The 144,179-nt window shown below is 43.3% G+C and overlaps 2 protein-coding genes, 1 long non-coding RNA gene and 1 pseudogene across 6 annotated transcripts; 2 read left to right on the forward strand and 2 right to left on the reverse strand.

Moving 5' to 3' along the window:
- Positions 1-1,115: 1,115 nt before the first annotated feature.
- On the forward strand, positions 1,116-62,548 carry LOC129811241 (beta/gamma crystallin domain-containing protein 1-like). The gene is made up of 22 exons (XM_055862398.1): positions 1,116-1,462; positions 28,168-28,291; positions 36,559-38,060; positions 40,861-42,017; positions 42,284-44,910; positions 45,796-45,834; positions 46,137-46,255; positions 46,685-46,999; positions 47,825-47,951; positions 48,070-48,105; positions 48,906-49,096; positions 51,726-51,852; positions 52,025-52,170; positions 53,081-53,207; positions 53,403-53,432; positions 53,585-53,697; positions 53,857-53,989; positions 55,830-55,969; positions 56,230-56,353; positions 58,506-58,664; positions 58,916-59,081; positions 60,057-62,548. Exons 1-22 carry the CDS (start codon positions 1,116-1,118, stop codon positions 60,143-60,145), a joined length of 7,938 nt encoding a protein of 2,645 aa, XP_055718373.1. The 3' UTR covers positions 60,146-62,548.
- A 413-nt stretch (positions 62,549-62,961) lies between these two features.
- On the reverse strand, positions 62,962-97,213 carry LOC129811242 (reticulon-4-interacting protein 1 homolog, mitochondrial-like; annotated as a pseudogene).
- A 4,286-nt stretch (positions 97,214-101,499) lies between these two features.
- On the forward strand, positions 101,500-104,881 carry LOC129811482 (glutamyl-tRNA(Gln) amidotransferase subunit A, mitochondrial-like). Of its 4 annotated transcripts, XM_055862833.1 has the most exons (8): positions 101,500-101,654; positions 102,252-102,338; positions 102,448-102,544; positions 102,881-103,042; positions 103,307-103,515; positions 103,610-103,723; positions 104,139-104,226; positions 104,407-104,881. In XM_055862833.1, the coding sequence occupies exons 3-8, from the start codon at positions 102,535-102,537 to the stop codon at positions 104,469-104,471; spliced, it is 648 nt and encodes a 215-aa protein (XP_055718808.1). In that variant the 5' UTR covers positions 101,500-101,654; positions 102,252-102,338; positions 102,448-102,534; the 3' UTR covers positions 104,472-104,881. The 4 variants fall into 4 exon arrangements, with proteins under 4 accessions (XP_055718808.1, XP_055718811.1, XP_055718807.1 ...); XM_055862836.1 differs by lacking the exon at positions 102,252-102,338 and having other exon boundaries at positions 104,373-104,881; XM_055862832.1 differs by lacking the exon at positions 102,252-102,338.
- A 26,818-nt stretch (positions 104,882-131,699) lies between these two features.
- Positions 131,700-134,280, reverse strand: LOC129811483 (uncharacterized). Its single transcript, XR_008752887.1, has 2 exons — positions 133,927-134,280; positions 131,700-133,198 (listed from the first exon to the last, which is right to left on the reverse strand). It is a non-coding gene; the product is annotated as an uncharacterized LOC129811483 (long non-coding RNA).
- Positions 134,281-144,179: the final 9,899 nt, after the last annotated feature.

The following is a 144,179-nucleotide window of genomic DNA, read 5'->3' on the forward strand; positions in this document are numbered from 1 at the left end:
ATTTACATTTACATTTACATTATAGTCATTTAGCAGACGCTCTTATCCAGAGCGACTTACAGTAGAGTGCATACATTTTATTACATTTTTACATACTGAGACAAGGATATCCCTACCGGCCAAACCCTCCCTAACCCGGACGACGCTATGCCAATTGTGCGTCGCCCCACGGACATGAGATCAAATTTCAGTGTTGAAACAATGGTCAGAGACAGGCCACAAGTTTTAGACAAATCTCCACTATTGAAAACCAATTGTTAGTCTAAAAGAAATAGGAGATAATTTCTAAATGCTTTTTACAGTGGAGTCTATAAATTGGCTGGCTGGGCTGATGAGACAGTGGATTGCGCAGTGAGATGGAACAGAGTAAATAGGCATTTCAATATCATAGCTTTAGCCAGTGGTCATTTGTTGAATAGACACCTGCTGGAATACGGTTTTAACCCATCAGCGTCCAAGATTAGAACCACCCGTTGTATAAATGTATAATACGTGTTAGGGGAAGGGTTAGCTAAAATGCTACAGTTGTCCCAGATGCAACTCGAACATACAACCTTAAGATTGCTAAACGGTTGTGGATTACACCCGCCTGTACAACCTCTACTTTTGTTATGTTTCAAGTAATTTATTAGACTAATAATAGGTATAGACTTGGAGGTGCTCAGAAATATGAAAAGTACATTTCGTATTGCTCTGAGGCCAGGCTGTGCAGAAAAGTGCATATAGCTCTGCATGAGCAATGTGTGATTTATGTTAAATATCACCGTGACAGATATGAACACATTTTACCTGTAGCTGCAGGTGGCTCTGAAAGTGAACCAAGACTACCTACTATATGTGCTTGAACTCCGTTAAGACCCGGAAGACGACACTCTGCAGTGAGGGAGTTTAAACATTTAGGAGTTTCACTGAGACGGGTAGAGGATCTTTATCGCTGCGCATTTGGAAACGCCGCTTGGACACTTGGTATCCGCTTTTTCAATCGCTGTAGTCTACAAATAGTCTGCATGGATTGGTTCTATCATTTTTTTTTGTTTCACATTTTGATTGTTGTATAGTTTTTTTTCAGATAAATTTATCATCGACTTTTTAAAAAAGCAGCATTTCGGGCAACCATGAGTAAATCTGGAACATTAAAAATAAAGAATTTGTTTCATATAACAAAGTCACCGGATAAAGGAAACAAGGATGGGGAAAAGCACACATTTAAAGATGCAACTTCATATGGAGATGGAGAGTTTGCGAGCTCAGGCCCGAGAATACCGTCAAGTCCCGGACTTGTCAGCCCCGTCAGTCCCCTGGATGGGACGCTGCATAGGAGCCCAGCAAGTGAGAAGAAAAAGAAGAAGAAACGGTTCTTGTCCTTGCAGCTCAAGAAGAAAGGCTCAAAGGAGGCAGGGTGCATCGACGACCCACTGTTCTATAACGGTGCTGACGAGCTCGACAGCTTCAGCAGTAACATGTAAATTAAACCTTTATTTACCTTATGGAAATTGTGCTCACTGGGGTAGGTCTATTATCACCTTGATTTGTGTACCAGGATACACCATTTAGTGCCTTCAGAAATTATTAAAACCACTTGACTTATTCCCCATTTTGTTGTACAGCCTGAATTCAAAAGGAATTTAATGGATTTGTTTTTCTCACCCATTTACACACAATACCCCATAATGACAGTGAAAACACGTTTGTAGAAATGTTTTCAAATGTATTGTAAGTGAAATACAGAAATATCTCATTTACATAAGTATTCACACCCCTGAATCAATACTTTGTAGAAGCACCTTTGGCTGCGATTACAGCTGTGAGTGTCTAAGTGCTTTCCACACCTGAATTGTGCAACATTTGCCCATCATTTTTTTCTAAATTCTTCAAGCTCTGTAAAATTGGTTGTTGATCATTGCTAGAAAACCATTTTCAGGTCTTGCCATAGATTTTCAAGTAGATTTACGTCAAAACTGTAGCTCGGCCAGTCAGGAACGTCCACTGTCTTCTTGGTAAGCAACTCTAGTGTAGATTTGGCCTTGTGATTTAAGTTATTGTCCTTCTGAAAGGTGAAGTCATCTCCCAGTGTCTGGTGGAAAGCAAACTGAACCAAGTTTTCCTCTAGAATTTTGCCTGCGCTTATAGCTCCATTCCTTAAGTGTTTTTCAATCTGCCCCTTTTTTTCAATTTTCGCCTAAAAAGACATACCCAAATCTAACTGCCTGTAGCTCAGGCCTTGAAGCAAGGATATGCATATTCTTGATACCATTTGAAAGGAAATACTTTGAAGTTTTTGGTAATGTGAAAGGAATGTAGGAGAATGTAACACATTAGATCTGGTAAAAGATAATACAAAGAAAAAAACTGTATTTCTTTGTACCATCATCTTTTAAATGCAAGAGAAAGACCATAATGTGTTATTCCAGCCCAAGTGGAATTTAGATTATGGCCACTAGTTTTAGACTGATCCAATGAACCATTGCATTTCTGTTCAACCTTTTGTATCAAGACTGCCTAAATGTGCCTAATTTATTTATTAATAACTTTTCAAGTTCAAAACTGTGCACTCTCCTTGAACAATAGCATGGTATTATTTCATTGTAATAGCTACTGTAAATTGGACAGTGCAGTTACATTACCAATAATTGAAGCTTTCTGACAATATCAGATATGTCTATGTCCTGCGAAATTTTCTTGTTACTTAAAACCTCATGCTAATCACATTAGCCTACGTTAGCTCAACCGTCCCATGGACGGGACACCGATCCCATAGAGGTACATTTTTTATCCTGAAAAACTCCCCAGTACTTAATGATTACAAGCATACCCATACCATTATGCAGCCACCACTATGCTTGAAAATTTGGAGAGTGGTACTCAGTAATGTGTTGTATTGGATTTGCCCCAAACATAACACTTTGTATTCAAAACAAAAAATTGCTTTCCTAATTTTTTGGGGCAGTATTATTTTAGGTCCTTGTTGCAAACAGGATATATGTTTTGGAATATTTTTATTCTGTACATGCTTCCTTCTTTTCACTCTGTCAATTAGGTTCGTTTTGTGGAGTAACTAGAATGTTGTTGATCCATCCTCAGTTTTCTGCTATCACAGCCAATAATCTCTGTAACTGTTTTAAAATCCCCATCGGCCTCATGGTGAAATCTCTGAGCGGTTTCCTTCCTCTCCGGCAACTAAATTAGGAAGGACACCTGTATCTTTGTAGTGACTGGCTGTATTGATACACCACCCAAAGAGTAATTAATAACTTCATCATGCTCAAAGGGATATTCAATGATTGCTTTTTGTATTTTTCACCCATATACCAGTAGGTGCCCTTCTTTGCGAGGAATTGGAAAGCCTCCCTGGTCTTTGTGGTTAAATCTGTGTTTGAAATTCACAGCTCGACTGGGGTATCTTACAGATTCAGTATGTGTGGGGTACCGAGATGAGGTAGTCATGTTAAACATTATTATTGCACATAGAGTGAGTCCATGCAACCTATTATGTGACTTGTTAAGCACATTTTTAGTCCTGAACTTATTTAGGCTTCCATAACAAAGGGGTTGAATACTTATTGACTCAACACATTTCAGCTTGTCATTTTTTATATATTTGTATGTAATCCATTTTAAATTCAGGCTATAACACAGCAAAATGTTGAAGAAGTCAAGGGGTGTGAATACTTTCTGAAGGCACTGTAGGTAGCCTAGATTTTGTGGCTATAAGACACAAAATAGATAAGCCTACCTATCCTAGTTTGCCCCCAATGTTTCATGCCATCCATTCATGTCTTACTGTGCAGCCTACCTGCATTGATACCTGTCAGCACCTACTTGGTATTCAAATGTACAGTAGGCCAGCATTTAGGCTATGATACAGGCACCTAATCTCAGGGAGAGTTATACTTCTGACAACAAATTAATATATAGAATGATTTCAACAGTATGATTTGCCTACCCTAAAAGCCCTCTAAAATCAATTATTGGGGATTTTACTTTATTGATCAATAAGTTATGCACAATCAGAGATGTGATTAAGAATAGCTTAGCTTTTAAATCACTATGGAGTTATCCCAGATCCTCAACTGATGGCCTAATCCTTATCCCACTGTCTTGTCTTATATCTTAAGCAATATCAGAACTGGCTACACTGAAATGGAAAACTGTAATTTCTACAGTAATTTGGGGGATATCAACAGTAAAATACCCTGAAAACGTTTTACTGCAGCATACTGTAAATGATGGTGCATTGTGCGAAAAATGTGGTGGACGGGGAAAGAATTGCTCTGTTTGAAATGGTACTGTTATTTCACCACCTGAGCTATAAAGAACTGGAGACTACGTCCAAGATGTCTGACCGTTGTTTTCAACATAATCTACTCACGTTCGCATACACTGATTCATGGACTATATATTTTACACAGCCCAACTTCACATGCACACTAGTATTCAGTGCGCACAGGAAGCAGTGTGAGCAGCGACAATATCATCACGTCATCAATATCATCACGATGTATATAAAATGTTAATATCTTCAGCTGTGAGTGATGGAAAAGAAATCGGCCTGTGAAAATGCTGTACCAATTTAACTGGTACAGTATGTGGTTATAGTGCCCAATCAATTTGAAATACAGTATATAGGGGACAGATTGCATATCAGCAAGTCTTGAACCTTAAATGTTTGAGCATTTTGCCATGTCCTTTTGGTCTGTTTTGCCTTGTAGTCGCTGCCAGCTTGGAAGCCTTTGTTAAGGACTCTAGAAGTGCAAGTGATATAAAACACCATATATTCATTAATATGCTGTAATATGCACTTTAAATTAGCGGCCAAGCTGCTTGTACCTATCCCTTGTAATTACAATAATATACTGTGAAATACAAACCCCTTCCCTCAATGAATTTCATCTATCCATTCATTAATTCATCACGAATACGGTAGAATTTACTTTTTGACAGAATAGTCCTAATACAGTACCTTTTACAGTATTGTACTGTGTGTCATTACACAGTACTTTTTTGATACCATATTTATATTACAGTAGGTGTACTGTAATATGAAATACACAATTTTACTTGACACTGAGCTGCCTGTAAATTACTGTCAATTTCACGACCACTCCTTTACAGTGTACTTTCTTTATCAAATAATGTGTGATTGCACCATGACTTGCACAGTGTAACAATAGCTATTAGTTGTGTGTGTGTGTGTGTGTGTGTGTGTGTGTGTGTGTGTGTGTGTGTGTGTGTGTGTGTGTGTGTGTGTGTGTGTGTGTGTGTGTGTGTGTGTGTGTGTGTGTGTTTGTTAGCAATGTGGTTGGGATCAGCTACTGGATTTCAACAGATATAGGCCTACCTGGTATGATTGGGCTGGGTAATAATACGTAGCCTGGGTGCCAGTCTGTTTGTGCTATATTGCCAAGTCTTTATGGATTTTTCATTCCAAACAATGAGTCAAAAGGAGTTGGCAAGATAGAACATACAGATCTGGGACCAGGCTAGCTAATATGCACTTCTCCATCTGCACTCGGTACACTTATAAAGATAAAGTGACCTCCTCAAATATTTACGTAGATTACAATCCTGACTCCCGGGTAATCAAATCAAATTGTATTTGTCACATGCGCCGAATACAATAACAGGTCTACACCTTAGAGTGAAATGCTTCATTTACAAGCCCTTAACCAACAATGCAGTTTAAAGAAAAAATAAGTGTTAAGTTTATTTTGTAAATACATTCTTAAGTAAACAATAAATAAATGCTGTAACAAAACACCACCAGACCAGACATATGTTTCTCAAGTTAAACTCAGATAATCCTCCTTATGGTCATGTGTGTCCTACTGCACTGGAGGTGGTTGTCGACTGAAATGTGTTTTGATGTATTCATTTCATTTTAAACGCAGAGCAGAGTGAATCTTTTTCCCTGTGGCAGTTTGTACAGGTAAACCAGTGAGGTGTCTTGTTCCTGCTTGTCTAGTTCGGACTTGCGTAGGTTTTGTTAACTATTAAAGGCAGACAAGTTTGATCTGAAGGGTCATGACTGCCATCCATCCATCTGTGAGACAAAATGGGGAATTTACCAGCAAGCAGCAACAGCATAACAATGGGAAAAGCAAGAGAAGTAACAGCAAGGTGTGATAGGTGAAAAGAAAAATGGAAAGCAAATTATGTTAAGCTGTATTTTATCGGGTTTTTTTGTTCTTAAATGTTTGGTGGATTTAAATGTGCAGTCTAATTTTAAACAGCCTAACCCTGCCACTGTTTGGAAAGCTGAGGAATGGGGTTGAGGAAATGTTTTCTCGATAGTTTAAACGTATTTTGAAGCTACACATGGCATACCATATGGCATAAACAGTCATCACAGCTGCTAATTGTTCATGACGGTTATTTCATGACTGACAGTGTTATGTCGTCCTTATGGTGGAGATAAAGTTAAGATAATACATTACTTTCAACAAGCTGTAGACTCTTCTCATGGCTATGCAGGTGTACTGTATATGTTTTCCATTAATATATTCCATAACACATCCCCACTAGATGATAACCACCAACCACAACCTAACTGGGTTCCACTGTCAGACAAATACATTCTATTGTGTCAAATAGTGGTAAAAAAAAGGGATGTAGGTAAACTCTGTCACCAGTCGCTTCCTATACTTTCAATGCATTTTTCCGCTAAAGGTGAATAAAATTTCGTGCAAACTAAAAAAGGTGGACAAACATGCATTTTACTTGTGTTTAGCCTCTACACCACTGATTGTACATGGTGGGACTCACATGGTGCTATCCAGTGTAATTGACCTTGCAAATATGCATGCAAATTGCTTACATCTGCAATGAAAGGCTCATTGTCCATCCTCCCTCCCAAAAGCCTGGAAGGGATGAGAAAGCCAAGCCTATTGTAACGTTCGTTCGTCTGGCGGTGTATGAACGGACCAAGGCGCAGCGGGTGTTGAATACATAACGATTTATTACAAACAGACGAAACACTGACAAAACACTAGAACAAACTACAAAACAATAAACGAAGGCAACAGACCTGAAACAAACAAACTTACAATTAGACGAAGGACGCAAGAACAGGAACAGACTACCTAAAACGAACGAACAAACGAAACAGTCCCATGTGGATTACACAGACACAGGAACAATCACCCACCAACAAACAGTGAGGACAACCTACCTTAATATGACTCTCAATCAGAGGAAACGCCAAACACCTGCCTCTAATTGAGAGCCATACCAGGCAACCCATTAACCCAACATAGAAAACACATAACATAGACTACCCACCCAAACTCACGCCCTGACCAATTAAACACATACCACACAACAGAAAACAGGTCAGGAACGTGACACCTATGGGTTCATAGCTTCAACCCCGCAGCACACACAGACACTTACACACACCAACTAATTAATGGACTGCTGAATGTACAGTTGAAGTCGGAAGTTTACATACACTAAGTTGACTGTGCCTTTAAACAGCTTGGGAAATTCCAGAAAAGTATGTCATGGCTTTAGAAGCTTCTGATAGGCTAATTGACATCATTTGAGTCAGTTGGGGGTATACCTGTGGATGTATTTCAAAGCCTACCTTCAAACTCAGTGCCTCTTTGCTTGACATCATGAGAAAATCAAAAGAAATCAGCCAAGACCTTAGCCAAGATTGTAGAAATCCACAAGTCTGGTTCATCCTTGGAAGCAATTTCCAAATGCCTGAAGGTACCACGTTCATCTGTACAAACAGTAGTACGCAAGTATAAACACCATGGGACCACGCAGCCGTCATACCGCTCAGGAAGGAGACGCGTTCTGTCTCCTAGAGATGAACGTACTTTTGTGCGAAAAGTGCAAATCAATCCCAGAACATCAGCAAATGACATTGTGAAGATGCTGGAGGAAACGGGTTCAAAAGTATCTATATCCACAGTAAAACGAGTCCTATATCGAAATCATTTGAAAGGCCGCTCAGCAAGGAAAAAGCCACTGCTCCAAAACTGCCATAAAAAAGCCAAACTACGGTTTGCAACTGCACATGGGGACAAAGATCATACTTTTTGGAGAAACGTCCTCTGGTCTGATGAAACAAAAATCTAACTGTTTGGCCATAATGACCGTCGTTATGTTCGAGGGAAAAAGGGGGAGGCTTGCAAGCCGAAGAAAAATTCACCCAACTTATTGTGGGAAGCTTGTGGAAGGCTACCCGAAACGTTTGATCCAAGTTAAACAATTTAAAGGCAATGCTACCAAATACTAATTGAGTGTATGTAAACCTCTGACCCACTGGGATTGTGATGAAAGAAATGAAAGCTGAAATAAATCATTCTCTCTACTATTATTCTGACATTTCACATTCTTAAAATAAAGTGGTGATCCTAACTGACCTAAGACAGGGAATTTTTACTAGGATTAAATGTCAGGAATTGTGAAAAACTGAGTTTAAATGTATTTGGCTAAGGTGTATGTAAACTTCCCAAAAACTGTATGGTTGTAAGAGATGGGGCAAAATTAGTGGCTAATAAGTCTGGCTGCGCAACTCACTGGCTGATTTACTGCAAGTTAAGAAAATATGTGACTAAACTCATTAAAAAGAAGAAGAAACTGTATTATGAAGCCAAGATCAATTATATAACAAATGGTGTAAATTGATATTTTATAGGAAATTATGGGCAGAATGACAAATTGACCGATTTCTTCACTTCTTGTTTTTATGAGAAATGTTAATGTGTTGGAAATTCAAAATTGATACACACAACACTGACACACACACTTACCCCATCAGACATGTCACCAGGGGTCTTTTCACAGTCCCAACATGTGACCTACTGTTGTGTGTATGTGTAACGGATGTGAAATGGCTAGCTAGTTAGCAGTGGCGCGCGCTAATAGCCTTTCAATCGGTGACGTCACTTGCTCTGAGACCTTGAAGTAGTGGTTCCCCTTGCTCTGCAAGAGCCACAGATTTTGTGGAGCGATGGGTAACGATGCTTCGTGGGTGACTGTTGTTGATGTGTGCAGAGGGTCTCTGGTTCGCGCCCGGGTCGGGGCGAGGGGACTTACTAAAGTTGAACTGTTACATTGATGCTGTTGACCCGGATCACTGGTTGCTGCGGAAAAGGAGGAGGTCGAAAGGGGGGTGAGTGTAACGGATGTGAAATGGCTAGCTAGTTAGCGGTGGTGCGTGCTAATAGCCTTTCAATTGGTGACGTCACTTGCTCTGAGACCTTGAAGTAGTGGTTCCCCTTGCTCTGCAAGGGCCGCGGCTTTTGTGGAGCGATGGGTAACGATGCTTCGTGGGTGACTGTTGTTGATGTGTGCAGAGGGTCCCTGGTTCGCGCCCGGGTTGGGGCGAGGGGACGGACTAAAGTTAAACTGTTACATATGTACTGACATGAATGTGTAACTGATAGATGCACACACACCAACACTACATGTTAATGTTCTTAAATGTATGTCAATTGTAAAGTCTTTTGTCTGTAATGTATTTTTCGTTACATGTCGGACCCCAGTAAGACTAGCAGTCGCCATTGGCTTCAGCTAATGGGGATCCTAATAAATCAAATTCAATCAAATTAATTCAGAGACAGTGTTGTTTTCTTCCTACTGATGCCATCAAAGAAACACAGACCATTCAGTTTACATAACATAACAAACCTTCTACCGTACTCTGTCAAAAACACCTTTATAAACAAATTTTTTGCCACCCTACAGTAACTAGTACTGACCTGTATTCTCAGTCATCAGGTATACGTTTTGCAGTAGCTTTAACCCCCTTGAATGACATGTCTTCTACTCAAAATAAGTGTACGGTCTCAAATGGCCCTCAGCTGAAAGTGTGTACGGAGTAGTCATACAATTCTAGAAAAAGGATATGGAATGATATCCTTCTGGATTGTTAGGATGCACAGTTGCCAGACTGCAAGCCAAAAGTGTGTGAGGTGTAGTGTGTTGCTACAGTAGTTCATGGCTCCAGCATGCCTATGGTTGTGGGTGAGAAAAGACATGTCACATTCCATTTGCACTGTGCCATAAGGTTATTTTGTACTGTAGATGCTTTTGGTAAACTTCAGATTCTTGCTTGATCATCCATCTCCATTTCAACATTTCTAACCTAATAACCCATGGCTTTTAGTTCTTCTAGCGTTTCTTCAGCTTCCCTTTCTAAGATTTGCTGCCCTGCTGACCCATATTGGAATTATAAGACCAACCATACCTGAAACAGAGTTCCTTTTTTGTTTAGCCTTACAAATTTTCCTTAATTCGAAATAATAGTAGGAAGTGATGTTTTGGTTTTAGATAGAACCCACATATTCAGTTTGCACAGTTTGACCAAACATTCACAGCCTTACAGCTTGAATAATTGTATTTTTATTTTACTTCTATGCTTCTCATACTGTACTGTAGTGTATAGAATCGATAGATCAATTTAGGCCTGCAGCTTTTTGTGACAGAAAGGGTTCATTTTGATTGACGTGTTTGCTCTCTTTCTGTGTGCTAAAGAATATGAATTGAGCAATGGCATTTTTAAGCAATAAGGCCTGGGTTTGTGGTGTATAACCAATATATCACAGCTAAGGGCTGTTCTTAGCACGAGGCAGCACTGAGTACTGCATACAGCCCTGAGCCATGGTATATTGGCCATATACCACAAACCCATGAGGTGCCTTATTGCTATTATAAACAGGTTACTAACATAATTAGAACAGTACACAAGTAGTGTTACGTCATACCACTGGTACCGTATATTGTCTCATATACCACGGCTTTCAGCCAATCAGAATTCAGGGCTCAAACAACCCTGTTTATAATAAGTAATAAGGCATGACACCCCATGGTATATTGTGGATTACACACAGTTAATGGGTGTTCTTAGATCTGGTGCAATGCAGTGTAGGCCTATGAGTACTGTATGTGTATTTGTGTTCATCCGTGTATGCATTTTGTGGTTGCATTGTATATTTTACGCTATGTAGTCAGTTAATGTTTTGGACAGGAGTAACATCAGAGCAGAGCATGAATGAGAGTATTTTTGTTTAATTTCTCATGTAGGCCCAACATGCATGTTTCGCTGACACCACGATACTGAATCAAAACTTGAGGCTATGAGCTTTACAGACAAGTCTCTAGCAGTATCGCTGAGTGGACTCGTGTTTTATATTCCTACTAGGCTCTGTACTGACAGGCTCTCCAGTATGATGTGTCACAGCCACGTTGTGGTGTGTGCCTGGGGGGAGGATGTGGAGCAGGGCCAGGTAGGTTGGATGATAAAGTGAAGCAATTTCTAACACACCACATATCCTATGATTCATTTACTGTATGATTCATATACTGTATGATTCATATCCTATGATTCATTATACATTTGAATGATTGGATGTTATTGTCCATTGGTTTTGTGGGAATGTGGCAGTTCAGGTACAGATTGTGTACATACAAACAGAAGCTGACACATATAGTATCTGTAATAACCACTTCTTTGCACGTCTGTTGATGGAGTTCGCCAGGGGAACAATAAACAGAAGCAGCCTGACTGCCAACTGCTGCAGATCAGAGTCAGTCTGTCATTGGTCTCTCTCCAGCTCCCTGCTTTGACTTTGATCCCAGCTGACCAAGGGAGAGTGTTTGTATGCAACTTCCTGTAGACGGAAAGGAAAGCTGCCACAATGTTTGACTGATAATATTGTGGTGAGACGCAGCATGCAGACACAGTGGTGAAGTTCATCATCTGACATGATGTTTCAGACATATCAATAAAATGTGTTGATTGATCACCTTTGCAAGACATTCTAGATGGTTCTACTGTAGTTCCAATCAAGTTTTCAATTATTGAAATATTCCCTGCTCACATGATTCATATCCCGCAGGCTTGAACAGCTTTTCTTTACCAGAGAAATCTGCAGTAAATCTGCTCTGATGTGACATAATTTATTCACATACCTGCTCCTTGTTCTCTAGATCGGCAGAGTCACTTCAGAGGAATGCACTTAGCCAGCAAAGCTTTGACAAATAGTGCCTACTTTAGGACCATTAGATAAGACATCGATTCGCCATTCTGTCTATGTCAGCTCATTGATCCCTGTTTCGTTACATCAATTCGGTGCCTTTTGAGAAGTCTATCTTGAAAGAAAAAATATATATATATAAATATATATATATAAAATTACGTTAGTTTCACCTATTTTTAATATTCTGTCATAAAGAGCACATTTTCCCATCTCAAAAGGTTAAATAAAAAAAGTACTATAGTAAGTGCCTCTTAAGTGCCAAATAAAGTAACAGGGTTGACAATTTCTTCTTACATCAGCCATAAATCTCCTTGTGACAGGGGGAATGGAAGCTTGTTCTATGCAACAGCATTGGCAATAAATGCAAGCTTCACAAAAAAATGTAATTGTTCAAACATTTCTAGCCTATCTATGGGTTAAAGGGTTGACGTGTTATGCTCGACCCGCTCAGTTTTCCAACAGAAAATGGCCAAAAAGAGGAGAACCAGCTCACCTACTTATACTCTATGATTTGATTATTAATGTTCAATGTTTCTTTGAAGAAAAAAAAAATAGTTTCACCATATAAAAACTAGAGTCCAGTTTACATAACAGGGCTGACCTTAAAACGAGGGACAGACATAAATTAATCACTAATCACATTATATACATTTTTTAAAATCAGAAATGACATTGTCAAAGCAACAAAATAACTTGGGATTAAGTGGGTACAAATTTTCCTAGAAGTGACACATTGTTAACTGAGGGACATGTCAAAATGCATAAATTTTGCCCTTCAGCAAGCCTTTATTCTAATTAAAAATCTGATTTATTGAATTCTCCATGTAGGGCACTTCATTTAATACATCAGGCTTTTAAAATGCAATATTGGTACAAGATTTCTACTTAATATCAAAGGGATGCAAAAGGCACTCATTTCATGGAACAACCCTCCTATTAACGGACAGTATTGCTGCCTGAATTCCTAAACTGGTGTTGGCCCTCAATCACTCTCAGGAGGAAGTTCTATATGAATTTATTGAATATCTTTATTTCACCTTTATTTAACCAGGTATGGCTAGTTGAGATAAAGTTCTCATTTACAACTGTGAACTGGCCAAGATAAAGCAAAGCAGTGCGACACAAACAACAATACAGAGTTACACATTGAATAAACAAAAATACAGTCAATAATACAATAGAAAAAGTCTATATACAATGTGTGCAAATGAGGTAGGATTTACAGTCTAACCAGACACCTAGGTATTTGTAGTTGTCCACATATTCTAAGTCAGAACCGTCCAGAGTAGTGATGCTGGACGGGCGGGCAGGTGTGGGCAGCGATCGGTTGAAGAGCATGCATTTAGTTTTACTTGCATTTAAGAGCAGTTGGAGGCCACGGGAGGATAGTTGAATGGCATTGAAGCTCTTCTTGAGGTTAGTTAAAGAAGAGCCAGACGTATACAAAATGGTGTTGTCTGCGTAGAGGTGGATCAGAGAATCACCAGCAGCAAGAGCGACATCATTGATGTATACAGAGAAAAGAGTCGGCCCGAGGATTGAACCCTGTGGCACCCCCATAGAGACTGGCAGAGTTCCGGACAACAGGCCCTCCGATTTGACACACTGAACTCTGTCTGCGAAGTAGTTGGTGAACCAGGCAAGGCAGTCATTTCAGAAACCAGGGCTGTTGAGTCTGCCGATAAGAATATGGTGATTGACTGAGTCGAAAGCCTTGGCCAGGTCGATGAATACGGCTGCACAGTATTGTCTCTTATCGATGGCGGTTATGATATTGTTTAGGACCTTGAGCGTGGCTGAGGTGCACCCATGACCAGCTCAGAAATCAGATTGCATTGCGGAGAAGGTACGGTGGGATTCGAAATGGTCGGTGATCTGTTTGTTAACTTGGCTTTTGAAGACCTGAGAAAGGCAGGGTAGGATGGATATAGGTCTGTAGCAGTTTGGGTCTAGAGTGTCTCCCCCTTTTGAAGAGGGGGCTGACCGCAGCAGCTTTCCAATCTTTGGGGATCTCAGACGATACAAAAGAGAGGTTGAACAGGCTAGTAATAGGGGTTGCAACAATTTCAGCGGATAATTTTAGAAAGAGAGGGTCCAGATTGTACAGCCCAGCTGATTTGTAGGGGTCCAGATTTTGCAGTTCTTTCAGAACATCAGCTATCTGGATTTGGGTGAAGGAGAAATGGGGGAAGCTTGGGCAAGTTGCTGTGGGGGCGCAGGGCTGTTGACCGGGTTAGGGGTAGCCAGGTGGAAAGCATGGCCAGCCGTAGAAAAATGCTTATTGAAATTCTCAATTATCACGGATTTATCGGTGGTTACAGTGTTTCGTAGCCTCAGTGCAGTGGGCAGCTGGGAGGAGGTGCTCTTATTCTCCATGGACTCTAGTGTCCCAGAACTTTTTGGAGTTTGTGCTACAGGATATAATTTTCTGTTAGGAAAGCAAGGGCTAGCTTTTTCAAACTGCCTGTGTATATTGGTTCTTAACTTCCCTGAAAAGTTGCATATCGCGGGGCTATTCAATGCTAATGCAGTACGCCACAGGATGTTTTTGTGCTGGTCAAGGGCAGTCAGGTCTGGAGTGAACCAAGGGCTATATCTGTTCCTGGTTCTACATTTTTTTAATGGGGCGTACTTATTTAAGATGGTGAGGAAAGCACATTTAAAGAATAACCAGGATATATACTTGAATTTGTGTCAAGGGAAAAAACTATTATAAGGTACTGGAAAAAAAGTACAATTAAAAACTTTAATCAATCGTGGCAAAGGTTGAGGTGAGTCTTATCTGTGCTATCCTAGTATTATCATATTGAGAACTTGTATTATCAGTATTATCATATTGAGAACCAATTACAATAAGTATTATTTACCTCAATCTGAAAATCCATCGTGGAAGATAGCCAGGGGCTAATTCAGAAGCTAGCCTGAAAGCTAACCAGAAGCTACTCCGATAGCTAGCCAGAAGCTAATCTGTAGCTGCCCCGAAATTAGCCGGTTTGCTGGCTAGCGTTGGTGTTTCAGCTGCCCACGTTTTGCGGTCATCAGCTATTCCTTTAGCTCGATAATCTACCGGCACTTTTGTGCAACGCGACTCGGACCGGAGCATTCCGTGACTTTTTTCTCTCAGTTTCCCCGGATTCCAACCGCAGGCTCTGGACACTTGCACCTTGATTTCGCAGCTAGCTAGCTGCATACCGTGTGACTATTGGCTTACGTCGACCCCGGAGCAAACTCAAATCATGCTGGAGCTAGCCAGCTGAGGAGTTCCATCACCATCCGGACCCGTTTCTTTTGTTGCTGCTGCAGATACGGAACCCCACCGGGCCTTCACGACTGACTGCCGACGTTATCTGCCCGAGGGATTTATCCAACCGGCACCTCCGTCCCGACGTTACCTGAACGCTCATCTGAGGCCCGCTAATCGTTAGCTGTCTTATCGGCTGCTATCTGAACAAAACCCCACTACACGGAACCTACCGACGGAAACGCACGAGGTATCTACAAACAGACCTCCATCCTATGCTGCTACCGATAGCCATATACCCGGCCAGCTGTCTGGATCGCCACGACCCCAACCAACCTCTACTCACTGGACCCTTATTGATCACTCGATTAAGCATGCCTCTCCTTAATGTAAATATGCCTTGTCCATTGCTGTTCTGGTTAGTGTTTATTGGCTTATTTCACTGTAGAGATTCTAGCCCTGCTCTCTATACCATATCCAACCTCTCAGTTCCACCACCCACATATGCGATGACATCACCTGGTTTCAATGATGTTTCTAGAGACAAGATCTCTCTCATCATCACTCAATACCTAGGTTTACCTCCACTGTATTCACATCCTACCATACCTTTGTCTGTACATTATTCCTTTAAACTATTTTATCGCCCCCAGAAACTTCCTTTTACTCTCTGCTCTAGTAGCTCTAGGCGACCAATTCTCATAGCTTTTAGCCGTACCCTTATCCTACTTCTCCTCTGTTCCTCTGGTGATGTAGAGGTGAATCCAGGCCCTGCAGTACCTGGCTCCACTCCTATTCCCCAGGCGCTCTCTTTTGATGACTTCTGTAACCGTAATAGCCTTGGCTTCATGCATGTTAACATTAGAAGCCTCCTCCCTAAGTTTGTTTTGTTCACTGCTTTAGCACACTCTACCAACCCGGATGTTTTAGCCGTGTCTGAATCCTGGCTTAGAAAGACCACCAAAAATTCAGACATTTTTATCCCCAATTACAATATTTTCAGACAAGATAGAACGGCCAAAGGGGGCGGTGTTGCAATCTACTGCAAAGACTGCCTGCAGAGCTCTGTTATACTATCCAGGTCTGTTCCCAAACAATTTGAACTTCTACTTTTAAAAATCCACCTCTCTAAAAACAAGTCTCTCACCGTTGCCGCCTGCTATAGACCACCCTCTGCCCCCAGCTGTGCTCTGGACACTATATGTGAACTGATTGCCCCCCATCTATCTTCAGAGCTCGTGCTGCTAGGCGACCTAAATTTGAACATGCTCAACACCCCAGCCACCCTACAATCTAAGCTTGATGCCCTCAATCTCACACAAATTATCAATGAACCTACCAGGTACCACCCCAATTCCGTAAACACGGGTACCCTCATAGATATCATCCTAACAAACTTGCCCTCCAAATACACCTCTGCTGTTTTCAACCAAGATCTCAGCGATCACTGCCTCATTGCCTGCATCCGTAATGGGTCAGCGGTCAAACGACCTCCACTCATCACTGTCAAACGCTCCCTGAAACACTTCAGCGAGCAGGCCTTCCTAATCGACCTGGCCGGGGTATCCTGGAAGGATATTGATCTCATCCCGTCAGTAGAGGATGCCTGGTCATTTTTTTTTTTTAAATGCCTTCCTCACCATCTTGAATAAGCATGCCCCATTCAAGAAATTTAGAACCAGGAACAGATATAGCCCTTGGTTCTCTCCTGACCTGACTGCCCTTAACCAACAGAAAAACATCCTATGGCGTTCTGCATTAGCATCGAACAGCCCCCGTGATATGCAACTTTTCAGGGAAGCCAGAAACCAATATACACAGGCAGTTAGAACAGCCAAGGCTAGCTTTTTCAAGCAGAAATTTGCTTCCTGCAACACAAATTCAAAAAAGTTCTGGGACACCGTAAAGTCCATGGAGAATAAGAACACCTCCTCCCAGCTTCCAACCGCTCTGAAGATAGGAAACACTGTCACCACCGACAAATCCACTATAATTGAGAATTTCAATAAGCATTTTTCTACGGCTGGCCATGCTTTCCACCTGGCTACCCCTACCCCGGACAACAGCACTGCCCTCCCCTCTGCTACTCGCCCAAGCCTTCCCCATTTCTCTTTCTCCCAAATACAGTCAGCTGATGTTCTTAATGAGCTGCAAAATCTGGACCCTTACAAATCAGCCGGGCTAGATAATCTGGACCCTTTCTTTCTAAAACTATCTGCTGAAATTGTTGCCACCCCTATTACTAGCCTCTTCAACCTCTCTTTCGTGTCGTCTGAGATCCCCAAAGATTGGAAAGCAGCTGCGGTTATCCCCCTCTTCAAAGGGGGGGACACCCTTGACCCTAACTGCTACAGACCTATATCTATCCTACCCTGCCTTTCTAAGGTCTTCGAAAGCCAAGTCAACAAACAGATTACCGACCATTTCGAATCACACCACACCTTCTCCGCTATGCAATCTGGTTTCAGAGCTGGTCATGGGTGCACCTCAGCCACGCTCAAGGTCATAAACGATATCGTAACCGCCATCGATAGGAAACAATACTGTGCAGCCGTATTCATTGACCTGGCCAAGGCTTTTGACTCTGTCAATCACCACATCCTCATTGGCAGACTCGACAGCCTTGGTTTCTCTAATGATTGCCTCGCCTGGTTCACCAACTACTTCTCTGATAGAGTTCAGTGTGTCAAATCGGAGGGTCTGTTGTCCGGGCCTCTGGCAGTCTCTATGGGGGTGCCACAGGGTTCAATTCTTGGACCGACTCTCTTCTCTGTTTACATCAATGATGTCGCTCTTGCTGCTGGTGATTCTCTGATCCACCTCTACGCAGACGACACTATTCTGTATACTTCTGGCCCTTCTTTTGACACTGTGTTAACAACCCTCCAGGCGAGCTTCAATGCCATACAACTCTCCTTCCGTGGCCTCCAACTGCTCTTAAACACAAGTAAAACCAAATGCATGCTCTTCAACCGATCGCTGCCTGCTCCTGCCCGCCTGTCCAATATCACTACTTTGGACGGCTCTGACTTAGAATATGTGGACAACTACAAATACCTAGGTGTCTGGTTAGACTGTAAACTCTCCTTCCAGACCCACATCAAACATCTCCAATCCAAAGTCAAATCTAGAATTGGCTTCCTATTCCGCAACAAAGCATCCTTTACTCATGCTGCCAAACATACCCTTGTAAAACTGACCATCCTACCAATCCTCGACTTCGGTGATGTCATTTACAAAATAGCCTCCAAAACCCTACTCAATAAATTGGATGCAGTCTATCACAGTGCCATCCGTTTTGTCACCAAAGCCCCATATACTACCCACCACTGCGACCTGTACACTCTCGTTGGCTGGCCCTCGCTTCATACTCGTCGCCAAACCCACTGGTTCCAGGTCATCTACAAGACCCTGCTAGGTAAAGTCCCCCCTTATCTCAGCTCGCTGGTCACCATAGCAGCACCTACCTGTAGCACGCGCTCCAGCAGGTATATCTCTCTAGTCACCCCCAAAACCAATTCTTCCTTTGGACGCCTCTCCTTCCAGTTCTCTGCTGCCAATGACTGGAACGAACTACAAAAATCTCTGAAACTGGAAACACCTATCTCCCTCACTAGCTTTAAGCACCAGCTGTCAGAGCAGCTCATAGATTACTGCACCTGTACATAACCCATCTACAATTTAGCCCAAACAACTACCTCTTTACCTACTGTATTTATTTATTAATTTATTTTGCTCCTTTGCACCCCATTATTTCTGTCTCTACTTTGCACTTTCTTCCAATGCAAACCAACCATTCCAGTGTTTTTTTTAGTTTTTATTTTACTTGCTGTGTTGTACTCACTTCGCCTCCATGGCCTTTTTATATTTTTATTTATTTATACATATATCTGTTTGCCTTCACCTCCCTTATCTCACCTCACTTGCTCACATTGTATATAGACTTATTTTTTTTCACTGTATTATTGACTATATGTTTGTTTTTACTCCATGTGTAACTATGTGTTGTTGTATGTGTCGAACTGCTTTGCTTTATCTTGGCCAGGTCGCAATTGTAAATGAGAACGTGTTCTCAATTTGCCTACCTGGTTAAATAAAGGTTAAATAAATAAAAATAAAAAAAACTTGTATTATCAGTAGTATCATTTTGAGCGCTTGTTTGAGTTTGAGTGGATTAATAGACAGTAACAGACGGAGCCCTGCAGGTAGAAACAGAGAACGGGGTGGGGTCGGCGAGAGGGAGGAAGGGGGGAGGAGTGAGACAGAGGGCAGAGTGAGGAGGTTTGGGAATGAGGGGGTGGGACCGTGGAGGATGCAGGGCAATGTGCTTGGAATTTAACCGCCATGGCTGATAGGTTCTGGGGTCTATAGAACTAAGAACTTTAAGCATCTTGTCTTCAGTGAAATATAATGTGTATGGTATGAACCTGGAACCAAGGTTCAGAGATCTTGTAGAATTTTCTCTCCTGAATTAAATTTGTTGTTTGCCTAGTCCTTTATTAGGTAATTTAATAACAAAATGCATGCATAAAGAAAAGGACTTAGCTTAACAGCCATTTACCCATTGAACGAGGTGTTTAGCAAGGTGTCAGTAACCATGTAACCACTATGTCTGAGTGACACTAGTGTTGAATCCCTGCTCAATTGGTATTTATTATTTTCCCTCCCCACGTTTTTCTAAGATGACAGATGTCTGTCTACATCCACAAGTTAAATTAATAATAATAACAATATTTAATGTGTAAAGTGCATTTCTCACACTAAATAGAAAACAAAACAAACAAAATTCATCAACACTACATCAGAAGCAGAAAAAAAGATCACAACACATACAAGGCCAAGTCTTGTATTTTGAGACAATGCAGGTTTTGCTGTTCAATGGTCATTTCGATTCTTGAGCTTAGTACAAGTGTCTTACCCTAGCATAACCTGAAGTAAAAGGTTGTATTACATATTTATTTTATATCATTTAGGTCTTTGTAAACAGGGTTGGGCCGTATCCAGATTTCCATACCTTCATACCATACCGGGCTATACGGTATTACCAGCAGTGCACACAAGGGCCGCTATTTCTATTCAAACGTTATTTAAAAAAAATATTGTGCTAGCGATTACCCATAGCAGACACTAGCTAAATGCTCACAAGCTCAAGCGAGGACAGACAAACCTGGCTCATAAAGTTATGCAACTATCTCAAAAGCCTACTCACACTTGATCCAGGAGAGGATTGATTGTCTCTTCTGTAACCAAGAAGCTTGATCTTGCAAGCTAACCACCTCCCGACTCCGACTGTTTAGTCACCTGGCCAGATCAAACCCACCTCTGGAGCCTGCCCTTATCCTCAAGGAGCCATCCCCCAACTGGCCACACCCAAGATAAAGAATGAGAGTGGTTTGGCCACAAGTTGGAGGTTGACCTACACAACCTGGGACTCAACACCACATCAGCCTGGGACCTTGCCCAGAATAGGATGGCGTGGCGATCACTGTGCTCCAAGGAGCGAGCGAAGATGAGTGAGTGAGTGAGTATTTAAAATACCCCTGTATAGGGTATATATGGGCTATCTGTAAGGTGAGGAGGACTATGACTTGTATGATCATTAAAGAAGGCCTTCTGAGGCTGAAGAGCCCCAGCCCCACCTGGCTGCATCGTTTCCATTGTGAAGCATCATCACTGTTTAATGGAGTGATTTGTTTACAGTCAAAGTCGGGAGGTGGCTAGCTTGCAAGACCAAGCCTCTTGGTTACAGCAGAGACAATCAATCAGGCAAGAGAATGTGGCCGGTTTGGTCTGAGTCTAGATAGATATGCACTATTCTACAACTGATCCAGATTCAGTTGTAGTTAGTTAAAAGGCCAGATTAGTTGGTGGCTTGTGACAATGATCTGACCTAGGAACAGATGTCTTGAAATTAAAGGAGTAGCATTGTTTTTACATCCAAAGCCAATGAAAAACAATCTGGGTGAGGGCATTATAGGTGTGTGTGTGTGTGTGTGTGTGTGTGTGTGTGTGTGTGTGTGTGTGTGTGTGTGTGTGTGTGTGTGTGTGTGTGTGTGTGTGTGTGTGTGTGTACATCCTGTTATCCCTGCGTGTGTGTGTGTGTGTGTGCACATCCTGTTATCCCTGCATGTGTGTGTGTGTGTGTGTGTGTGTGTGTGTGTGTGTGTGTGTGTGTGTGTGTGTGTGTGTGTGTGTGTGTGTGTGTGTGTGTGTGTGTGTGTGTGTGTGTGTGTGTGTGTGTGTGTGCATACACCTGGATTAGTTTGTTTTAATGGATTGATTTGTTTACCCAATGTCTCGAGCTGTAAGACAGGGGACTCTGTGCCACAACATAGGGCGGAGGTTTGACTAAACAAACTAGTCGGTTTGACTAAACAAACTACATTAACCAGGTTTCCATCCAATCTTTTTATGCCCGTAAAGTGCATGTTGGATAAAAAATGTCATGACAGGCCTGATGGAAAGAGCAAATTTGTCACTAAACTTTCCAAATGTCTACCAAACTAGTAAATTTGCTAGACAACGTGGGATCTTTTTGTGTCAGTAAAATTCATTATGCGAATAAAATGTACACAATGTTCTTTAGGAATATAGTGAAATAAAATTTAAAGTTGTAAAAAATAAACAGTAAAGTACAGATTAACCCAAAAAATACTTAAGTGGTACTTTAAAGTATTTTACTTAAGTACTTTACACACTGTAGACAAGGTGGGATCTTTTTGTGTCGTTAAAATTTATTATGCGAGAAATGGCGGTGGAAATACTTTTATGCGCAAATATTGATATAATAACCATCGTATCGAAGTAAACTTGGAGTCATGCAATGCCATGTTGTGTGGTCCTCCCACTACGACTCTGGAAAGCATACGGTTTATTAGACTACAGTTGAAATACATACTGAATGTCTTATTCTGGTGACATGATGATCGATGCTTGGCTGCCATTTGACACATTTCATCATGTAGGCTATACCTGCACTCTATCTGCGAGATGTTGGCTAGATTGGGCACATTCGCTATATAAAGCTAAATGTTTTGTGACATTTTTAGTAGAGTTCAAAATGCGATGGAAACCTATTTAACTCGTTTATTTTTTTTCGGTACAGTCATCAATTGGTCGCCAATTGGATGGAAACCTAGCTACTCTTGTGAATTTGTTTGTTTTGACACCTACTGCATTACCTTCAGACTATTGGCAATGCAGTTCTTATCAATCAGCAAATCTCTACAGCTCAAAATGTCATGTCATGTACAGTAGCAGGATAAGAGAGAGAGAGAGAGAGAGAGAGAGAGAGAGAGAGAGAGAGAGAGAGAGAGAGAGAGAGAGAGAGAGAGAGAGAGAGAGAGAGAGAGAGAGAGAGAGAGAGAGAGAGAGAGAGAGAGAGAGAGAGAGAGAGAGAGAGAGAGAGAGAGAGAGAGAGAGAGAGAGAGAGAGAGAGAGAGAGAATACAATCTCTCTAGGGGGCTGCAATGGAAACAAGCCTGCTTTGAACCTCTTATCCCCCTGAACACACATGTATACAAAGACAAAATCACATAGTATATCTACACACACAAACCCACGAGTGATGTCCAACAAAGACCTACAGTAGGTGTCATGCCTACACCTTTAGCTGACACCAGTCATTTTCCAGTGGAAATAAAGCCTTCTTTGTTAAGGTAGTTCTGGACTTAGTCATTATTGCAGCATACAGAACTGACTGTTTGAAGAAAAATGGTTTCCTATCACCATTCCCTTTACCCTGTTTTTACTAACGATCAGACATCTGGTGTGTCCATTCTGGCTCGGACATGGCTACTTGCTTACTTGGAGATATGGTGTGCTTGTTTCTGTGCCACCCACTTTTTTCTGGTGATATTTTAAATACTAATTATTCCAATATAGCTATACAGCACATGGTCCATTTGTCAGAAATTGAAAGTTTGCACATTCATGCTAAACTAATGGAAATACCATTGCATAGGTTGTTATTATGGACATAACATCATCATGTCAAGTGTTGCGTTACATGTCCCAAAGATGTCTATTATGTGGAGCAGTGAACAGGAGAGAGAGATAAGTGCCAGGATGAATGTGCGTTCTTTCCTCATCCTCCTCCAAAGTCAACACGTTCAGGATTACGACAGGCCTGGTTGTGAAAGCATGTCATCCGAGCAGATCACACTGCATTGGGCTGTTGTGGTAACATCACACTTGTTTCTCAGTCCCTTGATGATTAAAAAAGTGATAAATGGAGTCTTTATTACTCTCTACTGTACTGGTCTGGATCTATAGCCTCCAGTAATTGTTTCAGGTTCAGTAGCTCTGTCTTTCAGCTTTCTGGTGGTAATTGTGTACTGTACTGTGTGTGCACAGAGCGCTATATAGTGTTTAATGTTCATATTCTATAGGCATTCATTAAACTCAAACATATGCATCATTCAGCTATTGTAAGCTGCTGTCCAAACTAGAGCGGTTAAAGTTTGTTTTGTAGTTTGCATTAGATTGGGGCTGGCAGGAACAAATATATCTTTCATCAACAGCCACTGGTGACTCACCCAGCCAGCCCAACTCATAACCTGTGGAATGATGTATGAGTCATGCCTTGACTTCACTCCATCCCTTGTTTGACTTTATGAAGTCCCACAGGTTCGTTCCCTGCATACGTTTATTAAAAATGTTTGTGTCTGTTTCTCTATGATGAGTGATGCGAGTCATGTGACTGTTTTGATACCATTGACATGTGCCAAGCTATAGGCTGTGCCAAGCTGTCGTGTGTGTGTGTGTGTGTGTGTGTGTGTGTGTGTGTGTGTGTGTGTGTGTGTGTGTGTGTGTGTGTGTGTGTGTGTGTGTGTGTGTGTGTGTGTGTGTGTGTGTGTGTGTGTGTGTGTGTGTGTGTTTGATACTCTGCCTTGCTGACTGAACAGCTGTGTTGAGTTTTGCCATTGTAAAAGTGTATCGATACAGTTAATGCAAAACAACAGAGCCATTGTTTTACTGAGGAGGATAATGCTCTGTGGGTGGGCTGCTGCTGGCTTTTATCAGACAACTCCTCTGTTGACTATTCTGCAACATTACAGTGTGTTGTCTAAATGATCTGCTTGAGAGCGTCTGTTATGCTGCGTGGGAGGAGGTTCTACTTCTGTAATACTATAACTTCACTGTAGGCAGGCTGCCATATTTCCTAAACATACACAGTAAACTAGTGGAAGTGACCAAAAGAGTTGCACGACAGTTCATTTGTCACGTTCCTGACCTGTTTTCTGTTATTTTTGTATGTGTTTAGTTGGTCAGGACGTGAGTTGGGGTGGGCGTTCTATGTTTTGTGTTTCTATGTTTAGGTCATTGGGAATTAGCCTTATATGGTTCTCAATCAGAGACAGGTGTTTGACGTTTCCTCTGATTGAGAACCATATAAAGGTAGGCTGTTCACACTGTTTGTTTGTGGGTGGTTGTCTTCCGTGTCTGTGTATGTTGCACCACACGGGACTGTTTCGTTGTCGTTCGTGTATGTAGTCTGTTCCTGTTTGTGAGTTCTTCGTATATTTATGTAAGTTCCATGTTCAGGTCTGTCTACGTCGTTTTGTTATTTTGGTAATCATTTCAAGTGTTTATCATGTTTCGTCTGGAGATAATAAATTCGTTATGTCAAACTATCACGCTGCGCTTTGGTCCAATCCCTACTCCTCCTCTTCTTCTGAAGAGGAGGAGGACGACCGTTACATCATTGAACTTCCAATATGTCTAAAAACATTGTAAAACATGTACGTTTTGAATGTTAGTGTTTCATAAAATCTAAAATAACTTAATATTACCCTGCTGTATTTCCTGTTATATTGAATTGTGCCAGATCTGAATACCTGCTACACTCTTAGTAAAAAAAAGGTTTTATCTAGAGCCTAAAGCCAAATTGATACCTGTTGCTAACATGCGTCCTTTGTCCTGATCTTATCCACATTGTGCCCACATTGAAGCCGTTGCATCTACACATGGTGATAAAATGTGTCTCTTATCCATCAACTCTGTCCACAATGTAACCAGATTTCCTGGTGCCTCCCTGTATGCAGATTATTTAACAAATATTCTTTCAAATAATATTTATTTATTTTAAGACAATTATTGATGCCATAAGTCAATGGTGCTACCTGTTGATGATTTTGAGGCCGAAATAATGATTTAAATGTTTTATACATCCATATCTGTTAATACTTGATTGATATTCAGATACAATGGGTCCCTGACTGCCTCTGGAGGTGGTCAGGAAAATCGGATCACAATCAGATCACAATGAGTATTTTAATCGTCTATACTAGTCTAAAAATGTGGGCACAATCGGAATGTGGACAAGATCAGGACAAAAGACGTATGTTAGAACCAGGTATAAACAGGGCTTAAAAGGGTAATTTGGTTGTCCCAATAGGAGAACCCTTTGAAGAACCCTTTGGGTTCCAGGTAGAACCCTTTTCAGTTCCATGTAGAACCCTTTCCACAGTGTTCTACATGGAACCCAAAAGAGTTCTACCTGGAACCAAAAAGGGTTATCCTATTGGGACAGCCAAAGAACTCTTTTGAAACCCTTTTTTCTAAGAGTGTAGGGGAGGGGTGGCATCAGATGGCATGGGGTAACAGAGAAAGACTCCAAGCAGTTTGGAGCTGGTTGGTTTAGGCCTCAGACGTGTTCAGAGGCTGCAAACTGATACAGAGAGACTGAGGAAATGTTTACCCAAAACTGGTGACTGATGTCTTACTGAGGTCAAAGGGCAAGGTTGGGGGTTACGTTTATGTAATTACGGAACGATTGCTTTTGTGTGCTTTGTTCCATCTTACTTATTTGACCTCAGCAAAATCTCAAGTCATGTTGATTTGCTGCGTGGTTAATATGTTGCATCTGTATACAGCTCCACATGGGAGTGTGGATGGTTCCTGTGGTCTTTATAATTACTCAGTGCATAGTTGTTGCATTGTCATAGTCATTATCCATTATGAAACATGAGACAGGTCCTGTGACATGATTGTCCAAAAGTCAGGGTCCTAAGTATGAAACATGGGAAAGCAATTAGCATTCATACTTCTTCATATCCTTTCAGATCAAGCTGTGTATGTGAGATAACACGTTCTGCCAGATGTGCTTCTACTTTGGGCTTGAAGTTGGAACAGATACCGTTGTCTGCAAGTAGACACCCACTGGGCACAGATGTCAGTTCAACGTCTAGTTTTGATTTACATTTGGTTGAGTTGTCAACTAATGTGAATTCAACTTGAAATCAGCAACACATTTCACTATGTCATTGGACTTAAAATTTACTATTTTCCAATTCCAATCAGTTTTTCACATTGACTCAACATCACATAGATTTATTTTGGTTGAAATGACGTGGACACAACGTTGATTCAACCAGTTTGTGCCCCGTGGGCAGTAAGAGAAAACAAGAGAATCACACTTTATGGACGCTTCGTCTGTAGAAGTCTTGCAAACTCAGCATAATTTAGCAAAAAAAACATCATCAGAATCAAAACCTGGGATAGGATAAAGTAATCCTTCTACCCCCCCCCCCCCCCTTAAAAGATGCACTATTGTAAAGTGGTTGTTCCACTGGATATCATAAGGTGAATGCACCAATTTGTACATCTGCCAACGGAAACAATAGATCCTGTAGAGTAGCAGTTTGATGACTTATGGTTCTGTATGATTCATCAGGCAACTTTGTCAGATTGAAAATATATTCTGCATACACCCTATTGTGGGCAAAGATGGTATAACAAAGCCAGAAGATGCTGGTCAATGATGAACATATAAACCTCTTTTGGTGAAAAATGTACATGACTGCCCGTTTTACTCAGGTGGTTGAAACGTCCCACATGTAGCAGAGTAAGACAATTATCGTATTGATTGATGGGGAAAGTGTTTTTAAATGTAGTGCATTTATCTTCAACATTTCTAAAATGTCTCAGAACATTTCACCCCTCTGAACACACCCATGGTGTTGCACCTGTATCTACAGCACAGGAGGTTGGTGTCACCTTAATTGGGGAGGACGGACTCGTGGTAATGGCTGGATTGGAATAGTATTAAATCCATCAAACACATGGTTTCCATGTGTTTGATGCCATTCCATTCCAGACATTATTATGAGCTGTCCTTCCCTCAGCAGCCTCCACTGATCAACAGTATCAACAGTGGAATGCTGGTTCCCATTCTGCATTCTAAGAGTGATTCTCATAGCTGACTATATTGGGATGCCACAATGGGTGTGAGCTAGCCTAACTGCTTCCATTGACAACACAGAGTCAACTTAAAAGCCTTTGGGTACAGTGGTGACCTCCTGACATGTGTGCCCTAGAAAGCAAAACGGTTTTCTAACTACTGCACACACATTGTTGTGACTTGTGACTAAGTCGTGTGGGTGAGAGTCGTCTGACCAGTGTACCATTTCTCTCTGCTATAAATCGTTGTTGTCTGTCATGGCACAACGAGGGTGTCAGATGTCACAGTTAAAACAGGAAACAGAAGGGTTGTGGTTGTGTTCTTGGATATGTTGGTGGTTAAGAAATGTGTACTTACAGCTGAGTTACTTTCAGTGTGTCAAGCGGTCATGTGATGACTGGACCTTTGTACCTTTTCATTTTGAAAAGGCCATACATCATTAATGTGATAGCAACATATAGGTGGAATGGGTCACGGGTGGCACAATTAGCCATGCCATGGGGTTTGTGAATGTGTGTGTGAGAAAGTGGGCCAGAGGATAAGGACATGTTATAATCCTGAAGTGGGTCTAATCCTGAATGCTGAATGGTTAAAACCATGATAGAAAAGATGAAATCAAAAGTAAAGACTGAGAGAGTGGGCGAGGGATATAACCAAGTTTCAGCATCTTATCAGTGGTTACTGGGTGAGAACAGCGACCTGCTCTAAGCCTAATAGTACCTCTCTCTCTCTGTCTGTCTGTGCTTCAGGAATTTTGACCAACTGAGCGTGAAAACAGAATACAGCACCACGACTGACAGGGATGCTACCTCCATGATCAGCTATGACATGTCAGCCTTCAACAGCCTCAGTCCCAACAAGTCCAGAAATAAGGTAGGTCACTATATAGTAGACTACAATAGGAGTCCTCTGTTGTGTTGTGGAGAAGTCATCTGGAAATATCTGTTCTATATTTGAATTACTGTACTTTTAAACCCCGCCCTCTTTACCTTCTGCCAATCTAAAGTCCTTTAGGACAGACTCATCTAAGAGTAATGATGAAATGTGACTATACTATACATAGTAGCAAAACATACTGTACCATACATTTTTACCATAGTTCTGTTCTACAATTGTCAAAAGTATGTGTCAAAAGAGAGAACTTTCAAAGTGGTTAGATTCATATGCAACACACTAGATATTGATCAAAACAATTACTAAACATAATTTCAGAATGACAGAATCTGTTTATTTGCTTGGAGACATGTACCCCATACTACTGCTTGCCACTGCTTGCACTGAGCCTGGCTGTGCAGTCATATAGAAGGTGTGCAGAGGAGGGCAGTATTGACTCACTTTGCAGGGCCCTGACTGGAAAAGAAGTAAGGTAAATCCCAAACCAGTCCCTTCCTCCCTCCTCACTCCTCAGCCCTCCATTTGCACGATCAAGTGTTATTGAGGATGTAGGTGCTAATTAGACCATTTGATATGCGATATGTACATAAACAGTACAGCAGTTCAGATTCTCCAGACAGACCCCTCAATAAAAGTTTGAGTCAGTTTATAACTTTGTATTATGCAATATTTAGGTTTTGAATACCGATCTATATGATAATTTCCTCAATGCTTTGGGTCATTAAGATAAATGTAAGACACGTTTATCAGAAGCCACTTAAAGTTGTATACAAATCATTAGGGTTGAAGGGTAAAATATATGCCCACCTACAGATGCAGTATCTTAATTTGACCTATATTGTCACAGCAAAATAATCCTGCAGTGACAGGATTTTGAACGTTTACTCCATAATGTTGCTTAATCGGTGGTTAGGCTATTTTCTGGCCAAAAGTAGGCTGCATGAAAAGTGCTATACTGTTAATATAATCATATGTTAGTGTGGGTTACAGTGAATGTATATAAATTATTAAACTAATCTGCATTTCCTGTGGTACAGGAAAATTCTCAGCACCAAATGAGTGATCAAATTAGAATCCTACACCTGTATTACAAAACGTCATAGGTGAGAGGTGGGTGTGAGATGGGATGGTAGAAATTATATGGGAGATGGGATGGTAGAAATTATATGGGAGATGGGATGGTAGAAATTATATGGGAGATGGGATGGTAGAAATTATATGGGAGATGGGATGGTAGAAATTATATGGGAGATGGGATGGTAGAAATTATATGGGAGATGGGATGGTAGAAATTATATGGGAGATGGGATGGTAGAAATTATATGGGAGATGGGATGGTAGAAATTATATGGGAGATGGGATGGTAGAAATTATATGGGAGATGGGATGGTAGGAATTATATGGGAGATGGGATGGTAGGAATTATATGGGAGCTGTAACGGCATTCCTCCTCCTCTTCATCTTCGGAAGAGGAGGAGTATTGAGGGAACCAAGGCGCAGCGTAGTGAAAAGACATGATTTATTTAACAAAACACGAACTTGACTAAACTAACAAAAACAACAAACGGTGTAGACAGACCTAGACGACGTACTTACATAAAACAAGAAAAACGCACGAATAGGAACATAGGCTACACAAACCGAACAAACCGTAAACAGTCCCGCGTGGTGTACAGACACAGAGACGGAAGACAATCACCCACAACGAACACTGTGACAACGCCTACCTAAATATGACTCTTAATTAGAGGAACGCCAAACACCTGCCTCTAATTAAGAGCCATACCAGGCAACCCAAAACCAACACAGAAACAGAAAACATAGAATGCCCACCCAACCTCACGTCCTGACCAACTAACACACATAACAAACTAACATAAATAGGTCAGGAACGTGACATAACCCCCCCCATAAGGTGCGAACTCCGGGCGCACCAGCACAAAGTCTAGGGGAGGGTCTGGGTGGGCATCTGACCACGGTGGTGGCTCAGGCTCCGGGCGAGGTCCCCACCCCACCATAGTCAATCCCAACCTCCATCTACCCCTAAAAATGTCCACCCATATCTTACCCCCACAAAATCCTCTTTGTAACATCCATGACAGGGACAGCACCGGGACAGAGGGATAAATCAAGACAGAGGGATAGATAAGAATAAAGAGGTAGATCAAGATAGAGAGGGAGATCATAATAGAGGGGCAACTCCGGACTGAAAGGCAGCTCCGGACAGAGAGACAGCTCTGGACTGAGGGGCAGTTCTGGGTATATAGCCATTTCTGGCTGAAGGGCAGCTCCTGGCTGACTGACGAATCTGGACGCTCATGGCAGGCTGACGGCTCTCGACGCTCATGGCTGGCTGACGGCTCTCGACGCTCATGGCAGGCTGACGGCTCTCGACGCTCATGGCAGGCTGACGGCTCTCGACGCTCATGGCAGGCTGACAGCTCTCGACGCTCATGGCAGGCTGACGGCTCTCGACGCTCATGGCAGGCTGACGGCTCTCGACGCTCATGGCTGGCTGACGGCTCTCGACGCTCATGGCTGGCTGACGGCTCTCGACGCTCATGGCTGGCTGGCGGCTCTGGCAGATCCTGTCTGGTTGGCGGCTCTGGCAGATCCTGTCTAGTTGGCGGCTCTGGCAGATCCTGTCTGGTTGGCGGCTCTGGCAGATCCTGTCTGGTTGGCGGCTCTGGCAGATCCTGTCTGGCAAGCGGCTCTGGCAGATCCTGTCTGACGGGCGGCTCTAGCGGCTCCTGTCTGGCGGGCGGCTCTAGCGGCTCCTGTCTGGCGGACGGCTCTGCAGGCTCATGGCAGACGGGCGGCTTTGCAGGCTCATGGCAGACGGGCAGCTTTGCAGGCTCATTGCAGACGGATGGCTCAGACGGCGCTGGGGAGACGGATGGCTCAGATGGCGCTGGGGAGACGGATGGCTCAGATGGCGCTGGGGAGACGGATGGCTCAGATGGCGCTGGGGAGACGGATGGCTCAGATGGCGCTGGGGAGACAGATGGCTCAGATGGCGCTGGTGAGACGGATGGCTCTGGCCGGATAAGGCGCACTGTAGACCTGGTGCGTGGTGCCGGAACTGGAGGCACCGGGCTAAGGACACGCACCTTCATACTAGTGCGGGGAGCAGGGACAGGGCACACTGTACTCTCAAAGCCCACTCTATACCTGGTGCGTGGTACCGGCACTGGTGACACCGGGCTGATGACAAGCACATCAGGATTAGTAGGGGGAGAAGAAACAGTGTGTACAGGGCTCTGGCGACGCACAGGAGGCTTAGTGCGTGGTGCCGGAACTGGAGGCACCGAACTGGATACACGCACTACAGGGAGAGTGCGTGGAGGAGGAACTGGGCTCAGGAGACGCACTGGTAGCCTAGTGCGTAGTGTAGGCACTGTAGGTACTAGGCTGGGGCGGGGAGGTGGCGCCGGAAATACCGGACCGTGGAGGCGTACTGGCACTCTTGAGCATTGAGCCTGCCCAACCTTACCTGGTTGAATGCTCCCGGTTGCCCGACCAGTGCGGGGAGGTGGAATAACCCGCACCGGGCTATGTAGGCGAACCGGCAAGGCAGGTGCCATGTATGCCAGCCCGAGGAGACGCACTGGAGACCAGATGCGTTGAGCCGGCCTCATGACACCTGGCTCAATGCCCAATCTAGCCCTACCAGTGCGGGGAGGTGGAATAACCCGCACTGGGCTATGCACTCGTACAGGAGACACCGTGCGCTCTACTGCGTAACACGGCGCCTGCCCGTACTCCCGCTCTCCACGGTAAGCCTGGGAAGTGGGCGCAGGTCTCCTACCTGCCCTTGGCCCACTACCTCTTAGCCTCCCCCCCAAGAAATTTTTGGGTGTTACTCACGGGCTTTTTGGGCTTCCGTGCAAGACTCATTCCCTCATAACTCCGGTTCCTCTCTCCGGTAGCCTCTGCTCTCCTCAGTGCCTCCAGCTGTTCCCATGGAAGGCGATCCCTACCAGCCAGGATCTCCTCCCATGTGTAGCAACCTGTCCCCTCCAATATATCGTCCCAAGTCCATTCCTCCTTCTTTTCCTGTCCCTTACTCCGTTTACTCCGCTGCTTGGTTCTGGAGATTTGGTGGGTGATTCTGTAACGGCATTCCTCCTCCTCTTCATCTTCGGAAGAGGAGGAGTATTGAGGGAACCAAGGTGCAGCGTAGTGAAAAGACATGATTTATTTAACAAAACACGAACTTGACTAAACTAACAAAAACAACAAACGGTGTAGACAGACCTAGACGAAGACATACTTACATAAAACAAGAAAAACACACGAATAGGAACATAGGCTACACAAACCGAACAAACCGTAAACAGTCCCGCGTGGTGTACAGACACAGACACAGAAGACAATCACCCACAACGAACACTGTGACAACGCCTACCTAAATATGACTCTTAATTAGAGGAACGCCAAACACCTGCCTCTAATTAAGAGCCATACCAGGCAACCCAAAACCAACACAGAAACAGAAAACATAGAATGCCCACCCAACCTCACGTCCTGACCAACTAACACACATAACAAACTAACATAAATAGGTCAGGAACGTGACAGGAGATGGGATGGTAGAAATTATATTTTAGGACTGAATTTCTTCCTGTGTTATTCTCCATTGACACCTACTTGTCCAACCTGTTGTCCAACATGTGCACTGTATATTATAGTTATTACTAATTATTAATTATTATTATTAATGGGGTAGGATTCACTATCTATGTTTTATTGATATCAATACAGCTTTCACAAATATGTAATTGAGTACATTAATCCGTTCAATAAGAATGATGTTTTCCCTGGAAACTTGTTTACTGGAGTAGAAAGAATAGGATCCTGTGTCTTTTATTTTATTCATTCAAATTAAGTATTTCTAAGCTAGGCATACAATTTGGAACATGAACTTGAACACAGTAACCACTAAGTTTGTGCCTGTACCTGTCATATGTTTCCTGAAAAGTCTGAGGCCATTTGGAAACAAAAGAACAATCAGCTCTGTTTCAACAGGATTTTTAATAGGTCAAAGTCCTGTGGAGATCCAGAGTCTGTTTCTACTACTGAAGAAAGGATGTGCACAGGTCCATATGAAACAACAACAGCAAATCATTCAACTCGTGACAGTTATAGGCACAACAGGGCAAAAATGTACATCCTTTCGTGTGTCAGAGTTGGTCGAACCATTCACACTGTACACAGCTGAATCATGTCTTTTCAGCTGAATCTCAGTCTTTTCCACTGTATTATGATATTGATAAAGATGTCCCGGGGCTACTGACTTGCCCCAGTTTGATTGAGGGAAGAAGGGTGGAGATGTTAGTCAGACATCCATGTCCATACATTCTCATTGGATAATTATTTCATGTGGGGTTTTTTTATGTGAAAGCTCTTTCACAATAGCCTTTATGCTGCACCTGTGATAGAAGTGGAATAATGCCCTGAAGCAATGTACCTTAGTTTGTTTGATACAAGTCTACTCAGGGATAGACAGATATAGATACACACGGATATCACACACACACTGTCTCTCTGTCTGTCTGTAAAGGTAGACAGTTCACTTATTGTATTTGGTGGCGTTGACTTTTATCCCAGCTTAGTAATTGTATATTGTTATCTTCAACCAAGCAGCTTAGCAGGAAGTCGGAAGCTGATAAACATTCACTTTTTGCACCTGATTTGCTATTGGTGCAGGATATGGTTATTATGCCAAGACTGTAAAGAAATAAATCTACAGGCTAAAATCCAGCAAGTATCGTTAAAATGGTATGTAGAGGTTTCATTTGAAGTGTTTGTGTGTATTATCTTTAGTTATGATGTTCTGTATACTCTTCCAGCCTGTACTATAGGAGGAAACAGACAGAGTGTGCTGGGCTTTTGTATGTATGCTTGTGTGTGTACTGTGTTTTTGTTTAGACAGCCTTTATGTGATGTGTGCGTTTGTATTGATTCTATGGATCCTGGACTCCCTGGAGAACAGTGGCTATCCTGGCTAAATAGACTATCCTGGCTAAATCAATGAAAATAAATTAAATGACAGAATACAAAGTATACAGACACCAAAAGAACATTAGGACAGTCTTGTTCCATGCGCATATGGGCAGTGTGCGTCATGGCTGGATAGAACTTACTTTTCACTTTGACATTATAGAGTATTTTGTGCAGATCAATGACAAAAAAAAATCACAATTAAATCTATTTCAATCCCACTTTGTAACACAACAAAATTAGAAAAAATCCAAGGGGGTGAATACTTATGATACCCACTGTATAGATTGAATAAGACATGGACATACAGTACATTGTTGCGTTTGTTTCTAGGTATGGTATGTAATCAAATAGATCTTATAGAAAACTAGTATTATTTGGTGATCCTCACATTCCTTGTTTGCCTCATTGGTTCTCATTCGACCTGTCCGGCAGTGGGATTCAAAACCTGTCGATACTGACTTGTGGGAAATTTTATTAGTCACATGCGCTGAATACAACAGGTGTAGGTAGACCTTACAGTGAAATGCTTACTTACAAGCCCCTAACCAACAATGCAGTTTAAAAAAGTACAAATAAGAATACGAAATAAAAGTAACAAGTAATTAAAGAGCAGCAGTGAAATAACAATAGCGAGACTATATACAGGGGGGTACCGGCACAGGGTCAATGTGCGAGGGCACCGGTTAGTTGAGGTAATATCTACATGTAGGTAGAGTTATTAAAGTGACTGTGCATAGATGATAACAACAGAGAGTAGCAGCGGTGTAAAAGAAGGGGAGGGGGGTCAACGCAAATAGTCTGGGTAGCCATTTGACTAGATGTTCAGGAGTCTTATGGCTTGGGGGTAGAAGCTGTTTAGAAGCCTCTTGGACCTAGACTTGGCGCTCCAGTATCGCTTGCCGTGCGGTAGCAGAGAGAACAGTCTATGACTAGGGTGGCTGGAGTCTTTGAAAATGTTTAGGTTCTCCCTCTGACACCACCTGGTATAGAGGTCCTGGATGGCAGGAAGCTTGTCCCCAGTGATGTACTGGGCCGTGTCGCACTACCCTCTGTAGTGCCTTGCGGTCGGAGACCGAGCAGTTGCCACACCAGGCAGTGATGCAATCCGTCAGGATGCTCTTGATGGTGCAGATGTAGATCCTTTTGAGGATCTGAGGACCCACGGCAAATCCTTTCAGTCTCCCGAGGTCTGCCTAATGTTGTCAATACCATAGAACTAGCCATTAGAAAATGACTTTAATAGGATCTCTATGGTCATGGTCATGGTCTACGGTCATGGTGCTGTAGCAGCCTGATCATGTTCCTACCTGGCTGTTACCAGAGAGACATCTACACCAGTGTTTCCCAACTCTGGACAAGCACTCTTGATTCTACTTGTCAACTAATCATCAAGTACTTGACAAGTTGAATCAGGTGGTTTTGTCCGGGGCTACAACAAAAATGTGTGCTGTTGGGGGGTACTTGAGGACCATAGTTGGGAAACACTGATCTATACCATTCAGCTTGGCCTGTTTGGTTTTGACAAGAATGCTATATACTATAGACTATCAGTAACATTTCAACTTACTACCTACAAATTTAACCCTAACACTAACCCTTATCCTAACCCTAAACTTAACCCTTACCCTAACACTAGCCCTAACCTTAACCCTTACCTTTATTCTAAACCTTGCCTTAACCGTAAACTTAGCAGACAGTTGCTTATCAATCGACAGTCAGTTGATTATCAGATAATTTGTTGATAGTATGACCATCTGTAGAGCATCTACAGAAGAACTATCCAAATAAAGTGTGACCGAATATTTACCTAATCGTAGAGGTAATAGTTGAAGATGTTAAGGATTTAAGGTTAATGCATTAATCAGAGAATCAATCTATTCTATGTAAATGTACTACATCATTGAGCACACCTCATATCAGGGCTCTCTAAACCCTGTTCCTGGAGCGCTACCCCCCTGTACGTTTTCGTTCAAAACCCAGTTGTAACTAACCTGATTCAGCTTATCAACCAGCTAATTATTACAATCAGGTGTGCTAGATAAGGGTTGGAGCGAAAGCCTACTGGGCGGTGGCTCTCCAGGAATAGGGTTGGAGAACCCTGCTTTATATCAAGGACTGAAAAAAAGTGAGATGGGAACCAACGTCTGTGGTTATTTGTATAGCTGTGCCAAAAACACCAGGTGTGTCTGTTCTCCATCTGGGTATTTATCTTTCTGTTTTGTTTCTCTGTCTCCTCCAAGAGCTCAGACAGAGTGCTGAACCGCATCGGCAGTTTGTTTTCCATAAAGAAGAAGAAGAAGAGCCGGAGCGGTTCACTCTCAGCAGACTCAGAGGATGGATCCTGGCTTGGTCCTGGCTCTCCCGTCTCCCCCCAGTCCCCTGGTTCTCCCGTCTCCCCCCAGTCCCCTGGTTCTCCTCTCTCCCCTCACCAACCTCCACAGGAAGACTGGCAAAGGACCCCCACCACCACCCGGAGAGAGGGGGAGGTAGTGGAAGCCGGAGCTGGGCCAGTGCAGGGAAGTTTGTCAGAGCTCCAGGAGGAGGGATCGGTGTTCAGTACCAGCTCCAGCCCTGGTACCTCCAGCCTAGCTTCTCTGGTGGTGGTGGACAGAGGGGACCTTTTGTTTGCAGACAGCGACAGCAGCGGTCATGGCAGTGTGAGGGAGATGCAGGTGTGCAGGGCGAGCCGGGCCGAGGCAGAGTCAGACGGAGAGGCAGACAGGAATTCTTGGAATCTGACTCCCACGAACTCGTCCTCCACCGGAGCAGACCAAGTCCCAGGGCTCAGCCCCACTGAGGACGTAGTGGGAGAGGCGAGCAGGAGGCTGCAGGTACATCTGGAACAAACCACTGTGAAAGACAGAGAGGGGTCGGGAGGGGGCAGCCCAGTGGTCCAAAACACCCTCAGGTCGTTTGAACTCTCCCAATCTCACCTTAAGACTGACTTCACCTCTCTGGTCACAGAGTCTAAAAAGACCTCACTGAAAACATCTGTTGGAGGGAAGGGGAGTTACCTGGTGGGAGTGACTGTAGGCTCTCAGTCACACACCCCGTCCTCCTCAGATACCCAGCCAGAGGGGGAGGAGGGGGAGGACAGCCCAGCCATGGGGAAGAAAAACAGGAGGAGGGCTCTGAAATCCACCAGCAGCAGCTCGCCTGAAACAGCTCCCCCCACACAGACCACGTTACATGGGGGAGAGGAGGGGACGACGCAGGACTCACCACCGAAGCTACACAAAGCCTTGTGGGTGGAAACACACCTGGGAGAAGAGGAGGGGGAGAGGAAAGGGAAGAGGAAGAGTGTACACTCGCATTCCGTCCTGGCCGTACCTATGACTGTGGCCCCTGTAGAGTACCCTGATACTGCAGGTGTCCTGGCCACTCTAACTCCTTCAGCAGTACCAGCAGCAGAGGCCAGTGGCAGAGAGCCAAAGCCAAAGCTGGCTGTATCTACAGCACCAGCCTCCAAGGAGTCCAAAACAACAAACAAAGCCCAGTCAGAGGCGAACAGTCCAGGCACAGACTCAGAGAGCAGCACCCCTCTAGAGTACCAGATGGCCCTGAGCAAAGAGGAAAAGCGCAGGAGTATGAAACTGTCCCGCAGTGAGAAGATTTTCCCTAAGAAGGTGTATGTGAGCCCTGAGCCCAGTTTTGACGGGGACAAGCAGACAAAAACAGAGCTAGAAAAGAATGACATCACAGACTTGGCTTCAAAGATTCCTCAGAAGTCAGAGGTGAAACTGTAAGTCTCTTTATTTTACATTTTCTTTGGTCTTTTTAAAGAGTGCTTTGATCCTAAAGTGAGCGAGAGAGATTGAGAGAGAGAAAGAAAATAACACCTGAGCTGTGCCTATTTGTACCAGAGGAGAACAATAACAGCAGTTCTTAGTACAGCTGAAAAAGTCCTGCGTCATTAAAATGTCACTTACATTACTTACCGTATACTTTACTTGGACTACATGATTACTGATAGTACTACTATAGGTCATCGACTATGCAACAATACTGTATCTTCCTATGTGATTGTCACAAAATACTGTGTGCATAGTTAGTCTTTACAACCCAGTCAGTAGACTACATTAAATTGTTAAGTCAGTTGTTCAAATGAAATGGTCTTTACTCCAGACATTATTTCCATCTTGAATGATGACTAATGGCAGAAGCAACTAGTCACTTTGTTTGACTAAAGGGTTTAATGAGTAGACTCAGTACAAGGCTGACAAAAGTAAGGCACACCATTCTGATATCCGCATATCTTTCAGACATAGTAATGCCACAAGGCATGTTTTTTGTTGTATCATATTAATGTGATGCAGCCTGTTTTTTTAGATTAAAATGTATATCTTTATGGAATCAATTTGAAAATGCTTGGAATTCATCCAAGACTCTTCATGGATTTATTGTTCTACTGATACCTGAGGGGATGTTCTGCATTGCTGGACGTTTTAAGTGAGAGCAGTTTTTCACAATCTGTTTGGTCAAGCTACTCAGTGCAGAAAGATTTATTTCAGTTTCACTTTGTATGTATTGCTAAAGGCTGTTCTTCCTTATCTGAATAACATGTTTATTTGGTTTTATCCTGTCTAGGATCAGCGTGGCGCTAGCGGCACACCCCCCCCCCCCCCACTGAAAAACCAGTGCCGCGAAATTCAAAAAAAATATTTTTTTAAAATATTTAACTTTCACACATTAAAGTCCAATACAGCTAATGAAAGACACAGATCTTATGAATCCAGTCAACATTTCCGATTTTTAAAATGTTTTACAGGGAAGACACAATATGTAAAGATGTACATCTATTACCTAAAAACACATTAGCATATTCCACCATCTTTTATTTGTCCACCAACACCAGTAGCCATCACCAATTCGGCTAAACTAAGATATTTATAGCCCCTAACCAACAAAAAAACTCATTAGATGACAGTCTGATAACATATTTATGGTATGGGATAGGTTTTGTTAGAAAAAAGTGCATATTTCAGGTAGATGGCATAGTTTACAATTGCACCCACCATCACAAATGGACTAGAATAATTACAATGAGCAACGTGTTTACCTAACTACTAATCATCAAACATTTCGTAAAAATACACAGCATACACGAATCGAAAGACACAGATCCTGTGAATACAGACAATATTTCAGATTTTCTAAGTGTCTTACAGCGAAAACACAATAAATCGTTATATTAGCTTAGCACATAGCAATTAGCAGCCCAGCATTGATTCTAGCCAAAGTGAGCGATAAAAGTCAACATCGCCAAAAGATATTAATTTTTTCACTAACCTTCTCAGAATTCTTCCGATGACACTCCTGTAACATCACATTACAACATGCATATACAGTTTGATCGAAAATGTTTATATTTAGCCACCAAAATCATGGTTAGACAATGTGAAATGTAGACAAGCTGGTAAAGAAAACGTCCTTGCGCCACTTAGACAGTGATCTACTCTTATACATAAATACTCATAAACGTGACTAAAAAATATAGGGTGGACAGGGATTGATAGACAATTTAATTCTTAATACAATTGCGTTATTACATTTTTTAATTTATCCTTACTTTTCAATACAATTTGCGCCAAGCGAAGCTACGTCAAAAAACATGGCGTCCTAAGCCACTAAAATGTTTCGACAGAAACACGATTTATCATAATAAAAATGTCCTACCTTGAGCTGTTCTTCCATCAGTATCTTGGGCAAAGGATCCTTTCTTGGGAGAAATCGTCTTTTGGTGGAAAGCTGTCCTCTTGCCATGTGGAAATGTCAACTACGTTCGGGATGAACTGAAAAGCGCACCCAACTTTTCACATCGTTGCAAAAATAAATGTCCCAAAATCGCACTAAACGGATATAAATTGCTATAAAACGCTTTAAATTAACTACTTTGTGATGTTTGTAACTCCTATAACGAGTGAAAAGATGACCGGAGAAATATAACAGGCTAAACTAACGCTTGGAACAGGAGAGGGTCGGTGTCTTCCACGCGCGTTACGCAGCAAGAAAAGACTTGCTAGCTAAAGGTTTTTTTCATTTGTAGGGCCTGTGAACGAGCAATCGAGCCCGTTGGAATCGTCATCACGTAAAGGCATCCAGGGGAAGACGTAAGAAGTGTCCGTATAGTCATAGCAACGACAGAGCCCTTTTAAATGACTTCAGAAAAGTGGCCAACGTTTCTCAAATCTGACTCCATGTCAGGGAAATTGCTGTAGAATGGGCTCTGTTCCACTTAGAGACAAAATTTCAACTCCTATAGAAACTATAGACTGTTTTCTATCCAATAATAATAATAATATGCATATTGTACGATCAAGGATTTTGTGGGAAGCCGTTTAAAAAATTAGCCACATTAGCATAAATAGTCTAAACAGCGCCCCCATCCCCAACAGGTTATAATGGGTGGTGGAAATGAAGTACCATATCAATGTAGTTAAACAACAACACCTGTTTGTGGTGACAAGTTTGTTCTGCACACTAAATCATTTTACCCTCCTGTCCGTAAAGTTAATCACACATTTTCTCTCTTCTCTAAACAGCTTGCCAAGCCCCCAAAAAGTTAATGTAGACCTCAAGGAACCAAACAATGACTGTATCATCACTGCTGGAGAAATAACCAAGGGTACAGACTCTGATCGAAGACACCATGACCCCAAGGCTGTAGACAGTTCCCCAACGTCCCCAACCCCAGAGCTGGATGAGGCCTCTCCAACCACAACTATGCCAGGACGTAAAACACAGCCCAACACAGAAGGTTCAAGGGTTAGATGTCAGGGGACGACCCAGGTCATCCCGTCTAAACCAGGTGACAAAGTAGGCAATGTAGCCAGTCGGTCAAAGTGCCCACCTCCTCCGGTTGGACCCAAGTCCAAAGCTGTCCTGGGCATGGCTAAGGGAAAGGGTCTCAAATATGGTGGAAAGGCAGGGATTTCTAGTGGGGCTCCATCACAAAGGACACCTAAAGATGGCGGTGAGAAAACAGAGGTTATGTCACCTACATTAAAGGATCAACCCACCGCAGGAAAAACAGAGGTCACCGACAGCCCCAAGTTGAAAATTCCTAAAAAGTCACAGACAGAAGCTATATCAAAACCTCCACTGTCACCAGGCACAAGCTCAGTGGTTGATGTTTCAGTGGCTGTGTCTCTACCTGTGCTTGGTTCCAAACCCCAGAAGATCCCTAAACCTAAACATTTAATGATTAAAACAGACAAAAAGTCTATCACCAAGGAGGTGAATGAAGTGGGTTCAGGGGGGAAACCAACAAAAGGGCCTGTTACGTCAGAAGAGGCATCACCTACTAAAGTACCAGTCATGTCACCTGTGAACTCAGATATGGTAAACCTGTTCAATGGGATGGAGAAAGACCTTGAGGACAACAACACTGACATAGCCAAAACAAGTGAACCCAAAGATGTCAAAAAGCAGGCTCCCACACGCCCAGACAGCACCAACAGCAGCATGATACCAAAGAGCCGGTTACCCAAAGCCCCTGACAACTCTTTGTCTCTGGTCAGAAAGATGAAAGACGGCAAACTCCAAACCATCGACACAGGGAGTAAAACTACCAAAACCACTGAGAGAGCATCAGTTGTCAGTAGTAGGCCTTCCACACCAACCAGCCCAAAGCAGCAGGAGCTTCCCAGCCCAGAGAAAAGGCCCCCAGATGAGACAATGACCACTGAACCTGAGAAGGGTAAGACAAACATGTCATGGATTTTGAACATGGGATATTGATAAGATTCTGTCTGCTTATTCATAGCCCCTGTCTAGCTAACACGTTTTAGATATGTGTTTAGTAGTGGTAATGTTTTAGAATTATCCAATGGTTTAATGGACAAGAGAAATTGTAAATGTCACATATTTAAGAGAGAGGAATAGCTCTCATTTTACAATGCATTATGGAAACGAACCAACAAACGGCTATACTAACTGTCTGACTAACTATTGTATCACCAACAGGAAACAAGCTGCCCTGCCCTTTGCAAACAAACCTGCCCCAACAGGCCTCCAATAAGAGCATCCCCCATGGCGACGGGGACACACCCACCCCTCCCTCACTATTACCAACCAAGCCAGAGAAACCCACCTCCCTTGGACTTAAGAAGAAGAGTAACATCACATCTCCCACCATGGACATGACTGCTGATGATTCTGGGAAGGCTTCACCACTGAGTTTGAAAAGTCCAGTGAAAGATCCAAGTGATTCTGTGACTGTGGCTAGCAAGCGTGCAATGTTCCGTCAGATAACCGCCCCTAAAGGCAAGCCCCTCAAGAAATCTGAGCAAACTATCCTCTCTGAAACACAATCTAAATCCATACAAGATCATGTGTCACTGGTCACAGATAACTCTCAAATAGATGATCAACAAACCACACCAGCAACACACCAGCAACTGTGTGTAAATGATCAAACAGATGAACCAGCAGTCACTGGAACAAAGAAATCACTGGAGGACAGGAGCAGTAGTAGTACACCTGAAACAAAACTGGATAAAATATCTGAAAATGCACAAAAAAAATCTATATCAGTCAAAACTACCTGTATTACAAAGGAACAACAAACCAAACCATACCCAGATCTCTCATCTGAGACAGAGAGTGACCACAACTATGTGGAAGCCTTAACCAATACACCACTGCAGCAGATGGGTCCTGTAAGCCCAGGTGTAGTAATGGAGAAACGTCCAACTGAACCAAGCCTCATTGTGTCTGCCTCAAGCACACCTACCCATGAGGAAGTAATATATACATCCACCAAGCCTGAGTTGACTGACCACATTCATACTGACACTGAGACCCAAGCTAATCAGAAAAGTGATGAGTATAATAAAAATGCTTCTACAGCTTCAGAGAAGCTCATACTTAGTGCTGGAGAAGGGATATCCAATAGGAATCAGCCTGTGGAACATGGCCTGGATGTAGCAAAGGATAGCTCACCCCAAAACGCCTCCACTGTGGTTGAAAGAAGAGAGAGTCAAGATACGGCAACACAGTCAACTTTCTTTGGCTCAGAGGAAAAATCTAAGATACTAGCTAATGCTCAAACCCCCGATATAGTACCTATTCGTAATGGCATAGTTTCTGATATATCCATTTTGTCTGGGAATGAGACTGAAGTACAGAAGGGGGGAGAGCCAGTGAAGATCTCCGACATCATAACAGAGGCTGCGATTGTTCTGAAACCAATTAAAAATGGTGATGTCCAACTGAACAAAGAGCTTCCTTCACTGACACAGAATTTGGCAGATGCACATAGCGGGCCACACAAGGAAAACAAAGAGGACAAACTAGGTGAGGCGGCAACTAAGAGCACAGTTACTAAGATGGATGCAAAACAGGAATCAAAGACCATAACTACAAAAGATCAGAAGGAGAAAGTGATAAAACAAGAAGAAAGACCCAGCGAACGAGCGACTAAGATATTAGACACAAAACAGGACTCAAAATCCATAAGAACAAAAGCTGAGGAGAAGAAGGTCTTGCTCCTCAAAGAACCCCCTAAAACGACAAAAGCAAACCCCAAGGCTGAGCTGCCTCTTCAGCTGCCAACTTCTCTGATGCTCCCCTCTCCCCCTAAACCTCTCCCTCTGAAACAGGAATCTCCGTCCAGCTGGCTGAACGTGGAGCGCGGCTCCAAACAGGAGCAGAAGAGGGAGACCAAGAGAAGGCTGGACTGTTCAGCCAGTGAGGATGAGAGTCTGGCTGAGACTGACAATGTGGATGACTTCATCAGGAGCATTAAGGAACTGGGCACCCCCTTTCCCCTGCCCCCCAAGAGGCACCACGACCATGCCAAGACCTCCTCGCCCCCCTTTGCCCTGCCCGCCATCAAGGAGGACCGCTTCGAGAACCCTTTTGACGCTGATGGCTTCCAGTTTGGCCTGAAAAAGAGGACAAAGGATAAAGAAACCCCGGCCATGTTGATAAAGAAACAGGCCAAGGAGGAGAAGACACAGACAAGAAGAGCTAATGCAGAGGACAGCCTTCTCTTCAAAGCCATCCAGTCTCCATCTGTAGCCCGGAGAAAACCAGGGTGTCAAACAGATGGGAAAGATGGAGAGGTGGAAATGAAGGTAGAGGTGAAGAGGAAAGTAGAGAAGAAAGAGGAGCAAGGGGAAGAAACTGGACAGCTCACGTCACGGCTAGGAAGGACGTCCCTACTCTCCAACCTATTGAGCTCCCCCAGGACTTCCAGAAGGAACAAAGGGGATCCTTCCTCCTCAGTCTCAAATGGTGCTCCTCCCTCTTCTACCACCCAGGGCACAATGCCAGAAAGGGCGGGTTGGAGAAGTATGAATCCGGGCCTGAGTATGGGTGTGGTTGCAACTGGTGAGTCAATAATCAGTCCCTCCTCACCTCCTCCTCTCCCCTTGTTCACTCAGCTAAAGCTGCCAGATCCCCTGGAGCAGTATCTCAGGACAGACAAAGGATCTTCACAGAGTAGTGCTACACAGAGTACAATGGCTAGCCCTGTAATGGGCTTAGGTCACGGTACTGGACTAAAGGGGCTTACCTTAGGACTTCATCCAGCCACCAACCACATCCCACAGGCCCCCTTGAATGGTCTTCCTGCAGCCAACCCCAAGGTAAGAGTCTCAGACAAGACTGCATGAAGCCAACTGACAGTTTGGGGTTTTGCATCATTACTGTACTGTATATCTATGTTATTCTATTTTTCCATCTAAAATCTCTATAGACAGGTACTTTGTACTAGATTGAGAAAAACGTTTTTTTTTCATAGAGACTAAAATTGCATGATTGAGACATAACTATGGTTGTCTCTACCTGCCCGAGTCTCTCATATTCTCTCAGTACTGCTTTACTCCTGGAAACAGAGGATTCCGTTTTACAACTAAATGAGTTCTGACCTGCAGGGCATTGTTTAATGTGCTGAGCAGATACTTCAGAACCTGTTCACTTTGTACGGGCATCTAAAGTATATCCATGGCAACATACCACTAAATCAAATCAGGTCCAGCTTTGCCTTTTGGAATGTTGAAATACAATAACAAGTTCTAGACGTTTACAAGTTATGGCTCTTAGAAACAAGTCATGAATTGTTTGCAAGTAAAGACAAGAAGAGGCATTCTTCAATAAATGTTTCTTTACTTCTTCGGCACAACCACTCCATTTTGTACATACATTTTAATGCTCAGACCAGACACATAAACATGCAAATAAGCCTACTTCTCTCATGTTGTTTTGCTTACATGACTGCAATCTTACTTTCTGCCCAACGTGTGTAGGACCAATGTTGGTTTGCTCTTACACACTAATGTACAGTACATGGCATGTAGGCTGCTAACTATTGATGTTCTTAAGCTGGCAAATGTATAACTGGTAGTCTTTTGTTGAGTTATTTCTATCTGGAGGCAGTCCAGTGTTCTGCCAGGAGTACAGGAAATACACAGGATACTTGTGCTTTTCCACCCCCGAGTCCCTCAGTCAGCATGCTGTCTTTTCCTTTTCAGATTCCAGAAGTGAGAGGGTTCCACAAACGGCCCGGGAAGGTACGATTGACTTTACATTCAAAACAAAATTCTGTATCCACCGTCCAGTGTTTTATAGTAACACGATATGATGCAAGGTCTACAACTAGTTGTGTGTTGGAGAGTTCTACATGATTTATTCTCATATACTTTTGATATTTTATGGTGATTATCTGGAAAGATATTTCATAAGACAACATCTGCAGTATTCAACTCAGTCTATTGTATCAGCAATTGCAAGTGACAATGATACAATCACCAAGTGTCACATATTGTAATGACCATGAGATGTACTTACTGTAAATCTCTACATCCTGTTGTAGATAGTGCTCCATGAGCAGGCTCAGTTTGAAGGAGAGGCCTACGAGGTGTTTGGGGACGTGGAGGATGCCTCCGTGATGAAGCTGTCTCCTGTCATCTCAGTCAGGGTCATCAGGGGATGGTAAGACTATTTGTTGTGATTGTCACTGGTTACCACAGCCACAAAGTAAAAATTGTCTATATCGTTTGTTTTTGGTTGTTTCTTTTTGGTCTTAATTTAAGCTTAGGCATAAGGTTAGTAATGTGGTTAAGGTTAGGTTTAAAATCACATTTTAAGAAGGTCAATTGTAGAAATAGGCTATGACTTTGTGGCTGTGGTAACTAATAACAATCGTTTGTCGGGGACAAACTTCATTCCTCATTCCCTCACTCTGTATTCCATAAATTAATGCTTTATTTCATACAAATCTTCAATTTTTTACTTGTCACAATCCTGTATTACATTATTAATTGATTCATGTCTCATGTTAAAGACGCATGACAGCAACTCAATATTTTGTGACTGTTAGGAACATGCCTCTCAGTGTGTCATCACATCCTGTCCCTGTAGCTGGCTGCTGTATGAGAAGCCAGGGTTCCAGGGGCGGACCATCGCCCTGGAGGAGGGGCCCATGGAGCTGGTCAACGTGTGGGCAGAGGAGGTGACGCCAGGGGCACTGGATCAAATGGGTCTGCCTGTGCCAACCTCACCCATGGTCATCGGATCTATCCGCCTGGCAGTGAGGGACTACAGTCTACCTCGGATTGACCTGTTCACTGAAGTGAATGGTCTGGGGAGAATGACATCCTTCTGCGACGACACTATTGAGATCTGCTCTTACGGGAACATACAGAACACCGGCTCCATCAAGGTCCACTCTGGAGTGTAAGTTCTACCTTCATTCTAACAAGGCTGTAGGTTCAAATCTTAGTAAAGAATTTGCTTCATTATTAAATTATATTCAATATACTATACTTGCCCCAGCAGGCTTGCTATTGTTCAAAAGCGTGTTGAAATGGATGATACAGTGTGCGAACTATAATTTTGCATTTTCACTCACTATAGTGTGTATGCGTTATTTTTTGCAACTCTTGTCATGGAGGCTGATCTTTCTTCACTTTTCTCATTGGAATTCAGGCTGGCCTGCATGTGCTTGTTGGAATGACATAATTTGCTGTTAGGAGATGTTATCTCAGTCACAAACATGTTGTTGTTTTTTGTAAACATTGGTGCTGCTACACTTAGAAAAAAAGGGTTCCAAAAAAGGGTTCCAAAAGGGTCTTCGACTGTCCCAATAGGAGAACCCTTTTTGGTTCCAGGTAGAACATTTTTGAGTTCCATCTAGAACCCTCTGTGGAAGGGGTTCTACCTGGAGGGGTTCTACCCAAAGGGGTTCTACCTGGAACCGAAAAGGGTTCTTCAAAGGTTTATCAAATGGGAACAGCCGAATAACTCTTTTAGGTTCTAGATAGAAAAAAAGTTGCTAACGGTGTAAGTTGATTATTTTTAACATAGTTTAGTGAATCTGCTCATGTCTGTCTGTCTTAGGTGTGTTGTCGAATCATAGTGCTAATGCCCTGAAATCGTATTTGGATGTGTTTTAAAGTTAAATATTTACATGACAGCTGAAGAACAAGGGTGTGATTTAGTGTCTTGTACAAGTGTCTAATCTTTGTTTGTGTGTGTGTGGCCCTTGTTGCTATCCCATAGCTGGCTGGTGTATGGTGACCCAGGGTTTGGGGGTCTCTTATCGGTGTTGGAGGCGGGCGAGTACCCCTGTCCAGAGGCCTGGGCATTCCCTCAGCCCTTCATCGGATCGCTGAAAACACTCAAAATGGTACTTGATCATTATGTCATTCTTAATTATCTTTTTAAAAACCCTGTCCACTTACTGTATATTCTACTGTTTTATCTCCATGATGCTAAAGGCCTGTATGGTTTTCCATCTCTTACAGGGTGGGATAAAGGTGGAGCATCCTAATGAAGTAAAGGTATGCTTCCCCTCTTTGAATTATTCAGTTTTTATAGCTATTCCCATGACCATTCATATTTACATCAATGTTTAAGGATTTAAAAAAAGAAGAAAAAAAACAGTCTGTGAATGACAGTGGGAACTTTTAACAACTGCAATCGCCTCTTACCACAAAACCTCATAATATCCAGATGCTTGGCTTTTTTCTGGTGACATGGCTGAAGACTAGCTGTGATATGATGGGATGACATATTATTATAGCACAGCTGTCATCCTAAGTCCTCTGCCTTCTAAAATGTGCTAATTGTGAAACAGACCAGCAGAGACCAGCAGAGGCCTGTTGTTTCAGGTGGATTGACTAGTGAGAGAACTATGCGTGCCCCGGCAGCTCTATGGGCACATAGCACAGAAGTGTGTTGTCTCTGCATGCTGGGCTGTGGTTGCCAGTAGAGCTGTTTGTTTAGGACATTCTGGCAGACCAGATGAGGTCTAAAATGTAGAAATGTGCAAGTGCATTTCATTGGTTTCAAGGGGCTAATAATGTAGCGGTTTGGCTCAATATCTGCTGAACATTTGTTTAACCATTAAAATAAACCATTGATTGATGGTTTAGGAAAAGTACCACCTAGCCCTCTGGGCTCAATATTGCACTGTCAGACAGGCAGTTGTGAAATGTTCTGTCCAGAGGTACAGGGCCTAGGGGGGTGGAATCTGTGGTATGAGGAGCATGCATCCCTGGGATGTGGACAGGTATGGACAAGAGCACTTTGCCCACCTCAGCACATCAGCCTCAACTTTAACCCCTTCTTTCTCCTTCAGGCTCTGGTGTACGAGAGGCCGCGCTTCGAGGGCGAGTGTGTGGAGATTGACGATGATGTGTACGACTTCAGAGAGGGAGGAGAGGAGAAAGAGGGGGGGGCGGAGAAGGTGGTGGAGGAGGAGGCAGAAGGTAACCCAGTCAGAAGGAAGACGTTGTGTTCTGTGGGATCCATCAAGATCATTCGTGGACTGTAAGTACTTGTGGTTGATCTCAGCTGACATACAGTAGGGAATAGTATTGTAATGAAATGACCCCATATTGACCTGACATAACACAAATTAATGGTCTATTCATTTTATACTGTATTAGGTCAGATCTGTTCTAACATCACCCTCTGGGCTTTATTTTAACAAACCTAAAGCAATGGTAAATCTAAGCGCAGGCTGTAGAGCTATAGGGTTCAGGTGTGTGTCAGAAATATTTTTGCTATTTTCACTTTCACAATTATCAGTGAGTGCGCGAAAGGCCTGGGTTTTAATGAATGAACAAGTTGTGGGTATGTCGAGGCTTGGCCCCTCACTGGCCAATCAGACGAAATTACGAAATATGTGGTTGCGTCAAGTTGTGTATTTACAGTCTTTTATGGTTTGCCTTGGAATCAATTCCAATGTTAGTCTGTTATAGTTTGTTAAATGGCTTACAGAAACGAAATAACAAAATGTAAACCTATCTTTGCTAAATACGTTAACTTGAACCCATTTGCAGTTCACATTGTTCTAAGTAATTGCATGGCATCAATAGCATTCACACTGATATAAGGTGAATGCACCAATTTGTAAGTCGCTCTGGATAAGAGCGTCTGCTAAATGACTTAAATGTAAATGTAATGGGCTAGGCCTACTGTAAATTGCATTATGGCTGAGCCATGGACATGCTAAACATTGTCAATAAACAAGAATAAATAAATGATTGATAAGGCCTAAAAAGAGAATGAATAATTTGAATAAAATTATAAACGAAACAACAACTTGTTTTAAATAGGCTATGTCACACTTACAGGCAAGATAATTTCTCCCCGTGAGCATATAAAACAATGGAGGATTTTATGGCTCATCCAAACTTTTCACAGTAGCTGGACAAAGATCCTAAATAAATAGAAATGGAGAACGTCCACTCACCGTTATAGTGCCCCCAAATAGGCCTATGTTTTATGAACTTATTCGGAACCATTTTACAGATCAGATCGCATTCACACATCTCCACAAGTTGCATTCCAAGCGCGCCAAAGACGTTGTCACCATGAAACCGGAAAGGTGAATCATTCAAATAAGTTTGGCTGTAATAAATGTAAACGAAAAACAAGCAACCCTATTTTGTTAGACAACAACAATAATAAATAAATGTCAAATGTAATGACATCATCCCCAGGATAAAAAAGACACACATTGCTGTTGTGTAACTGTTAGATATTATTTGTTAGACATTACTGCACTGTCGGAGCTAGAAGCACAAGCATTTCACTACACCCGCAATAACATCTGCTAAACACTTGTATGTGACCAATAAAATGTGATTTGATTTTGATTTTGAGCCTTCGATATAGTAGGCTTAAGGGAGGGCTTGGGTTTTGAACATATGAAACGGAAAACAAGCCATTTTCACAGGTTACAGATAACTTCTAAATACGAGGTTCACCGGTATTCACCGAAGTTCTCATCTCTAGTTTCATGATGGGCATGGACACGTAGCCTACATCATGGAGGGGGTTTTACCGATGTCCAAAATGGGACCTGCATGGCAAAAATGCTTACAATGCATAGACAAAAAGGGAATATTAGCTCACTGTTTTACTCCTCTCAAACTTGATATTTGCAGTTGCATTGGGCAGACAAAAAAAGGCTTCATTGAGAGGAGGGCTATGCTTGGTTTTTAATCAAATAAAACTAACTGGCAAAAAACCTTTTTAATGTTTTTTCTAAATACGAAGTATACAGTCACCAAAAGCACATTAGGCTACTCTTGTTCCATGCGCATCTGGGCAATATGTGTCATGTCTGGATAGGCTGCCTTTCCGCTGTCAGAATTCATGCCATAACCAACTGCGTTACCGCTAAAATCAGCTTCTGGCTGGTTTTACATATCCCTATCAGTGCTGCCTGAAATTAGCACTTTGGATTATGTTTTTAATTACACACCTTAAATATTTCCACCCCGTCCATCTGAGCGCAAGCGAGCTGATATAAGACAGGTCAATTGCCGAACCTGGCATTAGGGCTGGAACATGCCAGTGTGACGCTTTTTATATAACGAAATTGCGAACTACCGTGCGTTTGACACTAGCGCAAATAGAGCCATCTGTGCTCCTGATTGTCCCTGTAGCTGGGTCAGATCTACTCTATCACCCTGTGTGTTCCTGATTGTCCCTGTAGCTGGGTCAGATCTACTCTATCACCCTGTGTGTTCCTGATTGTCCCTGTAGCTGGGTCAGATCTACTCTATCACCCTGTGTGTTCCTGATTGTCCCTATAGCTGGGTCAGATCTACTCTATCACCCTGTGTGTTCCTGATTGTCCCTGTAGCTGGGTCAGATCTACTCTATCACCCTGTGTGTTCCTGATTGTCCCTGTAGCTGGGTCAGATCTACTCGATCACCCTGTGTGTTCCTGATTGTCCCTGTAGCTGGGTCAGATCTACTCTATCACCCTGTGTGTTCCTGATTGTCCCTGTAGCTGGGTCAGATCTACTCTATCACCCTATGTGTTCCTGATTGTCCCTGTAGCTGGGTCAGATCTACTCTATCACCCTGTGTGTTCCTGATTGTCCCTGTAGCTGGGTCAGATCTACTCTATCACCCTGTGTGTTCCTGATTGTCCCTGTAGCTGGGTTGGCTATGATGAGCCAGAGTTTGAAGGTCACCAGTATCTCCTGGAGGAGGGGGAGTATCCTGACTGGAGGGAGTGGGGAGGCTGCGGAGACCAGCTCCTGTCACTGCGCCCTGTACGCACTGTAAGTACTGGAACTATCATCTATTCAGAGCCATGGTTTAAATTTGTTTGCTTCTACAAAGAATATATAGAATGTTTGTGATGATTGAAAGTACCTAGCCAAAATAAAGTCAGTTTGGTCTTTGTAAATAGAGATCGTTTGGGTGTTTATGTTTACATTCCCTGGGTTGCAGGATGTCCTGTCTCCCCATGTGAAGTTGTTCAGTGAGAGGGACTTTGGGGAGAGAGGGGTCAACATGGACCTGCTAGGGCCTGTCATTAACATGGAGGACACCGGCTTCGGCTCGAAGACACAGTCCATCAATGTCCAGGGTGGAGTGTAAGTCAACTTCTCTGACAGTCCTATGTAGCAGTCTCCTGCATCTATTAAAATAACTCGGTGTGTTACAACTGCACCAGGGCTTTGGCTTGCAGTGCTAGAGAAATATAGGTGGGTCACTCCTATTCTCTTTCCTCTGATTGCAAGCTTTTAATTAACATACACACACACATGCGCACACAGGCACAAACGTGAAAGACTGGTGTGAATGTCACGCTTAGTAAAGTGATACTGAAGGTTAGACAATAGGTGGGAAAATGAGATCAATCTCTGGGGCTTTATATTCTTAGAGAGGAGAATAGATTGTAAAGGCACAGTCCTGGAGTCACAATTCAAACTGTATAAGCTTTGTACATATTTCAGTAAAGAAAGAGAGTGGCCATGTTCCAGACATACCTGAATTGAATCACTTAGAAGTTCATTGGCTATTAGTTCATTGGCTATCTCTTTTATAGATAAAGTCAGTTGTCTCAGTGGTTCATAAGCTCACAAAAGTCTCTCTGTTAGAATGAACAGCTTTCATTTTAATATATCTTTCCAAACTGGTTATGTAGAGCATGCACCTAAAGCTTATGTAGTTCAAAATGAACTCCACTGAATAGGGATAGCCTTTACATAATCTCTTTATAACCTTCTACTGTTTCCTGTGTAGTTTACCTGGCTGATTGTTTTATGGCCTTTTGAAATGCCGTTGCACCGTGCTTGGTTAGTGATAAAATGGAGTTAGAGCTAGCGATTTCAAGTTATAAACATCTAATATTACAGGATTGGAATCTACAGTAAAATTATAATAATCATATTCAGACCTCCTGTTTAAAGTTTATGACATACCGATGGGAATGTAAAATGTTATTATGGAGTGTCCTAAGTATAAATGTACCAGTTTACCTGTTGTGTGTGTTCTAAACAGGTGGGTTGCCTTTGAGAACCCTGGGTTCTCCGGAGAACTTTACATTCTAGAGAAAGGCCTCTATGGAAGCCCAGAAGACTGGGGAGGACCGAACCTCAAGATATCCTCACTGCAGCCAGTCTTCCAAGTAAACAGAACATATTTAAGCACAGTCAATGGGTGGACTATGGCAAGACTATGATACAATAATAATCACAGTAGTACCACCTTTGTAGTATCATACTTGATCATACTTACAGTGTACTTTCATGACTCTGATAAACTATGAGGTTAGTGAGGAAACTTTGAACTGGTTTACCCATAATTCCTTTATTACTTTCAGGATAACCTGGGTGGATCAAGCAAGTTCAGGGTAAGTTCTGATTGTGATAAACAAATAATATTAACTATCTTAACATAGTCAATAGTCAATGGATGTGATTATACCATCATTTTGCATGAGGTAGCCTATCTGTAATCCACTGTAGTTGTAGGTCATGTTTCTCTCCTGTGTATGCACCTTAGCTCCAGCTGTTCTCAAAGCCTGGGTTCCAGGGCAGAGTGGTGGTACTGGAGGACAGTGTGGTTGCCCTGGAGGAAGATTTCTTCCCTGGCTCCTGTAGAGTACTGGCTGGGAGGTGAGCAGAACATCAACTTTAAACACAGCATGTTCATTCTACTTGTTATAGAGTGACATTTAGTATACGGAAATGTTAGTGGTATGTATATTACACTCAAGGAGGACTTAGTACTGGAGAGAGCTGTAGTTGACTGTGTGCCTCTGTTCTCTGTTCCAGCTGGGTGGCGTATGAGGGATCCCAGTTCACAGAGCACATGTATGTCCTGGAGGAGGGAGACTACCCCAACACCGAGTCCATGGGCTGTCTGGGTGCTGACTCTACCATCCGCTCCATACAGACCATCAGCCATGTGAGTACAGAGGAGATCCTGGAGTTATGTGTGTTGACATGCAGGTTTTTTTGTAATCCCTTACATGTAACAGATTACATATCATATGTTACATGTAAGGGATTACAAAAAACAGTAATTATAATCCCTTACATTACCAGCTAAAATATTGTAATCAGATTACAGATACTTTTGAAAAACTAGATGATTACTTCGAGGATTACTTTTAAATTCAGAAAGGAAGTTTGCGAAAAAATTATCTTTGACACTTCTCTGTTTTCTCAATGACATTCAAATCAGCATTGAAAAAAGGCACAAGTTTACATTTATTCCACCTGAGAGAGTCTGACCACAAGTCAGAGACCACTATGATGACACACCAAATGTGTTTCATGGATCGCGGTTTAAAAAGTTTAAGCTACCTATCATTCATTGTTTTTGAAACCAGTGGACAGCCAGTGAAAAATGCGCTGTTGCAAAAGCTGCATAGTGCGAATCTAAGCCTATGGAATAAAAGTGAGGCTTTTATTGCTCAATCTACTTCATGCTGATAAAAATGTTTTATCCATAGGCCTAATGAACATATGCTCAATCTTGCACACTTTTGATTGACTTAAACGGGCAATCTGTAGTTGCTACATCCATTATTGGACTTATAAATTATATATATACAGTAGGGAGAACAAGTATTTGATACACTGCCGATTTTGCAGGTTTTCCTACTTACAAAGCATGTAGAGGTCTGTTATTTTTATCATAGGTACACTCAACTGTGAGAGACGGAATCTAAAACAAAAATACAGAAAATCACATTGTATGATTTTTAAGTAATTCATTTGCATTTTATTGCATGACATAAGTATTTGATCAAATATTAATTGAGTGTATGTAAACTTCTGACCCACTGGGAATGAAATGAAAGAAGAAAAAGCTGAAATAAATAATTCTCTCTAGTATTATGCTGACATTTCAAGTTCTTAAAATAAAGTGGTGATCCTAACTGACCTAAGACAGGGAATTTTTACTAGGATTAAATGTCAGGAATTGTGAAAAAAACGGAGTTTAAATGTATTTGGCTAAGGTGTATGTAAACTTCCGACTTCAACTCTCTCTATATATATATAGGCCTATAGCAAATGCAGCATATGGCATTCATTTTTCACATGTAAATAACACTTTTCAGTAGTGCTCAAAGCACGCCATTCCATGAGCGTAGCATTTCTTTTTCAACTCAAATCAATGAGCCCAATCAGTCCTCCATGACAACAAAATCATAAACAGCAGAGTAGGGCTGGCAAGTCCTTAGTTTTGGGGTCATCCTCAGGTAAAACAATTTGGCTAATCTATACTTCCAAGTCCTATTCTTGAAGATCAAAGGGTGTAACATTTATTGGAATGACTGGAATTCTGATAGACTTTGGTTTTTAATGTCAAGAAATAATTGAATCGTATTATTATATGTAGTAGAAAGCAATGGAAAAAGCCTACATAACCAACCCATAAAGTCAAATTTAACATCCATATATGGCCAGCTATGTAAACTTTAACATAGATTTTTCCTGCAATAGATGTCATTCAATTGGTTACACACATTTTTGCTTTCTTCTAATGTCTCTTAAGGGGAAAGTAATCTAAAAGTAACGGAATGTAATCAGATTACGTTACTAAATTTGGGTAATCCAAAAGTTGGGGCAGGTAACCTACCCAACCCTGTTGGCACGGCATGCATGTGTACCGTACTTGTAAACCTAAGTCATGTCTGTGTGAAGTGACTGCATATCTTGGATATGTCCTGTACATACAATACCATAATGATGTATAATCTCACGCTTCACGCATCCCTTCCCCCTTATCTTTCCAGGAGTTCTCCCTCCCGTCCATAACGTTGTTCAGTAAGGTTGGCTGTAGAGGCCGTAGGGTGGTGCTGACGGGAGGGGTGGTGAACCTGCAGCTGGCTGGGATGGACGGACGCATACGCTCCCTGGTTATCGACGGAGGAATGTAAGTCACACCTGAATAGATTTGACAGTTTTTATTAGGCAATACAACAAAACAGAACATTGTAAAGCGAGAGTGGCACCTACTATTCAAATTGGTTGATGAAGCACTGTCTAAGCACCTATTAATCCATCAACTAGATTTCCTGGCTTATTGTAAACAGGAATGCTGTAGGAATGTGGATTGTTTACATTTAAGGTGTGTTTGAGGTTTGTGTAAGTAGAGCAACTGACTGTGTGTGATTGATAATTCCTGCTCTACAGGTGGGTGCTGTACGAGGGGTGTCATCACCGCGGCCGTCAGATCCTGCTACCGCCCAGCAAACTGGGTGATTGGTGCAAGTTCAGCAACTGGCCGCGAATCGGATCCCTGCGACCACTATTGCAGGTATGGAGGCGGGGCATGCGGGCCAACAGATTTTCTCTGGGAGTTTTCATTCAGTAGAGTTTTCAGTACATTTATCTAAAGACATCCCTTTAAATATGGTGTATCTTTTAGTTAGAATTTTGTCAACAGGCTCACTACAATATATCAAGAGAACAAATATTAGGGTCAATGAAAGAAATACATCTAAATATATGCATGTTCGTCTCAATTTCAGCACCAATTGTTAGATTTAACATTTTCTGATCTTGTAGATTATTTAGGGTGAGGAACAGTGGAGACTGCTGAGGGGAGGATGGTTCATAATAATGGCTGGAACAGAGTGAATGGAATGGCATCAAACACATGGAAACCAAGTGTTTGCTGTATTTGATACTATTCCATTATTTTTGCTCCAGCCATTACCACGAGCCCGTTCTCCCTCATTAAAGTGCCACAAACCTCCTGTGGTTATACAAGTATTTATTCATTATAAAAAAACTGATTTGGGGAGCCTTTATGCACGAAAGAAAGAAAGCATTGTTCTTCAACCCATGGTAATGTACGAAGACTAGTGTACATATAATTATAATAGGGAGAATAGTGTGCAATAGTAGAATATACCATGAAACTGTGCCAGGTATTGCGCAACACGTCGAGTTCAAACTGTTACCGCTTGGTCTGCGCTCCGCTCCATAATGATTTATTTAGCCTCTTTTTTTATATTATCAACTCTCACTAATGATCGACAGCAACAACCACACGGCTGTGACAACATTTTCAGAGCAAGCAAATGAAGGTAATCAAAATAATGTAATTAAATGTAATGATAATGTATACCAACTGAAGGGAACTAAAGGTAAATTGGCAGTTGAATCTGTGTGGTTATTAGGCCTACTGACGGTCGATCCTGATAGTGGCTAATATTTAACATGCTAGAAATAGGAAAGAGAGAAAGTCAACATTAGAGAGTGTTCATCCCTTTAAGTTAAAAGGCCATACAATTAAAATTCTGCATAATGGCACAGCATTTCATAAGCTTTACTGTGGGAAAGTTGATATGCTTCAGATTGCTGCCATATGACTATATATATCTAAAACAAGTGTAATTTATATTTACAATTCCCTTATCCAAACAGATTAATCATATACCTAGCTCTTATCAATAGCTCTTATCAAGTTGTAAATTACAGTGCATAGAGAATGGTGTTATTTCTATTGGAAAAAATCAAATGGATGCTTTTTCCACTTGGAACCGGTAGGTTCGCTTGACCTTATTCAAGGTTTCATTCATACATAAAGGTGTTGGATTTGTTGGGGAATTAAGTCAAGGTCAGAATATGCAGTATCTGTAGACACACCTCCGCCACACCTTAATTTATTTGATCTCCACCCTGGACGAATAGCATGCTATTCTCATGCTTAAGTTCAAGGTCAGAATACGCATATAGGGGCCTCCCGTGTGGCGCAGCGGTCTAAGGCACTACATCACAGTGCTAGAGGCATCACTACAGACCGGGGTCCCATACCAGGCTGAGTCGCAGCGGGCTGCGACTGGGAGACCCATGAGGCTGCGCTCAATTGGCCCAGCATCGTCCGGTTTAAGGGAGGGTTTGGCCGGCCGGGATGTCTTTGTCCCATTGCGCTCTAGCGACTCCTGTGGTGGGCCAGGCGCATGCACGCTGACTTCAGTTGCCAGTTGTACAGTGTTTCCTCTGACTTATTGGTGCAACTGGCTTCCGGGTAAAGCAGTGTATCAAGAAGCAAGTGCGAAGATGCAGCAATGGGACAAGATTGTAACTACCAGTTGGATATTCCAAAATTGGGGCGAAAAAGAGGTAAAAAGTAAAAATAAATATATATAGAATACGCATATAGGGAAAAGTGCATAAAAACGGAAATGCATTCCACTTACGCTCTCTTAACTCGGGTTGGAATCGGCCCATATCGGCCACATACAAAATAGCCTAATCTTCATGACTAATGTTCAAACTTACTGACTACAACTCAACTCCTGCACTAATCTCATTCAGTCATCAATGCAAATGATTACACAATGGAAATTATACGGAGCCACAGCAAGCCCTATAACTCATAATGACCACTTTCGGGTGAGAAGAACTTATCTAGCCTAGTCTAGACAAGATCATATTATCTGTGTTGTTGCCCCCTACAGAAGCAGGTGTACTTCCGTCTGCGAAGCAGGGAGACGGGCTACGTGATGTCCCTGTCAGGGCCTCTGGATGACATCAAGCTGCTGCGGGTTCAGGCCCTGGAGGAGACTGGGGGAGTGGACCAGGTCTGGCTCTTCCATGACGGAGTCCTACGCTGCAAGGTACTGCATTTGCTCAAGATTTTGCAATGGATCATCTTTTCCACTCATTAACTCCATAGACATCCTTATTCATTCCATCATCACCACCTTCAAGTGTTACAGAACTGGCTTCCTCATTATTGAGCATATCCCAGTACAAATGTCATTTGTCTCTCATATAACATTGCAAAACTTTATCTGTATCATGCTTATAAGTATGTATTCAATACAGAATCCACCCACATCTGAACCCCTATTCCCTGTCTCTACAGCTGGTGGAGGACTGTTGCCTGCAGATCACGGGGAGCGTTGTCATGGCGGGCAGCAGGCTGAGTGTGTCTCCTCCGGAGCCAGGGAAAGACAACCAGCTGTGGAACATTACCCCAGACGGCCTGGTCCGATGCCACCTCAAACCTGATCTGGTGCTTGAGGTTAAAGGTCAGATCCGCTCTCCTGCTCTCGCTCTCTCAGCTCCAGTAGCATCTAAACTGAACAAAAATATAAACGCAACATGCAACAATTTCAATGATTTTACTGAGTTACAGATCATGTAAGGCAATAAGTCAAATTCATTAGGCCCTAATCTATGGATTTCACATGACTGGGCAGGGGCGCAGCCATGAGTGGGCCTGGGATGACATAGGCTCACCCACTTGAGAGCCAGGCCCAGCATATCTGTATAAGCCCCTACAAAAGGGCTTTATTACAGACATAAATACTCCTCACATTCATCAGCTGTCTGTGTGGCTGGTCTTTCACGATCCCACAGGTAAAGAAGCCGTATGTGGAGGTCCTGGGCTGGGGTGGTTACACGTGGTATGCGGTTGTGGGGCTGGTTGGATGTACTGCCAAATTCTCCAAAAAGACATTGGAGGTGGCTTATGGTAGAGAAATTAACATTCAATTATCTGGCAACAGCTCTGGTGGACATTTCTGCAGTCAAGGTGCCAATTGCATGCTCCCTCAAAACTGCACATTTTAGAGTGACCTTTTATTGTCCCCAGCACAAGGTGCACCTGTGTGATGATCATGCTGTTTAATCAGCTTCTTGATATGCCATACCTGTCAGGTGGATCAATTATCTTGGCAAAGGAAAAATACTCACTAACAGGGATGTAAACAAATTTGTGCAAAAAAATTGAGAGAAATAAGCTTTTTCTGCATATGGAACATTTTTTGGGATGCTTTATTTCAGCTCATGAAACATGGGACCAACACTACATGTTGAATTTATATTTTCGTTCAGCATACAAAGAGTATAGGAGCTCTGGCGTTCAGCTCAGTCCCCAGTTATCTGGCTCTATCTGGTGGTAAGTTTAGGAAGTGTTTAGTTAGTTAATATCATTACCCATCTGTTGCAATGCCATTGAATATGTAGCCTACACTAAACTGTATAATATCTTCTACTCACAGGTGGACAAAGTTATGACAAAACTCAAGTGATTCTCAACACATTTGATGAGAGAAAACACAACCAAAGATGGTCTTTGGAGATCCTGTAATATAGTGTCAATAGGCCTGGCCCTTCTACAGCAGCTCTGCCGTGGGCTTCAGAACTCTCTGGTGCAGCACTGCCGTGGGCCTCAGAGCTCTCTGGTGCAGCGAAGCCAAGGGTTTAAGAGCTTTCTTGCATCAGAAGGCCATGGGACTCAGAGCTCTGTGATGCAGTTCCACCGTGGTACCCATACTCGAGATATTCTGAAACATTTGTTGAGCTTGTGCGCATCCATACTAGACTGTCTTTGTGAAACACAACTATAAACTAGTAAACTACACATTTCCAAGTCACTGCAACGAGAAAGAAACCAAACAACATGTGGCTACAGAACTAGCTATAGAACAAGGGCAGCAGGTAGCCTAGCGGTTAAGAGCATTGGGCCTGTAACCGAAAGGTTGCTGGTTCGAATCCCGGAGCCGACTAGGTGAAAAATATTGAGGTGCCCTTGAGCACGGCACTTAACCCTAATTGCTCTGGACTTGAATGGACTTGGACTTGAATTAATTTCTCAATTAATTATTTAATTGACCATACCAAAGAATAACGGTAATGGAATATGTGTGTGTCTCTACTATATTCATAGCATTTACAATGAGTTAAGTGTGTTTCACCAGTCAATTACTGAAATGTATATGTTTTCACACAAGCCACACATTCTTAATGTCATAGATGAACACTCCTTGAATTCTCCAAAGTATAAGTTTTGTGTAGATATGTTGATAACACTTGACACCCAGCGTCATAACACATTATGACACGGTGTCAACCGCATAAAACCTACCATGGTAGTTATTTTATGGCTGGTTATGACACCTACATAAGAGTGTCAACCCCATAAAACCTACCATGGTAGTTATTTTATGGCTGGTTATGACACCTACATAAGAGTGTCAACCCCATAAAACCTACCATGATAGTTATTTTATGGCTGGTTATGACACCTACATAAGAGTGTCAACCCCATAAAACCTACCATGATAGTTATTTTATGGCTGGTTATGACACCTACATAAGAGTGTCAACCCCATAAAACCTACCATGATAGTTATTTTATGGCTGGTTATGACACCTACATAAGAGTGTCAACCCCATAAAACCTACCATGGTAGTTATTTTATGGCTGGTTATGACACCTACATAAGGGTGTCAACCCCATAAAACCTACCATGATAGTTATTTTATGGCTGGTTATGACACCTACATAAGAGTGTCAACCCCATAAAACCTACCATGATAGTTATTTTATGGCTGGTTATGACACCTACATAAGAGTGTCAACCCCATAAAACCTACCATGGTAGTTATTTTATGGCTGGTTATGACACCTACATAAGAGTGTCAACCCCATAAAACCTACCATGTTAGTTATTTTATAGCTGGTTATGACACCTACATAAGAGTGTCAACCCCATAAAACCTACCATGATAGTTATTTTATGGAAGATTATGACACCTACATAAGAGTGTCAACCCCATAAAACCTACCATGATAGTTATTTTATGGCTGGTTATGACACCTACATAAGAGTGTCAACCCCATAAAACCTACCATGATAGTTATTTTATGGAAGATTATGACATGTATATAAGAGTGTCAAATAACACAAAAACTACCACACAAGGCAAAACATTCCATTACACCATAGCCTACTTGTCAACAGTATGTTTGTTATTCATTTTTAAATTGACCATATACAATTATCATTGTAATTGCACACACATTGATGTCAGACATGCACCTACCCCAATACTCTGTTTCTGATGACTGGGATAAATGCAGGAGCAGATTTCAGGAGCAGGAAAAGACACCCTCTTTGTGACTGATGATTGACATAAGGGCATGTGCGTGATAGGCCTATATGGCTTAGATGATTAGGATGGTAATAATGCTTCTTAACAGTGTCATAAAGTGTATTTTCTTAGTCCAAGTAAAGTAACATAGGATGGTCATAATGCTTTATGACAAGTTATTTCAAATATTATGAAAAATAATTACTGTAAAGAATTCATGACAACAACAAAGGACTTAAGAAACAAACTTTCAAACGAAAGGAAACTTCTTGGCAGGGAAAAAACACATTTAAATACATGTGGGTTTTGACACTCTTTTGGAAGTGTCATAACCAGCCCAAAAATAATGCAATATGTCACAATAGGTGTAACTATATGGGCCATGACAGTGTTATGACCATATTATGACAGGTTATGACAAGTTATGTCAGTTATGATATATTATGACATGGTTATGACCGTCAGGTAAAGTGTTACTGATATGTTTTTTCATGTTTCATAAGTACTTTTCTTGTCTGGATTTATACTTTACGACACACATCACTTCACAGAACATTATCTGCAACAGGTGCATGTATTTCATATGTCAAATGATTAAAGATCCGTTTCAACACTGTGCTACAATATCATGCTAACCACTGTGTCTTAAACGTGATGTCATCAAAATGCTGTTACGATCTACAAAAAAAAAAAAAAAAATCCTTTTCTTGATGTGTGTTATGTTGTTGAGGCATCTCAATAACACTTCCAAAGTCAAGGACTTATCGTCAACTTCCTTAACACATCCACTACAACAGCTCTACTCAGACACACACTCACAAGCTTAGCACAGACAATCCTAAAGGCAGTCATAAAAATTATCTGACTGAAATCCACCCAGCATTTCCATATCAGGCCACGCTCTATGCCCACAAGTCTGTTTGTCGCTCAGAAATGCCTCACGATGTAGGCTTAAGGAAAACCTTATAGTTTTTAGGAGTGGCAGTGGTAGGTGTTGTTCCCCTGCTATTTAGGAAACACTTAGCGCCCCTAGGCGGCAGTGTAGTCGTTCAGTGGTTTGTCGGATGAGTCCTCTCCGCTGCTGATTTTGACAAGTCTTTCCCTGAGCGTGATCCTTCGCTACATTCAGCATGGCCTGAGGCACCTGGGAGATGGTAAGATCCTCCTCCACCAGGAACAGGAAGTGAGGTCACAAGGAGTAAAAAAAAAAAAAAAGACTTTGTGTGAAGGGGCAACGGTCGTGATTCAATAAAAGGCTTGTTCTCAATAAGTGCATTGCACTTGACATATAAAGATCATGTATGCTTGAGCTGACATCCGCAGGGTGCAAATGTCGGGGAAATTGCCTTGTAAATGCAAAATTGTCGGTAGTGCAGTGTGCAGCGCTGCAACACGCCGTTGAATGAAAACCGGCCATCTTCCAAAAAATAAATGAATAATAGATCATAGAAATAGATGAGGTCAGATGTTTATCTCTCAACACAGTAGCCTACATTGACAAATGGAGAGGATGGCTGTGGTGATGATTAGACCAGCACATGGGTATCTAGTTCCTCTTTTACACAGAATGACCCGATGTGTACGTCGGTGTGGATTGAAGAAACTGTATTGAACTGGTGAGGATGCTCTGACATCCTTCTCAGACCGCAACCTATGATGCACACCAACGCCATACACAACAACACCCTGTTCAGCCTCACCTGACCTGTACAAAGCTGCTCTCATCGTACGTAGTATCGGATATTTGAAAGAGTAGAAAACGTGGAAAGAAAAGAGATCACTAAAGAGAAAATGTCATAATTGATACAGTATACTGCTTAGTCTTTCTCTAACCTAACATTGTAATGAAGTAAGGCCTATGTCCTCCCACTCAACATATACATTTGCATCCTGTTGTGTTTGTTATCATGGCAAACTTACAAACAGTATGGTATTGCAACCAACAGAGAATCTGGTGACCAGGCTAGCTGTTGCTGTTTCATCAGAACAAAATGGAGCCATGATGTCATGGTGGAACGCTTCCATAATGCCCAGGCAGACAGGAATCTGTTCTGCTTCCAAGCTGGGGAGCGGACCCGGGAGCCCCGACAGGGCCACAGACAAAGAGCCTGAATAAAGGGACTGGATTAGGGGCCTAGCACCAGGATTACACTAGCATTGCAGCCTGGCTGGTCAGCACAGCCCTAGACAGCGGTTCATCATCTGGTCTGACCGTCACCGACTGACCATACCAAATCAAACCTAGCCTGCCTCACTGTCTGTCTGACAGAGAGAGCAGAATAGGTGTGTGTGTGTGTGTGGCTTCAGACAATTGAAATGGCTGAAGTTTACTGATTAACTTTCTCCACTTGGACAAGAGGGTCATAAAAATCCCACTATTGACCAATATAATGTGCCACTATTGAACAATTTCATTCCATCCTAGCTGCAATATGCCGCAATATGACATATTTTGCCAACCATTTACAAATACAGTGGGTGCCCATTGACCCGCTGGCACAGTGTGTCACATCCCTCCTTGGGAAAAAACCCATCCAGATCTTTGGACGTCTCACACTTTTGTGTCAACACTCCCAGAGATGATCAAGTATCAAATCAAATCAAATTGTATTTGTCACATACACATGGTTAGCAGATGTTAATGCGAGTGTAGCGAAATACTTGTGCTTCTAGTCCCGACAATGCAGTAATAACCAACGAGTAAACTAACCTAACAATTCCACAACTACTACCTTATACACACACAAGTTGAAAGGGATAAAGAATATGTACATAAAGATATATGAATGAGTGATGGTACAGAATGGCATAGGCAAGATGCAGTAGATGGCATAGTGTCACGACTTCAACCGAGGCAGGCTCTCCTTCCCGTTCGGGTGGCGTTCGGCGGTCGTCGTCACCAGCCTATTAGCTGCCACTGACTCTTTTTCCTCCCCCCTCCTTATGTGTTTATTTGTTACACCTGTGTTCAGTTAAGTGGGTAATTAGTATGGCTTTATTTGTCAGCCAGCCCGTAGGCGTCTTTGTGCGGGATTGTTACTTTGTAAACCTTTTGGATTTCGGGAGTGGAGATTATATTTGTGGACTGGGATTGTTGCTCGTGTCGTTGGACCGTATTGTATGTTCACCCAGTTCGTCCGTGTTGGACATTTGTGTTGGACTGTTGGGGATTAAAAGGACTCAATTTATTGAAGCTCTGCTGTCTCCTGCGTTTGACTTCGCACCCCCCCGACACCCAGGTCATTACAGAATCCCGCACACCATCATGGAGTCAGCAGGAGCAGCAGCCCCCCCTCTCCCATCGATGGAGGAACGGGTTCTCCACCACACCACCGTCCTCCATCGAATCGGATCCGCCATGGACCAGATGATGGAGAGAATGGAGCGATGGGAGAGGAGTGGGCTCCTCTCTCCACCTTCAGCTCCCCTTCCTCAGGACTCTTCATCCCCCGGCTCCAGCGCGCTCCGTCTTACGCTCCCGAGGGATTATGATGGAGCGGCGGCAGGGTGCCAGGGGTTTTTACTCCAGCTGGAGCTATACCTGGCCACTGTTCGCCCTACTCCCTCGGGAGCGGAGAGGGTGAGTGTCCTCGTCTCCTGCCTAACGGGTCGTGCTCTGGAGTGGGCCAACGCAGTCTGGAATGGCCCGGACTCAGCGAAGGAGCACTACCCAGAGTTTACCCGTCGCTTTCGTGCCGTGTTCGACCACCCCCCAGAGGGCCGAGCGGCGGGTGAGAGACTGTTTCATCGTAGGCAGGAGAAGAGGAGCGCACAGGATTTCGCGCTGGAGTTCCGGACCTTAGCCGCGGGATCAGGGTGGAACGACAGGGCCCTTATTGACCACTACCGGTGTAGTCTCCGGGAGGACGTCCGCAGGGAGCTAGCGTGTCGGGACATCGCTCTTTCTTTGGATGAGCTCATCGACATGTCCATCCGACTGGACAATCTGCTGGCTGCCCGCGGGCGTTCGGAGAGGGTCCTGTGCGTTCCACCACCCAGCGCCCCGGCTCCCATCCCAATGGAGTTGGGAGGGGCCGCGCCTAGGGGTACCGGAGGAGGAGGCCTCCCCTGCACCAGCTGTGGTCGGAGAGGACACACGGCCGATCGGTGCTGGGGGGGTCTGTCTGGGAGTCGAGATGTCAGGCGGAACGCTTCTCGATCACCCCAGGTGAGTCAGCACCAAACTCACTCAGAACCCCCTGTTGGTCACATGTTTGTCTCAATTTTTTTCCCTTTATTTTTCCCCTCTTCCCAGCATAGGGCACTAGTAGATTCAGGTGCAGCTGGGAACTTTATGGATCGCGGACTCGCCCGAGAGTTGGGCGTTCCGCTTGTGCCGATAGATTCTCCCTTTCCCGTGCACTCCCTAGATAGCCGGCCATTAGGGTCAGGGGTGGTCAGGGAGGCCACAGTTCCCCTGGACATGGTGACGCAGGGGAATCATAGGGAACGTATCAGTCTCTTTATTATTGATTCGCCTGCGTTTCCAGTGGTGCTGGGTACTCCCTGGTTGGCCCGGCACAATCCCAATATTTCGTGGAGACAGGGGGTTCTCCAGGGGTGGTCAGAGGAGTGTTCTGGAAGGTGTCTGGGAGTTTCCATTGGTGCCACGTCGGTGGAGAGTCCAGACCAGGGTTCCACGGTGCGCATTCCCCCCGAGTATGCCGATTTGGCAATCGCTTTCTGTAAAAAGAAAGCGACGAAATTACCACCACATCGACCGGGTAGGGATTGTGCGATAGATCTCCAGGTTAACGCTGCGCTTCCCAAGAGTCACGTGTACCCTTTGTCCCAAGAGGAGACGTTGGCTATGGAGACATATGTCGCGGAGTCTCTGGGACAGGGGTACATTCGGCCCTCCATCTCACCCGTCTCCTCGAGTTTCTTTTTTGTGAAGAAGAAGGAGGGAGGTTTGCGTCCGTGTATTGATTATAGAGGTCTAAATGCCATCACAGTGGGGTTTAGTTACCCACTACCTCTCATCGCTTCGGCGGTGGAATCATTTCACGGAGCGCAGTTCTTTACAAAACTGGACCTCAGGAGCGCGTACAGTCTGGTGCGTATTCGGGAGGGGGACGAGTGGAAAACCGCATTTAGTACCACATCGGGCCATTATGAGTACTGCGTCATGCCGTATGGGTTAAAGAATGCAGTCCTGAGGAGAATAAACGAGGTGTGTTATCGATTAAAACTCCCTTCCTATTATCGTATTAACCCCTCGTTTCATGTGTCTCTCCTCAGGCCGGTGGTAGCTGGTCCCCTGCAGGACGGTGAGGTACCGGAGGTCCCTCCTCCCCCTCTGGACATCGAGGGGTCCCCGGCGTACACGATACGGGCTATTCTGGACTCGAGACGCCGGGTGAGGGGCCTGCAGTACCTCGTGGACTGGGAGGGGTACGGTCCGGAGGAGAGGTGCTGGGTACCGGTGGAGGACATTTTGGATCCATCTATGTTAAGGGATTTCCATCGCCTCCATCCGGATCGCCCCGCGCCTCGTCCTCCGGGTCGACCTCGAGGCTGGGGTCGGCGCGCTGCGGGAGCCGCGCGTCAGAGGGGGGGTACTGTCACGACTTCAACCGAGGCAGGCTCTCCTTCCCGTTCGGGTGGCGTTCGGCGGTCGTCGTCACCAGCCTATTAGCTGCCACTGACTCTTTTTCCTCCCCCCTCCTTATGTGTTTATTTGTTACACCTGTGTTCAGTTAAGTGGGTAATTAGTATGGCTTTATTTGTCAGCCAGCCCGTAGGCGTCTTTGTGCGGGATTGTTACTTTGTATACCTTTTGGATTTCGGGAGTGGAGATTATATTTGTGGACTGGGATTGTTGCTCGTGTCGTTGGACCGTATTGTATGTTCACCCAGTTCGTCCGTGTTGGACATTTGTGTTGGACTGTTGGGGATTAAAAGGACTCAACTTATTGAAGCTCTGCTGTCTCCTGCGTTTGACTTCGCACCCCCCCGACACCCAGGTCATTACACATAGAGTACAGTATATACATATGAGATGAGTAATGTAGGGAATATAAACATATAGTGGCATAGTTTAAAGTGGCTAGTGATACATGTATTACATAAAGATGGCAAGATGCAGTAGATGATATAGAGTACAGTATATACATACACATATGAGATGAGTAATGTAGGGTATGTAAACATTATATTAAGTGGTATTGTTTAAAGTGGCTAGTGATACATTTTTACATACATTTCCATCAATTCCCATTATTAAAGTGGCTGGAGTTGAGTCAGTATGTTGGCAGCAGCCACTAAATGTTAGTGGTGGCTGTTTAACAGTCTGATGGTCTTGAGATAGAAGCTGTTTTTCAGTCCCTGCTTTGATGCAACTGTACTGACCTCGCTTTCTGGATGATAGCGGGGTGAACAGGCAGTGGCTCGGGTGGTTGTTGTCCTTGATCATCTTTATGGCCTTCCTGTGACATCGGGTGGTGTAGGTGTCCTGGAGGGCAGGTAGTTTGCCCCCGGTGATGCGTTGTGCAGACCTCACTACACTCTGGAGAGCCTTCCGGTTGTGGGCGGAGCAGTTGCCGTACCAGGCGGTGCTGCTGCGCCTTCTTCACAACGCTGTCTGTTTGGGTGGACCAATTCAATTTGTCCGTGATGTGTACGCCGAGGAACTTAAAACTTACTACCCTCTCCACTACTGTCCCGTCGATGTGGATAGGGGGGTGCTCCCTCTGCTGTTTCCTGAAGTCCACAATCATCTCCATTGTTTTGTTGACGTTGAGTGTGAGGTTATTTTCCTGACACCACACTCCGAGGGCCCTCACCTCCTCCCTGTGGGCCGTCTCGTCGTCGTTGGTAATCAAGCCTACCACTGTAGTGTCGTCCGCAAACTTGATGATTGAGTTGGAGGCGTGCATGGCCACGCAGTCGTGGGTGAACAGGGAGTACAGGAGAGGGCTCAGAACGCACCCTTGTTGGGCCCCAGTGTTGAGGATCAGCGGGGTGGAGATGTTGTTACCTACCCTCACCACAATGGGGGCGGCCCGTCAGGAAGTCCAGTACCCAGTTGCACAGGGCGGGGTCGAGACCCAGGGTGTCGAGCTTGATGACGAGTTTGGAGGGTACTATGGTGTGAAATGCTGAGCTGCACCAAGCTGCTCCTCTGTAGTAGGTGCTAGATTAGATATGGCCTAGTTACCTACCGTCTGTGTGTGTGGTGTGTGTGTGTCTGTCTGTCTCTGTGTTTATGTCTCTGTGTCTGTGTGTGTCTCTCTGTGTGTGTGTGTGTGTGTGTGTGTGTGTGTGTGTGTGTGTGTGTGTGTGTGTGTGTGTGTGTGTGTGTGTGTGTGTGTGTGTGTGCGTGTGCGTGTGCGTGTGTGTCTGTGTGAGTGTGTCTCTGTGTGTGTCTGTGTATGTGTGTGTCTGTGTGTCTCTGTGCGTGTGTGCACGACTCTATGTGTGTGTGTGTGTGCGTGTGTGTGTGTGTGTGTGTGTGTGTGTGTGTGTGTGTGTGTGTGTGTGTGTGTGTGTGTGTGTGCGTGTGTGCGTGTGTGTCTGTGTGAGTGTGTCTCTGTGTGTGTCTGTGTATGTGTGTGTCTGTGTGTCTCTGTGCGTGTGTGCACGACTCTATGTGTGTGTGTGTGTGCGTGTGCGTGTGCATTTGTGTGTGTGTCACTGTACGCGCGTCTTTGTGTGTGTGTGTGTGTCCGACTGACTAATTGACGTAATCATATTAATTGACTCTCACACTAATATGGCATGTTGTTCACTATCCATTCCCTTATGTTACTATCCCATTTTAATGCCACAACCACAATCCTTAAAGGAGAACATGTTCTGACTTTATTTTTGTGTACCACCAAATCTATTGTTGTTGCCATTCTCTGTCTGCACACATGGTGCATATTCATTTCCATGAAGAACTTCCATAATAGGTGGTCTCTCAACTTTATAAAATAATAATTTTTTACTCAAAAGAAAATGTACTGATCAACTTCCTTGCCAGTGTGAGACACTTTTGGCAGAAGGCGGTGGGGAATGCCAAAACTGCCATTTTAGGAATGTGGTTCAATACTGTTAATATACTGATCAGTTAAGCCTCTTTTGTTCATTTGGATCGTAATCATCTCCACCGTTGAATAGGGATGGTACTCAAATGAGGTTATAATGAACAACACATAAAGATAGGAAAAGACATTTGCAATTCAGATTTGTTTCATTCTTCTAAACAGAGAACGGGAGTAATATTCATCAAATCAAAGACCTTGAACATCCTAATGATCTTCATGCTAGTGGCTATTTTAGGCATTGCTTGTAAGTCTTCAAATAAAATGAATTCCTAAAAGGCAGTATATGTGTAAATTAAAATGTTTTTGTAAACTGTAAAAACTTGAGAACTGTGCTATATACAAAGAAATATTGAGATTTAGATTTTTCTGGTAATTCCAGATGGAATACAAGAAAGAGCTCTTCCATGCCGTCCCTAGGAGGGGTGCGTCACTTGAGTGGGTTGAGTCACTGACGTGATCTTCCTGTCCGGGTTGGCGCCCCCCCTTGGGTTGTGCCGTGGCGGAGATCTTTGTGGGCTATACTCGGCCTTGTCTCAGGATGGTAAATTGGTGGTTGAAGATATCCCTCTAGTGGTGTGGGGGCTGTGCTTTGGCAAAGTGGGTGGGGTTATATCCTGCCTGTTTGGCCCTGTCCGGGGGTATCATCAGATTGGGCCACAGTGTCTCCTGACCCCTCCTGTCTCAGCCTCCAGTATTTATGCTGCAGTAGTTTATGTGTCGGGGGGCTAGGGTCAGTCTGTTATATCTGGAGTATTTCTCCTGTCTTATCCGGTGTCCAGTGTGAATTTAAGTATGCTCTCTCTAATTCTCTCTTTCTTTCTTTCTTTCTCTCTCCCGGAGGACCTGAGCCCTAGGACCATGCCTCAGGACTACCTGACATGATGACTCCTTGCTGTCCCCAGTCCACCTGGCCGTGATGCTGCTCCAGTTTCAACTGTTCTGCCTGCGGCTATGGAACCCTGACCTGTTCACCGGACGTGCTACCTCTCCCAGACCTGCTGTTTTCAACTCTCTAGAGACAGCAGGAGCGGTAGAGATACTCTCAATGATCGGCTGTGAAAAGCCAACTGACATTTACTCCTGAGGTGCTGACTTGTTGCACTCTCGACAACTACTATTATTATTATTTGACCATGCTGGTCATTTATGAACATTTGAACATCTTGGCCATGTTCTGTTATAATCTCCACCCGGCACAGCTAGAAGAGGACTGGCCACCCCTCATAGCCTGGTTCCTCTCTAGGTTTCTTCCTAGGTTTTGGCCTTTCTAGGGAGTTTTTCCTAGCCACCGTGCTTCTACACCTGCATTGCTTGCTGTTTGGGGTTTTAGGCTGGGTTTCTGTACAGCACTTTGAGATATCAGCTGATGTAAGAAGGACTATATAAATACATTTGATTTGATTTGAGATCTGCATCTCTATATTTATGGCTCATTAGTGGGGAGAGGGTGCAGAAACCTTCCTTTATGCCTTGGTTCTGGTGGTACTGACATTGTTCCTTGGTTCTGGTGGTACTGACATTGTTCCTTGGTTCTGGTGGTACTGATGTTGTTCATTGGTTCTGTTGGTACTGACATTGTTCCTTGGTTCTGTTGGTAATGACATTGTTCCTTGGTTCTGGTGGTACTGACATTGTTCATTGGTTCTGGTGGTACTGATGTTGTTCATTGGTTCTGTTGGTACTGACATTGTTCCTTGGTTCTGGTGGTACTGACATTGTTCCTTGGTTCTGGTGGTAATGACATTGTTCCTTGGTTCTGGTGGTACTGACATTGTTCCTTGGTTCTGGTGGTAATGACATTGTTCATTGGTTCTGGTGGTAATGACATTGTTCATTGGTTCTGTTGGTACTGACGTTGTTCATTGGTTCTGTTGGTACTGATGTTGTTCATTGGTTCTGGTGATACTGATGTTGTTCCTTGGTTCTGTTGGTACTGACATTTCAAAAATGGGATGTGCAGAGGGTGTGTTTAAGTGTATCAATGACCAAAACTGACTTGATTAAACAGAAATGCAGTGTCCCATTTTTAATTTCTAACACATTCCAAATACTGTATTCCTGTAAATACGGTAGGGGCAGTAATATGCAATGTACATAGAGCCATTAATGGTTGCTTTCTCTTTCAGATGCTGTAAATGGTAAAATGATACTGGCCAGAGTTTTGACAATGGCCACTGAGGATCCCATGGAACATTCAGCAAGATTAGGGACTAGGGGCTAGTAGGAGGTGTTAACCCCTGGGTCTTTGCCAGATGCCCAACCGGCATCTCTTAGGCTTTGATTAGACATGCAGCCCAATTCTGATATTTTTTCCAGTTGGTCTTTTGACAAATCACATCAGATCTTTTTCAGAGCTAATCTGATTGGTTAAAAAAGCAACATATTATCACTGCTACACCTGGCTATCAGCGGAGCCTTGTTTGACAGCGAAACAGTTCATTCAGCCTCATTTATTGCCTTTAAAAAAAACATCGCTGAGACGGCTGACTTGCTTAAACAAATGTGGTTTCTAATGACAATTGAGATGTACAAACTATGGCATAAGGGAACATCAAGCGGATAAGAGTCAATCCGTAATTTCGATTATAACATTAATGAGCAAGCTAGGACGGACGTAGTCAATATAACTCTTTGTTTAGCACTCTTGAAATATACAGCGACAGAATTCAAAACATGGGCCGTTCTTACAGTGTTCTCCCTGTACACCAGGTCAGAATCATAGGATAAATAAAACTTGTCAACCTCATTTGATTCTACTATCTCTGTTTGAACCTCTAGTCTTGATGTGTGCTTCCATGTTGCAGAATAAAATGGCAATGAGAAAACAGTATTTGTTCAGCTTTAAAGTAACAGTAAAATCGAAGCCAAAAAGCGAACGAGTTGGGTTTAAGAGATTGTGAAGTAGAATAAGTAGTAAGTAAGCCTTTTCCGAGCCAGAACACCCATAGGGATTGTGAAACTGGTCAAATTTAGCTGATTAACTTACTTCCCCCTTTGAGAGAACTTCTATATTGGGAGTTGCACTAATTGCACTCCTCACCAAGCCAACAGCCTTCACCTAACCGCCTTTCAGAATGCCTTTGAATCTGTATCGAGACCCTGGTTATGGCAGCATAGCGACCAGCACAGGTGCCAGGACATTGGCCAGTCTGGGTGGTTCCCTCCCTCTGTTGATGTTGAAGACTGAACCAGAGCAGTCCAAATTGCAACCCATGTCCGAAGAGGAACAGAGGCTTGTAGCTGGGGGACTAGGGTGGAGGAAGGTGTATTCCAGCCTGGTGCTGCTCTTCTGACTGGGGTGGCTGGCCATGCTGATTATCGTCATCATAAGACAGGCACGGAGCCCTCGGCCAGTTCCACCACTTTTTCTCTGGTGGCAGAGGACACTGTTCAATCACTTCTTCTCTGGTGGCAGAGGGCACTGTTCTATCACTTCTTCTCTGGCAGAAAAGGACACTGATCTACCACTTCTTCTCTGGTGGAAGAGGACACTGATCTACCACTTCTTCTCTGGTGGAAGAGGACACTGTTCTACCGCCTGCAGCTAGCCTTGTTCATGGACACAGAGAACTAGGGACCAGGGGGTATCAGCATGCCCTACCTGAAGTCCCTCGGGGTGGGGCTCTGATACTGGAGGGGCGTCGGGACACAGAGATGGACAAGGGGGTGGTGACAGCGGCTCAGATCCAATGGCTTCATATGGAGATCTAGGCAGCAGGCCTCAGAGTCGTGTTGGTCCTTTGTTACCTAGACCTGCTCAAACGCAACGACACAGATTTTCCCTCTGGCCTCTCCGGCTCAATACAGTATGCCCTCCGATACTGGTTGGAGAAGTAGGTGGCTTGATTTGGAATCTGTGGCATTGACCCTGCGTATTCATAGCAGAATCTGAAAAAGTGGAGAGTTGTGGTCCAGGTGATCAGCTCAAAGGATGACGAGAGGATTGTGATGATGAGACAGACAGGAGAGTTTCTACCTGCCCTGAATTTTTTTTTATTTCACCTTTATTTAACCAGGTAGGCCAGTTGAGAACAAGTTCTCTTTTACAACTGCGACCTGGCCAAGATAAAGCAAAGCAGTGCGACACAAACAACACAGAGTTACACATGGAATAAACAAACATACAGTCAATAACACAACATAAATGTCTATATACAGTGTATCCAAATGAAGTAAGATTAGGGAGGTAAGGCAATAAATAGGCCATAGTGGCGAAATAATTACAATTTAGCAATTAAACACTGGAGTGATAGATGTGCAGAAGATGAATGTGCAATTAGAGATACTGGGATGCAAAAGAGAAGAAAAAAAAAATATATATATGGGCATGAGGTAGTTGGGTGGGCTATTTACAAATAGGCTATGTACAGGTGGAATGATCTGTAAGCTGCTCTGACAGCGGATGCTTATGGGAAGGTTGTGGAAGGCAGGTATATTTCACTGGTCACCCCCAAAGCTAACTCCTTCCAGTTCTCGGCTGCCAATGACTGGAACTAATTGCACAAATCATTGAAGCTGGAGACTCATATCTCCCTCACTAACTTTAATAAGTTGGGTGGATTTTGGCCCATTCCTCCTGACAGAGTTGGGGTAACTGAGTCAAGTTTGTAGGCCTCCTTGCTCGCAGACGCTTTTTCAGTTCTGCCCACAAATTTTCTATGGGATTGAGGTCAGGGCTTTGTGATGGCCACTCCAATAGCTTGACTTTGTTGTCCCTGAGCCATTTTGCCACAACTTTGGAAGTATGCTTGGTGTCATTGTTCATTTGGAAGACCCATTTGCGACCAAGCTTTAACTTCCTGACTGATGTCTTGAGATGTTGCTTCAATATATCCACATAATTTTCCTACTTCATGATGTCATCTATTTTGTGAAGTGCACCAGTCCCTCCTGCAGCAAAGCACCCCCACATCATGATGCTGCCAACCTTGTGCTTCACCGTTGGGATGGTGTTCTTCGGCTTGCAAGCCCCCCTTTTTCCTCCAAACATATTGATGGTCATTAAGGCCAAACAGTTCTATTTTTGTAGGCCTTTGTAACGGTTGTCGTTGGTGGAAGGAGAAGAGGACCAAAGTGCAGCGTGGTACGTATTCATAATAATTAAATTAAGAATGAATACTGAACAAAAACAACAAACCGACAAACGAACAGTTCTGTAAGGTGCAAACGAAAAACACTAAACAGAAAATAACTACCCACCACCCATAGTGGGAAAACAGGCTACCTAAGTATGATTCTCAATCAGAGACAACGATCGACACCTGCCTCTGATTGAGAACCATACTAGGCTAAACACATAGAAATATAACGACTAGAACAAAACATAGAAAAACAACATAGAATGCCCACCCCAACTCACGCCCTGACCAACTAAAATAAAGACATAATAAAGGAACTAAGGTCAGAACGTGGCAGCCTTGAAATACATCCACAGGTACACCTCCAATTGACTCAAATGATGTCAATTAGCCTATCAGAAGCTTCTAAAGCCATGACATAATTTCCTGGAATTCTCCAAGCTGTTTAAAGGCACAGTCAACTTAGAGTATTTTAAACGTCTGACCCACTAGAAATGTGATACAGTGAATTATATGTTAAATAATCTGTCTGTAAACAATTGTTGGAAAAATGACTTGTGTCATTTTCAAAGTAGATGTTCTAACCGACTAGCCAAAACTATAGTTTGTTAACAAGAAATTTGTGGAGTGTTTGAAAAACTAGTTTTAATGACTCCAACCTAAGTGTATGTAAACTTCCGACTTCAACTGTAGGTCTATAACAGTTTGGGTCAAAAGTGTCTCCCCCTTTGATGAGTGGGATGACCGCGGCAGCTTTCCAATCTTTGGGGATCTCAGACGATACGAAAGAGAGGTTGAACAGGCTTGTAATAGGGGTTGCAGCAATTGCGGTGGATAATTTTAGAAAGAGAGGGTCCAGATTGTCTAGCACAGCTGATTTGTAGGGGTCCAGATTTTGCAGCTCTTTCAGAACATCAGCTATCTGGATTTGGGTGTAGGAGAAATGGGGAGGCTTGGGCAAGTTGCTGTGGGGGGTGCAGAGCTGTTGACCGGGGTAGAGGTAGCCAGGTGGAAAGCATGGCCAGCCCTTGAAAAATGCTTATTAAAATTCTCGATTATCGTAGATTTATTGGTGGTGACAGTGTTTCCTAGCCTCAGTGCAGTGGGCAGCTGGGAGGAGGTGCTTTTATTCTCCATGGACATTACAGTGTTCCAGAACTTTTTGGAGTTTGTGCTACAGGATGAACATTTCTGTTTGAAAAAGCTAGCCTTTTCTTTCCTGACTGCCTGTGTATATTGGTTCCTAACTTCCCTGAAAAGTTGCATATCACGGGGGCTATTCGATGCTAATGCAGTACGCCACAGGATGTTTTTGTGCTGGTCAAGGGATAGTCAGGTCTGGAGTGAACCAGGGGCTACATCTGTTCTTAGTTATACATTTTTTGAATGGGGCATGCTTATTTAAGATGGTGAGGAAAGCACTTTTAAAGAATAACCAGGCATCTTCTACTGACAGAATGAGGTCAATATCCTTCCAGGATACCCGGGCCAGGTTGATTAGAAAGGCCTGCTCGCTGAAGTGTTTTAGGGAGCGTTTGACAGTGGTCGTTTGACCGCGGGCCCATTCCGGACGCAGGCAATGAGGCAGTGATCGCTGAGATCCTGGTTGAAGACAGCAGAGGTGTATTTAGAGGGCAGGTTGGTCAGGATGATATCTATGAGGGTGCCCGTGTTTACGGATGTAGGGTTGTACTTGGTAGGTTCCATGATCATTTGTGTGAGATTGAGGGCATCTAGCTTAGATTGTAGGACAGCGTTAAGCATATCCCAGTTTAGGTCACCTAACAGTACAAACTCTGAAGATAAATGGGGTGCAATTAATTCACATATGGTGTCCAGGGCACAGCTGGGGGCTGAGGGGGGTCTATAACAAGTGACAACAGTGAGAGACGTATTTATGGAAAGGTGGATTTTTAAAAGTAGAAGCTCGAATTGTTTGGGCACGGACCTGGATAGCATAACAGAACTCTGCAGGCTGACTCTGCAGTAGATTTCAACTCCACCCCCTTTGGCAGTTCTATCTTGGCGGAAAATGTTGTAGTGGAAATTTCAAAAATGTTGGTGGCCTTCTAAAGCCAGGATTCAGACACGGCTAGGACATCAGGGTTAGCAGAGTGTGCAAAAGCAGTGAATAAAACAAACTTAGGGAGGAGGCTTCTGATATTAACATGCATGAAACCAAGGCTTTTGCGGTTACAGAAGTCAACAAATGATTACGCCTGGGGAATAGGAGTGGAACTAGAGGCTACAGGGCCTGGGTTAACCTCTACATCACCAGAGGAACAGAGGAGGAGAAGGATAAGTGTACGGCTAAAAGCTATAAGAACTGGTCGTCTAGTGCGTTGGGGACAGAGAATAAAAGGAGCAGATTTCTGGGCTTGGTAGAATAGATTCAAGGCATAATGTACAGACAAGGGTATGGTAGGATGTGAGTTCAGTGGAGGTAAACCTAGGCGTTGAGTGACGATGAGAGTGGTTTCGTCTCTGGAGGGACAAGTTAAGCCAGGTGAGGTCTCCGCATGTGTGTGGGGTGGGACGAAAGAGCTATCTAAGGCATTTTGAGCGGGACTGAAGGCTCTACATTAAAATAAAACAGTAAAAACTAGCCAAGACAGCAGTAAACAAGGCATATTGACATTAGAGAGAGGCATAAAGCAATCACAGGTGCTGATCAAGAGAGCTAAGAGAGGAACGGATAAATGGCAATGAATGGGCAGAGCTGTTCAGTTAGGTACACACAGGACCAGAGTTCGGGGGGTGTTAACCAATGCTGGAAGGGGGGCCTGAGTGAAAAGTTTGGGAACCCCTGATTTAACGAACTATAAATAATTTAGTGAATACAGTTTCAACATTTGACTTGTGTTTAGTGAATTAGCATTTTTACAAGTTAACTTACTTGTTGCTGTGAAAGACCTTATTTGGCAGAAAGTGTTTTGGCAAGGAACATGGTTAAATTCTGTTAATTTGCTGGTGCCGGGAAGAGGCATATCGTCAAATCCTGAATCATGATTCACCAGTACTAAAACAAGTCTATAAAATACACAAACAATGAGACAGGAGAGAAACACTCAAATGTTTCTTTGTTCGATTCAGATTAAAAAAGTTAGGTTACAAGTCGAGTCGAACAGAACCTTGAACCGTCATTGTCTGATTATCTTCATGCTTGTGGCTCTGTTAGCCATTGCTAGTAAGTATTCATCATTTCTTGGATAGTTGTATAGTTTAATATTGTACCACTAACCATTCAGTCAGGAAGCTTTAAGCTCCTGTTATTCAGCTTGGTTACTGTTATAAAAGGGAATACAGCTGGTGGTTCAACAGAGATGCATGTGCATGTTAACCACCATCTCGCTGATGTCATCAAGTGTGGGTCCATTGGGTGCAAACTTCCCCCAGCGATAGTGCACAAGGCGAAAAGAGATAGGAACAAGGTTAAACAGGAAACCACATGCAGTATACGTGCCAGACTCATGATTCAGTTGGTGTTTGGTTACACTCAAATAAAATAAAGACATTTATGTTGGTGTTGTTGTCCGCCCTTACACAGACTAAAGTACAGACGCTTAAGTAAAGATCTGTGTCTAAGATGTACTGTATACCATATCTCATTCAAACTGTCCATAATCAGAGTTTATTACCAGTTTATAACTCACTCCTAACTATGGGTCTGTAAAATAGAAACATTCATATGTAGTTGGCCACCTCAGTCTGAATCTCTGATTACATTTTCCTTCGTTGCATGTGGTATACGTGTTTAATAATTCATGTCATTACAAATGCATTGGTTTTATTTTTGCAGTTGGTCACTCACTATACCATTGTGAGCCAGTGTTGGCACACACAAGTCAAGACCCACACAGACACAATGGCCTCCCTGGCTGTACCTCCAACTTTCTGTCACAGACACAATGACCTCCGTGGCTGTACCTCCTACCTTCTGTCACAGACACAATGGCCTCCGTGGCTGTACCTCCTACCTTCTGTCACAGACACAATGGCCTCCGTGGCTGTACCTCCTACTGTCTGTCACAGACACAATGGCCTCCGTGGCTGTACCTCCTACCTTCTGTCACAGACACAATGGCCTCTGTGGCTGTACCTCCTACCGTCTGTCACAGACACAATGGCCTCCGTGGCTGTACCTCCTACATTCTTTCACAGACACCATACACACAAACAAGCATGCACACACACAGACACACACATTTTTATTTTTAATGAGGTGACATTCTAACCCAAAGAGGACTGCCTAAGTCTAAGCGCCAAAGTGAAGCATCCCTCTTTCAGGAAGCCAATCCCTATTTATTTTGTTTCCCAGCATCAAGATGAGATTCCCAGCTCCATTCCAAAAGGAAAAAGGAGACGGCTGATTGCTAAGGTTTGTGTGTCGTGTCCCTGGAGGGTGTGGTCCAGGGGAACGTTACTCAACATAAAGCCTTGGGGGAGATACCTGTACCCAATGTATATAGCCTCGTTATTATTATGTAATTTTCTAACTTTCAGACATCTGTGTACACTGTGTGCACTATGAACACTAAGAGTTTGCGAATAAACAAAGGTTGGAACTGATAGGGTGGGTCATTACCTGTCTGTACCCACACAATACATCCGCCATCCATTCTTTTCCAGTTTGAGCTCCTGCTTTCACTGCTGCTCAATGATACATAAACACCTATGATGCAGACAGTTAACAGCATTTCAATGGTTGGAAGGAGAAAGATATCTTGTTGAGAGCCACTGTGTGTGAATAGGATTGCCTCTGTTCCTTTGGAACTCATTTTGACACCTGTCACACAGGGTCAACATAACGTAGCTGTATTAACGTAGCAAAAAAGTACATCTGGGTTGGAGGGAGTAGTCGCATTCCGCTTCGCTCCGCAGGTAGTATTACCATTTCATTTTCATTTTCATTACAGTACAACGGTTTGATTTGTTTGATCTTAGCTAGCTACATAGCCGTCTTTGTATCAAACATAATTGTGTAGTTATTGAGGTTCGCTAGCCAGCTATTTTCGTCCTAACGTAACGCAACGTAGCCAAGAATGCTACCTAGCCAGCTAGCCACCGAATAGCAGCATTGTAGAAACGAGTGCATTACAACGGAACGACTTGATTAGTGTAGTGTTGGCTGGCTACACAGTTGTCTTTGCTATCTTTGATTTGTTTGATCTTAGCTAGCTACTTAGCTGGCTACATAGCCGTCTTTGTATCAAAGATAATTGTGTAGTTATTGAGGTTCGCTGAGGTTCGCTAGCCAGGTATTCTCGTCCTAACGTAACGTAACGTAGTCAACCCTGCTAGCTAGCCAGCTAGCCACCGATTAGCAGCACTGTAGAAACGATTACATTACAACGGAACGACTTGATTAGTGTAGTGTTAGCTAGCTACATAGTTGTCTTTGCTATCTTTGTATCTAAGATAATTGTGTAGCTTTGAGTAATTATCGGTTAGCTAGCCAGCTATTTTCGCCTGCCGCGCTGCCGTCCTCCTACCTAGCCAACACTGCTAGCTAACACTGCTAGCTAGCTAACTTCTACCGAATAGCAGCACTGTAGAAACTTACATTACAACGGAACGACGTGATTAGCGTAGTGTTAGCTAGTTGTCTTTGCTGTCCTTGTATCCAAGATAATTGTGTAGTTTAGAGAAATTTAGAGAAATTGTCGAGGTTACCTAGCCAGCTTCACTTTCAACAACGCAGCCACTGCTAGCCAGCCTACTTCACCAGCCAGCAGTACTATATCATTTTAGTCAATAAGATCTTTTATTTTATTTTTTTTGCAACGTAAGCTTAACTTTCTGAACATTCGAGACGTGTAGTCCACTTGTCATTCTAATCTCCTTTGCATTAGCGTAGCCTCTTCTGTAGCCTGTCAACTATGTGTCTGTCTATCCCTGTTCTCTCCTCTCTGCACAGACCATACAAACGCTTCACACCGCGTGGCCGCGGCCACCCTAACCTGGTGGTCCCAGCCCGCACGACCCACGTGGAGTTCCAGGTCTCCGGTAGCCTCTGGAACTGCCGATCTGCGGCCAACAAGGCAGAGCTCATCTCAGCCTATGCGTCCCTCCAGTCCCTCGACTTCTTGGCACTGACGGAAACATGGCTCACCACAGATAACACTGTTACTCCTACTGCTCTCTCTTCGTCTGCCCACGTGTTCTCGCACACCCCGAGAGCTTCTGGTCAGCGGGGTGGTGGCACCGGGATCCTCATCTCTCCCAAGTGGTCATTCTCTCTTTCTCCCCTTACCCATCTGTCTATCGCCTCCTTCGAATTCCATGCTGTCACAGTTACCAGCCCTTTCAAGCTTAACATCCTTATCATTTATCGCCCTCCAGGTTCCCTCGGAGAGTTCATCAATGAGCTTGATGCCTTGATAAGCTCCTTTCCTGAGGACGGCTCACCTCTCACAGTTCTGGGTGACTTTAACCTCCCCACGTCTACCTTTGACTCATTCCTCTCTGCCTCCTTCTTTCCACTCCTCTCCTCTTTTGACCTCACCCTCTCACCTTCCCCCCCTACTCACAAGGCAGGCAATACGCTTGACCTCATCTTTACTAGATGCTGTTCTTCCACTAACCTCATTGCAACTCCCCTCCAAGTCTCCGACCACTACCTTGTATCCTTTTCCCTCTCGCTCTCATCCAACACTTCCCACACTGCCCCTACTCGGATGGTATCGCGCCGTCCCAACCTTCGCTCTCTCTCCCCCGCTACTCTCTCCTCTTCCATCCTATCATCTCTTCCCTCTGCCCAAACCTTCTCCAACCTATCTCCTGATTCTGCCTCCTCAACCCTCCTCTCCTCCCTTTCTGCATCCTTTGACTCTCTATGTCCCCTATCCTCCAGGCCGGCTCGGTCCTCCCCTCCCGCTCCGTGGCTCGACGACTCATTGCGAGCTCACAGAACAGGGCTCCGGGCAGCCGAGCGGAAATGGAGGAAAACTCGCCTCCCTGCGGACCTGGCATCCTTTCACTCCCTCCTCTCTACATTTTCCTCTTCCGTCTCTGCTGCTAAAGCCACTTTCTACCACTCTAAATTCCAAGCATCTGCCTCTAACCCTAGGAAGCTCTTTGCCACCTTCTCCTCCCTCCTCGATCCCCCTCCGCCCTCTCTGCAGACGACTTCGTCAACCATTTCGAAAAGAAGGTCGACGACATCCGATCCTCGTTTGCTAAGTCAAACGACACCGCTGGTTCTGCTCACACTGCCCTACCCTGTGCTCTGACCTCTTTCTCCCCTCTCTCTCCAGATGAAATCTCGCGTCTTGTGACGGCCGGCCGCCCAACAACCTGCCCGCTTGACCCTATCCCCTCCTCTCTTCTCCAGACCATTTCCGGAGACCTTCTCCCTTACCTCACCTCGCTCATCAACTCATCCTTGACCGCTGGCTACGTCCCTTCCGTCTTCAAGAGAGCGAGAGTTGCACCCCTTCTGAAAAAACCTACACTCGATCCCTCCGATGTCAACAACTACAGACCAGTATCCCTTCTTTCTTTTCTCTCCAAAACTCTTGAACGTGCCGTCCTTGGCCAGCTCTCCTGCTATCTCATTCAGAATGACCTTCTTGATCCAAATCAGTCAGGTTTCAAGACTAGTCACTCAACTGAGACTGCTCTTCTCTGTATCACGGAGGCGCTCCGCACTGCTAAAGCTAACTCTCTCTCCTCTGCTCTCATCCTTCTAGACCTATCGGCTGCCTTCGATACTGTGAACCATCAGATCCTCCTCTCCACCCTCTCCGAGTTGGGCATCTCCGGCGCGGCCCACGCTTGGATTGCGTCCTACCTGACAGGTCGCTCCTACCAGGTGGCGTGGCGAGAATCTGTCTCCTCACCACGCGCTCTCACCACTGGTGTCCCCCAGGGCTCTGTTCTAGGCCCTCTCCTATTCTCGCTATACACCAAGTCACTTGGCTCTGTCATAACCTCACATGGTCTCTCCTATCATTGCTATGCAGACGACACACAATTAATCTTCTCCTTTCCCCCTTCTGATGACCAGGTGGCGAATCGCATCTCTGCATGTCTGGCAGACATATCAGTGTGGATGACGGATCACCACCTCAAGCTGAACCTCGGCAAGACGGAGCTGCTCTTCCTCCCGGGGAAGGACTGCCCGTTCCATGATCTCGCCATCACGGTTGACAACTCCATTGTGTCCTCCTCGCAGAGCGCTAAGAACCTTGGCGTGATCCTGGACAACACCCTGTCGTTCTCAACTAACATCAAGGCGGTGGCCCGTTCCTGTAGGTTCATGCTCTACAACATCCGCAGAGTACGACCCTGCCTCACACAGGAAGCGGCGCAGGTCCTAATCCAGGCACTTGTCATCTCCCGTCTGGATTACTGCAACTCGCTGTTGGCTGGGCTCCCTGCCTGTGTCATTAAACCCCTACAACTCATCCAGAACGCCGCAGCCCGTCTGGTGTTCAACCTTCCCAAGTTCTCTCACGTCACCCCGCTCCTCCGCTCTCTCCACTGGCTTCCAGTTGAAGCTCGCATCCGCTACAAGACCATGGTGCTTGCCTACGGAGCTGTGAGGGGAACGGCACCTCAGTACCTTCAGGCTCTGATCAGGCCCTACACCCAAACAAGGGCACTGCGTTCATCCACCTCTGGCCTGCTCGCCTCCCTACCACTGAGGAAGTACAGTTCCCGCTCAGCCCAGTCAAAACTGTTAGCTGCTCTGGCACCCCAATGGTGGAACAAACTCCCTCACGACGCCAGGACAGCGGAGTCAATCACCACCTTCCGGAGACACCTGAAACCCCACCTCTTCAAGGAATACCTAGGATAGGATAAAGCAATCCTTCTGCCCCCCCCCCCCCCCCTTAAAAGATTTAGATGCACTATTGTAAAGTGGCTGTTCCACTGGATGTCATAAGGTGAATGCACCAATTTGTAAGTCGCTCTGGATAAGAGCGTCTGCTAAATGACTTAAATGTAAATGTATTAGTAATCAGTGGTGTAAAGTACTTAAGTAAAAATACTTTAAAGTACTACTTAAGTAGTTTTTCGGGTTATCTGTACATTACTTTACTATTTCTATTTTTGACAACTTTTACTTTACTACGTGCCTAAAGAAAAGAATGTACTTTTTACTCCATACATTTTCCCTGACACCCAAAATAATTTGTTACATTTTGAATTCTTAGAAGTACAGGAAAATGGTCCAATTCACACACTTATCAAGAGAACATCCCTGGTCATCCTACTGCCTCTGATCTGGCGGACTCACTAAACACATTTTGTAAATTATTTCTGAGTGTTGGAGTGTGCCACTGGCTATCTGTACATTCAGATAACAAGAAAATGGTGCCATCTGGTTTGCTTAATATAAGGAATTTGAAATGGGTATACTTTTACTTCTGATACTTAAGTATATTTTAGCAATTACATTTACTTTTGATACTTCTTATGGCTGAAATCCAGGTAACGGGATTGATATGACAACAGCCAGTGAAAGTGCAGGGCGCAAAATTCAAAAAACAGAAATCTCATAATTAAAATTCCTCAGACATATATGTGTCTTACACCATTTTAAAGGTAATCTTGTTGTTAATCCCACAAAAGTGTCCATTTTTAAATATGCTTTTCAGTGAAAGCACTACAAACAATTATGTTAGGTCAAACCAAACCACAATAAGGACAGCCATTTTTCCAGACAAAGATAGGAGTCACAAAAAGCACAAAAGGAGATAAAATGAATCACTAACCTTTGATGATCTTCATCAGATGACACTTATAGGACTTCATGTTACACAATACATGTATGCTTTGTTTGATAAAGTTCATATTTATATAAAACAATCTGAGTTTACATTGGCGCGTTACATTCACTAGTTCCAAAAACATCCAGTGATTTTGCATAGCCACATCATTTCAACAGAAATACTCATCATAAATGTAGATGATAATACAAGTTATATACATGGAATTATAGATATACCTCTCCTTAATGCAACCGCTGTGTCAGATGTAAAAAAAACTTTACGGAAAAAGCAAACCATGCAATAGTCAAATTAGCCACCATGTTGGCTAACAGAAACCAGAAATTACATGATAAATATTCCCTTACCTTTGATGATCTTCATCAGAATGCACTCCCAGGAATCCCAGGTCCACAATAAATGCTTGATTTGTTCGATAATGTCCGTTATTTATGTCCAATTAGCTACTTTGGTTAGCGTGTTTGGTAAACAATTCCAAAGTCACGAAGCGCGTTCACTAAAACCTGACGAAATGTCCAAAAGTTCGGTAACAGTCAGTAGAAACATGTCAAACGATGTATTGAATCAATCTTTAGAATGTTGTTAACATAAATCTTGAATAACGTTCCAACCGGAGAATTACATTGACTTCAGATGAGCGATGGAACGGAGCTCCCTCTCATGTGAACGTGCATGGTCAAAGAATGGTCACCTCATGGCAGTGGTGACTAATTGTCCTCTCATTCGGCAACCCTTCACAGTAGAGTCATCGGACAAAGTTCTACAGACAAATGACATCTAGTGGAAGCCGTAGGAAGTGAATAGGTTTTTGCCTGCCATATGAGTTCTGTTATACTCACAGACATAATTCAAACAGTTTTAGAAACATCAGAGTGTTTTCTATCCAATACTAATAATAATATGCATATATTAGCAACTATGACTGAGAAGCAGGCCGTTTACTCTGGGCATATCTGTGCACCTTTCATCCAAGCTACTCAATATTGCCCCTTCAGCCACAAGAGGTTAAGTATATTTAAAGCCAAATACTTGTAGACTTTCACTCAAGTAGTATTTTACTGGAGGACTTTCAGTATATTTACTTTTACTCAAGTGTGAAATTGGGTACTTTTTCCACCACTGTTAGTAATATTAAAATAAAAGATGCCTCCAAAGTGTCCAATCACCAAACCAAAGGTAACCAGATGTAAGGATTAACCAAATCTGCTAAGTCTGCCTCTGTCAGTCCTGCCTGAGGTCTGTTTCCATGGATATGCTAGGAAAGGGTTGGGGTTGAGAAGTTAACCGTACCCCGTTGTAACATGCCCTCTCTCTGGGTACAGAGGTCTTCTCTCTACCCAAACTACCCAAGGCCCACTAATACTGGGCTGGTTGCGAGATCAGCTCGAAGCTCCCACACCGATGGAGCCAGCTTTGTTTATCTAAAGCCTGGAGGGCATGTTTTTACCAACAGCAGGATGTAGGCCAGTGAGTGGTGAAGATCCAGAACCTTTTATCATTTATCGCAGTGTTGGCCCAGCACAGAGGGCCGAGGGGGCTCCATTACTGGTAAGGAGAAGCTAGGGAGAGGAGAGGAGATGCCGCAAAAGACACATGGTTTACAGATCTGGTTGCACTTTGTCTTTAAAATGAGAGATCATATGAGTGAGTGGAGAGAGACAGGGTGAGGGATAGAGGGCTCCATTACTGGTAAGGAGAAGCTAGGGTGAGGAGAGGAGATGTCGCAAAAGACACATGGTTTACAGATCTGGTTGCACTTTGTCTAGGAAATGAGAGATCATATGAGTGAGTGGAGAGAGACAGGGTGAGGGAGGGAGACAAGTGGGTGTTCAAAAAGTGATCGACAGTATGGGGCTGAAATAGATAAGGTGTGTTTACACTTTACTCCCCCCACCTCTTCTATATTCTAACCAAGGTCTGTCTCTTTCTACTGTCAACACTGCTACGGGACAAACCCCATGGTTCAGATCCACCGTGCCATTCCACCTATAGTGGGGGACAGGGACAGTGCATGCTTCTATGGGGCTCCCCCAAGACAAGCCATGTCTTCACACACATCCACCTCGTCTTAAGTTTCTATTTCCCAGAGTAAATGGTTTTCCATTTCCGTTACTAGAAACTACTACATTACTGATAAAGTGATTACCTTATGGCTCTATGTAGCAAAATTTTAAATGTTGTTTTTCACATTGGATAAAAGTAGAGACTCAGAGCTAGAAAATTGTATATCATACACTACAGTTGAGGAACAAATGTTGTGTTCAAGTCCTAACTATTCCTGCTACAGTATTTGAGCAGTGATAAATGTAATCAGCACTGCTCTGGTTCTCCATGATGAGGCCCACATAAACATACAGCTATCAGTACATCTTGTGGATCGTGTGGTGATGTGGTGGGTGGGACTATGACAAGGAGAGAAAAAAGGCGCGCACAAAACCTCAAATGCACTGCACATTTTGCAGTCTGTACACCACAAATGCCAACAGGATGTCGGTGTTACTATGTGAGGGCGGGATGACAAGCAAGGGGAGTGAGATTGGGTGTTGCCTTATAAGGGGAAATTTCAAACGTCTAGTAAGTGCTTTGCTGTACATGTTCATGGTTCATGGTAGGCGTTGTATATGGATCTTCAGTCAACCTGTGTAAATAAAGGATGCATTATATTAAATACAGAAATGCTGCCATGGTTGCCTTGAGTGCTTTGGATGACACGGAGACCGCGGTATGGAGCATTCCATCAGCGATGTCCAGCAGGTCGGTGTTCTGGAGGAAGGGCGTTACCAGGGTTACGTGCTTGGTTCCACACCACGGCTTCAGAAGGCCCAGAGCCCAGCTCTCTGTGTCCGCGCCCACATTATCCAGAACCAGATCAAAACTAGGACACAGAGAGAGAGAGAACGAGAGAGAGAACGAGAGAGAGAACGAGAGAGAGAGAGAACGAGAGAGAGAACGAGAGAGAGAGAGAGAGAACGAGAGAGAGAACGAGAGAGAGAGAGAACGAGAGAGAGAACGAGAGAGAGAGAGAGAGAGAGAACGAGAGAGAGAGAGAGAGAGAGAGAGAGAGAGAGAGAGAGAACGAGAGAGAGAGAGAGAGAGAGAGAGAGAGAGAGAGAGAGAGAGAGAGAGAGAGAGAGAGAGAGAGAGAGAGAGAGAGAGAGAGAGAGAGAGAGAGAGAGAGAGATTATTTAATTAACTGGAGAGACTTATTTTCCCACACACTAATGAGAGTTTACTGTGGCAGTGAGAGAGAGGTGCCCAATCCTTGATTACAGTTAACTGACCCATGAGGAACAGTCCTCATCCTATTCAGATAAATGTTACCATGGAGGTTTTTAAGGGATCCTGCGAGATTCTGTGCTCTACTTACCCAGAGTCAGATGAACTTGTGGATGCCATTTGTATGTCTCTGCGTGCAGTATGAAGGAAGTTAGCGATTGTTTTGCGAGCCAATGCTAACTAGCATTAACGCAATGACTGGAAGTCTACATGTACAGTCGTGGCCACAGGTTTTGAGAATGATACAATTATTAATTTTCACAAAGTCTGCTGCCTCAGTTTGTATGATGGCAATTTGCAAATACTCCAGAATGTTATGAAGAGTTATCAGATGAATTGCAATTAAGTGCAAACTGAATCCCCCAAAAACATTTCCACTGCATTTCAGCTCTGCCACAAAAGGACCAGCTGACATCATGTCAGTGATTCTCTTGTTAACACAGGTGTGAGTGTTGACGAGGACATGGCTGGAGATCACTCTGTCATGCTGATTGAGTTTGAATAACAGACTGGAAGCTTCAAAAGGAGGTTGGTGCTTGGAATCATTGTTCTTCCTCATTCAACCATGGTTACCTGCAAGGAAACACGTGCCTTCATCATTGCTTTGCACAAAAAGGGCTTCACAGGCAAGGATATTGCTGCCAGTAAGATTGCACCTAAATCAACCATTTATTGGATCATCAAGAACTTCAAGGAGAGCGGTTCAATTGTTGTAAAGAAGGCTTCAGGTTGCCCAAGAAAGTCCAGCAAGCGCCAGGACCATCTCCTAAAGTTGATTCAGCTGCGGGATTGGGTCACCACCAGTACAGAGCTTGCTCGGGAATAACAGCAAGCAGGTGTGAGTGCATTTGCACGCACAGTGTGGCGGAGACTTTTGGAGGATGGCCTGGTGTCAAGAAGGGCATCAAAGAAGCCACTTCTCTCCAGGAAAAACACAGCGACAGACTGATATTCTGCAAAAGGTACAGGGATTGGACTCCTGAGGACTGGGGTAAAGGATTTTCTCTGATGAATCCCCTTTCCGATTGTTGGGGCATCCGGAAAAAAGCTTGTCCGGAGAAGACATGGTGAGCGCTACCATCAGTTCTGTATCATGCCAACAGTAAAGCATCCTGAGACCATTCATGTGTGGGGGTGCTTCTCAGCCAAGGGAGTGGGCTCACTCACAATTTTTCCTAAGAACATAGCCATGAATAAAGAATGGTACCAACACATCCTCCGAGAGCAACTTCTCCCAACCATCCAGGAACAGTTTGGTGACGAACAATGCCTTTTCCAGCATGATGGAGTACCTTGCCTTAAGGCAAAAGTGAAAACTAAGTGGCTTGGGGAACAAAACATCGATATTTTGGGTCAATGGCCAAGAAACTCCCCAGACCTTAATCCCATTGAGAACTTGTGGTCAATCCTCAAGAGGCGGGTGGACAAACAAAAACCCACAAAATCTGACAAACTCCAAGCATTGATTATGCAAGAATGGGATGCCATCAGTCAGGATGTGGCCCAGAAGTTAATTGACAGCATGCCAGGGCGGATTGCAGAGGTCTTGAAAAAGAAGGGTCAACACTGCAAATATTGACTGTTTGCATCAATTTCATTTAATTGTCAATAAAAGCCTTTGACACTTATGAAATGCTTGTAAGTATACTTCAGTATTCCATAGTAACATCTGACAAGAATATCTAAAGACATTGGAAGCAGCAAACTTCGTGAAAATTAATATTTGTGTCATTCTCAAAACTTTTGGCCACGACTGTATAGTAGTATTGCTTTGGGTAAGTAGAACAAGGGCTTAAATGCCAGAATCTCTCAGAATCCCATTAAAGTGTGTCTGCTTTTGTTTGCGTGTTTGCATGGGATTACTTTTCCCGCGCACTCAGGGGCACCTCAACAGGCCCAGCTGTGTAGTGCACCACGTGATCCGCCCCCAGCCCCCTCACCAGCCGCTCGGCATTCTGGGAGCAGGTTACTGTCACATGGGCTCCCCATTCCAGGCCTTTAGCATCTGAGATGATAAAACTGACTCTACATCATCATCAAACACACACCACCACAGTCACTCTTTGAGAGGGTGCAGCCAGTACACATATCATCTCTTATAAGAGGAGAGATCAGAGGCACCAGCTCTGAATCACTCTAATGTGAGATAGATGTCAGTGGTGGAAAAAGTACTCAACTGTCATACTTAAGATACCTTAATAGAAAATGACTCAAGTAAAAGTGAAAGTCACCCAGTTAAATACTACTTGAGTAAGAGTCTAAAAGTATTTGGTTTTAAATATACTTAAGTATCAAAAGTAAATGGAATTGCTAAAATGTACCTAAGTATCAAAAGTAAAAGTAACAGTATAAACCATGTAAAATTCCTTATATTAAGCAAACCAGACAGCATCATTTATTTTATTTTTTATTGACGGATAGCCAGTGGCACACTCCAACACTCAGACATAATTTACAAACGAAGCATTTGTGTTTAGTGAGTCCGCCAGATCAGAGTCAGTAGGGATGACCAGGGACGTTCTCTTGATAAGTGTGGGAATTTTTGTGTTCAAATCTAATGAGGACTTTTGTGTGTCAAGGAAAATGTATGGAATAAAAAGTACATTATTTTCTTCAGGAATGTAGTGAAGTAAAGGTAAAAGTTGGCAAAACTTTAAATACACTGCTCAAAAAAATAAAGGGAACACTTAAACAACACAATGTAACTCCAAGTCAATCACACTTCTGTGAAATCAAACTGTCCACTTAGGAAGCAACACTGATTGACAATAAATTTCACATGCTGTTGTGCAAATGGAATAGACAAAAGGTGGAAATTATAGACAATTAGCAAGACACCCCCAAAAAAGGAGTGATTCTGCAGGTGGTGACCACAGACCACTTCTCAGTTCCTATGCTTCCTGGCTGATGTTTTGGTCACTTTTGAATGTTGGTGGTGCTCTCACTCTAGTGGTAGCATGAGACGGAGTCTACAACCCACACAAGTGGCTCAGGTAGTGCAGTTCATCCAGGATGGCACATCAATGAGAGCTGTGGCAAAAAGGTTTGCTGTGTCTGTCAGCGTAGTGTCCAGAGCATGGAGGCGCTACCAGGAGACAGGCCAGTACATCAGGAGACGTAGAGGAGGCCGTAGGAGGGCAACAACCCAGCAGCAAGACCGCTACCTCCGCCTTTGTGCAAGGAGGTGCACTGCCGGCGCCCTGCAAAATGACCTCCAGCAGGCCACAAATGTTAATGTGTCTGCTCAAACGGTCAGAAACAGACTCCATGAGGGTGGTATGAGGGCCCGACGTCCACAGGTGGGGGTTGTGCTTACAGCCCAACACCGTGCAGGACGTTTGGCATTTGCCAGAGAACACCAAGATTGGCAAATTCGCCACTGGCGCCCTGTGCTCTTCACAGATGAAAGCAGGTTCACACTGAGCACATGAGCACATGTGACAGAGTCTGGAGACGCCGTGGAGAACGTTCTGCTGCCTGCAACATCCTCCAGCATGACCGGTTTGGCGATGGGTCAGTCATGGTGTGGGGTGGCATTTCTTTGTGGGGCCGCACAGCCCTCCATGTGCTCGCCAGAGGTAGCCTGACTGCCATTAGGTACCGAGATGAGATCCTCAGACCCCTTCTGAGACCATATGCTGACACATGCACATTTGTGGCCTGCTGGAGGTCATTTTGCAGGGCTCTGGCAGTGCACCTCCTTGCACAAAGGCGGAGGTAGCGGTCCTGCTGCTGGGTTGTTGCCCTCCTACGGCCTCCTCCACGTCTCCTGATGTACTGGCCTGTCTCCTGGTAGCGCCTCCATGCTCTGGACACTACGCTGACAGACACAGCAAACCTTTTTGCCACAGCTCGCATTGATGTGCCATCCTGGATGAACTGCACTACCTGAGCCACTTGTGTGGGTTGTAGACTCCGTCTCATGCTACCACTAGAGTGAGAGCACCGCCAGCATTCAAAAGTGACCAAAACATCAGCCAGGAAGCATAGGAACTGAGAAGTGGTCTGTGGTCACCACCTGCAGAATCACTCCTTTTTTGGGGGTGTCTTGCTAATTGCCTATAATTTCCACCTTTTGTCTATTCCATTTGCACAACAGCATGTGAAATTTATTGTCAATCAGTGTTGCTTCCTAAGTGGACAGTTTGATTTCACAGAAGTGTGATTGACTTGGAGTTACATTGTGTTGTTTAAGTGTTCCCTTTATTTTTTTGAGCAGTGTAGTAAAGTAAAGTACAGATACCCCCAAAAACTACTTAAGTAGTACTTTAAAGTATTTTTACCCCACTGCTAGATGTGCTGATTGAGGTCACAGCAATGGGTTAGGGTGACACAATAGGACAGCCGGGCACAGACACACATATAATGTTACTCACACAAATATAAACAGCTTTTTATGGAATTTATATGTCATAGTTATTTGTTATTTGTTTATTAAGGCTTTGTATTATGTCCATGTAGCTATTGTCATGGCGATGGGGTTTGAATACTGTCACGCCCTGACCTTAGATATCCTTATTTATTCTCTATGTTTGGTTAGGTCATGGTGTGACTCGGGTGGGCATTCTATGTTGTCTATTTCTTTGTTGTTTTTGCCTAGTGTGGTTTCCAATCAGAGGCAGCTGTCTGTCGTTATCTCTGATTGGGGATCATATAATAGTTGTCATTTTCCGTTTGGGTTTTGTGGGGTGTTGTTTTCCGTTTAGTATCTGTGACTGACGGAACTGTTCGCTTTCGTTTTTATATTCATTATTTTTGTTTGAGTGATTCTTGACAAATAAAGATCATGAACACTTTCTACGCTGCGCTTTGGTCCACTCTTCCTTACGACAAGCGTTACAAATACCTAAGATTGCCGGTAAACATTTTCACAGTGAAAATGAAGTCATGAATTTACAGTACCAGAACATTATGGTCGTCGTCAACATCAGTATGTACATCTGTATGGAAAATGTTCAGACTCATCCTGAACCTCCCAGGATCAGAGTGCTGTATGGGGACGGATAAACACCAGATTAAAAACACAGATTAGTAGACAGAGTGAAAATGGAGAAAACGTGTTAAAAACGTGTTAAACTCTTCTATCTATTGCATGTGAAGCAGTGGCTTCAGAGTGCCAAGTCCCATGCCAAGCCAGCCACTGCTGAAGCTCATTTCCAAAGGGCCCACTATGCCACAGTACAACTCCCTCCCTATGCTCATAACCCACTGGTTTCCTACAGACAGGCTTTTAATGAAATAACCAAGTGGAATAATCAACAAGATCAAAGACATGAGGATTATATGGGATGAATAGGGACAACAGCAGGGGTTAGAGGGGGAAAGAGACAAGTTGACCTCAAATTGGCAGGAGATGTGTATGTATGTGTGTGTGTGTTTGCATGTGCATGTGCGTGTGTGTGTTTGCCATTTCTTGGCACAGTTGTCTTGTTAAGGCCTCCTGTGTTGACCAGGGCAGACCAGGTTGTGGCAGACATGTAAGGAGCGGCCGCCACCTCCGTGTGACTCAGAATTGTGGGCTTTTTGGAGACCGGACCCCGTCACACTCAGGACTCAGGAGTAGGTCAAAGATATCAGTTCATCCTCCAAAAGGTTAGGTAGGACAAGTGGGAAGGGAAATCTGATCCTAGATAACTTCTACCTTGAGCCTCACAAACCTCCGACCAAACCTGTCACTATCTGAAAATGTTGAATCATCATTATCCATTAAAAAGCCCTGCGTAACGATGCCAACTCAGAGCTGGCTCGTCTGTCTGCAGTCCTGATTGCTCCTCATTTGGCTCCTCATCACTCAGAAAGCCTATTTAATGAGTCTGTCATTAATGACCATGCCTCACTGAGCAGCACCATGGAGTCTAACTCTGCCGGTAGCTTTTATTCTCAAATCTGAAACCATCCCAAAATTCCACTCCAGCCTAGCAATAGCATTTAGCCCACAGAAGAGACCTAATATTGCCTATACTAATGTATCCAAATGCATTCTCTCTTGAACATGCTAAAGAAAGCAGAGTATCCCTGGCAGTAGTAATGTTCAACTACACATATTTGCATGTTTATTGTAGAAAGAACCACATGCAAACAATAGTTTGAAAAACAAACTACAACACAAAACATAAATGGATCATAAACAAAACAGTACCACATTTGCACTCAACACCACAATCTCAGCCAGGCTTCCATGTTTCCAAGGGGGAATGGCCGCCCACACCTGAGAAGGAAATAAACACTGGCTTAACCAACCAAGCACTGGTAACACCCTGCATGGATGGCACAGATACCAAGATTGTGACATTTTGAATGATCTGTTTGTGTATATCTTCACATCCATATGATGGGATAGTGTTTCACTGACACACTGACGACGAGTTGACCAGTTGGCCCCAAGGTGGTGTGACGATGTAACATTATACATACATTTATAAAATGCTCCTCACCATCTGTAATTCCCGAAGGCCAAGGTACAAAACGCGTTGGTTTTACTTTTTGACAATAAAGAAGCTCTTTTATCACTGTCCTCCAAGGGTTGCTGAATTTCCTTTTCACTAGGTGAAAGGGAAATTCAGGCTATTGTGAACATACTATTGTGAACATGTTTCGCATCTGACTTCTTATAGGCTATTATGTAAAAGATCTGATTGTCTATGTTCTCTGAGAGCTATGAGAAACATCATAGGAAAACCCCTGACATTAACAATGATACAATGAGGTGCTTCACATTTCAGCTGCGCTTGGATTAAGTAAACAAAGCAGTAACACAAAAACACACAACCCCAATCCTTCCCACAGAGAGTACCACCCTATTCTACTGCATCCTAGGGCCTGTTTGTTTGTGTGTTACCTCATCCACCTATTTGAAGTAGTCTGGTGCCACATCCAGAAAACACTCGATGATGACTCCGGACACGTCATGGCCCAGGATCAGGGGGAACTAACTGCCGGATTGGTTGATGTTTAGGAGGTCTCTCTTCATGGCCATGGTGGCAGCCCCATACCCACCTGAGAGGGCAGAAACAACACAGAAATTAGGCAAAACGCAATCAGAAAAAGTAGTTGTTGAGACAAGTGAATTCAGATACGAAGAGGCCACAAGATGACGAGAACACTGAAACTAGCTGGGAAGATCATCACTGATTAGACTGAGAGGTAACCATAAGAAACAGCAGGTCCCCACCTCTTCAAAGAGCACATCTAGACCTAAGTGTGAGGTTTAGCCGAACATTCACAGTTTCAATTTAACACCCAAACCAAATGTGCCACAGCAGTCAACTTTCCCTTTGTGTCAGAAGAGCTCTCCTCATCTCCAGGGGTGATCTATTATGCCCACTCATACACAGACCAAATGTGCATAGCAAAACAACAGATTCTCAGTCAGCTCTGAATGAGGGCAGTTTCCTTTTCAATAGACTGTGGTGTGTGCACAAAAAGGCTATTGTGAAGATGTCTCACAACTGTCTTCATATAAGCTATCTATAAAAGATCTGATAGTCTATCTTCTTTAAGAACTCTGAGAAGGTCATAGGAAAACCACTGACTTGAAATGAAGAGTTAGCCTATAAAAATAAGGTCACTTCAAGGGAATCTATCGGGTGAGTGGTGTGGCAGAAGAGTCATTGTCTGTTCTTTTGAGTTGAATCTCTGGCCGACAATGTGTTGTTAGGTTATTTCAGTTATCCCGTATGAGCTTATGTGCTGAATTCATTACTTTGTTACAGGTGTCAAGCTTATGGGCATGTGACAGCAGTCTGTAGGAGGGAGGTTCCTAGGTGTGAGAAGAGTGCAGAAGGGCATTGTAACGTTCGTCATTGGGAGAAAGAGAGGAGGACCAAGGTGCAGCGTGGTAAGTATTCATTATCTCTTTTAATGAAAACGAATACTCGAACAAAAACAACAAAACACGAGAACGAAACGAAACAGTCCTGAACGGTGAAAATACAAAACACAGAACAGAAAATAATCACCCACGAAACACAGGTGGAAAAAGGCTACCTAAGTATCATTCTCAATCAGAGACAACTAACGACACCTGCCTCTGATTGAGAACCATACCAAGCCAAACGCAAAACACAACATAGAAAAACGAACATTGACAACCCACCCAACTCACGCCCTGACCATACTAAAACAAAGACATAACAAAAGAACTAAGGTCAGAACGTGACAGGCATGAGATAAAGGAATGTGTAGCATTGGGGAAATAAGCGGTATGTGTTAATTGTAAGGGTGCCCATGGGGCTAGGGATCAGAAATGTCCAGTGTGAGAGAGGCAGGTTGAGGTTACCAGGGTTAGAGTAGAGCGGAGGGTGTCGGATACTGAGGCTGTGAAGAAGGTTGAAGAAGATGGTTCAAGAGGGAAGGATCCTGAAAGTATTCGTGTGAGTAGTAGATCTGTATCAGTACAGAGAGATAGGCCAATAAATTATATATGCTTCAGTAAGATTGGATTTTTAGCATTCATAGCAATGGTTATCAACTGTACTGCAGGGATGGAATGCAAGTTGCAGAAAATTGAGGTTGTGGTGGCAGCTGCAGAAAAGTATTTGAGTGTAAGAGATTTGACGTCAGGTTGTGTTACAGGTTGTGTTGAGTGGTGGTGTCCTGTCCTTTCAGGCTCTTGGCCTGAGGTAGGACTAGGTAGATTTAAATAGTGGAGTAGGGTGGTTGGTTTTTAATTAATGTAGGGTTAGAAGGTAGATTATTTGTTGATTAATTTAGCTTTTATAAAGCAAAGTATAATGGAGTTGTACTCCAGTCTAGTTGGTGGCGGTAATGCAACACTTATTGGATGTTAACCGCCGTTAAACTTCATAGAAGAAGAAGAAGAAGAAGAAGAAGAAGAAGAAGAAGAAGAAAAAGAAGAAGGAATCTATCAAGCTAGAATATCACAACAACCTCTCATGCTGACGTCAATGTGGTTGAGACCTGCAGCATGGACATTGAGGATGACTTCCTCAGTCCATAACCCAGCGTTTTTAGTGAACTGAAAGACATTATTACTGCCGTATCTATTGATCTCCCAAGCAGGCATGATTGTCATATGGCTGTTGGAGGTGGTGTTGAACAGTCTCTTCTGACCTCCATGGAGGAATGTTTTCACACAGGGTGCTCTCCTGATTAGGAGACAAGACCCCCGAAAGCATGACAACTGTCTCAAAAGATGCATGATTATGTTCATCAACTAGCTATAAATTGTCAATACACTTGTTCTTCAGTCTTGTATATTCCCATTACAGTCTAAGCCCTGTCAAAGCCCGAGGGGTGAGGGGGGAATTGTTTTAAGGTCATACCAAGGAAAAACATTTTTTTTAATGATTTGATTCAAAACCGTATTTGACCTTACTGCTATTAGCCTGTAGAAACAAATACAATGAATAACAGATTCACTACATGGAACAACAGATAGTCCCCCCAAAAATCTAAGTAAGTTTGTTCTGAAGTGTCTGTCCTATACCCGAGAGACATAAGAAAGATCAGGAAACATTTTTTACATGTATTTAAAAACGTATTTTGGCACTAAACAGTGTACATATTGTACTTGACCTTCAGACAAGTCTTGTGAGGCCTGTGGGCGTCCTAGAAAAATACAACCAACATGTACAGTACCAGTCAAAAGTTTGGAAACACCTACTCATTCAAGGGTTTTTCTTTATTTGTACTATTTTCTACATTGTATAATAATAGTAAAGACATCAAAACTATGAAATAACACATATGGAATCATGTAATAACCAAAAAAGTGTTAAACAAATCTAAATATATTTTATATTTGAGATTCTTCAAAGTAGCAACCCTTTGCCTTGATGACAGATTTGCACACTCTTGGCATTCTCTCAACAAGCTTCATGAGGAATGCTTTTCCAACAGTCTTGAAGAAGTTCCCACATATGCTGAGCACTTGTTGGCTGCTTTTCCTTCACTCTGCAGTCCAACTCATCCCAAACCATCTCAATTGGGTTGAGGTCGGCTAATTGTGGAGGCCAGGTCATCTGATGCAGCACTCTGATGCAGCACTCATCACTCTTCTTATTGGTCAAATAGCCCTTACATAGCCTGGAGGTGTGTTTTGGGGTCCTTGTCCTGTTGAAAAACAAATGACAGTCCCACTAAGTGCAAACCAAATGGGATGGCGTATTACTGCAGAATGCTGTGGTAGCCATGCTGGTTAAGTGTGCCTTGAATTCTAAATAAATCACTGACAGTGTCACGAGCAAAGCACCCCCACACCATAACACCTCCTCCTCCATGCTTCACGGTGGGAACCACACACGCGGAGATCATCTGTTCACCTACTCTGCGTCTCACAAAGACACAGCGGTTGGAACCAAAAATCTCAAATTTGGACTCATCAGACCAAAGGACAGATTTCCATTGGTAAAATGTCCATTGATGGTGTTTCCTGGCCTAAGCAAGTCAATTATTTTTATTGGTGTCCTTTAGTAGTGGTTTCTTTGCAGCAATTCGACCATGAAGGCCTGATTCATGCAGTCTCATTTGAACAGTTGATGTTGAGATGTGTCTGTTACTTGAACTCTGTGAAGCATTTATTTGGGCTGAAATCTGAGGTGCAGTTAACTCTAATAAATTTATCCTCTGCAGCAGAGGTAACTCTGGGTCTTCCTTTCCTGAGGTGGTCCTCATGAGCGCCAGTTTTATCATAGCGCTTGATGGTTTTTGCGACTGTACTTGAAGAAACTTGACATTTTCCAGATTGACTGACCTTCATGTCTTAAAGTAATGATGGACTGTCGTTTCTCTTTGCTTATTTGAGCTGTTCTTGCCATAACATGGAATTCGTATTTTACCAAATAAGGATATCTTCTGTATGCCCTCCGCCAAACTTTTGACTGTCACTGTACGTGTTCGTGAGAGTCTCACCTTTCCACAGACGGGTCATATTAGTGTGTAGTTCAAGCTGTACTGACGCTACAGATAGAAGTTGGCAGATCGGCTATACCGACTTCAGATGCTTGTGGGGGGTCATACAGCAAAACGGAGTACACCATGGTGTTTGTAAAAGTCTCATCTTTCCATAGAGGGGTCATAATAGTAGGCCAACCCGCTCCTCTCACGAAATCGCCTGTCTCAATCCACCACAACCACCGATGTCTCACTTCCGCATCTGCTGTGAAAAGTGACAGAGTTAGAGCGATGTTTGTCAGACCATGAGACATGAGACCATGAGACATGGGAACGGGAAGGAGTTTCCCTGCTGGAGTGTGCCAGGGAGATATGGAACATGAGTTGACATAGTGGGGTTGTGACGTTGGCGCCATGGGAGGCCAAGGATTACCTTGTGTACGGGTGCTGTGGTGATGAAGGGAAGACTTTCCTGGTGCTTGGGTCCATTGGTGAGGGTGATTGGTGCAGTGATGTGGGTAACTGTGCCGGATCCAAATGGTCGCGTATCTTGGGCCAGGACAGGTGGTTAGTAAACCTGGCCCGCCGGAGCGGGAGTGGACGTGACATGAATGAGCAGGATCAGATACACTATAGACCCCTTTAAATTAGTGGATTCGGCTATTTCAGCCACACCTGTTGCTGACAGGTGTTTGAAATCGAGCACACAACCATGCAATCTCCATAGACAAAAAACTGCAGTAAAGGCTGAACCTTGAACAGGACCGCCGAGTGCTGAAGCACGTAGCCTGTAAAAATCGTCTGCCCTCGGTTGCAACACTCACTACCGAGTGCCAAAGTGCTTCTGGAAGCAACGTCAGCGCAATAACTATTCGTCAGGAGGTTCATGAAAGGGGTTTCCACAAGCCTAAGTTCACCATGCACAATGCCAAGTGTCGGCTGGAGTGGTGTAAAGCTCGCCTGCCATTGGACTCTGGAGCAGTGGTCTTGGTCAATATTTTTTTACTAGACCTTAGTGAAGTGTTGCTTCCATAATGTGAGACGAGTCTTAATTTGCAAGACTAGTTTGCAAGATGTTCATGGTAGTCTGCATAGTGTATATTTGACCTAAAAATGAGCAAGGAAGTTGGATACTACCAAAGATGTTTATAGATAGACCACAACCTGCGATTTCCAATGGGAACAAATGAGTCATAGTGGTCAGAACAAGCAAGGTGGCAGAGCCAAGCACGAGCTAGCAAGATTCAAATTGGTCCGTTCTAGCACACATCTGCATATTTCAGTAAAGGAATAACTACTCTGAAGTGCACATGTGCAATAACTCAATTCGCATTTGCACTTCTAAACAATGACATTTTTACTTTGGCAAAGGGTAAAGTCTACAAAACTTAATCCACGATGTTCATAACATATTTTAGTTTTGGGAACAGAAAACTGTATTGATATCAAATGTTTCATCGATTTTGCAGAATATCGGCCAAAATCCATCTCTTTCCTTCTTCTCCAACTGCTGGCCACTGGGATTCCTCTCACTGCCATATTTGGTACTGAGTAGAAACGCCAAACGGATGCTTCACATTTGTACATCCATTGAAATATCTGTCTCATTTTTCTACCTGTGTTATCGTTTTTACAATCTGGAAGTACAAAAATGTAGCTAGCTCTTGCACTCATGCTGCTTCCTCATCTGGCAGACACCATTTGACAGCTAATACGGAATAGCTAATATAGACAGCTAATATAGACTTCAGGAAGCGTACAACACCTACCTCTGCAACATCTATCAGAGGCCAGAATATAGAAATTGTAGAGGAATATAAATATCTGGGTGTCTTTTTGGACAGTAAGCTTCAGTGGAGTAAATGTACAGACCAGATCTACAAAAAGAGCCAACAGAGACTGTACTTTCTAAAAAAGTTGGGTTCTTTTAATATAGACTGTACTATATTGACTCTGTTTTACAAATCCTTTATTGAGAGTATTTTAACTTTTTGTATTGTTTGTTGGTTTGGCAATGCCACTGTCAGTCAGAGAAACATGCTGAGAAGGATTATTACGACAGCAAGTAAGGTACTTGGAGTCAAACAGACAGGCCTGGATGAGATCTTTAAGGTCAGGGCCCTCCGTAAGGCTCACAAAATCATTTTAGACCCAAGTCACCCCCTGTACCTGGACTTTGAATTACTCCCCTCTGGGCGCAGGTATAGGGCACCCCTCAGCAGGAAAAATAGAAAGAGACAATCATTTGTGCCAGGTGTGATATCCCTCTTAAATAGCTCGGGCAAATGTTCCCATTGACCCCGTAAGGCCAGCAGGTTAGTCTTTTCTTCTTTCTTTTTTTAAATTTTAAATGTTTTGTATTTAAATGTTTTTAACATTTTTTAATGTTTTAAATGTTTTATTTCTTATTTCTTACTATTATTAATTTTTATTTTTTTATTTGTGCGTGACTGTTATTGAAAGTTGTATTGTCAATCTTGTTTTGTATTTAACGCCACTTTAAATGTGTACATGACACTGCAACAAAATTTCCCCATGGGGACAATAAAGTAAGTAAGTAAGTAAGTAAGTAATACTCAAGCATTGGAGTGCGGTTTACTCATCCTACATCCAATCACAGAGTACGATGTTGCGCTTCCAGAAGCTAAACAAACATGGCAGACCCACTGTCGCCGCATAAACTGAAGGTTGCTGTATATTTGGTTTGATTTGACACAGAAAGCATGCTGAGCTTGTCAATAAGAGAGGTAAGTTAAATCAACTCGTTACCAATAGCATTAGCTAGTTTGTATTCTGATTACTTTTGTCACAAGCCGTGTAGTCTGCTAGCTGCAATGTAATAATTGAGTTGTGTAATTGTTACATCAAACTCTGGTGGGAGCTAGCTAACTATTAACGTTATCACATCTAGCAAACACATGGTCAAAGTTGAATGGCACACGTTTCCAACCATTTCAGCTGGGGTGGGTATAATTTGTGGAACGTTCCAACAGGAATATGTTCCAAAAACTTCGTAAATAACAAGGTTGTCAACAAACAACGCATACAAAGTTGGACAAGCATTAAGAATAAGCTACGTGATGAGTTGATGCCTATTCGGCAACTAGTTAGCTAGGTGAATTGATCGTGCTACTTTGTATGCGTTGTTTGTTGTCAACATTGTACTTTACGACTTTTTTGGAACAGATTCCGGTTGGAACGTTACACAAATTATACCCACCCTTTCAGCAGTCCACTCAGTCATGTTGATTCAGCTAGCATACTGGTAATAACAAATGGAAATAATTATACAGTACCTATTCAACATTATTTTATTGGTCTCCTTGGGTCTGAAACTTATCAAGAAAACCCACAATCTCAATGCTTGCATCAAGTGACAGAGGAGCTGGCAGTGAAACAGGCAGAGGAGGCTGAGAGCAGGCTCCTCAAAGGTGCGTGTTGTGTCTCTCTCTGTCTGTCTGCCTGCCTGTGTGTACTGGACGTGCATGTGTTGCACAGTGCACATTATGATCTGGTCTCACATTTTTATCTTCCTTGCAGGTGCCCCCAAAGGTCCACTAGATGGGATCCCTTTCGCTGTGAAGGACAACTTCTAAACAGAGAACATCAAGAACACTTGTGCCTCAAATGCTGAAAGGTATATCTGCTAACAGGCCTAAAAATGGATGAATTCCTCCTCTTTTCAGTTGGATGCATTTATTATTATAGTATCTGTTTTGTAGAATACACTCATCCATACAATGCCACAGTGGTTCAGAAGCTCCTTGACCAGGGTGCTGTTCTCATTGGGGAAACTAACCTGGATGAGTTTGCTATGGGCTAAGGCTCTCAAACTCCCTTTAGGAAATACATGTATTTGCAGAATTACCAAAGTATTATCATATCTGTAAACTACCCCAACCTGCATTCATGACTGAAAGTGAGTGTATAGTACACAGGCAGTGTATAGTACCCTCCCGCCATTATTTTCCAGTGCAGGCAGTACTGACAGTGCCTTTGGACCTGTCCGGAACACCTGGAGCTACGCCGCCCCTTACAGAGAGCAGACTGGGGCTGACCCAGACTCTGACTAGGTCATCACAGGAGGCAGCTCTGGAGGAAGTGCTGCAGCTGTGGCCTCTCTCATCAGCTTCCTGTGAGTCTGCAGACACAGGGCTGAGTTCAAGTTTCCCATACTGTTGGAAAATGTTGCATTATAGGAACATACTCAACCACTGTGACTAACAATACTACTTCCTGAGCATTGACTAATACCGTAGTTAATGTATTTATGAAGCATTCTACTTTTAGCTCGTAGTGTAGCAAAAAGACTCAACAACACCTTTATTGAACTCTGTGAAACACTAAAGGTCTTATCTCCTGGTACTGGCCCCTGACAGCTCTTTGTGGTCGGATACAGGTGGCTCCACCCGTAACCCAGGGGCCCTGTGTGGCATAGTGGCCCTGAAGCCAACCTACGGCCTGGTGTCCAGACACGGCCTCATCCGCCTGGTCAACTCGATGGACATCCCAGGCATCATGACTCAGAGTGTTCATGACTCAGCCACTGTCCTGGGTCAGGCATGTTATATGGCCATCCCATGGGGCCTGTATTTTTTTCCTGACCAGGTAAAAAGTATTACTATGAAATGTTCATTTTATAGCATGTAAAACTGCAATGTGGGGTTTGTTGACCTGGGGTGTGGGTTGTTGTGTCACACAGGTATTCTCCAAGGCCATGATGTCAGACTCTACTACCATAACCCATAGCCCCTCCACACTGACAGACCTACCGGGTGACTATGATGTAGGGAACATCTGTGTGGGCATTCCCAAGGTGAGATCACCCTATCCTCCCAGTAGGATCATGCATCTCAGTTCATCCCAGTGGTTTAACATTAACATGGAGATTGTTGGTAAAACTTTGAACATGCCGCACATCTATCTATCAGACTGTGTGTCGTCTGGCTATGCTGTTGTTTCATTGTTGATCTATGATGTGAATTAATAGTGCTCATTTAATGAAAGACAAAGACAGAAGTCCATTGCTATGAAAGCCAAATAAAGTCAAATTGACCATGAATGGATTCTAAATATTATGCTGCTATTATAACTAGCAGAGCCCATGATGGCGACCTTTGTTTATTTTAATTGTTGCTGTATGTGTACTTCGTATTTGTTTACATTTACAAGGGATTTTGTTATTGTAAAGCAAGATTGATATGGAATTATTTGTGAATTGTTCTCCACAGGCCACTGTAGTGGCCATGTACGCCACCATGGATTTAACAATGTCGTACAAAGAAGAATTCTCTCGGGGAACTACTTCCTGCTCAGACAGTAAGACACAGCAAACACATTTTTCAGTATAAACCAAGACTTTTCTACTACTGTAAGATCGGTGGTCGTGTTGGGGATGGAAGCATGAATTTGAATATTTGGACAAAAGTTAAAACAGACCCTCATGGTTGCCTCCCTTCTAGCAGGAATTATGAGCACTACTTTGTGATGGCCCAGCAGGTGCTAGGACTTCAAGCCAGTGTTCAGGTCGTGTGTTGACGTGCTGCTCACGCCCACCACACTGAGTGACGCCATGTGCAACACAGACTTCATGCAAGAAGACAACCCCACACGTAGTGCCCAGGAGGACATCTTCACACAGCCTGTCAACATGGCAGGTACTGAGGACACACACAGATACTCCATTCATACTTCATTGGAAATAATATGTTCATCATTTAACTCTCCCTTTTCAAAGGAATTTGGTTGGAATTCCTATTTCGGTCAACCCTTTGATTACAAATCCAGATGAAGGTCTATCTGAAACAGATCATCTCACAACAGGGAAGCCGATAACTTTGCGGGCAGTTAATGTTTAACCCATCTTTTATCCCCCCCACAGACTGGCCTTCAAACAACCTTACCCTGCCAACCCCTCTCTCTGACATTCTCACATTTACCCCTCCAACTCTCATTTTCTGCTCCAGGACTCCTTGCTGTTTCTGTGCCAACAGCATTATTGAGCATAACTTCCCATTGGCCTGCAGCTAATAGGCTCCGCCCTCCAGGGCAGGAAGCTGCTGACAGTAGCCCAGTGGAAAAATTACATTTTTGTCAACTAGGTAAAAAAAACTCTGTCAGATCTTTGTCTAACGTCAACTCTGTCAGAGTGCTGATAGAATGGTTGTTTTTATTGGGGATTTTCAAATAAAGCATTTTATATACAGATGTTTGTATTGAACTTTTATTTTTAGAGGCAAAAATATGTCTGTTTTGAGTATCTGTAAACTCTGTCTGTGGCTTGTCAACTCTGTCACTGAGTCAATATTCTTTGGTAAATATTCAGGAAAAAAATATTTGAATCACTGTTCTGCACCATATGCTTAAATTATTGAGGTATTTGCTGTGCTAAACCTAAGGGATAATGTTTGCTTTATAAGTGTTTTGTGTTCTAAATGTAGAAAAACATGCCAAAATGCTAACTAAATTAGCCCTGGAGCATTATATAGTGCTATAAAACAAAAATAAGTTTGGAGATTTGTGCTACATATTTGAATAATGTTAAAATTAAACAAGCCAAAGCCTTTTAAACAGTTGGTCAATAATTGTGAAATGCCTTTTATGGTGTCTGATGGAGTTGACATAAATCCAGTTAGTTGCAATTTATGATACTTTAGTTTCTCAAAATATATTTCAAATATTAATGTTAATGTTAAGTTGAGATTGTCCCATCTTTCACGAATCCCTGAGCTCTAAAACGGCAACATTTTCTCTCCGCCTCATGGCAAAATGTGTAAAAGAGCATGAGATTAGCTATAATACTGCACATTTTTCACTGCCCCATTAAAAAATGGGGGGCTTGATCAGACCTTGCGGGGTGGAGAAAATCTCACATCCCATTAGTCTATAACATTGGACATGCAGCCTCCTCTGAGCTGATGGAAATCCATTCATTACATAAAGTAATACAACTGCTATATTTCAGGTGTAACGTGACAGTGAAATTTGGAAGTTGGCCTTGGCTAAGAGATGTTGTTTGGTCCAAATAAACCTGCTCCCATGTCTGAAGATAAACACAAGTAGTTTTTGATTTGTACAGAGAGAACCCTTTCATGTGTTGCATTAGGGACATGTTTACACAGCTGTCTGGTCATAATGGCCATTAATACAAATGAGCCTTTATCCTGTTTAACTCGTTTTTTTTTGTGCAAAATTACAATTATCTGGTTAATAGTGGGGGTGCCTTGGAAAAAACATAAAATGGGCCGGTGTGTTAGAAATGCTGGAGCTGATTTTTGGTACTAACTTTCCATAAACAGTTCCGCTAGGTAAACTTTCCCAGGCCATATTAAATCATATCAAATGTTATTTGTCACATACACATGGTTAGCAGATGTTCATGCGAGTGTAGCGAAATGCTTGTGCTTCTAGTTCCGACAATGCAGTAAAAACCAACGAGTAATCTAACCTAACAATTTCACAACAACTACCTTATACACACAAGTGTAAAGGAATGAAGAATATGTACATAAAAATATATGAATGAGTGATGGTACAGAACGGCATAGATGCAGTAGATGGTATCGAGTACAGTATATACATATGAGATGAGAAATGTAGGGTATGTAAACATAAAGTGGCATTGTTTAAAGTGGCTAGTGAAACATTTTTCATAAATGTTTACATTATTAAAGTGGCTTGACTTGAGTCAGTATGTTGGCAGCAGCCACTCAATGTTAGTGGTGGCTGTTTAACAGTCTGATGGCCTTCAGATAGAAGCTGTTTTTCAGTCTCTCGGTCCCTGCTTTGATGCACCTGTACTGACCTCGCCTTCTGGATGATAGCGGGGTGAACAGGCAGTGGCTCGGGTGGTTGTTGTCCTTGATCATCTTTATGGCCTTCCTGTGACATCGGGTGGTGTAGGTGTCCTGGAGGGCAGGTAGTTTGCCCCCGGTGATGCGTTGTGCAGACCTCACTACCCTCTGGAGAGCCTTACGGTTGTGGGCGGAGCAGTTGCCGTACCAGGCGGTGATACAGCCCGACAGGATGCTCTCGATTGTGCATCTAAAAGTTTGTGAGTGCTTTTGGTGACAAGCCAAATTTCTTCAGCCTCCTGAGGTTGAAGAGGCGCTGCTGCGCCTTCTTCACAACGCTGTCTGTGTGGGTGGACCAATTCAGTTTGTCAGTGATGTGTACGCCGAGGAACTTAAAACTTACTACCCTCTCCACTACTGTCCCGTCGATGTGGCTAGGGGGGTGCTCCTTTTGCTGTTTCGTGAAGTCCACGATCATCTCCTTTGTTTTATTGACTTTGAGTGTGAGGTTATTTTCCTGACACCACACTCCGAGGGCCCTCACCTCCTCCCTGTAGGCCGTCTCGTCGTTGTTGGTAATCAAGCCTACCACTGTAGTGTCGTCTGCAAACTTGATGATTGGAGGCGTGCATGGCCACGCAGTCGTGGGTGAACATGGAGTACAGGAGAGGGCTCAGAACGCACCCTTGTGGGGCCCCAGTGTTGAGGATCAGCGGGGTGGAGATGTTGTTACCTACCCTAATCTGATATGTCTACCTCATTTGACCTGATAAGATTAGTGTAACAAATGTTTCAAAAGATGTTTTTGTAACTTTGAGAAGGGTTGTTCATGTGTGCAGTTCCAAACAGTGCACAGGAGACGGTTGTGAGAAGATTTGTTTGCCTTAAGCTAGGTTACCATACCCTGAGGCATGGTCGAGTAACAGGGCACAACATAAACACGGAGTCTGATATAGAGATTGTCTAATTTTAACCCACGTATAGGGGGGCTAATTTCATCCCCGTAAAGGTTTCGTTTAGGATTAGTTGTAGGATAATCTGGGCCCGTATTCACAACCACAACCCAAACTGTAGTAGCCTACATATCAGATGAACAGTCATTTTCATTGCAGTTACAGAGCTGTAGTGAAAACTCACTAGCGACATGAATGCAGAATGTTTGCAATGAAGGACACACACACAGGCACATACATACACTGACACAGTGGATAACTCAGAGCCCTGCCTTTCCTCTTGTTACCTTTGACATTCTGTCGGACATGTGGATTTGTGTTGTATCCCCCTCTCCCCTCTTTCTTCCGTACCCCTTCCTCCACCCCCCTGTGCTCTTTCCAGCACTCCCCATTTAGTCCTGACCCCATCACCACTCGTTATGCAAATGTAACCCGCGCTCTGCCGCAGTGACGGACGGGAGAGAGAGGGACATGTTAATAAAATCTTTGTTCTGTAACAGTAGATACTGTGTTATGGCTTGTTTCCACACTATATTAATTTATCAAGATCAAGTGCAAATGAACTACCTACATTTAACGTTATAGTCATCTGCCCATGTGATTTGCATACTATAACATACAGTATATGGCACAAAACTGCTTTCACTTTATAGCCTGCAGCAAAAGCAAGTCTTGAATTCTCACATGTCATGTAGATGATCAATTTTGTCATTTCCAAAAGGTGGGAGGATTTTAAGGAAAAGAGCGGACTTACACAATCCGATACAATTGGTGAAAAGTCTGCCAGTTAGACACATCATTGGGGTTGTGGGAGAGAGAAAAACAAACAAGGGGCCTCCTACAACAACTGCTACGACTGAGCAGTCTCCACTCTGAGTGCACTGAGTGCACTTGTCCAAAGACTAGAGTGCGTGTCCATGCGCTCAACACAGAATTCCAAACAGTATGATCTCTACCATGCTTCCTATCCACATGGTGGACATGTGACATGCATTCACATTTCTCTTATGTGGTATTTTGATTGACAGATGCCCACAGTGTGTGGTCAGTCATGCCACCACTTACACTCATGTTCCCAGCACCCATGTTAGACAATCGAATCCTGTTCAGTCTCACACATGCTAGTTGCTTGACTGTTAACGTTATAGTCATTTACCACACACCACAAAAAAAAATCTATACATTATCCAGGAAATATTCTTGACAGTTGAGCATTCCTGATTGCATGGGAAAAGGAGAAACATGTGTTCTCGGAGGTGGATGCCAGCACCAGTTTTACAGCAAGAAGAAAAGAAAGCGATGAAAAGCAATGACCACGTGAGCCCATATTAAATCCTATTTCTGTCTGCACGGACAGAGTTGGGGACTTTACAAAAATAACCCATGAACAGGATGTCTTCATCCTGCTCATTCAAGTGGAAAGCAGGTGAGGATAATAACCAAATTTGGGAAGTGTGTTTAGGCCCTGTTAGAATTGGGGAGTGTGTGTGTGTGTGCGTGCGTGCGTGTGTACGTGCGTGCGTGCGTGTGTGTGTACGCGTGTTTGTGTGGGTGTGTGTATGTATCTGCGTGTGTCTAAGCCCTGTTAGAGCTGGGGACTGTGTGTGTGCGTGCGTGCGCTGGGCACCGTCCAGGTGATGGGATGTTGAATGTGGTTGTCCTCTCCTCACTCCAAAGATAAACAGTTCGGCCTATCTCTAAAGAAAACAACTGACATTCCCCAAAGACCAATAAAGTCAGTTGTATTTTTAAACCATGTGAATACAGCCTACAAACCAACACTGTGTGCTATTATAGTGGTGGTGATGAAACGATAGAGAAACCTACTGTTTGTGACGAGAGCTGCCATCCACAATCAGCCACTTAAACGTCAACACCATCTCATTTCCAAACCTCCATGGACTGGGCAGTGGCGGTAAGCTTTTCTCCCTTCCGCCACAGGTCACAGCCCTGCCATGCAATGGAGGCCAGCAGCATGATAGTCTGTAGCACATTGAAAAATGTCACAGGGAAATGGCAAAGGAGCAGGCTGGGTTATCTTTCTGCAAACAGCCAATAGCTGTACAGAGATTTGATCTTTCCACTGTCCTGAGGAATTTGCTGTATATCTGCATTACTATTGTATGGTTAGGGCTGGTCTGGTTTCCCATGTAGAAATGGATACTGATTGTGTCTGAGAATGGGAACAGGATGTGGCGAGAAGCTTAGCTTGGGTGCTATCCCTTCCATTGGTTTCAATACAGATTTGGAAGACAAAGCCACACACACACGCCCTTATAAAACTGTGCCTGATGGTCATGCTACACGTAACATTTCCATATCATATTCCAATAACATTCTCCTATCTCCTTGCACCCTCATGCTGAGTTACATTAGGCCCACTGTAGCACTCTGGTGTCAGATGGATTACAGAAAGGGCTAGTGCGTATGTCTGGTGTCATTAGATCACAAGGGTGACAAGAAGGTTGCAGATGCCAATCTGGCGTAGGTACAGGTGATTGGATGATTGCCCTGTCATTACTAGCAGGGAACCCAATCAAAAGTGGAGGACTTGATTAGACCCCTGGTGCACTTTGTGTCCTGAGTGTTAAATAGAATCACCACTGTGTTAAAAGGAAGAAGAATAGGAAATCTCACATGCATGACATAGCCCACATGTTCTTAACAAAGTATGTGGACACTCCTTCAAATTAGTGGAATCGGCTATTTCAGCCACACCTGTGTATAAAATCGAGCACAAAACCATGCAATCTCCATAGACACATATTTGCAGTAAAATGGCCTTACTGAAGAGCTCAGTAACTTTCAATGTGGCATCATCATGGGATGCCACCTTTCCAACAAGTCAGTTAATCAAATTTCTGCCTCGCTAGAGCTGGCCCGGTCAACTGTAAGTGCTGTTATTGAGAAGTGGAAACATCTAGGAGCAACAATGGCTCAACTGTGAAGTGGTAGGTCGCACAAGCTCACAGAACAGGACCGCCGAGTGCTGAAGCGCGTAGCACGTAAAAATCGTCTGTCCTCGGTAGCAGCACTCACTAGCAGCACTCTGGATGTGTAACAGGGTTGGTTATATTTCCACTTGCCTCGATGTCAGCACAATAACTGTCTGGAGCTTCATGAAATTGATTGCCATGGCCGAGCAGCCGCACACAAGCCTAAGATCACCATGCACAATGCCAAGCGTCGACTGGAGTGGTGTAAAGCTCACCACCATTGAACTCTGGAGTGATGAATCACGCTTCACCATCTGACAGTCCAATGGATGAATCTGGATTTGGCGGATGCCAGGAGAACACTACCTGCCCCAATGCACAGTGCCAACTGTAAAGTTTAGTGGAGGAAAAATTCTGTTCTGGGGCTGTTTTTCATGGTTTGGGCTAGGCCCCTTAGTTCTGGTGAAGTGAAATCTCAACACTACAGAATGCAATGACATTCTAGACGATTCTGTGCTTCCAACTTTGTGGCAACAGTTTGAGGAAAGCCCTTTCCTGTTTCAGCATGACAATGCCCCTGTGCACAAAGCGAGGTCCATACAGAAATGGTGGAAGAACTTGACTGGCCTGCACAGAGCCCTGAACTCAACTCCATCGAACACCTTTGGGATGAATTGGAATGCTGACTGCCAGCAAGGGCTAATCACTCAACATCAGGGCCCGACCTCACTAATGCTGTTGTGGCTGAATTGAAGCAATTCCCCGCAGCAATGTTCCAATCTATTGGAAAGCCTTCCCAGAAGAGTGGACAGCAAAGGGGGGACCAACTCCATATTAATGCACATTATTTTGGAATGAGATGTTCAACAAGCAGGTGTCCACATACTTTTGGTCATGTAGTGTACCTCTCTCAGTCAGAGACTGTGAGGAGGTCCCATGTATATCACCAAGGTGTCTCAGGTATGCTGACTATAGTCAATACCCACTCAGCTATAACAAGCCTCTATTGTTCTGGGGCTCCCTTCGGATATTAACCTTATCTCTCTCTCTCCATCTCCCTTCATCTTTCTCTCCTCTGCTGTCCATCCCTCCCTCTCTCTCTCTTTCCAGCAGCAGGTGGTCTCTAGAAGGATTGATTTCAGTTTCGGCTGTCTCTCTGTTTAATGAGTAAAGACTCCCTGAACACAGGGAGAAGATAAGGCACAGATCTCATTCAGAATACTAGAGACCTACTGTGTATCGTTCTGTTTTTGTATTGTTCTGTTCTTGAGAAGGGAATATCCACACCCCTATTTCATGTACATTTAATAGTCAAATTACCTCTCCCTTTTGCCTGACTGTTGTTGTAAGTCACTGTCCTTCATGTTATTTGCCTGAACAATCAGCAATCAGTTAAAAACTTTTCATAATGATGTCTCCGTAGAAGCTGTACTGAATGAGGACAGGAGAGCATCAGGGGAAAACTGCTGATATATTGGCTCTGACCAGTCACTGTTACACAGCAACTCATTGACATTGTGCCTAAAGTATGTGTTTAAAAGATCTAGAGTGCTTTTAGCCTGATTAAATAGTGACCTAACGTCAGCGTAATCCTTTTCCAAGGATATGGTTTGTGATTTTTGGAAGGTCCTTGACATTCAATAGCCTTTATGCTGGGTTATGTATGACTTACAAAGCAAGCCCACTGTTTTTCCACTAAATGTACTGTACGAACCAAATCAATGTTTATTGGTCACTTACACAGATTTGCAGGTGTTACAACAGGTGCAGCGAAATGCTTATTTTACTAACTCCAGCGGTGCAGTAGAATATCTTGCAAATACAATATAAATACACAAATATTTTTTTTTAAATGTAAACAAGAAATAACAATCCAAAGTAGATACACTGAGTATACCAAACAGGTGCAGTTAATACAGGTAATGAGTGGAGAACAGGAGGGCTTCTTGAAGGAAAACTAACAGGTCTGTGAGAGCCGGAATTTTTACTGGTTGGTAGGTGATCAAATACTTATGTCATGCAAATTAATTACTTAAAAATCATACAATGTGATTTTCTGGATTTTTCTTTTAGATTCCGTCTCTCACAGTTGAAGTGTACCTATGATAAAAAATTACAGACCTCTACATGCTTTGTAAGTGGGAAAACCTGCAAAATCAGCAGTGTATCAAATACTTGTTCTCCCCACTGTATATTACGATGAGCTATGTCGAGAATACGGTATATCAAATCAAAATCAAATCAATTTTTATTGGTCACATACACGTGATTAGCAGATGTTATTGCGGGTGTAGTGAAATTCTTGTGCTTTTAGCTCCGACAGTGCAGTAATATCTAACAAGTAATATCTAACAAATTACACAACATATACCCAATACACACAAATCTAAGTAGGAATGAGTTAAGACTATATAGTACATATGAACGAGCGATGTCAGAGCAGAACGGACTAATATACAGTAGAATAGTGTAGAATACAGTATATACATATGAAATTAGTAATGAAAGATATGTAAACATTATTAAGTGACTAAGATACCATAGAATAGTATAGAATACAGTATATACATATGAGATGAGTAATGCCAGATATGTAAACATTATTAAAGTGACTAGTGTTCCATTCTTTAAAGTGGCCAGTGATTTCTAATCTATGCCTATAGGCAGCAGCCTCTAATGTGCTAGTGATGGCTGTTTAACAGTCTAATGGCCTTGAGATAGAAGCTGTTTTTCAGTCTCTCAGTCCCAGCTTTAATGCACCTGTACTGACCTCGCCTTCTGGATGATAGCAGGGTGAACAGGCAGTGATGTCCTTGGTAATCTTTTTGGCCTTCCTGTGACATCGGGTGCTGTAGGTGTCCTGGAGGGCAGGTAGCTTGCCCCCGGTAATGTTTTGGGCAGACCGCACCACCCTCTGGAACGCCTTGCGGTTGCGGGCGGTGCAGTTGCTGTTCCAGGCAGTGATACAGCCCGACAGGATACTTTCAATTGTGCATATGTCAAAGTTTGTGAGGGTTTTAGGTGACAAGCCAAAATTCTTCAGCCTCCTGAGGTTAAAGAGGCTCTGTTGTGACTTCTTCACCACATTGTCTGAGGGTGTGGATCATTGGGGCTGTCAGCAAATTGAAGTGAGTCTAGGGTGCCAGGTAAGGTAGAATATATACAGTGGGGCAAAAAAGTATTTAGTCAGCCACCAATTGTGCATGTTCTCCCACTTAAAAAGATGAGAGAGGCCTGTAATTTTCATCATAGGTACACTTCAACTATGACAGACAAAATGAGGAAAAAAATCTTTTATGAATTTATTTGCAAATTATGGTGGAAAATAAGTATTTGGTCAATAACAAAAGTTTATCTCAATACTTTGTTATATACCCTTTGTTGGCAACGACAGAGGTCAAATGTTTTCTGTAAGTCTTCACAAGGTTTTCACACACTGTTGCTGGTATTTTGGCCCATTCCTCCATGCAGATCTCCTCTAGAGCAGTGATGTTTTGGGGATGTTGCTGGGCAACACGGACTTTCAACTCCCTCCAAAGATTTTCTATGGGGTTGAGATCTGGAGACTGGCTAGGCCACTCCAGGACCTTGAAATGTTTCTTACGAAGCCACTCCTTCGTTGCCCGGGCGGTGTGTTTGGGATCATTGTCATGCTGAAAGACCCAGCCACATTTCATCTTCAATGCCCTTGCTGATGGTAGGCTTTGTTACTTTGGTCCCAGCTCTCTGCAGGTCATTCACTAGGTCCCCCCTTGTGGTTCTGGGATTTTTGCTCACCGTTCTTGTGATCATTTTGACCCCACGGGGTGAGATCTTGCGTGGAGCCCCAGATCGAGGGAGATTATCAGTGGTCTTGTATGTCTTCAATTTCCTAATAATTTCTCCCAAAGTTGATTTCTTCAAACCAAGCTGCTTACCTATTGCAGATTCAGTCTTCCCAGCCTGGTGCAGGTCTACAATTTTGTTTCTGGTGTCCTTTGACAGCTCTTCGGTCTTGGCCATAGTGGAGTTTGGAGTGTGACTGTTTGAGGTTGTGGACAGGTGTCTTTTATACTGATAAGTTCAAACAGGTGCCATTAATACAGGTAACGAGTGGAGGACAGAGGAGCCTCTTAAAGAAGAAGTTACAGGTCTGTGAGAGCCAGAAATCTTGCTTGTTTGTAGGTGACCAAATACTTATTTTCCACCATAATTTGCAAATAAATTCATAAAAAATCCTACAATGTGATTTTCTGGATTTTTTTTTCTCATTTTGTCTGTCATAGTTGAAGTGTACCTATGATGAAAATTACAAGCCTCTCTCATCTGTTTAAGTGGGAGAACTTGCACAATTGGTGGCTGACTAAATACTTTTTTGCCCCACTGTATACACAGTGAGTAAACAACAGTATATAAACAGAATATGAGGTGGACAATGACTCTATATACAGTACATGGGGCATTAGTATCACGGTGCAGGTCTGAGTACTGTAAAGGTAGCTGGCTAGTGATGGCTGTTCAACAGTCTGATGCCCTGGTGATAGAAGCTGTTTCTCAGTCGGTCCTGGTTCTGATGCACCTATACCGTCTGTCTGCTAGATGGAAGCAGAGTGAACAGACCGTGGCTGAGGTCCTAAATGATCTGCTTGGCCTTCCTTTGACACTGAGTGCTGTAAATCTCCTGGAGGGCAGGCAGTGTGCCCCCGGGGATGCGTTGGGCTGACAACACCACACTCTGGAGATGTCCTTGATAATAAACACATTTAGCATCTCCTGGCTTCCACGCATCTACATTTTTTAAAAGTCTAGTAAATCCATTTAATATAGCTTATAACATCACTTATTTAATTTAGACCGGTCTAAAGAAACATGAAAAGGAGAACATTTCAGAAGAACAGAATAGCAAACTCTGAGATGTCCATATGTTAGGCCCTGATATGGCTATTCCATATGGCTGTGGGCTACACTAATTCATTTAGCAGACAAGATTTGCTTAGAATTCCGTGGCATTGTTTTTTAATATTTTATAGTATGAAGAATACAATTGAACATTGCTGAATAAAATAGAAAGGATATTTTCTCCAAACTATTTAAAAGGAAGTCCGCACCTGCGGCTATTCTGTGTTGAGAGGTTAACAGAGAAACAGGTCCTCGTAAAGGGCATTCGGAAAGTATTTTTCTACATTTTGTTACATTACAGCCTTATTCTAAAATGGATTAAATTGTTTTTTCCCCCTCATCAATCTACACACAATACCCAACAACAAAGCAAAAACAGGTTTAAACTTTTTTTTGCAAATGTATATAAAAAAAAAATGAAATATAAGTTTTCAGACCATTCACTCAGTACTTTGTTGAAGCACCTTTAGCAGCAATTACAGCCTTGAGTCTTCTTGAGTATGACACACCTGTATTTGGAGAGTTTCACCCATTCTTCTCTGAAGGTGAAAATCATCCCCACAGGATGATGCTGCCACCACCATGCTTCACCGTAGGGATGGTGTCAGGTTTCCTCCAGATGTGATGCTTGGCATTCAGGCCAAAGAGTTCAATCTTGGTTTCATCAGACCACAGAATCTTGTTTCTCATGGTCTGAAAGTCTATAGGTGTGTCACGCCCTGACCGTAGAGATCTTTTTATTCTCTATGTTTGGTTGGTCAGGGTGTGACTCGTGTGGGAAACTCTATGTTCTTTATTTCTATGTTTTGGCCGGGTATGGTTCTCAATCAGGGACAGCTGTCTATCGTTGTCTCCGATTGGGAATCATACCTAGGCTGTTTTGCCACCTTAGTTTGTGGGATGTTGTTTTTTGTTAGCTCTGTGAAGCCTGCAGAACGTGACGTTCGTTATTCTTTTGTTGTTTTTGTTTGGTGTTCGGAGTAATTAAAGATCATGAACAATTACCACGCTGCACCTTGGTCCGGTCATTTTCAAGACGACGCTCGTGACAAGGTGCCTTTTGGCAAACTCCAAGTGGGCTGTCATGTGCCTTTTACTAAAGAGTGGCATCCATCTGGCCACTCTACCTTAAAGGCCTGATTGTTGGTGAGCTGCAAAGATGGTTGTCCTTCTGGAATATTCCCCCATCTCCACAGAGGAACTCTGGAACTAGGTTAGAGTGATCATTGGGTTCTTGGTCACCTCCCTGTGTTCTTGAGGACCTACAATGCTGCAGAAATGTTTTGGTATCCATCCCCAGATCTGTGCCTTGATATAATCCTGTCTCGGAACTCTACGGACAATTCCTTCGACCTCATGGCTTGGTTTTTGCTCTGACATGCACTGTCAACTGTGGAACCTTATATAGACAAGTGTGCCTTTCCAAATTATGTCCAATCAAGTTGTAAAAACAATGCAAGGATGATCAATGGGAACCAGATGCACCAGACCTATATTTCTAGTCTCGTAGCAACGGGGCTGAATACTTACGTAAATAAGGTATTCCTGTTTTTTTTATTTTATAATTTTGCAAACATTTATAAAAACCTGTTTTCGCTTTGTCATTATGGGGCACTGTGTGTAGATTGATGAGGAACAAAAATAATTTAATTTAAACCTGTAACGTAACAAATTTCCCTTGGGACTCCCAAACACGGCCGGTTGTGATACCGCCTTATTGTGCAGGCTGCACACACTTCATCAGTCTCTCATTCACAATTTGATAATATTCTCACCACGCCGCCTATGTATACCAGTTAGGCTTTACACCGGTTGTCACGATCGAGTTGACATGAACGAGAGGACCAAGGCGCAACATGATTTGAATACATCTTCTTTATTTACCACGACGAAGATGATCACCAAACACTTATACAACACTAACAAAACAACAAACGATCGTGAAACTTCAAACGTAAGTGCACACACAAACTACTTACGTCGACATATACATATACATAAACAATGACCCACAAACAGCTAAAGCCTATGGCAGCCTTAAATATGGCTCCCAATTAGAGACAACCGAAATCAGCTGTCTCTAATTGAGAACGCATTCCGGCCACCATAGACTTTCCTAGAAAACTACACCCAACATAGACACAGCTAGACACATACACTCAACACAAAACCATAAACTACAACCAACACCCCCTCTACCATATAATACCCCAAAATACACACATACCCCATGTCACACCCTGACCTAACTAAAATAATAAATAAAACAAATAATACTAAGGCCAGGGCGTGACACCGGTTATAAAGCAGATTAATATGCTTAATTTTAAGAAGTTATTTGGCCACTTTAGTTGTGATACAAACAGTATCAAAACATATCGACCTATGGGCTATGCTACATAAGGTGTTTGACTACGATTTGAAAAGTGGCTAAAAAAAAGGCATGCACTGTTTCTTGCCTAACTGCACATCATTCACAAGTGATAATTCATCATTCACAAGTGATAGGCTAATATTGTCACCCATCAGACAATTTTCTATTTATTGTTGTCTTCACATATACTAATCAATATATGTGTGAAATTAGTTTTGATTTAGACTGGACCATTATCATGAACCTGTCTTGGGACAGGGGCATGGGGGGATTTTTTTAATCTATTAACTTAAATTGTGAATAGAGGACGCTTTTCCTGTAGTTCATATTCTTGCCAGCCAGGTAGGCTTTTGACTGCCGTCATGACTCGTGACCGCCAGTGTGCCAGTAATACGGTCACTATAACAGCCCTAGCAACAAAGTAGCAACAAAGACAAAATCATCACAGGATGTGCATGACGAACACATACAGTACTGTAGCTTTTTGATGATGCTGGTGATTTCTGGAATGCAGATTTCTGTCTCAAGGACCCTGTATCGGGTTCTCGTCAAGTGGTGAGAGTACATAGTGTCCCTCAGACCATATGCCCTCACCTGCCCTCTACCCACTCTGATAACATACCTCCCAACCCCCTCCACCCTTCCTCTCCCCCCATTCCCCTTCCCCTCCCCTTTTTCTCTCTCTTCCGTTCACTTGCTTTTAATCTCCAACCGTTACTCTTTCCCCACTCTCCACCTTCCAACCACAACCCCCCACACCACCACTCAGGTTCCTCTATAGGTTTCAGGTGGGGGTCTACGGTTTAAGGAGAGTAGAACAAACACTGGATTGAAGGGGTCATGCAATGGTGACTATAGTGAAAGAGTGGCCAAACCCTCTCTCCACATCTCCCGAATGAGTCTACCTCTGAAACATAAGATGGGAGCCTTGGAGGGACAATGGAGCTTTTGTTATGCAATCAGGGAGGGATGACGTTCCCACTGTGATGAAAACTGGGGGTCAGAATGCATGGTGCGTGTGTGTCTGTGTTTATGTGTGTTTATTTGTCAATGGGGTAGCTGTTTCTGTATTTGGGGGTGCAGGTCAGGTCTAAAAGGGACCTTGTTCTGTCCAGAGGGGAAAACCAGGGACGTAGTGACTGAGGGAAACACGGATGTCCTCACATTCAATTATTAACCGGCCTATGTAAATTATTGAGATGTTTTTATTTCTCCTATGTCACCAAGAGCAACATGAAAACACTAACATGTGAGCCCCACTTGCTGGCTGTGCATCTTAGAGTGAGCTCTCCCAGTGACCATAACTTGAGCATCTAAATGTGATTGAGGGTAAGAGCGGATTACTGACACAAAATCCAGATCAGACCTCATCTCCTCTCAAAGTTTTGCAGACAGAGGATTTGAAGAACAAAAAAAAGAAGCCTCTTTTTGGAGAAGAAAAAAGTGGTTTCTTTACCAAGACTCTTAGCGTGTTGGTTAATACATGGCTTATAAACAAAAAAAAGAAAAGTCCCTTTTTCAGGACCCTGTCTTTCAAAGATAATTCGTAAAAATCACAGATCTTCATTGTAAAGGGTTTAAACACTGTTTCCCATCCTTGTTCAATGAACCATAAACAATTAATGAACATGCACCTGTGGAACGATCGTTAAGACACTAACAGCTTACAGACGGTAGGCAATTAACGGTAGGCCCACTTTTTTATTTTATTTTTTACAATAGAATAGGTCAACTTTTCTACTATGGGGGATAGTAGATTAACAGGCTAGTGATTTTGCTGTTTGTTACTCGTCTTGTTGGCTGAGGAAAAGTGAACGTGGACAGTTATTCTAACATCTTCAAAGTGCCCATCAGAATTAGGTAAGAAGGGCCGCACATCGTTACATCCTCGACTTGCATGTTCTGTTAATATGAATTACCATAATCTAAATGTGATTTCTGTCATTCTAATCACCATGAGTGGACACACACCCTAACAAATATTGTTATTCTTTAGTTGGATTGTTTATTTATTTATTTTCTACATTTGTGTGTCTAGTTGTATTTTGCACACACACACACACACACACACACACACACACACACACACACACACACACACACACACACACACACACACACACACACACACACACACACACACATACATATACACACCTAGAGTTGAAGTCGGAAGTTTACATACACTTAGGTTGGAGTCATTGAAACACATACACTTAGGTTGGAGTGATTAAAACTAGTTTTTCAACCACTCCACAAATTTCTTGTTAACAAACTATAGTTTTGGCAAGTCGGTTAGGACATCTACATTGTGCATAACACAAGTCATTTTTCCAACAATTGTTAACAGACAGATTATTTAACTTATAATTCACTGTATCACAATTCCAGTGGGTCAGAAGTTTACATACACTAAGTTGACTGTGCCTTTAAACAGCTTGGAAAATTCCAGAAAACAATGTCATGGCTTAGAAGCTTCTGATAAATGATGTCAATTAGCCTGAGTCAATTGGAGGTGTACCTGTGGATGTATTTCAATGCCTACCTTCAAACTCAGTGCCTCTTTGCTTGACATCATGGGAAAATCAAAAGAAATCAGCCAAGACCTCAGAAAAAAAATTGTAGACCTCCACAAGTCTGGTTCATCCTTGGGAGCAATTTCCAAACTCCTGAAGTTACCACGTTCATCTGTACAAACAATAATACACAGTATAAACACCATGGGACCACGCAGACGTCATAACGCTGAGGAAGGAGACGCATTCTGTATCCTAGAGATGAACGTACTTTGGGGCGAGAAGTGCAAATCAATCCCAGAACAACTGCAAAGGATCTTGTGAAGATACTGAAGGAAACGGGTATATTCACCCAACTTATTGTGGGAAGCTTGTGGAAGGCTACCTGAAACGTTTGATGCAAGTTAAACAATTTAAAGGCAATGCTACCAAATACTAATTGAGTGTATGTAAACTTCTGACCCACTGGGAATGTGATGAAAGAAATAAAAGCTGAAATAAATCCTTCTCTCTACTATTATTCTGACATTTCACATTCTTAAAATAAAGTGGTGATCGTAACTGACCTAAGACAGGGAATTTTTACTCTGATTAAATGTCAGGAATTGTGAAAAACTGAGTTTAAATGTATTTGGCTAAGGTGTATGTAAACTTTCGATTCAACTGTGTATGTAAATTGTAGTCTGTCTATTTTTTTTTCAAGTGATGGGACCCCAGGAAGACTAGCTAGCACCACTGGCGTTGGCGAATGGGGATTTTTTTTTTATTATTATTATTTATTTTTTTTCACCTTTATTTAACCAGGTAGGCTAGTTGAGAACAAGTTCTCATTTGCAACTGCGACCTGGCCAAGATAAAGCATAGCAGTGTGAACAGACAACAACACAGAGTTACACATGGAGTAAACAATAAACAAGTCAATAACATGGTAGAAAAAAGAGAATCTATATACAATGTGTGCAAAAGGCATGAGGTAGGCAATAAATCGAATAATTACAATTTAGCAAATTAACACTGGAGTGATAAATCATCAGATGATCATGTGCAAGAAGAGATACTGGTGTGCAAAAGAGCAGAAAAGTAAATAAATAAAAGCAGTATGGGGGTGAGGTAGGTAAATTGGGTGGGTAGTTTACAGATGGACTATGTACAGCTGCAGCGATTGGTTAGCTATTCGGATAGCAGATTTTTAAAGTTGTTGAGGGAGATAAAAGTCTCCAACTTCAGAGATTTTTGCAATTCGTTCCAGTCGCAGGCAGCAGAGAACTGGAAGGAAAGGCGTCCAAATTAGGTTTTGGCTTTAGGGATGATCAGTGAGATACACCTGCTGGAGCGCGTGCTACGGGTGGGTGTAGCCATCGTGACCAGTGAACTGAGATAAGGCGGCACTTTACCTAGCATAGCCTTGTAGATGACCTGGAGCCAGTGGGTCTGACGACGAACATGTAGCGAGGGCCAGCCGACTAGGGCATACAGGTCGCAGTGGTGGGTCGTATAAGGTGCTTTAGTAACAAAACGGATGGCACTGTGATGAACTGCATCCAGTTTGCTGAGTAGAGTATTGGAAGCTATTTTGTAGATGACATCGCCGAAGTCGAGGATCGGTAGGATAGTCAGTTTTACTAGGGTAAGTTTGGCGGCGTGAGTGAAGGAGGCTTTGTTCCGGAATAGAAAGCCGACTCTAGATTTGATTTTGGATTGGAGATGTTTGATATGAGTCTGGAAGGAGAGTTTGCAGTCTAGCCAGACACCTAGGTACTTATAGATGTCCACATATTCTAGGTCGGAACCGTCCAGGGTGGTGATGCTAGTCGGGCGTGCGGGTGCAGGCAGCGAATGGTTGAAAAGCATGCATTTGGTTTTACTAGCGTTTAAGAGCAGTTGGAGGCCACGGAAGGAGTGTTGTATGGCATTGAAGCTCGTTTGGAGGTTAGATAGCACAGTGTCCAGGGAAGGGCCGGAAGTATACAGAATGGTGTCGTCTGCGTAGAGGTGGATCAGGGAATCGCCCGCAGCAAGAGCAACATCATTGATGTATACAGAGAAAAGAGTCGGCCCGAGAATTGAACCCTGTGGTACCCCCATAGAGACTGCCAGAGGACCGGACAACATGCCCTCCGATTTGACACACTGAACTCTGTCTGCAAAGTAGTTGGTGAGGCAGGCAAGGCAAGGCAGTCATTAGAAAAACCGAGGCTATTGAGTCTGCCGATAAGAATACGGTGATTGACAGAGTCGAAAGCCTTGGCCAGGTCGATGAAGACGGCTGCACAGTAATGTCTTTTATCGATGGCGGTTATGATATCATTTAGTACCTTGAGCGTGGCTGAGGTGCACCCGTGACCGGCTCGGAAACCGGATTGCACAGCGGAGAAGGTACGGTGGGATTCGAGATGGTCAGTGATCTGTTTGTTGACTTGGCTTTCGAAGACCTTAGCTAGGCAGGGCAGGATGGATATAGGTCTGTAACAGTTTGGGTCCAGGGTGTCTCCCCCTTTGAAGAGGGGGATGACAGCGGCAGCTTTCCAATCCTTGGGGATCTCAGATGATACGAAGGAGAGGTTGAACAGGCTGGTAATAGGGGGTGCGACAATGGCGGCGGACAGTTTCAGAAATAGGGGGTCCAGATTGTCAAGCCCAGCTGATTTGTATGGGTCCAGGTTTTCCAGCTCTTTCAGAACATCTGCTATCTGGATATGGGTAAAGGAGACGCTGGGGAGGCTTGGGCGAGCAGCAGCGGGGGGGGCGGGGCTGTTGGCCAAGGTTGGAGTCGCCAGGTGGAAGGCATGGCCAGCCATTGAGAAATGTTTGTTGAAGTTTCGATTATCACGGACTTATCAGTGGTGACCGTGTTATCTAGCCTCAGTGCAGTGGGCAGCTGGGAGGAGGTGCTCTTGTTTTCCATGGACTTTACAGTATCCCAGAACTTTTTGGAGTTAGAGCTACAGGATGCAAATTTCTGCTTGAAAAAGCTGGCCTTTGCTTTCCTGACTGACTGCGTGTATTGGTTCCTGACTTCCCTGAACAGTTGCATATCGCGGGGGCTCTTCGATGCTATTGCAGTTCACCACAGGATGTTTTTGTGCTGGTCGAGGGCAGTCAGGTCTGGAGTGAACCAAGGGCTATATCTGTTCTTGGTTCTGCATTTTTTGAACGGAGCATGCTTGTCTAATATGGTGAGGAAGTAACTTTTAAAGAATGACCAGGCATCCTCAACTGACGGGATGAGGTCAATATCCTTCCAGGGTACCCGGGCCAGGTCGATTAGAAAGGCGTGCTCGCAGAAGTGTTTTAGGGAGCGTTTGACAGTGATGAGGGGTGGTCGTTTGACCGTGGACCCGTGGCGGATACAGGCAATGAGGCAGTGATCGCTGAGATCTTGATTGAAGACAGCAGAGGTGTATTTGGAGGGCAAGTTGGTCAGGATAATGTCTATTAGGGTGCCCATGTTTACGGATTTAGGGTTGTACCTGGTGGGTTCCTTGATGATTTGTGTGAGATTGAGGGCATCAAGCTTAGATTGTAGGACTGCCGGGGTGTTAAGCATATCCCAGTTTAGGTCACCTAACAGAACAAACTCTGAAGCTAGATGGGGAGCGATCAATTCACAGATGGTGTCCAGGGCACAGCTGGGAGCTGAGGGGGGTCGGTAGCAGGCGGCAACAGTGAGAGACTTATTTCTGGAGAGATTAATTTTTAAAATTAGAAGTTCGAACTGTTTGGGCATAGACTTGGAAAGTATGACAGAACTTTGCAGGCTATCTCTGCAGTAGATTGCAACTCCTCCCCCTTTGGCAGTTCTATCTTGACGGAAAGTGTTATAGTTGGGTATGGAAATCTCAGAGTTTTTGGTGGCCTTCCTAAGCCAGGATTCAGACACGGCAAGGACATCAGGGTTGGCAGAGTGTGCTAAAGCGGTGAGTAAGGCAAACTTAGGGAGGAGGCTTCTGATGTTGACATGCATGAGGCCAAGGCTTTTTCGATCACAGAAGTCAACAAATGAGGGTGACTGGGGACATGCAGGGCCTGGGTTTACCTCCACATCACCCGAGGAACAGAGGAGTAGTAGGATGAGGGTGCGGCTAAAGGCTATCAAAACTGGTCGCCTAGAGCTTTGGGGACAAGGAATAAAAGGAGCAGATTTATGGGCGTGGTAGAATAGATTCTGGGCATAATGTGCAGACCAGGGTATGGTGGGGCACGGGTACAGCGGAGGCAAGCCCAGGCACTGGGTGATGATAAGAGAGGTTGTATCTCTGGACATGCTGGTCTCAATGGGTGAGGTCACCGCATGTGTGGGGGGTGGGACAAAGGAGGTATCAGAGGTACGGAGAGTGGAACTACGGGGTCCATTGCAAACCAAAACAATGATAACTAGCCTGAACAACAGTATGCAAGGCATATTGATATTTGAGAGAGACATACAATAAGGCATAAAGTGATTGCAAGTCATGATTGGGAGAGCTAGCTAAAACAACAGGTGAGATAACAGCAGCTAGTCAGCTAACACAGCAACAGAAGGTAAAAATGGCGACAACTGGGCAGAGAGGGTCGGATTAACTACACACAGATCCTGAGTTAAGGCACAGAGCCGACAGATAAAACACAAATAAACAGAATGGAGTACCATGAATTAATGGACAGTCAAGCAGGCATCAGCTATGTAGCCAAGTGATCATAGTGTCCAGGGGGCAGCCGTAGATGGAGCAGTGAGGCCTCCACTAAGCTAGCACGCGTTTAAAGTTAGTAGCCCGGCGGGTGGTCTGCTCAGACGGAGGGGGTCTGCTCAGACGGAGGCCGGTTGAGGGCACTGGTTGAGGGCACGTCTGCAGACCAGACGTGGTCGTGTCGACAGAGAATCCAAGCCGGATAGCGATGGCGAAAGAGAGGTTGTGAATTGTAGAATTGTGTTTGCTAACTGGTGCTAGCTTCCTGGCTGCGCTAGCTGCAAGATAAGCTAGCAGTTAGCAGACCGGGGCAGGCAAGTTAGCCTTTGGGGGACGTCGCGATGGGGGGGGGGGGGGGCTGTTTTTGCCTCTTCGTGCGGTGACGTCGATAGACCAGTCGTGGAATTAGTAGGGTTCCAGGTAGCTCTAGGTAGCTAACAGGCCTAGTAGGTTAGCAGAATGGGCCTTCAGCGGGCGTCACGCCTGAGGGGCCTGTTGGAGTCCTCGAGCAGATTATGTCGGTATTCTAATAACAACCATAAAATGATGCATGATTTATGCTTACGCGGACATACCTTCAGCAAAATGAAAAGGCACGTAGCATTCTATAGGAAGTGATTGATACCTTTTTATGTCAAAGCATGTCAAAGCATTTCGCTGGGTCATGCATTTTAACTACATGGGAAACATGGTTGTTTGCTCCCTGATCCTATGTGATTCTGACCTTTCAGAATGGCCTACCTCCCCAACATGCCCACAAAAGCAAATCTGGTTCACACTGGTTGTAATGCTCCCTCCTAGCCTTTCAAATAATTAAAAGTTATCAGGCGTTTGGTTCAAGCCTCCAATTGCTGTTTTCACATCACAGAGTAATGAAGTGATAATGTTGCACCACTGAGGCACAGTAACACATGTTCAAGTGAGTGGAACTGAGCCCTGTACTATGAATGAGGATGGTTAACTCTGCGTTCAACTCAGAATAACCGGTCACACGAATGTGGCTCACCTTTAAGCCAGGTACATTTCTATGGCAATGAATCCATCAGAACTAACCTACTCTGGGACAGGCTAACTTCATTGATTCTAGTGTCTGAGCTGCCAGTTGAGGACACAATTATTCAGATTTTCCCCTTCACTTGAGGAAGATGACTGATTAAATATTTTATTAAACAAATGGTTTTTGTGTTAAAATAGTAATGTTAAAATACCTATCACATTACACATTTAGTAATGACAGATTTCATTTGAAAATTCAGCAGAGTAAAACTTTTGTATGACCTAATACAATTATTTAATCAATAGGAGTGGAGAAAAAAGGTGCTCCTGCATTGATAGCCAGCTAGCTCTATCTCACGTCAGAATTAGACGTTCATCCATGTTTCTCAAAAGTCAAATTTCAAGTTGTCGCAAATGTCAAATTTCGAAGTGTTTAAGGTTAAGTTTAGGCATTAATTCAGAAATCTTAAGGTTTGGGATAGGCTTAAAACAAAATGTCGTATTGCTGGAATCAAACATGCAACTATTAGAATCAGAGGTAGATGCCCATCTGTCATCCCTGTTGCCCCTATTGGCCAGTTTCTACATCTCCCGACATCATCGAATAATGATTTGTATCATGGATGACCTGGCTGGATAAAGCATTTTAAAAGCACACCAAAGATGGCATTAATGATACACCTAATAAAAGAAAGACGGCACTTCTAACACCCTATTTCACACCATAGCCTGCTGAATTTGCAAGTTAACTTGTGGATTTTGGCACAAAAGAAAATGTGGCACTGACTCACCCATGGAATGATGGTTCAGCATTGCCTCAATGAAGTGTTCGGCATTAGAATAGCCATGAGCAACATGAATGTGCAGTTACAAACCCAGCTCGAGTAAGCGGTGGGTGCACGATCAATATCCACCTTCGTAATACGGATATAGCCTGAGCGGGAATGTGAAGTTAACTGAAGCTAGCTTGCTTTATAAAATCCTGAATAGATCTACTGTACCTTGCTTCATAGTATACCACTCAGGTCTGTGACGTGCATGGATAAGGGTTACATCTTTGCTCTTATCCAGAGCGACTTAAAGTAGTGAGTGCATACATTTTCATACTTCATGTTTTTTATTTCTGTCTTGGATACCACCAAGTTAGATTTTAAAGACTCATAATAACTTACAGAACCTTTATACATATCACCTGCCAGTTCATCGTCTAGTCTGTGTTTTCTAGCCTCCAACACCACTGTGCTAAACACTTGTTTCACTTCACATGTTGACTTTCTAAAATGCTACGGCCATAATCATCATGTAAGACCAAGTGGTATGAGAGCTTTCCTGCTGTTCTTTTATAGGGGTTTATAGAAACAGCCTACTTTACCTCAATGCTAACTGCAACAGTAAACACCATGCAGGCAGTGGCATGTAGTCATGGATGCCAGGGGAAGCCAGGATTCCCCCCCAAAAAACGTATGTATAATTTATCTTTCGTCTCTCTGTGTTTCATAATATTCCTTCAGGCTAAATGTATCTCACAGGAGAAAGCATCCGAGCGAGTGAAACAGCGCCCCTGTCTCAGCCATCTATCTGATGCTGTCTGGTCCAAACGAGTATGACATTGTTGCCGCCCGTAGCTTTGACGGCAAGGGAAGCCAGCGGAACTGGGTTCCCTTGACGAAAAAAGTATAAAACATTTTCCAATCAGCATTGAGCTAAACTGAGCGAGCTCAACTGTGAATGGTCCTGGCGCACCAAAAAAAAGTGTTGAGGGAAGCCAGCTTGGTTTTGACGTCACTCCTACCAAATCCCATTGAGAGCATATGTCATTGACAGAAAAATGTGAATTGTTGCAACTCGTTGTGTTGTTGTCCTCCGGTGGCTAGCCAGCCAGCTAGCTAAAATTGTCCCTTTCTTTAATTAGCCATGGATGGAGATAGGGATTTGGACTTGTGGTTTTACTTAATTCTCTGTACTGGCCAATGATTATAACGGCAACTCTGATCCAACTATTAATTCATACATTGTTGTGCCCCTGGCCTGAGAGAATGGAAGTTCAATATGTAGCTAGATGTAGAAGCCTAATGTTAACTAGCTAACGTTTCCCATGAATGGAAGTTAGGTTAGCGAGCAAGCATTTTAGCCAGTTAGACTAGGACAACAAAAAATAAAAGCGTGTACTATATGACAAAGTGATAAATCATTTTGTCAACATGAAAGAGGGGAGGATGGCATTGGCATTTCTCTACAAGTAGGGTAAGTCAACATGTTTTTCTACTTGCATGAACACGCACACACGCAAACAAAAATTAGAACCATGGACAGCCACATCATGTTTAGCTTATGTTGACTGGACTAAATTGTTTTTGGTATCTTTTAGTTGTCACTGGCTTCCCCAGTGATTTTACCAAAACACCGCTACTGCATGCAGGTAGGAGATGGAATGCAAATGAAAACAAATGGATGTAGATCAATGCAAATTCCTTCCTCAGAAAATGACTGCATGCAAAGCGCAAACTGTAGAAAATGGGAGCAATGAGGACATGCCTATGAAAGTGATCTTGAGAGGGAACACTGATGCTTGATGATACTCACTTACCAGGCCGTTAGCAAGGCTCATGTAGAATTGTCAGAGAGTGTTTCATCTTGACACGTGATCTTTTTGTTTCTTGAGCAACACTACCACACATCTGGCAGGTAGTCTAGTGGTTAAACCATTGGACCAGTAACCGAAAGGTTGCTGGATCGAATCCCTGAGCTGACAAGGTACAAATGTGTCATTCTGCCCCTGAGCAAGGCAGTTAACCCACCGTTTCCCGGGTACCAAAGATGTGGATGTCAATTATGGCAGCCTCCGCACTTCTCTGATTCAGAGGGGTTGGGTTAAATGCAGAAGACACATTTCAGTTGAATGCATTCAGTTGTACAACTGACTAGGTATCCCCCCTTTCATTTCCCATCCCTATAAACGGCAAAAATGTTCTGACTCTGAATGAAATAACTCAACCTCAAACACTTCATACAAAACACAATTCCCCTGGTGCACCATCAGCACTTGTCTTGTTGCCAACCAATACAGTACACCATCTTTACAGAGCTTCACTGTGATCCAAAGCAGGATTACTGGAAACTAAGGAGATGAACATGTTTGGTTGATGCATATAATCCTAGGTGTGGGTGGTTTAAGTGACTGATAAGATGCTTTGCTTACAGGAAGCAGAGGGACACAAAACTATTTGATTGAAACAAATCTTAAATTACCACAGTAGCCTGTGTTACCACAATCAAAATCTTGTCATTTAAATGAACCATTGGAAAGAAGTTCAGGCTCCGCTTCTACATATGAAGAAACAATAAGAATCTTGTCAAGTGATTTAGAATGTAGTTTACCCTTCCATTGGACAAGAGCCAAAAAGCGAGACCCAAAATCAAGGTAATGGAAGGATTCGAAAGATGCAGAATCCCACTTCTTTGATTTAGATCAAATATACAAAAGCAGGTTGACATTTGTCATGAATCTTACACTGGAGGCAGCTCTGCAGTGGTCGATAACTGGCACAGCCACAATCATAAAAATCAGATTTTTAAACCTAACCCTCATCTTAAATTAAGACAAAAGGTCATTTTTGTTTGCATACATGTTTACGCTGTTTTTGACTTTGCAGCCGAAAATCGCTCAATTCTGCCTCCAGGGCAAGATTCATGACAATAAACAACCTGCTATACAAAATGCAGACAGCCAGTAAGCATGTTAAGAGTCATGAAAGTGGTGCCAAGTAGGCCACCAAATTAAGTTGGTCACATTGTTTGAGATGGCTGAAAAATGGCTGCCCTTGAATGGAAAATGCTAAATTAAGGACATAAGGTGGACAGTCAAACCAGTTTTAACTCAAACCACTGGGATGCCTAGATATAGTTAATTCGGAAAGTATTCAGACTCCTTGACTTTTTCAATATTTGTTACGTTAGCCTTATTCTAAAAATTGTGGGGGGTTCTCTCATCAATCTACACAATACCCCGATAATGACAAAGCAAAAACTGTTTTTTAGAAATGTTTGCAAATGTATATAAAACATATATATAGCACATTTACATAAGTATTCAGACCCTTTACTCTGTACTTTGTTGAAGCACTTTTGGCAGCGATTACAGCCTCGAGTCTTCTTGGGTATGACGCTAAAGTTTAGCATACCTGTATTTGGGAAGTTTCTCCCACTCTTCTCTGCAGATCCTCTCAAGCTCTATCAGGTTGATATGTTCGGTCGGATTCAAGTCCGGGCTCAGGCAGGGCCACTCAAGGACATTAAGAGACTTGTCCCGAAGCCACTCCTGCATTATCTTGGCTGTGTGCTTAGGGTCGTTGAACTGTTGGTGAACCTTCGACCCAGTCAGAGGTCCTGAGCAGGTTTTCATCAAGGATCTCTCTGTACTTTGCTCCGTTCATCTTTCCCTCGATCCTAACTAGTCTCCCAGTCCGTGCCGCTGAAAAACATCCCCACAGCATGACGCTGTCACCACCATGCTTCACTATATGGATGGTGCCAGTGTTCCTCCAGACGTGACACTTGGCATTCAATCTTGGTTTCATCAGACCACAGAATCTTGTTTCTCATGGTCTGAGTGTCTTTAGGTGCCTTTCGGCAAACTCCAAGAGGGCTGTCATGTGCCTTTTACTGAAGTGGCTTCTGCCTGGCCCCTATCATGAAAGGCCTGATTGGTGAAGTGCTGCAGAGATGGTTGTCCTTCTGGAATAATCTTCCATCTCCACAGAGGAACGCTGGAGCTGTCAAAGTGACCGTCGGGTTCTTGGTCACCTCCCTGACCAAGGCTCTTCTCCCCCAGGTTTCTCAGTTTGGCCGGGCAGCCAGCTCTAGGAAGAGTCTTGGTTCCAAACTATCATTTAAATGGAGGCCACTGTGGGACTACAATGCTGCATAAATATTTTGGTAGCCTTTCCCAGATCTGTAGCTAGACACAATCCTTCCTCAAAGCTCTACAGACTTTGACCTCATGGCTTGGTTTTTGCTCTGACATGCAGTCAACTGTGGGACCTTAGGTGTGCCTTTTCCAAATAATGTCCAATCAATTGGTTATACCACAGGTGGACTCCAAGTAGTAGAAACAACAGAAACAGGATGCACCTGAGCTCAATTGCAAATAAACATTTTTTCACATCGTTGATTGTCAAACCAAGTGTAGATTATCCAAAATGTATTTTATAAAATGTCTAACTTGTTTAAGGGGTCTGAATACTTTTCCAAATGCACTGCATGTAATCAATAGGGGCTTAAAGGCCCAGGCAGTTAAATTGGATTCCTGTGGTATGCCTTGCCACAGAAGTTGGAATAAGCACCGTTTGAAAAGACAGCCAGTTTTGGTAGACAGCATGGATTTCCATCGTGATGTCCCACTAAATTGGTTAGACCAATAAGTTCCAAACATCTGCCATTAACAGATTTTTCCCCACCAGTTCTAGCAAAATGCTTACCCTTTGCTTAGCAGCCAATTGTTTTCTATAAAAATGGTCAAACTATCTCTGTAATGCACACAATTGTTATCCAGTAATTTGATTGAGAAAGAGCTGCTGCATTGGACTTGTAAAACAGATGAACAGCCAATGAATGCCAAGCTTTGGAATTGACAGGATAAATCAGTTATATTAAGTCACATTTCATATTAATCATGACAAGTACATTTCAAAGCTTTATTGAACCCGACATACAAAGAGATCTAAAAGCATCACTGACTTACATAAGTCACATGTTTACATAATAAAATTCATTAAGTTCATCACAAGTGTAGGCTACGTCAAGCCTCTGACAAAGTATCCAATGAAGTTGCAGGAGTAAAAATAGCACTGTTAAGGACATAAGTGCCACAGATCAGCCAAATATAGGCTGTTATTTTCCACAATGCACCTCAGTTATTCAGTTGATTTCCCCAGGCACAGCCAAAATGTACACAATTAAACTCTGCTGTCTGAAATCAGGAACCAAGTGAATCAAAAGAGTAGGGGCGTTTCAGATATCAGTGCATTTCTTGAAATCAAGTTACACCCATTGACGCGCACCACTGGTCTGTGGCCATGTAGTTCACGTTGGGGACAACAGTATCTAAAGCTAACCCTTTACCTCATTCTCCTAACCTGGCACACCAAGTCACCTAACCGGCCACATTAATTATCCTTACGTGCCATGTAAACAAATGTTGAGAAACCATCAGTCTCAACACCGGAACTGACAAATTCAGGGTGTTTCTTTACCAGGAAAAGCAGGCACCAATGTGCTTTTCCTGATATCCAGAAACCCCATGAATTGCGGTCTGCAATTACACAATATTGAGTCAAAGAATAGTTTAATAGATCCTCATCGTGGCCTGCCTCCATGGAGGCAACAGCCAGGTCACTAAAGAACCACTGCAAAATTAGACATCTTTCCAGGTAAGCAGGATGTCAGGAGATTACTTACAAATTGGCCACTAGGGGCAACAGCGAGCACTATTACCATTAATTAGTCATGTGTTCAATCCCAGTGTTAAGCACTTTAAATGGCCCCATCCCGATCCTTAACCATTTGTGAATTAATGCCTAAACAACCTCAAAAAGGTATACGGACAAATGTCTCATTCTGCAGTGAGACAGCTTGTTGCCACACCATGGGCTTGGGGCCAGTGAGCACAGAGTGTAGGCCTACGGTTTGAAGCAGCCGGAAGGTGTGAGCACAGAGTGTAGGCCTGCGGTTTGAAGCAGCCGGAAGGCGTGAGCACAAACAAGATTCCCATCAATGAAAAGACAAGTGTTTTTGCACGTGCCACCGAATCCCACAGCTTAGGTGCGCAAGTGGTTACCTTCCGAGAAATAATAATGTGCTCTTTGTAAAACATTTGCACATCTAGGATGCCGATGTTAGTCTAGGCTTTTGTTCCGTGCAGATGAACACTCTAGAAGCAGCCCTGTAGGAGCAAGCCCACCACAGTGAGGAGGAGCGAATGCACTGGACTGCAAGGACACACTGGCTCCTTGAGGAATGGAGATGTTCATGGTACTGACGTTCGTGGTAGTGACGTTTGTGGTGGTGAAGTTCGTGGTAGTGACGTTCGTGGTAGTGATGTAGAGCAGCGTGGAACTCGTGAAGTCAGCTTTGGTCACATTCGTAGGAAGGGGCTGTGTGGTAACGTTTTGCGCATGGACCTAAAACGAGAGCAGAGGGGCACGTCACTGACTGGGCATTGGCCAGATGTGAGAAACGTAAAAAGTTAAGCTGAAACATTTGACGAATCGGAACAATACATCACTTTCGTCCAACTCATTTCAAAGAGCCAAAAAACATGCGTAAAATTCAGATTTAGGCACACAGAAATGGGTGTGGCATAAGACAACCCTATGGCAATATGTTTTTCTAACATAATGTACTTAAATTAATACGCATGTTAAGTGGCATCACCTTATGGGAAATGCGTTTTCCCTAGTCTAGGCATATAGGGTTGACGGACAATATCCTGCAGTTGGATTTCGCAGTGGAGAGAAAATAGTCGCTCTCAAATTACATAAACCTATTTGAAGTCACTTTACGTCAAGACTATCTGAAAGGAGGCATTACGGTCTCACATGCCTCTGGATTCATTATGGCACACTAGGTCGCCAAACATTCTAAATGACTAACTGAACACATCTGGAGGCCAATTACCTGCGCCATCATTAGTTTGTCAATGAGAAAATGCATTAAGTAAATCCAACATTTAGATTGAAACCGTAAAAAAAAAAAAAAACGGAATAGCCATTTTGAATGTTGCACCTGTTGAACTGTCCTTACTTTCCAGAATGGGCAGGTAGGTAACATTGTCCTAATGAAATCAACTGGGTTAACTTAAAATCAAAACATGGCAAAGAGTTTGTTATTATAGAAGACCCGCGCTTACCTGTGATGAAAAAAGCATGGCAAGGAGAAGGAATCCAATGTAAACAGTCGTCATTTTGTTGGCTGTTTCTGTTCCAATTTTGTACAGTGTGACTGCTTTGTCTATTGCTTTTCTCACTGCGAATGACTGCAGAATAAATTCATGGGATTTTTATAACCCCCACCGAGTGTGACGTCGAGTCAACAGCGCGAATCCCCAAAACCAACTGCCTATCATGTCTCACTGTCCCCCTATCCATAGAGATAAATAGAGGACTCTAGTCCCCCAAGCGCTATTGAGGACTTTCACCATTTTTAAGTAGTCAACTTGGAGGGACATCCTATAGGTTACGGAAGGATCACATAATTCTATCCAGGTCGGCAGGCGGGATCAGCCAATAAATTACACTCATCACTAGCCGGCTACCACCTGGTTACTCAACCCTGCACCTTAGAGCACAGGTGTCAAACTCATTCCACGGAGGGCCGAGTGTCTGCGGGTTTTCGCTCCTCCCTTGTACTTGATTGATGAATTAACATCACTAATTAGTTAGGAACTCCCCACACCTGGTTGTCTAGGGCTTTATTGAAAGGAAAAACCAAAAACCTGCAGACACTAGGCCCTCCGTGGAATGAGTTTGACACCCCTGCCTTAGAGGATGCTGCCCTATATACATAGGCATGGAATCACTGGTCACTTAATAATGGAACACTAGTCACTTTAATAATGTTTACATACTGCTTTGCTAATTTCATATGTATCTACTATATTCTATTCTACTGTATTTTAGTCAATGCTCCAACATTGCTCGTCCTAATATTTATATATTTCTTAACATTATCCTTTTATTTTAGATTTGTGTGTGTTGTTGTGAATTGTTAGATATTACTGCACTGTTGGAGCTAGGAACACAAGCATTTCACTAGACCCACAATAACATCTGCTAAATATGTGTATGTGACCAATAACATTTGATTTGATTTGATTTCATGAGCAAACATTACATAACTGCAGGTGGCAGTATATCGCCAACCTTGGCTTTTTGTTCAAACATCACACTCCTGGTGGCAGTATGCACCCTTTATGTTTGCTTGCCAACTCAGAAGTAGTAGTTTAAGAACATTGACTACTTCAAAATGGAGATGGCCTCAATGGTGCTGCCTGTGCTTTCACAGATGCCCTAATGGGACAATGATGGGATGTCTATTTCACTTTATGAGTTTATCTGAAACCTACCATAAACCACACCACTGATGCTGCATTCATAACCAAGTGGGAATCCACATGAACGCCCCTCCAACTTGTAATTACTAGTGGAAACTCGTCTATAATTCCCTGAGCTCCAATTTCTTCCACATGTTGACCTCTGATGTCATGTACTTAGGAAATTACCTTGATAACTGCATTTTCGGCAGTTAAATGTAACTATAATTTGTTTGCGATTATGATAGCGGCAGCCTACTTTTAGTTTATGGTTGACACAGCTTATTGGCCATTAGCCAAATGAGTTCAAAGCGTGTGAATGCATCCAACTGGTATCTACGACTTCACAACTGGTAATTACCACCTTCACACTTGATTATGAATGCTGCATTAGGCCTCTTCCTTTACATCTTAGGGTGTGACATCAGTAATACAAATAGCCTGCATTTTTTATATAACGGTCAGTGAATATTATAACAGGTATATAATTAGAAAAGCTTGATACCATTTATGGTCTCTCCTCCTCAGCGTTATCACGGTTCTCCTCCCTAAATGTGATGGGGACATTTTCTACAATACTAGGCCTATAGGTAGTCTAGCTTATGTTCAAAATAAAATATATTTTGCCTGATAAATGGCAAAAAAAAATACTCATAAACACCTCTTGCAGTAAATATAAACTATTTACCACAATACAATTTCATTCATATGTCCCTTCAGTAGTGAATTGAAGAATGGTCAGATGACGCGAATGCTACGCTACAGGACTGTTTTGCTAGTGTTACCCTTTCTATGAGCTTATAATATAAATTACAACACGAAAGGTACTGTTTACTTTACTTTTAATCATGTCAGCACATGTAACAGCAGTTTGCAGCACTTTTTGTTCATTTTTCTTCCTCTCCCCAATTCCCTTATACTATATTTCTTTATTTCCCATGGGCTTAACCCGAGTACCCCATAGTGGCTGGAATACAACTATATTAAGCCCGTTACACTAGCACAGACTGGAATATGTTCCGAGATTCATCAAATGGCATTGAGGAGTATACCATCTCAGTCATCGGCTTCATCAATAAGTGCATCGATGCCGTCGTCCCCACAGTGACCATACGTACATATCCCAACCCAAAGCCATGTATTACAGGCAACATCCACTTCGAGCTAAAGGCTAGAGCTGGCATGTTCAAGGACCGGTACAGTAATCTGGACGCTTATAAGAAATCCCGTTATGCCCTCAGACGAACCATCAAACTGTCACATTCCTGACCTGTTTTCCTTGTTTTTGTATGTGTTTAGTTGGTCAGGGTGTGAGTTGGGGTGGGCATTCTATGTTATGTGTTTCTATGTTGGGTTAAATGTGTTGCCTGATGTAGTTCTCAATTAGAGGCAGGTGTTTGACGTTTCCTCTGATTGAGAACCATATTAAGGTAGGCTGTTCTCACTGTTTGTTTGTGGGTGATTGTTCCTGTGTCTGTGTTTCGTGTTCGTTTGGTTAGTCTGTTCCTGTTCTTCGTGTTATATTGTAAGTTCTCAAGTTCAGGTCTGTCTACGTCGTTTTGTTGTTTTGTAATTTTTCAAAGTGTTTTTTCGTGTTCGTCTTCTCTTTAAATAAACTCTTTCATGTATTCATCTTCCGCTGCGTTTTGGTACGATCCCTACTCCTTCTCCTCATCGGAGGAGGAATTAGACAGTCGTTACACAAACAAGCAAAGCGTCAATACAGGATTAAGATAGAATCCTACTACACCGGCTCTGATGCTCGTCGGATGTGGCAGGGCTTAAACTATTACGGACTACAAAGGGAAACCCAGACGTGAGCTGCCCAGTGACACGAGTCTACCAGATGAGCTAAATGCCTTTCATGCTCGCTTTGAGGTGAGCAACACTGAAGCATGCACGAGAGCAACAGCTGTTCTGAATGACTGTGTGATAACGCTCTCAAGAGCCGATGTGAGAAAGACTTTTAAACAGGTCAACATTCACAAAGCCGCTGGGCTAGACGGATTACCAGGACATGTACTCAAAGCATGCGCAGACCAACTGGCAAGTGTCTTCACTGACCTTTTCAACCTCTCCGTGACCGACTTTGTAATATCTACATGTTTGAAGCAGACAACCATAGTCACTATGCCCAAGGAAGCGAATGTAACCTGCCTAAATGATTACCGCCCCGAAGCACTCACATCGGTAGCCATGAAGTGCTTTGAAAGGCTGGTCATGGCTCACATCAACAGCATCTTTCCGGATACCCTAGACCCACTCCAATTCGCATACCGCCCCAACAGATCCATAGATGATGCAATCTCAATTGCACTCCACACTGCCCTTTCCCACCTGGACAAAATGAACACCTATGTGAGAACGGTGTTCATTGACTACAGCTCAGCTTTCAACACCATAGTGCCCAAGAAGCTCATCACTAAGCTGAGGACCATGGGACTAAACACCTCCCTCTGCAACTAGATCCTGGACTTCCTGACGGGCCGCCCCCAGGTGGTAAGGGTAGGCAACAACACATCTGCCACGCTGATCCTTAACACTGGGGCCCCTCAGGGGTGTGTACTTAGTCCCTTCCTGTACTTCTGTTCACCCATGACTGCATGGCCAAACACAACTCCAACACCATCATTAAGTTTGCTGACGACACAACAGTGGTAGGCCTGATCACCAACAATGATGAGAGCCTATAAGGAGGAGGTCAGAGACCTGGCAGTGTGGTGCCAGGACAACAACCTCTCCCTCAATGTGAGCAAGACAACAATTAATCAAATGGCCACCGGACTATTTACATTGACCCACCCCACCATTTATTTTGTACACTGCTGCTACTTGCTGTTTGTTATCAATGCATAGTATGCATAGTCGCTTCAACCCTACCTACATGTACAAATTACCTCAACTAACCTGTACCCCCGCACACTGACTCGTTTACCGGTACCCCCTGTATATAGCCTCGTTATGTTATTGTGTTACTTTTTATAATTGTTTCTTTTTTACTTTTAGTTCATTTGGTAAATATTTTCTTAACTCTTCTTGAACTGCACTGTTGGTTAAAGGCTTGTAAGTAAGCGTTTCACGTTATGGTCTACACTTGTTGTTGGCACATGTGACAAATAAAGTTTGATTTGAAGAAGGCAGACAGTTCCTCCTAGTGGCAACTGATTGTGTTTCTAGCCTGGCAACTGCTGGGCACAGAGCTGGAGTGTGGTAGTCTTAACACCAGCCTCACAGCTCGTTGTGTAGTGACTTGGGTCCGCGTCAGCCAGGCTACGAGTGTGGTAATTTCACACGTAAGCTGGATACACACGTTCAATGTGGTTTAGGCTACCCTTCGTTTCGTTGAGAGCCAACCAGCGAGACCCAGCTTGAAGGTAGAGGGAGGAAGTAGTATCTCACTTTCTTGTGACATTTTAGTTCAAATATACACTAAGCAGACAGCCTGGCTGACCACGAGCATATTTGCGGACTAGTTTCAAAATGAAGACTGGTCTCACTTTGAAGCAACATATCACTATTAGCTAATGTAAAGCAAAAGAGATCAACCAAGATAGCAGACTATAAGTATGTTCAAAGTGTCTTGAAAATTAAAGTTGATCCAAGTAGCAAATTAGTTGGCATGTCAAGCTTTTTAATTCATGAGACAGGAAATGTCAATGTTATGTTAATTTAGCATTTTATTGTAGAAAAACATTAAATATACTTTTTGTCACAACTACATTTCAATGCTTTATTGGACCTGACAATACAAATAATCAACAAGCATATTACATCACTGATTTACATCATTCAATCTCACATATGCTGAGAATTTATACAATATAACATTAGATCATTTCAATTTCCCAATTCCACTGAATACCCCTGGGTAGCTGAGTACATGGCTGCCTTTCGAGAATTTATAAAATGTGCTCTTTATGAAACATAATTTGCCTGTCTAGGCCGCCAATGTTACAGTCTTGGCAGTGTCTGTTCAGCAGAGGTGTGGACTCCAGTCACATGACTTGGATTCAAGTCCAATTCTAGTCCAATTCATTATTACATCATCAAAATGTGTTGTAGACAAAATAATTAAAAGGGCTGTCTGTTAGCCTCAATAAATAGACAAAGATAGTTGAACAAGTCATTGCCTGTATAGATGTATTTTTACTTACACGAACTGAGTTGATCCTTGTATTTATTTATTCTGCGCTGTCTCTATGCACAGTCACAGGACTCTACACACACACACACACACACACACACACACACACACACACACACACACACACACACACACACACACACACACACACACACACACACACACACACACACACACACACACAAATAATGTGAATTCAACCATTCTTCTATTTGTTTAAAATGCAGTGGTAAATATGTTTTACAGTGGTACATATTAAAATAAAAGCTTCCAAATGAAACAAACACCCCCACCTCTCTGTCATGGTTTAAGCCGTTTATGTGATGGCACCCTATCAGTAGCACTACGTTTCGGCCTCAGCTGAGCTACTTTAAACATTGTATTTCTTTTGTACTTCCTCATTTTTGCCATTTGTTTGCCATCCTTCCTTGATTTTAAAAAAAGCCTTAATTTCAATGCATGACATTAAATGATCCATTGATTTATCGTTTGATTTTGTCAGTCAGCTGTTTAGACCGCCCATTGCTTTGTTTTTCAGGTGCTCTCATGTACTGGTGTTCTCCGTGCCGTCCATGGCCAGAAGTACTAGACCATTTATTTACCTTTATTATTTTCTATCAATATTTGTTTTATTTCTTGGATCACTAGACAACTAGTCTACATCTAGACACCAATGGGCATCCAATCCATCCAACAAGTACGTTAATAACAGTAGGCCTATAGTTGACTCTTTTGGTTAGAAGCATTCTATTTTGCAATGACATAGGCTCTTTATTTTGGATTTGTGCCCATGAGAACTGTTTTCACAGCAAAATGTTACTGTGGCATAGTTAGATTTACAGTGAATTTTCCAAGATATCCATGATTCATACATGGTTTAAGTTCAAAGTTCTTATTAAATTGTTAAATGCTTAATAATGACAAAAGACTGTCATAAATGCCATTCATGTAAGGAAAGAAAGGTAGTGTTTTATGTCACACGATCTGTGAAGACTCCAAGCATTAACTCGTGAATTATGGACAACTCATTCAACTCATGTAGGCTATTATATTGAATGTAGGCTACCTGTTCATGTGTGTAAAATTGTGTAAGAAAATCGGCTGAGACGATAGATAGGCTACTGGCAGTGGTGTAGACCTAGTGGAGGGTAAACGCAAGTAAATGCCATTTACCCACCTTTTTCTGAAAATGCATTGAAAGTATATGGAGTGTTAACCACCTGTTTGTTTAGCACTACATCCTAGTCCATGTACTGTCCTCTCTTAGCCCCTGTACTGTCATCTCTTAGCCCCTGTACTGTCATCTCTTAGCCCCTGCCCTGTCATCTCTTAGCCCCTGTACTGTCATCTCTTAGCCCCTGTACTGTCATCTCTTAGCCCCTGCCCTGTCCTCTCTTAGCCCCTGTACTGTCATCTCTTAGCCCCTGCCCTGTCATCTCTTAGCCCCTGTACTGTCCTCTCTTAGCCCCTGCCCTGTCCTCTCTTAGCCCCTGCCCTGTCATCTCTTAGCCCCTGCCCTGTCCTCTCTTAGCCCCTGCCCTGTCCTCTCTTAGCCCCTGCCCTGTCATCTCTTAGCCCCTGCCCTGTCATCTCTTAGCCCCTGCCCTGTCATCTCTTAGCCCCTGCCCTGTCATCTCTTAGCCCCTGCCCTGTCATCTCTTAGCCCCTGTACTGTCATCTCTTAGCCCCTGTACTGTCCTCTCTTAGCCCCTGTACTGTCCTCTCTTAGCCCCTGTACTGTCCTCTCTTAGCCCCTGTACTGTCCTCTCTTAGCCCCTGTACTGTCCTCTCTTAGCCCCTGTACTGTCCTCTCTTAGCCCCTGTACTGTCCTCTCTTAGCCCCTGTACTCTCCTCTCTTAGCCCCTGCCCTGTCATCTCTTAGCCCCTGTACTGTCCTCTCTTAGCCCCTGTACTGTCCTCTCTTAGCCCCTGTACTGTCCTCTCTTAGCCCCTGTACTGTCCTCTCTTAGCCCCTGTACTCTCCTCTCTTAGCCCCTGCCCTGTCCTCTCTTAGCCCCTGTACTCTCCTCTCTTAGCCCCTGTACTCTCCTCTCTTAGCTTCTGTTCTCTCCTAGACCCTCTCCTAGCCACTGTCCTGTCCTAGATCCTCTCCTAGCCACTGTCCTGTCCTAGATCCTCTCCTAGCCACTGTCCTGTCCTAGATCCTCTCCTAGCCACTGTCCTCTCTTCTCTTAGCTCCCTTTCTCTCCTAGACCCTCTCCTAGCCACTGTCCTCTCTTCTCTTAGCTCCTTTTCTCTCCTAGACCCTCTCCTAGCCACTGTCCTGTCCTAGATCCTCTCCTAGCCACTGTCCTAGCCCCAGTCCTCTCCTAGCCACTGTCCTCTCTTCTCTTAGCTCATTTTCTCTTCTAGACCCTCTCCTAGCCACTGTCCTGTCCTAGATCCTCTCCTAGCCACTGTCCTGTCCTAGATCCTCTCCTAGCCACTGTCCTAGTCCCTGTCCTCTCCTAGCCACTGTCCTAGTCCCAGTCCTCTCCTAGCCACTGTCCTCTCTTCTCTTAGCTCCTTTTATCTCCTAGCCCCGGTCCTCCCCTAGACCCTCTCCTAGTCCCTTTAGCCCCTGTCATCTCCTAGTCCCTGTTCTAGCCCCTTTCCTCTCCTAGTCCCTGTTTTTCCTGCAACAGTTTCAGACCTATTTCAGGTGTCCCTACTTTTCAGGCTACAAAAAGGTCAAACAATGGCAATAACGAAATATCATTGGGCACATTTCTTGGTGTTTTGTAACAGATGTCTATTTCCATTCATCAAATGGTGCTAGTATATATGCAGTTTGGATGCTGGAATTCTTTTGGAGTCGATGAACATGCACAGGTAGCCTGCTTTTTGAAGTGACTTGTTTGACATTCATATGAAAATATCATGACTGGTTGTGTTCATGCCACATTAAAAGGTCATTAATAATTTCACAATCTCTTAGAAAAAAATATAAACTATTCGAACCAAGACTTAAAAATAACTGATATTGGCACAAGATGGAGGGAATGTTGTAACATAACTAATGAGATTACAGTTAACGAAAATGTACGCTTAATCCAGTATAAATGAATGTATAGAATGTATTATATAAGAAACAAAATTCACAAATTCACAAATTCTACAGCACATTGGCAGAGTCATGTCTGAAGTGTTAAACTAATCATTACTTTAACACTTCACTTCACTCAATAATCCATTCCTTCACGCTAAAAATAAAAGGTTCCTGCATATCCTTTAGGAGTTCTTCAAATTGAAACTGTGGGGGAACCCTTAAGTTCTTCGAAGAACCCTTTTAATGGATCCTCAACCTTTTGAAGAACATTTTGGGGTTCATTTTTGAACTACCCCCCTCCCCTGTTTATTTTTATTAATAATAATATGCATAACAATAACACAATATTGTATTTCTGTCACGGTCGTCTTGAGGTGAATGAATGGACCAAGGCGCAGCGTGATATGAATACATCTTGTTCAACATAGACAATCTCCCACAATCACCTAAAGCCTATGGCTGCCTTAAATATGGCTCCCAATCAGAGACAATTAATGACATCTGTCTCTGATTGAGAACCAAACCAGGCAACCATAGACTTTCCTAGAACTCTCTCCTGAACACAACCCCATACACTATACAACATACACTATACAACACCCCCTAAACTAGACAAAACACACAAACTTCCCATGTCACACCCTGACCTAACTAAAATAATAAAGAAAACAAAGAATACTAAGGCCAGGGCGTGACAATTTCTCAGTGTTTATTATGATTTTAGTGGCAAAGCAGAATAAAAAAATCTAAATATGAGGTAAACTCCCAGCAGAACCTCAAGTCCAATGGTTATATCCTATGACATTTTGATGGTAACGTGTTGATGTTCTCCGTATCCACAGCCAGAATGATTTTGCAGTGCATGGTGATCGAACAGGTTCCCTGTTATATTCATCAGAGGTGTAGGAAGGGTGAAGTCTGTGAATCCAAAAAAAGTAATTATACAGATGAACCTTTCTGGCGCAGGCGTTCCGCTAGCGACCCACCTCGACAACATCCGGTGAAATTGCAGAGCGCGAAATTCAAACTATAGAAATATTTAACATTCATGAAAATACAAGGTCATACATCCAAATAAAGCTTCACTTCTTGTTAATCCAGCCAATGTGTCAAATTTCAAAAAGGCTTTACGGCAAAAGCACACCATTTTAACCTTCTTCGTCGGGCGAAAGAGAGGAGGACCAAGATGCAGCGTGGTGAGTATTCATAATGCCTTTTAATGAAAACAAATACTCGAACAAAACAACAAAACTAATGATAAATGAGAATGACACGAAACTAAACAGTCCTGTCTGGTGAATTACACAAAGACAGAAAATAAACACCCACGAAACACAGGTGGAAAAAGGCTACCTAAGTATGATTCTCAGAGACAACTAACGACACCTGCCTCTGATTGAGAATCATACCAGGCCAAACGCAAAAACCAACATAGAAAAACGAACATAGATAACCCACCCAACTCACGCCCTGACCATACTAAAACAAAGAAATAACAAAAGAACTAAGGTCAGAACGTGACAACCATGCAATTATCTGAGGACAGTGCCCCGCATGAAAACATTTTTCAAACCAGGCAGGTGCACCACGAAAGTCAGAAATAGCGATATAATAAATGCCTTACCTTTGAATATCTTCTTCTGTTGGCACTCCAAAAGGTCCCAGCTACATCACAAATGGTCGTTTTAATCGATAAAGTCCTTCTTTATATCCCCAAAAACTCAGTTTAGCTGGCGCGCTTCATTCAATAATCCACCGGTTTCCCTCATTCAAATGCACACATAATGAATCCCAAACGTTACCAAAAAACTTCTCCAAACAAGTCAAACAATGTTTATAATCAAACCTCAGGTACCCTAATACGTAAATAAACAATA

The sequence above is a fragment of the Salvelinus fontinalis genome, chromosome 15, assembly GCF_029448725.1.
Source record: "Salvelinus fontinalis isolate EN_2023a chromosome 15, ASM2944872v1, whole genome shotgun sequence".
In the NCBI taxonomy this organism is placed as follows: Eukaryota; Metazoa; Chordata; class Actinopteri; order Salmoniformes; family Salmonidae; genus Salvelinus; species Salvelinus fontinalis.

Excerpts from the sequence above, each read along its gene's own strand:
- LOC129811241 (XM_055862398.1), top strand. The coding sequence starts at position 1,116 with ATGAGTAAATCTGGAACATTAAAAATAAAGAATTTGTTTCATATAACA. Across the intron at positions 38,061-40,860 it reads CAGAAGTCAGAGGTGAAACT|CTTGCCAAGCCCCCAAAAAG; the intron begins GTAAGTCTCTTT and ends TTCTCTAAACAG. Across the intron at positions 46,256-46,684 it reads GTCAGGGTCATCAGGGGATG|CTGGCTGCTGTATGAGAAGC; the intron begins GTAAGACTATTT and ends CTGTCCCTGTAG.
- LOC129811482 (XM_055862833.1), top strand. Across the intron at positions 103,043-103,306 it reads GCCTCTCTCATCAGCTTCCT|GTGGCTCCACCCGTAACCCA; the intron begins GTGAGTCTGCAG and ends GGTCGGATACAG. Across the intron at positions 104,227-104,406 it reads AACTACTTCCTGCTCAGACA|GTGCTAGGACTTCAAGCCAG; the intron begins GTAAGACACAGC and ends ATGGCCCAGCAG.